This window comes from Vigna radiata, chromosome 2 (genome assembly GCF_000741045.1).
Source record: "Vigna radiata var. radiata cultivar VC1973A chromosome 2, Vradiata_ver6, whole genome shotgun sequence".
Classification (NCBI taxonomy): Eukaryota; Viridiplantae; Streptophyta; class Magnoliopsida; order Fabales; family Fabaceae; genus Vigna; species Vigna radiata.
In genome coordinates, this window is record NC_028352.1 from 2894558 (window position 1) to 3036212 (window position 141655).

At 30.6% G+C, this 141655-nt stretch overlaps 16 protein-coding genes and 1 long non-coding RNA gene across 26 annotated transcripts in view; 10 read left to right on the forward strand and 7 right to left on the reverse strand.

Annotated features, from left to right (window-relative positions):
- Window positions 1–9151: 9151 nt before the first annotated feature.
- LOC106777181 lies at window positions 9152–15355 on the forward strand. The gene is made up of 11 exons (XM_014664725.2): window positions 9152–9310; window positions 9396–9487; window positions 10497–10602; window positions 10727–10825; window positions 10921–10986; window positions 11085–11201; window positions 12000–12074; window positions 12444–12546; window positions 13959–14006; window positions 14539–14660; window positions 14784–15355. The coding sequence occupies exons 1-11, from the start codon at window positions 9245–9247 to the stop codon at window positions 14883–14885; spliced, it is 996 nt and encodes a 331-aa protein (XP_014520211.1). The 5' UTR covers window positions 9152–9244; the 3' UTR covers window positions 14886–15355.
- Window positions 15356–16590: 1235 nt separating this feature from the next.
- Window positions 16591–22356, forward strand: LOC106756115 (coatomer subunit alpha-2). 4 transcript variants are annotated; one of them, XM_014638389.2, is made up of 4 exons: window positions 16591–16901; window positions 17136–17368; window positions 18183–18677; window positions 19042–22356. In XM_014638389.2, exons 2-4 carry the CDS (start codon window positions 17161–17163, stop codon window positions 22002–22004), a joined length of 3666 nt encoding a protein of 1221 aa, XP_014493875.1. In that variant the 5' UTR covers window positions 16591–16901; window positions 17136–17160; the 3' UTR covers window positions 22005–22356. The 4 variants fall into 4 exon arrangements, with proteins under 4 accessions (XP_014493875.1, XP_014493873.1, XP_014493874.1 ...); XM_014638387.2 differs by having other exon boundaries at window positions 16591–16846; XM_014638388.2 differs by lacking the exon at window positions 16591–16901 and having other exon boundaries at window positions 16912–17368.
- Window positions 22357–25896: 3540 nt separating this feature from the next.
- LOC106755251 lies at window positions 25897–26740 on the forward strand. The gene has a single exon (XM_014637367.2). The coding sequence runs from the start codon at window positions 25985–25987 to the stop codon at window positions 26522–26524; it is 540 nt and encodes a 179-aa protein (XP_014492853.1). The 5' UTR covers window positions 25897–25984; the 3' UTR covers window positions 26525–26740.
- Window positions 26741–27244: 504 nt separating this feature from the next.
- Window positions 27245–29750, forward strand: LOC106755260. Its single transcript, XR_001375387.2, has 3 exons — window positions 27245–27556; window positions 27700–27772; window positions 29538–29750. It is a non-coding gene; the product is annotated as an uncharacterized LOC106755260 (long non-coding RNA).
- An 818-nt stretch (window positions 29751–30568) lies between these two features.
- Window positions 30569–35851, forward strand: LOC106756632 (DNA replication licensing factor MCM4). Its single transcript, XM_014639133.2, has 18 exons — window positions 30569–30689; window positions 30780–31445; window positions 31534–31662; window positions 31761–31842; window positions 32566–32698; window positions 32792–32863; window positions 32942–33064; window positions 33143–33256; window positions 33333–33545; window positions 33626–33724; window positions 33869–34029; window positions 34266–34362; window positions 34449–34610; window positions 34934–35014; window positions 35092–35170; window positions 35262–35398; window positions 35489–35545; window positions 35652–35851. Exons 1-18 carry the CDS (start codon window positions 30656–30658, stop codon window positions 35724–35726), a joined length of 2514 nt encoding a protein of 837 aa, XP_014494619.1. The 5' UTR covers window positions 30569–30655; the 3' UTR covers window positions 35727–35851.
- A 2537-nt stretch (window positions 35852–38388) lies between these two features.
- LOC106756189 (V-type proton ATPase subunit a3) lies at window positions 38389–48720 on the forward strand. Its single transcript, XM_014638495.2, has 18 exons — window positions 38389–38705; window positions 39303–39347; window positions 40128–40247; window positions 40341–40448; window positions 41667–41777; window positions 41871–42044; window positions 42768–42905; window positions 43443–43550; window positions 43748–43855; window positions 43976–44124; window positions 45024–45177; window positions 46341–46501; window positions 46604–46810; window positions 46995–47178; window positions 47278–47361; window positions 47456–47649; window positions 47809–47868; window positions 48208–48720. Exons 1-18 carry the CDS (start codon window positions 38556–38558, stop codon window positions 48407–48409), a joined length of 2457 nt encoding a protein of 818 aa, XP_014493981.1. The 5' UTR covers window positions 38389–38555; the 3' UTR covers window positions 48410–48720.
- A 1337-nt stretch (window positions 48721–50057) lies between these two features.
- Window positions 50058–52339, reverse strand: LOC106754659 (cysteine protease RD19A). The gene is made up of 4 exons (XM_014636714.2): window positions 51866–52339; window positions 51662–51781; window positions 50593–50839; window positions 50058–50488 (listed from the first exon to the last, which is right to left on the reverse strand). Exons 1-4 carry the CDS (start codon window positions 52301–52303, stop codon window positions 50211–50213), a joined length of 1083 nt encoding a protein of 360 aa, XP_014492200.1. The 5' UTR covers window positions 52304–52339; the 3' UTR covers window positions 50058–50210.
- Window positions 52340–52787: 448 nt separating this feature from the next.
- LOC106755855 lies at window positions 52788–54082 on the forward strand. 3 transcript variants are annotated; one of them, XM_014638072.2, is made up of 5 exons: window positions 52788–52897; window positions 52981–53083; window positions 53180–53289; window positions 53400–53521; window positions 53629–54082. In XM_014638072.2, exons 2-5 carry the CDS (start codon window positions 52981–52983, stop codon window positions 53936–53938), a joined length of 645 nt encoding a protein of 214 aa, XP_014493558.1. In that variant the 5' UTR covers window positions 52788–52897; the 3' UTR covers window positions 53939–54082. The 3 variants fall into 3 exon arrangements, with proteins under 3 accessions (XP_014493558.1, XP_014493561.1, XP_014493560.1); XM_014638075.2 differs by having other exon boundaries at window positions 52853–52897; window positions 52965–53083; XM_014638074.2 differs by lacking the exon at window positions 52788–52897 and having other exon boundaries at window positions 52909–53083.
- A 612-nt stretch (window positions 54083–54694) lies between these two features.
- LOC111241184 (putative uncharacterized transmembrane protein DDB_G0290641) lies at window positions 54695–56108 on the reverse strand. Its single transcript, XM_022778081.1, has one exon. It carries the CDS (start codon window positions 56078–56080, stop codon window positions 55160–55162), a length of 921 nt encoding a protein of 306 aa, XP_022633802.1. The 5' UTR covers window positions 56081–56108; the 3' UTR covers window positions 54695–55159.
- A 5015-nt stretch (window positions 56109–61123) lies between these two features.
- Window positions 61124–66518, reverse strand: LOC106776962. 2 transcript variants are annotated; one of them, XM_014664449.2, is made up of 7 exons: window positions 66053–66517; window positions 64129–64466; window positions 63868–64020; window positions 63081–63173; window positions 62729–62787; window positions 61652–61745; window positions 61124–61441 (listed from the first exon to the last, which is right to left on the reverse strand). In XM_014664449.2, exons 1-7 carry the CDS (start codon window positions 66453–66455, stop codon window positions 61223–61225), a joined length of 1359 nt encoding a protein of 452 aa, XP_014519935.1. In that variant the 5' UTR covers window positions 66456–66517; the 3' UTR covers window positions 61124–61222. The 2 variants fall into 2 exon arrangements, with proteins under 2 accessions (XP_014519935.1, XP_014519943.1); XM_014664457.2 differs by lacking the exons at window positions 61124–61441; window positions 61652–61745 and adding an exon at window positions 61752–62344 and having other exon boundaries at window positions 66053–66518.
- A 2764-nt stretch (window positions 66519–69282) lies between these two features.
- On the forward strand, window positions 69283–72284 carry LOC106756107 (basic transcription factor 3). The gene is made up of 6 exons (XM_014638374.2): window positions 69283–69413; window positions 70583–70650; window positions 70935–71083; window positions 71174–71230; window positions 71757–71795; window positions 71878–72284. Exons 2-6 carry the CDS (start codon window positions 70583–70585, stop codon window positions 72045–72047), a joined length of 483 nt encoding a protein of 160 aa, XP_014493860.1. The 5' UTR covers window positions 69283–69413; the 3' UTR covers window positions 72048–72284.
- Window positions 72285–73611: 1327 nt separating this feature from the next.
- Window positions 73612–77508, reverse strand: LOC106756106 (receptor protein kinase CLAVATA1). Its single transcript, XM_014638373.2, has 2 exons — window positions 74514–77508; window positions 73612–74427 (listed from the first exon to the last, which is right to left on the reverse strand). Exons 1-2 carry the CDS (start codon window positions 77155–77157, stop codon window positions 74069–74071), a joined length of 3003 nt encoding a protein of 1000 aa, XP_014493859.1. The 5' UTR covers window positions 77158–77508; the 3' UTR covers window positions 73612–74068.
- A 5876-nt stretch (window positions 77509–83384) lies between these two features.
- LOC106756457 (probable nucleolar protein 5-2) lies at window positions 83385–87694 on the reverse strand. Its single transcript, XM_014638894.2, has 9 exons — window positions 87587–87694; window positions 87227–87326; window positions 86747–86788; window positions 86433–86612; window positions 86173–86337; window positions 85027–85227; window positions 84339–84836; window positions 84043–84177; window positions 83385–83963 (listed from the first exon to the last, which is right to left on the reverse strand). Exons 2-9 carry the CDS (start codon window positions 87302–87304, stop codon window positions 83598–83600), a joined length of 1665 nt encoding a protein of 554 aa, XP_014494380.1. The 5' UTR covers window positions 87305–87326; window positions 87587–87694; the 3' UTR covers window positions 83385–83597.
- Window positions 87695–91324: 3630 nt separating this feature from the next.
- On the reverse strand, window positions 91325–92957 carry LOC106778335 (V-type proton ATPase subunit E2-like). Its single transcript, XM_022787482.1, has 6 exons — window positions 92749–92957; window positions 92470–92570; window positions 92205–92361; window positions 91917–92122; window positions 91665–91764; window positions 91325–91453 (listed from the first exon to the last, which is right to left on the reverse strand). Exons 1-6 carry the CDS (start codon window positions 92848–92850, stop codon window positions 91424–91426), a joined length of 696 nt encoding a protein of 231 aa, XP_022643203.1. The 5' UTR covers window positions 92851–92957; the 3' UTR covers window positions 91325–91423.
- A 3841-nt stretch (window positions 92958–96798) lies between these two features.
- LOC106755711 (coatomer subunit delta) lies at window positions 96799–103695 on the forward strand. 4 transcript variants are annotated; one of them, XM_022778098.1, is made up of 13 exons: window positions 96799–97187; window positions 98047–98150; window positions 98239–98292; window positions 98940–98979; window positions 99591–99814; window positions 100677–100919; window positions 101002–101176; window positions 101335–101639; window positions 102163–102361; window positions 102443–102596; window positions 102926–102988; window positions 103089–103185; window positions 103332–103695. In XM_022778098.1, the coding sequence occupies exons 3-13, from the start codon at window positions 98290–98292 to the stop codon at window positions 103419–103421; spliced, it is 1593 nt and encodes a 530-aa protein (XP_022633819.1). In that variant the 5' UTR covers window positions 96799–97187; window positions 98047–98150; window positions 98239–98289; the 3' UTR covers window positions 103422–103695. The 4 variants fall into 4 exon arrangements, with proteins under 4 accessions (XP_022633819.1, XP_022633821.1, XP_014493405.1 ...); XM_022778100.1 differs by having other exon boundaries at window positions 98101–98150; XM_014637919.2 differs by lacking the exon at window positions 98047–98150 and having other exon boundaries at window positions 98191–98292.
- Window positions 103696–119571: 15876 nt separating this feature from the next.
- LOC106756659 (bZIP transcription factor 11) lies at window positions 119572–120989 on the reverse strand. The gene has a single exon (XM_014639166.2). The coding sequence runs from the start codon at window positions 120271–120273 to the stop codon at window positions 119809–119811; it is 465 nt and encodes a 154-aa protein (XP_014494652.1). The 5' UTR covers window positions 120274–120989; the 3' UTR covers window positions 119572–119808.
- A 17218-nt stretch (window positions 120990–138207) lies between these two features.
- LOC106756181 (phosphatidylinositol/phosphatidylcholine transfer protein SFH8) overlaps window positions 138208–141655 on the forward strand; it is a 5092-nt gene continuing 1644 nt past the window's right edge. Inside the window, exons 1-11 of the mRNA XM_014638483.2 lie at window positions 138208–138511; window positions 138602–138905; window positions 138991–139090; window positions 139229–139495; window positions 139583–139660; window positions 139801–139902; window positions 140002–140051; window positions 140175–140274; window positions 140376–140474; window positions 140596–140709; window positions 141016–141154. Of these exons, the coding sequence (XP_014493969.1) occupies window positions 138478–138511; window positions 138602–138905; window positions 138991–139090; window positions 139229–139495; window positions 139583–139660; window positions 139801–139902; window positions 140002–140051; window positions 140175–140274; window positions 140376–140474; window positions 140596–140709; window positions 141016–141154 (1387 nt within the window). The 5' untranslated portion in view covers window positions 138208–138477. The remainder of the gene's footprint in view (window positions 138512–138601; window positions 138906–138990; window positions 139091–139228; window positions 139496–139582; window positions 139661–139800; window positions 139903–140001; window positions 140052–140174; window positions 140275–140375; window positions 140475–140595; window positions 140710–141015; window positions 141155–141655) is intronic.

The following is a 141655-nucleotide window of genomic DNA, read 5'->3' on the forward strand; positions in this document are numbered from 1 at the left end:
ACATCTTTATGCATCTGCCAGCTACATAGATATACAGCAAGGAGCGGGGATAATACAGCTTTGTCAGATTTTGGAAATAGAAGTTTTTATTTTATCTTTTTAGAATCTCATTTCAAGTTATTATCTCAATTTATTTTAATTTTCGTATTCACAAAATATTGTAAAAGCAATATTAATTTTTCAATTAAATATAAATATAAATAAGTTATAATTTTTTTAATTGGATATAAATATTAAAAGAATTAGATAAATTTAATGTAACAAATTTATACTATTTTTCATCTTTAATTTATTTATAAATTATATGATTGATTAACACGAGACTTATATTCATATTTCCATTATTGATAATCTTTTTGTTAAAGATAGGTTATTTTCGTATTTTTATATACTTAATCATTTAATTATTAGTATTTTAATTGTGATTTTTATATACTATTATTTTATCACAATAATATAGTAAAGTTGATAAAATTAATTCAGAAAATTTAGTGTTAAGAATTGATATGATATTTAAATAATAAGATTATATTATTTTAATATTAAAATAACTAAAAATATAAATAGAAATTTCATTTTTTTATAATTAGTTTTTTAAATCTTTATTATTTTTTTTCTTAAAGTTTTAACTATAGAGTCATCTTTTTTAATACTAGGAAATGTCTAGGTGATCAAGACAACAAGATCTTCATTTTCATCTAATTAATTTTTTCAAAAGAGTAAATTAGTTTATATTTTTTTTTTTTAAGTTGTGTTATTCTTTTATGTATGTGAGCAACCTTTTAATGTACATGTCTTCTTAATTCTATAGTATGTTTCCTAATAGTTCTAACTTCATACCCTTTTCATGGTTACGTGAGTTGTGATTTGTAGGTATAGATAGAGTTCTCTAAGATAAGAGAGTTGTTATTGGTCTCTTAGAACTGTTGGAACTTTCAAGATAAAAGAAGCTAATAATTACTTTAATTTGTAATAATAAGTTTAAATTTGTGTAATATGTTTAATGTACTGTGAAATTGATGTTTGATTTGTTGAATTTTTTATGTTATGCATTAGTTTGTTGTTGAACGATATATAAATTTGAAATTAGGTGTTGATATACCGAGATATTTGCTAAATGGTGTTTGAATTTTGATGAATGGTGAAGAACAAGCTATTATTTTTCATAAAGTTATTAGTTGCTAAATTATGGATTGAATAATAGGCTAAAATAGTGATTAGTTTTAGTAAAAAAGGAAAGATTTTGATAGGTGAAACTTTGAATGAATGGTTGGATGAGTAAACCTCATGCTTAAGGTTCGTTTTTAGGCTATTTATGATTCATTTAGCCATTTAGTGCACCGAGATTTGGTTAGTAATAGTAAAATCTGATGTATGAGTTTTTAGGCAATTATTTTGATCTAATGGACCAAGTCACTAACCAAATGAGCAAAGTGGTACCAAATATGAAGTATAAACAGGTTTTGAAATCAATTACAGTGTCAAAGATATCAATTTGATATTTTGAATAACTCTTACGTGCATTTAGATAAGAATTTGGAGTTTACTAAATTCTGGTATGGTGCTCAGCTATAACCTAGCGATGCCTGAGTGCCTAAAAGTCGAGAACTTTGACACTCAACAACGTCAAGGTGGTGCTCAGGCGCATGTTTTACAAGAAGAACGACACTAAACTGCAAGAGCGTGCCGTCCAATGCCATAATTCTTTGACAATCTTCGTGCTTTGCAATTCTTCTTGTTTCTATTTTTCCAATGCTTATTTGACACTTAAGCTCACTGCAAATTATCGACATACACTTTTTAATGTATGTATGTTTAAATGTCATGTAAAGTTTGTGATAAAGTTATGCATGTCTCGTGAATGAAAATGGTGGATGTGCATTCAATTTAAGTGTGTGGTAAAAGGGAAATTCACAGGAAGATCTTGTTGTTGTGCTTAATGTGATGTATTGTGTAGATTTCGAAATAGGGGAATGTTTATGATACTCCAATAGTCACCCAAACTCAAGTAGAGAGGGATGATTTTGTGGCAAGGAGCACCAAGAGATCCTTAATCCAGACCATAAGTATTTGATGAATTAACCTTGTTTGATAGTTTAAGTAATATGTTGTTTCACTACACATGGTTTAGTTTCCTTAAGAGTTCCATACTAATACATGTATCCATAGTCAAATTCCAAAGTCTCTATGTATGTATATGAGTTGGATAGTATATCTATTATATTTTGAATTGTTTAAATTACATATCTTTACTATTTTATAAATTAGTTTATCTTGTTATTTTGTTTGGTTTTTTTTAATAATCACCTATTTGCTTGATAAATAAAATAACTTATTTAAATTTCGTTATTTTAGAGAAACTTAGTTTTTTTTTTATATATTAATAATATAAAATATGTTGTATATAAAATTTAAATTATAATCATATTCTTTTAAGAAAATTTTAGTGCTTTTGTTATATTATAATTTGTATATAAAGTTTAAATTATGGTATTTTTTTATTATTGTAATAAGATGTTTATATACTCCTTTAATTAAATGTTTTTGTATATGAAGATTTCATGATTTTTCAATATTATTAAAAAAATATTATTTATAAAATTTTCATACGTAACATTCTTTCTAACTTATCCATACTAAAATAAATCATAAATTATAATGAATGATCTATCAATAGATTTATCTTATATATGTAAAAGTTTAATACACCTGATTAACTCAAATCCAAAATATTAAGTATTTTTTATATCATATTTTTAACTTTTTCTTTGAACATATTTAACTAATATTTAATTGAGTTAGCAAAAATGTATATATCACTTTTGTATATACGACAGAAATTTTATATGCAAACCCCGAACAAAATAATTTTTTAATTCAAAAATGAAAATAAAATTATGATGAATATTTATACGGAAATGATAATCACCCGCCCATTACCGTCTCTACCTACCTCTCTATACTGCCAGAAATTATTTTTGTTTATCAGGGATTTTTTCCGCAATAAATTTATTTTTAAAAAACTCAAAAATAAACACCTGTCAAAACGATTTATCAGTGAAAGTGAAATAGCATCATCATCATTGATGTCAGGAAACTGAGAATTCAATTTTTGTCATTTTTAATTCTATTTAAAATTATCTATCTTTTTTATTATATTTTCGAAAAGACAAAATTGGAAAACTTTACCGTAACTCGTTTTCTCATAGAACACTATTTTTTAATATGTTTTCATCATTTGACATAATGACATAATTTATATTACAATATTTAATTTTCTAAAATCAGAATTCCTAACGTGCGTACCAAAAAAATCCAATTTAATAAATCATGTTGTTATATGATTTTTTTTACGACGATTTATTGCTAGAAAAAAACCCTTATTTTCACACTTTGAAAGATAGTTGAAGCATGCTTCCTTTTGCATTTTGAGAATTTGGAATTTGAAATCGGGTATATTAAATTTTTGATTAAATATGTTTTTTCTCTCTTAATTTTTACTAAAAATTAGAATTAATTTCTTTTTGAAACTTTGGTATAATTTAGTTTTCAATTTTAAAAATATGTGAATTTGTTCTTTTATTAATATTTTAAACATATTTCATGATATCATTTGAGTTGTTTACATTCTTTAACACATTTTTTTTTAATGTTAAAATATATTTAAAACCTAAAATAAAATTAACAAAATTTGATTAAAAGAACTAAATTTATATAGTATTAAAGATAAGAAACTAAATTTATCTAAAGTTTCAAAATAAACTAATTTCAATTTTTATAAAAATTAAGATACAAAAACATATTTAATTCTTAAATTTTACTCCAAAGCTATATTTATTTTCAATAATAGAAATATACATCACAAATTAAACACAATATACAATTTACGCAATTTATGAATAAGGTTGATACGGAGCTTTTTAAATTTAGATTTGACGAAAGGGACACACCAAGTTCCAAGAATATAGTAAAGAGAAAATATAAAATTAATAATAAAATGGTAGGAAGATTACATCGTATAAGCTTAAAACTTATAAATTATAACTTATTTATTGATTTACGTCACTTAAAGATTGTATTCATGTCTTAATTTTTAAGAAATGAATGTATCTTTATTTTGTTTTCTCTTATCCTGTTAGCTTTCAATCACTTTCTAACTTAATATTTTATTTTAATTTAAGTTATAAATTATTATTTTTTTCTTAATTCAAATTGCTCCATCCCAATGAGTCAAGACCCACAGATTTTCAGTTTATAATTCACGTTTTAATTTTTATATTGAAGTGATATATTCTATCAAAAAAATATCTCATCCATATTATCATCGTTTAATATTATTTTCAATTGAAATAATAAATATTTATGGATATTTTAATATTCGTTTTTAAACATTAGATATAAATATTAAATTATCTGTCTTGCAAATTTAGTTAAAGTAAAATTAACTTATATTTTATTAGATTAAATTTAATTAAAATTAAATTTTAATTTATATTTAATTTATGTATTTTTTATAATTTTATTTAAAAAATACATAAAATATATATTTTATATATTTTTTACTAGTATCAGCATGTATTATGAGTATTTTCTAAATAAGTTCCTATATGAGTAGTGAACAAATTGTGGATCGATTTTTTTTTATATAGATTAGATTGCAAGTAAGCGCTAGTACTCAGATCCGGCCTCTATCTTTTAGTTGTTATACAGTTTAAGAATAAAACACACACATAATAATAACATATTGTTACTGTTTAATGTATCACAAGATAATTTTAGATTTTATTGATTTAGAAAAGAATAATTGAGAAGATTTTAAGATAATTTTTTTTGTTTATTTAAATAAATTTAGAGATAAAAATATATTTAAAAGTAAAATTTGTAAGAATTAGTAAAAGATTTAATTTATATAACAAACTAAAAAAAATTATTTTAAATTTATTCTCACTTACCTTCAAATCATTTAAATAAACAATAAAAAATTTATCATTAAATTCTCTCAAATCGTTTTAATTACTTTTCTTCAATTCCTTGGTACAGAGAGATGAAATATTTTCTTTATGAATCAAAATTAGTTTACATATTTTTTAAATAATTTTTGTGGTATTGCATGTGAAGATGAAAAATATGATAAGATTTGACGAAACATGGAGGCAGAGCCAGAGAAGCCTAAAACACGGTGTTTGTAAAACAGGTTCAGAATCCGAAATTGAATTATCTGTTTTCAATCATAATGTCTGAAACAACGCATTGAAAAGTAATATTCTAATATAAAATCACGTTTTTCTTGTCTATATTGTAATATTCCAACCATCAATAATTGCGATGCACCATGCCCCCAAAAAGGACTTTTTCAATTTAAAAAAGCGCTTTTATGGCATATCGGCCCCCACTTTCAAAATCATGAAAATGCTGGTGTCATTCCCATCTAACATTACCAAAAAAAATTAAAATATGCATTTAGCTTTTCTTATATAACAGAAATTTTAGACTTTTCTCACTTATCTCCTATTGAAAACTGTGCCCATCTTGCGTGCACAACTGGAATTTTGGTTTCACAAAAACTTAACTTTGTTTCATGTTATAAGAAATAAAACAATGTTTAAAAAGTTAATTTGTTTATTAAAGTTGATCTCGGCATAATATGATCATTCCGTACTCATTCGCTCAATTTGGTTTTGTCAATTCAAAATTGAACGATTTCGCTAATATAAAAAGATAAAATATTTTGACAATATTTTTTAATATTTTAATATTCTTTAAGTGTTATTTTGTAATTAGTTTATATTAATATTTTTTAATTATTATTATTATTAATTGTAAAATAATTTTGAATGAATCACGGATAAAAAAATATTCAAATGTCATCAATTCAACCATAATAATAAGTGAAATAAAAACTTTAACTTAAGCTTGAATATTAACGAGAAGATTTGATTTTGTTTCCAAAAACCAAGACAACATATATTAAATGAAATAAAGTCAATCAATAAATGAAATAAATTGTAGATTTTATATATTTATATTGATTAAAAATAAAATTAATTTATATAATAGAATAATTATGATCTTAAAAATTATTTCATGTGTGGAGTCAAGAATTACAATTAAATATTCTTTTACACTTTTCTTCTAATCACACTTAACATTAACGTAAGTATCTTTAATCAAATTTCCTATATTTTTTATGTTCGAACTCTAAATCATATCATTAATAAATTTATAATCATAGTCGTCGTAAATACAACTTACTTTTAGGGTGTGGTCACTTGGAGGTGATAGGAGATAATTGGGGGAGACTGATTTAGTGAATTTGAAGATAATATCTTTTGTTGTTCATTTGAGTGAATTTGAAACTAAACGAAAATGAATTTTGAAGTAAATTTTTTTAATTTGTCATAAAAACTAAATCCTACACCAATTCTCGTAAATTTTATTTCAAAATTCACTCTCTTTTACCTTCAAATTTACTCAAATAAATGACAAAAAAAAATTACCTTCAAATCCACTCAACCACTCTCCCTAATCACCTTCGATCACCCTCAAGTGAACACACCCTTAAGCTTGACTTAAAACTTTATAAAATTTGTCACCATTAATTAATTCAATGTCTCAAGTGATATCCTGACCAACCGGTCATAAGACATTTGATATTGACTGTACGCCCTGCATACAGTATATAAATTAATTTTTTATATAAAATGAATTAAATCTAAATTAATTATTAAATTTAAAAGCCGAACGAATTCCTAACTGATATTAAATCTCAGTTGCAACATGATTTCAAAAGCCCATTTTGAAGAATAAGTTGCTTATAAACATCCCTTTTGGTATTTCTTGGTAGTGGTTGTTGCAGAATTTGGTCCTCTGAGTGTATAATAATGGACCAAATGAAGGCTGAGAAATAAGCAAATCTGAGAAGTGGAAGAATGAAAATGGGAAAGTGATTATATATAATTAAGTCGGCAAAGTAAACGACAAAAAACACTTTTTTCAATATGCAGGGTTCACACTATATGATATTGCTTCAGAATCTTTGAAACACGACATTGTAGGAGATATGCAGGTTTCGGAGAACAAAAAGGTCGGCACAAGATAAGAAAGGAATATTTCCCTTTTCATTCCTCACATGGATCGCTTTTTCAACCACCTATAGTGTTGTATAGTGAAACGTCCTTCTAAACAAAAATTAAATCTTTAATTTATTATAGATGATGATTAAATGTTAGAAATTCATATCGAATAGAGATAAGATCAATTTATAATATATAAGTAAGGTGTAAATCTTATTTTATAAACTAATTTTGTAGGATTGAGTTAGACTTAAAATCCACTTCTATGGTATCAGAGCATATCCTAGCGAGTTTTAAATGGGTATTTTTTTTTTCTGTTTCTATCTGTTGTTATACCGTATTCGACCACTCAATTTTTACTATCACGCACGAGATGTCTATCCTTCGACTTGAAGGGAGTGTGTTGGAAGTCTCATATCGAATAGAGATAAAGTCAATTTATACCTCACCTTACGAGTTTGCTTTTGATACCATTTCAAAAAATCTTTTACCATTAAAAATATATATATTTATATAAATTCATGATCAACAATTCCTTTAGTCGATGTAAGACTTTGTTTGAAATCTAACATTATCAACACTAATGTAATCTGATTAAACTTTAAATAATTTTTCAAAATATCTTCTCAGATCTTAGTGGGTTCTATCTCGCAGTAGAATTTTTTTATAACAAAAAAACAAAACTTTAGCATCATGTATCAACAATTAAGTTACTGTGTTGTATGTTATTGCTTTGGTTGTGATTGAAGTAAGTATTATATTTTATTAAGACAAACTTTTTCTAATTGATGAAGGTATCAAAATCGAGAAAAATGCAATTAAATAAATTTAAATCGAAAGGATCGAAGAAATCGAAGAAAATATTAAGGAAATGATGAATGTTGAGTGCGTTGAATGTGGACTTATTGAAGAAACAAAGGTGACGTTTTTGTTCCGTCAATTTATAGACATGAATGTTAAGTAACACAAAGCCTTAGCTCTTTTAAGGCAAATATTTTAATTAAATAATATACCTTTTAATCCGATTTTATTTACAAGTTAAATTAGAGATGTTCGAATTGCAAGATAGACTTGGTATATTTTTGTAAATAAATTCAAATTTACTTTTAGATTATCCTACTGCTTTTATTTTATTTTTTGAAAAATATTTTATGTAACGTGATATTGTATTTAAAGTAGACTTTTTAGTTTAAGATTAAGTCAAATACTTCATAAAATGATAAAGTGATGCCAAAAAGTGTCTATATTTAAATGAAAAACTTGTTTTTGGTACTTTAAGCGTATAGAACAAACAGAGCTTCGAGGAAAATAAAAGTAAAAAAATACAATAATTAATTGTTTTTTGGTCTTGATTTTGTATACTTTCATGTTTGCAAGTGAGTATAATAATAACCACGCTGGCTACAATGGGCCTACGCGAAACTAACTGGGCCGAGCTTCTGACGGCGCTCCACTATTGCTTTCTAGACAATTTTTCCTGCATCTCCAAATTTTACTTCGTGCAGCCCCATGAATTAGAAAATACTATCTTTACCCCCTTAATCAAAGTAACAATCCTTATATCACTGCTCGAAAGAAGAAAAAGAGAGAAAAAAATTGAAAAATACTATGAAGGAAGAGAAAAGAGTAAAATATAGAAAAATATATTTTGATTTTTTTTTTCTGAGACATACTTCATGTATTTTTGAAACTTATCATAAAACATTTTATGTAAGAATGTTTTGGAAAACTGATCCCAAAAAATATTTTATGTATTTTTGAAAAATTTATTCTAAAATTTTTGTTATTGAATATATTTCGTGTTTTTTGAAAATTTATTTCAAAAGTATCGTTCCTGAAATCTTGTTCTAGAAATTATGTAAAATGTATAATCCAAAAGTAATTTTTATAAAAGGTAAAATGATCGTTTAATTTGAGTTGGTGCGCTAACAAATTGTGGGGTTGCAAGAAGTAAATGCCTAAGCGCCTGTTTCACATGGCCCGTATTTCCCTGATAGCACGTTTGGGCCTACGAGTTATTTTTGTATGGACAATAAAAAATTAAATTTTAAAAAGAAAATTTTGGACAGGTAGTGAGTATATGGTTGTTATTTGGATGCGTAAAACTTGAAGCGTCACTGGAGAGGTGTCTCTCTCTCCCGCCATTGAAGTAGCTATCTATCGTTCTGAGAATGAAAATACACGCATTTTGTGTCTCCGCTTTTGCTTCTACGTTTTCTCCTTTTCCTAACCCTAAGGTGCTTTTTTCAAATTCGTGTTTATGTATTTACACTATTTAGTTTAACCTCTATGTTGCTTATCGTTAAATCGTGTTATCTGTAGGGTGCACTTTTGCAAGATTGGAAACTTCGGAAGCATGCGCTGAGCTTGAGGCTCACGCCATTTCCTTGGAATTCAAGTTGCAGAAAGAGGAGGTAGCAGCTATTCGTGTTCGATGTCACTGATCAGTGGTTATTGTTCAATTAACTGTTATATCTAGTTGTGGTAAAAAAACACTGGATTGAATTGAACTTCTAAGAACTGCACTAGATTAAACTTTTAAATTTTAAGCTGTTTAGAATTTTACCTACTGAATTGTTTTATGACGGTTCATAAATGAAACAGAAACATAACATGAAACTGTTGTTGTGTTTAATTGTACAATATCAAACAATAAAGCAAGATAAACAATATCAAAACATTAAACGAAATGAATAAATTATTTCTATTTGAAAAAGTTAAAATTCGTTAACTATATATAGCAATGCAGTTCAACTTCATGATGAAATTATCTTGGTCACTACATATTTAAACCTGTTGCTACACACAGAAATGCAGTGACTGCGTGAAGAGTTTTGGAGAAAAAATATGTCATATTTGGTAACCTTAAAAGCCTTCAGTTTTTGGATTTAGTAGTAGCAAATTAGTAGCTTTGCAATATTTTGAGTTTTTTTTTTTTTTTTTTCTATTATTATTATTATTATTATCTAAAACATGTTCTTTGGTGTAATGAACTGTTTTAGGCACAATTCAATTCAATTAGTATGAAGCGTACTTGTAAGAAAAGTGTTGAGTTGAAGTTGAAAAATAATTATTTTAAAATGCAGTTCAGTTTATATTAAAAGAAATACTTCAGTTTGGTTTAAAAAACACTTCAGTTCAAATATCTCAAATAAAGTTCACCCAATTTAGAAATAGTTTAGACCAATATACTCAATTTTGTTTTTCAATCCTATAAGCTATTTTTTTCACTCTAATTTAATTATCACCCAAATCAGTGCAGTTCAAAATTTTTGTCTACCCCTAATTGTATCATGTGACGTGAAGGTTTATTTTCACTTCTAGTGTTGTATTCTAATTATATTTTATTCTAATATATTCTAGTGTGCGATTAAGCTATTAAGAGTCAGAATTGTGAAACGGCGTGTTTGGATCTAAAAACAGGAGAACTTTCATATGTGCAGCCAATCAAGAAGCTGAGGATGCTTTTAAGAAGACAGTTGAAATTGATAGGCTCATAGATACACTCAGAGAAGCTAATCCTCGCGAAGTAAGATTCATTCTAAGCAACTTTCATAGCGGAATTGTGATTCAGACTCGTTTAATATTTTTATTGATTGGTTTTAGATAACTTTTTTAATAGCACCCTTGTTGTTTTCCTTTTTCGTAAACAGCTTCAGCAACTTGTTGTTGAAAACATTCTTGCTTTCAATCCTAGCTTTTGGGTTCGACTTGCGGCAAGGACTGATACTTGCAAGTCTGAGGATGATAAAGTACACTTCTAATTTTCCAAAATCTTTATGGGGTAGTCTTTGAATAGTTCTTTCTTACATTACACTATTTTTTGGTTTTTGTTATTGCTATACAGAAAGATTATGAAGAATTGGCTGCATCGGTCATGAGTTTGGTGGATTGTGTGGTGCATAAGACTAATGTAACCCTCTCTTATGACTGAACATTGTTAAACAGTTATTTGGTTATCTTTGTAGCTTCTTATAACAGTAATTTTGTTATCATGCACATGCTTTGCAGGAGAAGATAGAGTCTTCCACGGATGTATTGAAGGGAGTACTAAAACCTGTGATTGACGAGGAAGGAGAGATTCCATGGCCTCCTAGAGATCCTCATGCTGTAACATTGATGGAAAAGGTGAACTAAAACCCGTTTCTTATCAATTTTATATTATGTCCTTGTGCCCCTCTCAATTCCATACGTGGTAAAGCAGGCAACAATACACAATTCGTGTCATGTGTTAACATTAAGCTTAATTTGTGTACTATTTGATTTTTATTTGTTGCAAGGATTTCCGACTGCCTACCTTCATTCTAAAACCCAACATTTGATATACGCATTGTGTCTTTGGTCTTTCATTCACCTTCAGGTTTTGTAAAAACTGAATTCGATTGGACTTTGGAGACCAAATGATTGATAGCAGTAATTAACTAGGTGATGTCTATGTGCATGTTTGCATAAACTTCTCCATAATCACTTCAAGGAGAAGGAAAAAAAACACTTGTTCATAAATTAAAATTAACTTATGTATAAGTTAAAATCATATTATGATATTGGAGAACTTTCACAAATTAACCTATGTTCGAGTTAATTTTAGTTTATAGAGAAACTCTTTCATTTTTTCGTGTCATTTTTTTCTTGTATAAATGCTTATAAATAAATTTATCTAAACAGACTCCATGTATTCTTCTACTCCCTTGTTAATGCAAGTTTAACTGAGATGAGCACCATAGTCATTTCAGAATTCAAAAAGTAAACAAGGTGTATGCTAAATTGTGATATTTGTTATTTGTTTATGTGTTTCTTCCCTTATAATTTCTAAAGAGGAGCTTGCATTTGGGTAAGCTATTCCATTTGCTAGTGGATTGTTTTGGTTATTTGAAAATATTTTCGGTAAATCCACTATCAATATAAATTTTAACTCCCAATCATTAGGAAATAAGTCAAAGGGAACAAGAAGGACAACTGGATGAAGGCTTCCTCGCTGAAGTTAATGCACAGCTACGACAAGTAAGTCTGTCTTTTTCTTGTACTGCTTTTTGTTTAATTTTTTCAGTCAATATTCAACAGAACCTTATACTCTTGTAACAACAAACCTTTGTCCAATCCTCACTGTCCGTGCTGTACTTATTCTTAAAACTTGCTGTGGTTACTTATATTCCACAACAATTTTTGTTTTGTGTGGATTCTTTTGGTGTATAGCTCAGATTTCTACTTAGCTTCCTGCTCCAGTAGGATACCGTTTAAGATATTTGCATAGAATTGTTATGTTTGATCAATGTGTATTTTGTATGTGATTCACACTTTCCCCCACTTTTCTCCACTGCAATATTACATATAACAAATTACTTGTTTATTTATCATGCCTATAATGAGCAGGCAAAGGAAGATGGTGATAAGCCTGGGCTCGAGGCTATGTTGCAAAAGGTGTTGCAGCTCTATGCTTCCAAAGTTCTCTCAAAACGTACTTATGCCATTAAAGGTATGTTCGTAGTTCTTGTATTTTATGTAGAAAATTTATTTCCAATTAGATGAGTATTTGCTTGAGAAATAATGACACCAATCAGTGTAAGTGCTAGTTTTGTTGTTTATTTTTATTTAATTATTTTTGTACTCTAAATTTATTAGTACATTCGCTTCACTTGACAGGATATAGAAAAGGTGGGACAAAGTAAGTTGAATTAATTAAGTTAAATGCAGGAATTTTCCTTCTACTTGCCATGGTCAAACTGTAATTAAATGCTTACTTTTTTCTTTTAACACGATCATGGTTGATTTTTAGTTCTCTTTTTTTCTCTTGTTCGTATATGATCTTTCTAGGTGCTACAATTTTTTATCCTTTTAGATCTGAATGGCCATTCTGAAAACTCTCCCCTGAATGGAGAAAGGCATGGGATAATAAGCGTATTGACTGTTAATTGTGAGGTTCTAGAGGGAACAGAAGAGGGAGATAGTGTTAGGTTGGTTCATGATGTCGAAGAGTATATTACAAATTTAACAAAAGACAAGAAGAATATAAGACAAGAGTAATACAAGTTTCCAAGTTTAAATATCTAGCGTCAACATTGCAAAATGATGGGAAAATTAATAAAAATGTTACATTTAGGATGGAAAAGGGATGTCTAAAAGGGAGAAACGCATCATGAGTTATTTGTGATCTCAAAGCATCTATCAAAATTTAAGACACTCTGTAGTATTGCTATGCATCTGATTATACTGTATGGTAGTGAATGTTGAGTTTTAATGGGACAAGGGAAAACATGAGAGTGGCAGAAATAAGAATGCATTTCCAGATAAACAAGACAGAAAAATATGCAAACTGATTGCATACAAGGTGGTATCTGTGTGACCCGATTGAGGAAAAGATGACAAAAAATTGGTTAAGGTGGGTTGGACACATACAAGAAAGGCTACTGTGACACCTGTGCGTAGATTAGATTGCATGGTTTTTAGTTCACCAGGAGGGGGAGGAGGAAGATAAAGAAATATATTGGAGGAATTTGTTCATAGAAATTTCATGGTAAATTATATCTTTGTAAAATCTGATCTCTAACAGATGCATGGCATTGTGTGATTTATATAGCTAATCTCACTTAGTGGGATAAGGCTTTTACTCGAAGAGTTTAACAATGGAAATATATGACGAGCGTTTGGTTGGATTGATTCATTTAGGAACTGGGATCGGGTTTATCGATGCATTGGGATGGCTCCCACGTAGTGAGATCTATTTTTTGTTATTGCGGCCATTGAGCTGCTATTTGATCACTATAATGTTTCTCCTGCAAAATATCAGTTTCATCTAGAAATCTCGTCGTCTTGAATTCTTGCTTGTGGGTTACCAGAAATATGGGGCTTTTATGTCTAATTTGGAAGGTTGCCGTGTTCTTTTTGCAGGGAAGGAAGTGTTAAAGGACGAGCAGTTCCTTGAAACCATAATCCAAGGTGTCTTAGTTATCCTAATCTTTTGTGTTGTTGAAAAACATTCAATTGTAAATTTCATATCAGAATTCTGTTCCTGCTTCTTGACAAAGAATGACGTCGTAATTTTCGAGTTTAGGTTTAATTTCTCTTTGTTTTCTTTCATCCTCTTTAATTAAATGTATTATGCGGTTTTTGATTTCATTTTTCAGAAGTGTCTTTTTATGGATTGTTCATTTCACTTGGTTTGATGGTAAAAAAATGGCATTTGAAATGATGAATTTTATTTTTATCATAAATATAATTTCTTATTGGATGAATAACCTTATCTTAAAACCAATACATCTTGTGAATCTGATCAAGAATCATGGAAAATAGCTTATATTAAAGGGATTTTGGCAAACCAAATTAGTAAAACTTCTATTTGAAATATTACTAATTGGCGGTTTATCTTGATTTCTGTTTATCTATTCAAGATTAATATTATCACGTCTTTTATCTCCAAATACTGATACATAGCTTGTTTCAATGATCAATCATATTTTATCCCTTGCAGCTCCTGAGCAGGAATGGAACAATATTTTGATCAATGGATTGACAATTGGTGCGGGCAATATTTCAGCAGAGGAGCTCTTCGCTGTCTTAAAGAAACGAATTGAACGCGTTTTGATTCGAACGGTGAGACAGAGCGTTGTTTTCATTCGTGCAATTATTGTTTATTTTCGTCCTCTACTTAACTGATGATGTTTCTTTGATTTGTCCTCGCTCTTTCTATTAACTGCGTGCTGCTAAAAAACAAAGGAGGGAGGCTCTTACCGACAGCGCATTCTGACAGAGTACCTGAGAGGCATTGAAAAAAGAACAGAGGAGATTGTTCAAGCGCTTCAGGGGAAACCACAATAGCATTTTCTTCGAACCTGAAAATGGCTTGGCAGTTAGAATGTCATAAACCAAAGTAATGTTCTGCATGAGGCTGGAAGTGGTTTATTATTTGTGAAGCAGATCAAGCTGATACAATGAGCTGGAGAAATATAATCACATATCTTCAATCAGTAGCAGTACTCACGGATCGGAAGATTGGCTTTCAGAATAGTATCTGTCGACTTTCATATTCAGGTAGCAAGTTAAGTAATATCTCCTGGAAGAAAATATACATATTTATTGTAATATTGGAATCTGGCAAAATTATTTTAAAAAATAAATATAATCATTTGTGGTTTAAATTTTGTTAATGTTTTATTTTTAGTTCGTTTTTGTTTCTATAACCTTAGGCACTTGCATCTGGTTATTTATTCTCAACCTGAAGATATGCACCTAGAGTGAGTTGCAATTCTTTTTTGAGACAATGAAATTTGAAACATTAATATATAACATTATTATTATTAATGGAATTTGTTCTTAAGAATTTTCAGCATGCTGTTTCTTTAAAGAATTGCAGAGGATTTAGATCAATTTCACGTGCTTGATACAACTCTGGGCAAATAATTGTAGGTTATATTGGGCTTAATATAATATACAATTTATGATTGTTGTATCAAGCTGGATGAATCTATGAGTTGGAAAAGCCATATTGAAGACTATATTTACTACGACAAATGCATATCAATTTTTGGTGCATATATATTAATGTACTCACTTTTTTTTATTGAAAACGGCACCTGAAATATATCTTGAGATGATTATAATATTTTTACTAATACATTTTTCCTAAAAACATAATTATATTTATGTTACATTTTTTAATATAAAAGAAGACTAATCAGCTAAAACTTATTTTAATTTATGACTCTTGCTTAAATAGTGAAGTATGGTGCATTGCATAAAAATTTTGGCAAGTGGCTTCTAATGAACGAAACATTCATTTCCTTCTACCTTTGTTTTCCTCAGTTGTTTGGTATGATTCCATCATCATATTAACACTTCCGCACTTCGCTTCAAATTAAAGCTAAAAAATAACTAATAGACTAATAGTTCATAATTTTCACTCATAATAAATTAATTTCTAAATCGTATATTTATGTTATTGACCGAACCATTAAATTATCACGAAATTATCATTAATATTAATTAGTTTAAAACAAAATGTTATTATTTATTATTAAATCATTGTTAATTTAAAATTTAATTTAAAAAATATAAATATAAATTGAGATAAATAGTTATATTTATTATGTATTAAGTATATAAATGTCAAATAAACACTGATTTTTATATTAAAATACCTTATGTAGATAAATTGCAATTCAACCAAACGAAATAAAAAATAACTTATAACATTGAACTCATAATCATAAATTCTATTTTAAGTCGATGTTTATTTGAATTAAAAGAAATTGTCATTGACCACCATTTACAATTGTCGTAAAATAACAAATGTTGAAATTGACGGATAAGTTTGTATTTGAATTACTCTATCTGTTTACTTTTAATATAAAAGAGTTTATATCTTTCTTAAGACATTCTAAATGACTAAAATGGATGAATTTTAGATAAAATAAAATATAATCAATTTTCAATAATTATAGAAAAATGAAAAAATATATTAATTCCCGGAAATTAATGGTTGATAAATATGTAATAAATGGTGATGATGGCAGAAATGCAATAACAATGTCCCATTTGAAACTTCAGAAGGGTACGGTACACTACTTATAGAAATTTGATTCCGATCTCTCTCTTTCTCTTACTTTCTCTGTGTCTCTCGTTATTCTTTTTCTTCGTAAATTAACAGACATACCCAAAAACCATAGCCAGATCTCATCTGAAAAGAGAAGTGAATATTCTCGTTCTCTCTCATCTCTATACATGCTTATCATCACTCTTCTGTCGGTGAACTTGATCTCTTTGTTGTAATCAGATCTGAGGTAAATTCGCTCCACTTTTCAATTCCGCGTTGCATTACGAATCCACCGAGTAATGGTAATTCCGAACAATGAGATTCGATTTTCATTCTGATTAGTCGGAATCAGTGAGAATTGGTGGGGGCAATGTTAATTGTTAATTACTATATCTTGTAATGAATTTAGTGTCCGAGGTTGGTTCCATTTGAGGCGAGAGAAACGTTTTTTGTGTGTCGGAATGGGGATTGGGGTTTCGGGTTCTTATTGAGGCATTGGAAACTGGAGTTTTTATCAATTTGATTGGATCGTGCAGAAACGGTGTTTGTGATCGAGGGAAGATGCTTACCAAGTTCGAGACCAAAAGTAATAGAGTGAAGGGACTCAGTTTCCACAGCAAGAGACCCTGGATCCTCGCGAGTCTTCACAGTGGCGTGATCCAGCTATGGGATTACCGAATGGGGACCCTTATTGACAGATTCGACGAGCATGATGGTCCGGTTAGAGGTGTTCATTTCCATAATTCTCAGCCCCTATTTGTCTCTGGAGGTACCTTATTCACAACCCTTCTTATGTTTTTGAATCTGTAATTTGCTATCTTCAATTATCCTTACACTAATTATACTCTGATCCGTTAGTTATATATCCTTTATTGTTGTTGGTCTGCTATATCTGAATGGGGGCACTTAATTACAACCTCCTTATGTTTCTCTATCTTTAATTTTACTATCTCCAATTCCCCACACACTTCTTAGCTCTGATCTGTAAGTTGTGTATCCTTTATCGTTGTTGGTCTGCGCATATTTGAAATATTAGTGGCAAAATATTAGTTTTTACGGAGACATGTAAGCTCCACTAGAATCCGGTTAAATCTTGCCGGTTTATATAGATTTGTTTGTGTAAGAAGCATCTCTCTGTCTAGATCTGCCATGCTAAACGAATAAAAGTAGAATTATGACTGATTACTCATATTTAAGTGTCTTGGAGAGGAATTTACTGCATTATATATAATGCTTCTTTTATTAGTTTATATCTCTTTGCTTGCCCCTGGTTGATGAAACAAGATTATAGCATGAACAGCAAGAATGGGGGATTTGCATATATGTTTTAGTGTAGTTGAAATGCTCTGGATCTGCAAATTAGTTTATATTATAAATCTGGCTTTTGAAAACAAAACAGTGGTGCATGACATCTTGTTCTAATGGTTGGGTTCAATGTGATCTTCGGAAAGTTTCATTTGTCACTTGGAGTGGAGAAGATTTTGATGTGTTATGTACTTTGATAAAACAAATTATTGTTCTAGTAGAATAGGGAGGGGTTTGTACTTTATACAATTTCACTATTTTTTTTTTTCTTGAGACAGGGGATGATTACAAGATTAAGGTTTGGAACTATAAGATGCATAGGTGTTTGTTCACTCTATTGGGACACCTTGATTATATCCGCACTGTGCAATTTCATCATGAAAACCCATGGATTGTGAGTGCCAGTGATGATCAGACAATTCGCATTTGGAACTGGCAGTCACGGACCTGTATATCTGTTTTAACCGGGCACAATCATTATGTTATGTGTGCTACATTCCATCCAAAAGAGGATATTGTTGTGTCAGCCTCCCTTGACCAGACTGTTCGTGTTTGGGATATTGGTTCTCTTAAAAGGAAGGCTGGGCCTCCTGCAGATGACATTCTACGATTGAGTCAGATGAACACAGATCTTTTTGGAGGTGTTGATGCGGTTGTTAAGTATGTATTGGAAGGTCATGATCGGGGTGTCAACTGGGCTGCTTTTCATCCTACACTGCCTCTCATTGTCTCCGGAGCTGATGACCGACAAGTGAAACTTTGGAGGATGAATGGTAAATCTGAAACAAAGATAATTACTTTATATTCTCCTAAATAGTAACTGCCTAGACAAGTGAAACTTTGGAGGATGAATGGTAAATCTGAAACAAAGATAATTACTTTATATTCTCCTAAATAGTAACTGCCTAGGAATGTCAAATTCTTTCTATCCCGAATTTTGTATTGATGCTATTCTGATTGTTATGAATATTAATAAAACAGTGTTTGGACGAACTATTTTTTGTATTGTTGGTACCAATACCTTTCATACAGGACAGTACTTTCATGCATTCACTTTTTAGTGCTTAGTTATCCGAACCAAGTATAGTATTTTTATTGACCTTCTCAATGTCCTTAATATTTTTCACCTGTTTTCAGACACTAAGGCATGGGAAGTGGATACTTTGAGAGGGCACATGAATAATGTTTCATGTGTTATGTTCCATGCCAAACAGGACATCATTGTGTCAAATTCCGAGGATAAGAGTATTCGAGTATGGGATGCCACAAAGCGGACTGGAATACAAACTTTCCGCAGAGAGCATGATCGGTTTTGGATTCTTGCAACACATCCTGAAATGAATTTGTTGGCAGCTGGTCATGACAGCGGCATGATAGTCTTTAAGCTGGAGAGAGAAAGACCTGCTTTTGCAGTCAGCGGCGATTCACTATTCTATACGAAAGACCGATTCTTGCGTTTCTATGAATTTTCTACACAGAGAGAGACACAAGTACTTACAATCAGACGACCTGGCTCCTCAACTCTGAATCAATGTCCAAAGACTCTTTCCTATAGTCCTTCTGAAAATGCAATTCTTCTCTGTTCAGACGTGGATGGAGGATCTTATGAGTTATATTGCATATCCAAAGATAGCACAAAGGACAGTTTTGGTAGGGGGGATATGCAAGATCCAAAGAAAGGTGTTGGAGGATCTGCAGTCTTTGTGGCTAGGAATAGATTTGCCGTCCTTGACAAAGGAAGCAACCAAGTCTCTGTAAAAAATCTGAAAAATGAGCTTGTGAAAAAGAGCGCCCTTCCAACTGCTGCAGATGCTATATTCTATGCTGGAACAGGCAACTTGCTATGTAGGTCGGAGGATAGGGTTTTTATATTTGATCTACAGCAGAGGATTGTTCTGGGTGATCTGCAGACCCCTTTTATAAAGTACGTAGTCTGGTCTAATGACATGGAAAATGTTGCTCTGCTCAGTAAACATGCAATTGTCATTGCTAGCAAGAAGCTTGTGCATCAATGCACCCTTCATGAGACTATCCGAGTAAAAAGTGGAGCCTGGGATGACAACGGCATTTTTATTTATACTACATTAAATCATATCAAATACTGCCTCCCCAATGGAGATAGTGGGATAATAAAGACACTGGATGTCCCCATCTATATCACAAAGGTTATTGGAAACACCATCTTTTGCTTGGGTCGGGATGGGAAAAACAAGGCTATAACTGTTGATGCAACAGAATACATCTTTAAGCTTTCCTTGTTGAAGAAAAAATATGACCAGGTAATGAACATGATAAGGAATTCACAGCTTTGTGGGCAGGCTGTGATTGCTTATCTACAACAGAAAGGGTTTCCTGAAGTTGCCCTCCATTTTGTTAAAGATGAGAGAATAAGATTCAATTTGGCTTTGGAGAGTGGCAACATTCAAATTGCTGTTGCATCAGCAACCGCAATTGATGAAAAAGATCACTGGTATCGATTAGGGGTAGAAGCTCTTCGGCAAGGTAACTCTGGTATAGTAGAGTATGCATACCAGAGGACCAAAAATTTTGAGAGACTGTCATTCCTTTATCTCATTACTGGTAACGTGGACAAACTGTCAAAAATGTTGAAAATTGCTGAAGTGAAGAATGATGTCATGGGCCAGTTTCACAATGCCCTATATATGGGGGACATAAGAGAGCGTGTCAAGATCTTGGAGAATGTTGGACATTTGCCTCTTGCTTACGTCACTGCATCAGTGCATGGACTACATGATGTTGCTGAAAGGCTTGCAGCTGAACTTGGCGATAATGTTCCATCTGTTCCCAAGGGAAAAGTACAATCTCTCTTGATACCACCATCACCTGTGTCGTGTGGTGGTGATTGGCCTCTTCTCAGGGTCATGCGGGGAATATTTGATGGTGGGTTTAACAATACAGAACGAGATGCAGATGATGAAGAGTATGAGGCTGCTGATGGTGATTGGGGCGAGGAACTTGACATGGTTGATGTTGATGCATTACAAAATGGAGATGTTTCTGCAATTTTGGATGAAGTAGAAGTGGCTGAAGAGGATGACGAAGAAGGGGGATGGGACCTGGAAGATTTAGAGCTCCCACCTGAAGCTGAGACACCAAAAGTTTCTGTCAGTTCACGATCTTCAGTGTTTGTGGCCCCAACACCTGGGATGGCCGTTAGTCAGATATGGATTCAGAGATCATCTCTTGCAGCTGATCATGTAGCTGCCGGCAATTTTGATACTGCGATGAGGTTACTGAACAGGCAACTCGGGATAAGGAACTTTGTCCCCTTGAAATCTATGTTCCTAGATCTGCATACAGGCAGTCATTCCTATCTGCGTGCCTTTTCATCCGCACCGGTTGTAGCAATTGCTGTTGAAAGAGGTTGGACTGAGTCATCCAGTCCAAATGTGAGAGGCCCACCAGCACTTCCTTTCAAATTGTCTCAATTAGATGAAAAACTCAAAGCTGGTTACAAGTCAACAACTGCTGGAAAATTTTCTGATGCTCTTCGCACCTTTATCAATATTCTTCATACCATTCCTTTAATTGTTGTTGAGTCAAGGAGGGAGGTTGATGATGTGAAAGAATTGATTGTCATAGTGAAAGAGTATGTCTTGGGGCTGCGGATGGAACTAAAAAGAAGGGAAATTAAGGACAGTCCAGCACGCCAGCAAGAGCTTGCCGCTTATTTCACCCACTGCAATCTTCAAGTGCCTCACTTGAGGCTAGCTTTGCTGAATGCCATGACTGTCTGCTACAAGGCAAAGAACCTTTCCACGGCAGCTAACTTTGCCAGGAGATTACTCGAGACCAATCCTACTGTTGAAAACCAAGCTAAGACAGCAAGGCAAGTGCTGGCAGCTGCAGAAAGAAATATGACTGATGCCTTACAATTGAACTATGATTTTCGGAACCCATTTGTAATTTGTGGGGCAACCTATGTGCCCATTTATCGTGGACAAAAGGATGTCTCTTGCCCCTATTGTACTTCCCGTTTTGTGCCAACCCAAGAGGGACAGCTATGTGCTGTTTGTGAGCTTTCGGTGGTAGGGGCGGATGCTTCTGGATTGCTCTGCTCTCCTTCCCAGATTCGTTGATTGCGCTGGATCAGGAGCGGTTGATGAATTTTTGTTTCAGGTCAATTTTCAACAGCAGATAAGAATCCTATTCATCAATTAATATATTTTTCTGTAGAAACTAGAAGTAGTCAAAAGTTACTGTTTGAGTGAATTTCTGTCTTTCCTTTTTTCAATGGTTTCCCTTTATGATTTTCCCCCCTCGTCTAAGTATAAGAAGAAAGGGGACAAAGTCTATTATTAATCTTTCGTGCATGTGAAGTTTTCTTGTATTATGTTGAATTAATTTTGTTAGTTTGAGTTGGAAAAAAAAGTAACATTTTGAGGCTTTAATAAACGGACTTATACAGTAATTCATGATTACTTTTTAAAATAACGACTCGTTTTGTAGTATAGACCATGTTTCCATTTTTCTGATTTTTGTAACTGCCCAATTGTCCCCAGTATATGGGTACTCCTCCTCCTGCTTAGGTTGGTGCTTGTAGCAATAACGATACCTGAATCACTCTATTCTATTACATTATAGCTTCTATATCAAAACGTTTGTTATGAATATGATAAATCCCATTAAAAGTTTACATGTCCTGAAGACTCGAATTTGTCTCAATCAACTGTTAATCCTACTTATTTAAATAATAATAATGGTTTTGGTTCAAAAATTATAAGATCGATCTATTAATTGTATAATTCAAATTAATTACTTGAATAAACAAAAAATTATGCTAACATTTAACTTTAATATAAAAACTATTGTTTCAAAACTCTTTTAATTGGAAAATACCATAAAATATACAAATAAGTCTGCATCTGAGTTTTATTGGACGATGGTCTTTGCGTGTCTATTGTTTCGCCCAAAATATCGTGTTAACATAAGAAAATGGTTTTAACTTCAAAATTACATTCGAGTGTTTTGAGACCTATTTCAAATTCTGTCAAGTCCTTAAGACTTTTGAAACTCGATGAATTTTTAACTAAATTTTGAAAATCAATTAAGAATTTGATGAATTTTGAATTCTTTTTAACTCTTAACTGGTTTTGAAATCCAGTTAAGGATTGATGACATGAAAAAAAAATGCATTAAAATCTTTATTTATTTATTTTTATTAAATGAAAGGGTAGATATTTTTTTTATGGAGATACAAGAAGGGATGAAAGTACAAAGAAAAACACTTAAAAAGTGTAAATTATGTAGTTAATATAATAATGATATTGTAATTAATATGAAATAATAAATAAATTTTATTGTTTTCTTGCCAATACTAATTTTATTAATGATATAGAAATTATTAATAAACATGATAACATAACAAAACCAATTTTATTATGACTATAAATAATGATATAGAAGTCATTAATAAACATGACAACAAAACTGGAGGATATTTATTAATTATTATAGGTGAAGATGTGAAAGTCTTTAAAAACCATGATAATATGAAAAATAATAAAAATCACTTATTATTTTATATTATTTATAATATCATTTTACATTAATCATACAATTTTATATTTTTATTATATAACGAAGACAAATGAATAAAATAAAGAAAAATAAAAATCATAATCTAATTAAAGAAAAAAAATATAAAAATTTTAATACTCAACCAATAAATAATAATAAGTAAAACAGTTTCTTTCCTTTATTTTCCTATTATAAAGCTAAATTAGAAAGATCCTTTTTAATAAAATTATTATTGACAATAGAAGTCAAATTACTGACACTTATAATGATTATTTTGTAAATTACATTATTTTTATTATTTACAGTATAAAATTAAACCAGCAAACTCTTGTACGAAACAGATTAATATCACGTATCTCACCCATATTCACGTATTACGAATAATAATAATAATAATAATAATAATAATAATAATAATATTATTATTATTATAAAATTATAATTATGATAAGACATCACATTTCCTTACACAAAAAAACTGTTTATTTTTCGTTTTAAAGATGCATTTAATTTTTTATTTTTTCAACAATTTTATTTTGTACGTTGTTCCATACCAAATTTATACATGACTATAAGAAGCATCTGTGAGTGGCGACCACAACACGTAACTCCATTTTTACACCACTCAACCACCATTTTGAACCATACTCTCATCTTCTTCCTTCAACTCTCTCTTTAAAAAACTAATTCAACAACCATTTTTCTAAAAACCATTACAGAAACAAGGACTTCAATCACAAACGAAAGACCATCATAGCAATTCAAGGTAATTCGAAATATTTAAGATCATTATTTGTAATTTCAAATTAGATAATATTATTTAATTATTATTACTATTTTTCTCACTCTTAAATAAAAAATTATTATTGTTTTTTATTATGAAATTAATCATATTTTTATTTGTTAGATATATATTTTATTTCTCTCTTAAAGTGTGTATTACTGAGAAAATTATAGTTGCACATAGTAAAATATTTCAGCATCATTTTCGTTTCTTTTGAATGATATTTTTCATCATGCATTGTTGTTATTCTAAATACGATAAATAACTATCTTGATAAAACTTCATTAAAATCTTCATATTTACTCGTTTAAAAATGATTTCAAATTAAATATTGTTTATTAGTTTCTATAAATGTAGAAAGTTAAATTACAAATATTAAAAATGAACAACATTTAAGACATAGTGACAACCACCATGTGGTTTTTGTTCTCTTATCAGTCTTAGTTAGTTAGTTTATTTTTTATTTTTTTCTTGAAAAAGTAAGATTAGTTCAATGAATTATGATTGAAAATATATATTTTGTAAACAGACATTGGCTATTGTGTTAGGAAGTAAAAAAACATTATAATTAATACGATTTTTTAACAATTTATGATTAATATGCATGAATAATGTTTATTGTAAATTAATGAAAGTTTATCTTTAACACGCAAACTTAATAACATGTTGGTTTTAAAAAATATTGAATTTTCAGTTTAAATATGTTGATTAATATTTTGTTACTATATTAATATAATAAAAAATATTTTAAAATTTTTATAAAATTTTATGCATATACATGTATTATATAAAATAAAACGTGATCGCCAACTTTTTTTGTATCACCGGAAAAATCCCTTGCCTAGTTTTTCTAACGTGAGATTGTGTAAATGTTATTTTGTTAATCTAAATTTTAATTAAAGATTAATCTATATAAAATATAAGATATAAGACTTAAATTTAATTCAATACGAGAGTAATGAAAATTAAAATCAATATAAAGATATTAGTATCAAACTTTCATTCTATAATTAAAGTATTTTATCTTTAAATAATCTATTAAAACCTATTTTATTTGAATATATGTTATAATTAAATTTATTTAAAATATCAATACTTTATATAATGATCTTAAAAGTTATATTTATAGAATAAAATTACTTATATCAGTAATATACAATTGTTATATTCAGTAAAATCGACACCTCTCATTAAACTCGCATAATAAAAGGAATATTAATGAAGCACTGTTTTATTTATAAAATTTGAGTTTGTAAAGCATCTTTGTTTTTTTTACGAACAAATCATTTTTTTATATTAGTTCTAACTTAATCTCATTTAATATTTCACTTCATTTAGATATATTTTTATCACGACAAAAAAATTTATCTAATCGTATTATTATAATTTTAAATTTGTATTTAGAAATTCCAAGAGGATTTCAACGAGTTGAATTAATTTTTCGTCGTACCACAAAATATCACTACTTTATTAATTGAGAAAAAAAAAAGGAGTGGGTAAGAAGACGTAACTAGCAAGAACCCACACGTACGAATCCCACGTGTTCGATTGGTATTGGCTTAAGCACGTAATAAAAGCTGTTGTAACGTTGTCCCTTAACGACACGTATCCGTGCATTGCAAGCAACGTATTTTATAAATACTTTATTTATTATTATATTTACTCACACCACACACCAACGCAACTAAGAAGAGAGAAAAAAACAGAAAGAGAAGAAAGAGCAAGAAGAAGAAGAAAGAATCAATTAGGGTAACCATGGAAAACCAATCCTCAGAGATGCACTTTCTTCTTCTCGAAGAGGTTCAGTTTTTGAAGGTCAACGACGATTCTCTCTTGCAGTGGGAGCTCGTCGATGTCGTCGACGCCGAAGAGGAATTCGACGAGTTCGATTCTTCCGATTCTTCCGATTCCTGTCCCAACCGTGCTCCAATTGAAGAAATTCGTCATCTTCTTCTTCGTGAGAGTTTACACGATCACGACGTTGATGGCGAATCGCAAGTCGAATCGGGTTTAGATGTTCGGCACTACGATCATCACCAACGTTACTTTCCTCATCGTGATGCTGATGATGATGAGGATGAGAATGATGATGGTGATGATGATGGCTATGGTTTGGATGATGAGCTTGTTCCGTGGACGGTGAGCAACAAGTTCGGGAGACAGAGGATGAGGAAATTGGGGAAAAGGGCATTTTCGAAAATGCACAGCTCCAAAAAATCTCCTTATCTGTTTGTGAGGCCTGGGTGTGTCCGTGGCAAGCACGGTTTGGGCCTTAAGCACGTTACTGACTCCTAATTAGGGTTATGGATTATTGATTTGGTGCTCTCTTGAATATGTTAGGCTGCTTAATTTAACTTTTAGAATCCCTGATTATCATTTGTATTTTAATATCAGGTGGATATATCTCTAGGACATGTAATGATTGATGTCTTTCTCTTTTGTGCATACCTCGCACTGATTCTCAATGTATTTACCAATGGAAAATGAAAAAAATTCTTATGCTTCTGCGTATTTTTTGTTGATTTTATGTTTGGAGTTGGAGTTTTGTTCTGATTTTGAATTGGTTGGTTTTGTGCTGAAAAATCTGTTTCTATAGGAACCGCAAAATTTGAAAGTGAACATTAGTCAGAAATGGTTTTCATTCAAACCTGTTTGATTCGTTCAAGCTTTTGGAAGTTGAGATTGAGCCATTCGTGGAAGTTTCTTCTCATTCTTTCAATGCAATCTGTGATTGGTACGTCTCTGTTATCAAGCGACACTTAACTTTTTCGTCGAGAGAAAAATATATGAAATTCTCATTTTCAATTTTGTTTCTTTTTTCTTTTATCCGAATACTTTTATTTTTTATTTTTAGTGTAGCAACTTATTTTATAATCGAATGATTAATTAGGATTTAGACACTTAAAGGAACATTAACATATTTAAATTTTAAAAGTTAATATATAAATACTGTTTCCGAATGCAATAAATTAAAATAAAGAATTTGTGTTTTAAACAAAATTTTAAATTCAAATAAGAAATTAGTTTTAAATATAATTTTTGTAATGCCTTGAAAAAATATTTTTTTTGTCGAGTACACGTGGCAGCTAGTCTTTGGGCCAAGGTTAAATGAACAAAAATAAACTTTTGTAAAAGCTTGACACTCTCATGTTCTTTCACAACACTTCCTCATAAAACACAACTCTTCTTTTTTTCTTCTTCATTGCTCCACTTTCCATCCATCCAAACTCAAATTTTCACCATTTGTTTCTTGAATTGAAGCAACCCAAGCCTTTAGGGCTTCAAGAGGAGCATTTCCACCGATTGAATCTTCGTTTCATCCAACGGGTAAGAAAACCCCTTTCTCCATTTTTCCCTAGGATTGTAAACATGCAATTTTTTGCTACAAGCAACCCATTTCATTTTCTTCCACAATCTAGCTTTTATTTGGTTCTAAAATTCATTTTCCATCATCAATTGGTGATTCATAGGTGATTCTCATACTTTGGAGTTTCAAGCAAGTGGTTTAGAGTTCCTAATTGAGCGTGGCTGTCCACACTAGAGGTAAGGGGAGCTAGTTCTACTTTTCATTTTAGTTGTATGATGTGAATGCATGATAATTTTGAAGTGGTATGTTGTTGAAGACATGAAATTGGTTCTATTGACTTGAAATGCATGTATGGAAGTGGGTGTGTTATGTGAATTTGGTGATTGATGGCTATGAACTGTTTGGAATGATTTTGAATGATGAATTATTTATGTTGGAACTATTTTGGTGTGAAAAATCTGTTGTGGTATTGTTAGGAAGAAAAATCAAGTGTCTTAGGGTCAATTTTAGGTCATTTAGAGGAAGTGAGGTAGTGATTTTGAGCAAATGAGGTCTGTCACGTTTTTGGACTGTTGAGGTAGCTTAGGCAAGTTAATTATAACTTGTTAGAACTATAAAATTGGTTAAAATGAGGTTCTAAATGGTAAAAGTGGAGTTGAGTCCTTAGGTTGAGGAAAACTAGTGTTTTGAGTGAGTTTAGAGGAAGTGGGAGGGTGTTTTTGAGTAATTGAGGTCTAGGGTATAAGTGGGCAGTGGGGACAGTTTGATTAAGTCAATTATGACTTGTTAGAAGTTTTAAAAGTGGTAAAAACATTGCTTAACTGGTAGAATTAGAATTGGGCACATGTGTTGATGAAATTGAGTAATTTGAATGTAGATTGATGTGAAATCACTAGAGAATTGGTTTAGGAAGTGTTAAAGTTGATTAGGCAAGTTAGATTCATCATATAGATCAAGTTAGGAGTGCTAGAAATCCACCAAAGGCCTAAAATGAAACTTAAGGGTGTGAGTTTGAAAATTCTGCAGAAAAATCTGCAGAATTCACGCCCGGGTGCCCCTGAAGGGCGTTGGGGCGCCATTTTCTGCGGTCGTGTTTGTTTTTGATAGTTTGTGGGGTTTCGGACGTCCGTTTTGGACGTTCTTTAGGTCGCTCTGGGGGTTTTTGACCCTTCCGGAGCCATTGGTGAGGGTCTCAAGGCTGTTTGAATTACTTAAGTATTGATAATTAAAAGTCCTAAAGAAATTTGTGTTAATAAGTGTTGGTTTTGTGAAAGTATGTAATGTATGAGTTGTTTTTATGACATGGTTGATGTTGTATGATGGTGTATGGGTTTGGTATGAGACAATATAGTAAGAATGCACTTGAATGACTATGAAATTTTACGTTTGATGAATCAAAGTGGTTTATGAGGTACATTATTGATTCAAGAGGAATATCATATGATTTAAAGTGGTCGAATGGAATACGAAATTAAGATCTCTCGGTGAGATCAATTAGTGTATTGAATGTATGTAAGAGGCTTCCACTGTGGGGGGTTATCCCTAACACTCTAACGATCTTTCATTCTCACTTAGAGAGGATTGACGCGTGTGGTGAGAGTAGTGGGAGGTCCTAGGGTAGGCGCTGTCACTGAAGGTCTATTCCGCGGTAACGGACCAGCCTTGTGTGTGGTCGGGTGAAACCCCTCGGCAATGGCTTTGCAAAGCAGTAGAGGCCACCACAAGTGCACAACCCGCCCCAACTCTATATACATTCTTAGTCCGGACAAGTCTAGAGGTCTTTATATGATAGGATGATTATTTTGATGTGTTTTATGAAATTAATGTCCATGTTTCCGAGGATTCACAAGTTTATGTGGGGGTGAAGGTTATCAGAATTATTAGATTAAATTTGATTAAATTGTATGTTTATTTGAGACCTAGCTTACCCTTGCATTGTATGTGTTGCATGTGTTTGCCTTCCCCCTTGCGATGATCATCCAATCCTTTGGATGTGAGCAGTAGATGATGAGGTACCCTTGGAGCAGGCGTGGGAGACTGAGGAAGATCTAGCCCCTAGTACTTAGGACGTTTATTAGTTCTTATTTCAATAGTTTGTTAATTTTTGGAAACACTCTCTAGGCATCCTTCGATTTTTAGTTTATTATGTATTTTGGAGAACTTTGGGGAACTTGTACTCAAGTCTTATTTCGTTTTAATTTCCACTAAATTTCGGATGACTATATAAATATTTAAATATTATCATCTTTATCTCTTAACTGCTTTCACATATTGTAATAGCTGAATCCTATTATATTATATGTGAATATGATATTTGGGATGTCACAATTTTATTTCTTCATTTTAATTCATGTTTATAAAATCATTTTTAAGAGAAATTTATGTTTCCAATTTTATATTTAAATAAATCTGCGTGTTTTAAATACAGCGTTTATAATTTTTTGTTTTTATTTCATGCTGATAAAACTATTTTTTAATTTTAACTTCTTAAGACAAATTTGTGTTTCTCGTGTAAAATAATAGAATAATTGAAAACAACACCGTTTGAACATTGGAACTCATAAACGTAAAAATTATAAGTGAAAATTAAATTTAAAAAAAAAAGAACGAGATTCACGTATAGACATTGATTGTGTATATCTCCTCCAACTGTGACGACCCTTTAGGAAGTGAAGAGACCCAAAGAAGAAAATATAAAAAGAACTTCTATCAAAGTACAATAATATTTTTAATATGTAAAATATAAAAACCCTAAAGAAGAACACCCAATAAACAAAATTCATTAAAATAAATTAAAATAAAATTTCAGAACAAATTAAAATAAGAAAATATATATATATATATATATATTTATTTATTTATATACAAAATTACTCTCTGAACTCCAACCATTCAAATAAACATTACCTTACGGGTGAGATGTAATTGTAAGGGGTGCAGAAAGCAATAGCGTACACGAAACCCAAAGGCCCGGATTCAAGCCCACAGGTTTTGGCGGGAATCTACAAATCATTCCCCGCCATATCTTCCCGTTATTGATCCCTACTCACCAGTTGCCGCGCTTTCTGTATCACTCACTCTTGCTTCTGTATCTGATTTTCTCCGAGACAACCAAATCCATGGCTTCCGATTCTTCTCCGAATGCCAACAACGGTTCGTGCAGCTCTTCTCTCTGCTCTTCTTGCGGTTTTCATTTTCCGAATTTTCTGATTTGTTAATTTTTTCAAACCTCTTTTCTGATAGGTCCTACTTCCCCCGACGACTCCCTTTCCAGCCCCATCGGCAACACCTTCTCGTCTCCGGGAAGTAGGCGCCGCCGCCGCCGCTCCTCCACTCCCTCCGCATTCGCCACTCCTTCGGAGCGTCGATCTCGATTCGCCTCCTCCGAAGCCACCCCAACCTCGCCGCGCTCCCGCCATGGCGCCGGCGGAGGTGGGCGCATTCCCATTACACCTACCTCCACAACAGATGACGCGGCGGCCTCGTCTGACGGCGGCGATGGCTACGACATGGACGACTCCTTGCCCACCACGGTGTGGGGCACTAACATACGCGTGGAAGATGTGAACAACGCGATTCACAGGTTTTTGAGGGACTTTAGGGAAGCGTCTTCGTCGCAGGGTGAGGATGACGGGTTGAACTTGCACACCGAAGGGAAGTATGAGAAATTGATCAGACAGGTTATTGAAGTTGAAGGAGATTCTCTCGACGTTAATGCGCGTGACGTGTTTGATCATGACCCTGATTTGTACACCAAGATGGTTAGATACCCTCTTGAGGTGCTTGCTATCTTTGACTTGGTTTTGATGAGTATGGTTAGCCGATTGAAGCCCATGTTTGAGAAGCACATTCAAACTCGGATTTTCAATCTCAAACACTCAACCTCAATGAGAAATTTGAACCCTTCTGGTGAACTTTCATTTCATAATTCGAAATTATCTATCTTATTGTTGGCAGCTGGGTTGATATAACTATACCATGGCATTTTTTTTTGTAGATATTGAGAGGATGGTGTCATTGAAAGGAATGATTATAAGGTGTAGTTCAATTATACCTGAAATTAGAGAAGCCATATTTAGATGTCTTGTGTGTGGATTTTCCTGTGACCCAATTCCTGTGGAGAGAGGTAATTTTAATGGGATGTTTCTGCTTATTCCTTTAGTGAGTGACCACTTACTGTCACTTTACCCCAGTAATGTTTTGCTGACTATTGCGATTTTGTAGGACGAATAACGGAGCCCACTAGATGTCTGAGGGAAGAATGTCAATCCAGGAACTCCATGTCACTTGTTCACAACCGATGCAGGTAATGCAAATCTTTCCTTTATATGTATAAGGGAGGTTTGTAACCTAACAATTCAAAATGGAGAATCTTTCCTTTATAAAGAAAAACTCGTTGAAACGTGTTATGATTTTTATGGAGCAAAATTCTGAACGAAGACATCTTTTGTTTCTTTTCTACTTCGTTGATTCGGTTCCTTTATTTGCTTTTTGTACAATCTGGGATAACTAATGCTTTTCTGGCAAAGTAAAAGATACCTGAACAACTGGCTGCAAAACTTAAGCTTCTGAATCGGTTGTTATTCACCTGTAAATTCACCTACTTCTAAACACCTTTTAAAACTGGCAGACTAATTAATATTATTGTTGTAAAGATGATCAAATATTTCTATGTTAATAAACATAATCAGCCCGCTTTAAATTTAAATGAAATTTAACTTTCTGTGTAGTCTACTGTCTTTCAAGTCTCAGCCTATAATCAGTTAATTTGTGACAAAGGTTAACTGTGTTGAATTATAGGTTAAGAACCATACTTTCTTTTCAAGAGGTTTACGGTGCATTAAAATATAATTTAATTGAAATGGAATCGGTACTGGGTAGAATTTGGTGACGGGAATAGAGGGGTACTGTCGCAGTCTGACCCTGTTTTACAAATGTTTATTTTTTTTTATAACTATGAGCTTAGATTTCAATTCTGCTAAGTAACCATAAAACTGCAGTTCACATGTATTTTTTCTTCTACAACCAGGTTTACTGATAAGCAAATTGTGAGGCTCCAGGAGACACCTGACCAGATACCTGAAGGAGGAACACCTCACACAGTTAGCTTGCTGCTACACGATAAGCTGGTGGATACTGGAAAGCCAGGTGACAGAGTTGAGGTGAGACCTTAGTGATGTACTAATGTACTTGTGATATCCATATGTGCATAAGATTGTCTAATCATGCCATCAAATGTTCTATATTTTCATCAGGTGACTGGCATCTATAGGGCTATGAGTGTTAGGGTTGGGCCAACTCAGAGGACTGTTAAGTCATTGTTCAAGGTATGCGCCAAATATTATTAACACTTTTACACTGATTATGCTGTGTGACTGACATTTTTATTTTGTCTGATGTTGTAGACATATATTGATTGTCTTCACATAAAGAAGACCGATAAGTCTAGGATGCAGGTAGAGGACGCAATGGATATTGATAGTGGCCCTGGCAGAAATGAAGAGGAAGTTGTCTTTGAAGAAGACAAAGTACGGCTTGTATATATTTACCATGAAATCCAGTGCTTGCTTTATAACTTGCTAATTGTATGCTTGTCTGAGTTGCAGGTTGCTCGATTGAAGGAGATCTCAAAACAGCCAGATATATATGAAATACTGACAAAGTCATTGGCACCAAACATCTGGGAGCTAGACGATGTGAAGAAAGGTCTTCTTTGTCAGGTTAGGCATCTTTTAATTATGCATTCTTTGATTGCTTACCAATTTTCTGAGGGTGCTAATATATAGTTGGCTGCAGCTTTTTGGTGGCAATGCATTGAAATTGGCTTCTGGTGCCAGCTTCCGTGGTGATATAAATATTCTCCTTGTTGGTGATCCTGGGACTAGCAAGTCCCAGCTACTGCAATACATACACAAACTATCTCCACGTGGCATTTACACCAGCGGAAGGGGAAGCTCTGCAGTTGGATTGACAGCATATGTAGCTAAGGACCCTGAAACAGGAGAAACTGTATGGACCATGAATGGGATATTTTACTGCCTTTTACACGTTTAACACTGTGGAACCTAATCTTTCTGCTTACGGTTCAGGTTCTTGAGAGTGGTGCCCTTGTTTTGAGTGACCGAGGTATCTGTTGTATTGATGAATTTGACAAAATGTCTGAAAATGCAAGGAGCATGTTACATGAGGTTGATTACATTCTTCGTCTGCCTATTTTTGCCAATGCTGTATTCTGCAGCCATATACATATTTTTTCCTTCAAAATTTGTCTTAGTCAAAATTTCTCAGCCGTACTGTTTAGTGACTAATGCACTTGTCTCTGTTTAATCTAGGTGATGGAACAACAAACTGTTTCGATAGCAAAGGCAGGTATAATTGCTTCCCTCAATGCTAGGACTTCGGTGTTGGCTTGTGCAAATCCAAGTGGTTCAAGATATAATCCTCGCTTGTCTGTCATCGACAACATACACCTTCCGCCCACACTTCTGTCCAGGTAGGCTTTGCCCATAAGCTGTGATAACTAGATTATTAGATTATGGGTCTGGCAGCACATTTATGCGAGCTCCCATCTAGGCTTATTATCTATGTTGTACAGTGGGAGCTTCTAATATTTTTTATTCATTTGTTTATTAAAAGAAATACTAAACATGAAAATGAATTATTTCTCTTCAACAAACTATGGTGTGAGAAGTAGGGGTTAAAATAAAGTCTCACTGAACTATCATGCAGGTTTGATTTAATCTACTTGATCCTTGACAAGGCTGATGAACAGACTGACAGACGCCTTGCCAAACATATTGTGTCCCTACACTTTGACAATCCCGAGGTCTAGAAAACTTGCAATTAATTTATTCAAGGTTAAGATTCAAATTTAAGCGTTATGACCTACATTGTTCTGTGTCTTTTATGCAGAATATGGAGCAGGATGTGTTGGATCTTTCTACGTTAACAGATTATGTTAGCTATGCCCGAAAGTACATACACCCTCAGCTTTCTGATGAAGCTGCTGAAGAGTTGACTAGAGGTTACGTGGAAATAAGGAAAAGAGGAAATTTTCCTGGGAGTAACAAAAAGGTAATGTTTTCACTTCAAAAATCATTTCACTCTTTGTAGTATTTGCTTCTTGCACGGAGCTAAATTTTGTTCGTTAAAATTTTACTCAATAGCTCTAACCAATCAATTTAACCAACAAGTACACCAATTTTAATGTAACTACTAGAGTAAATTTCTCAGCGAAGAATGACGTGCATGATCGGGCACCGATATTGTGTATTTTGGTATTGATATCTGTAATGTGAATGAATTAATTTGCCATGTTGGAATTGTGAAGGTTTCTGTTTTTATTTTATAATGTATCTCTGACATGTTTGCTCAACCTTACCAATTTATTTAAACAGGTGATAACAGCAACCCCGAGGCAGATTGAGAGTGTGATTCGTCTAAGTGAAGCATTGGCTCGTATTCGCTTTTCGGAATGGGTTAGTAACACTCAATCTTCGAATAATGTACATATATTGAATAGTACCACAATTATTCAATAACCTGATACAAACAGGTCGAAAAGAATGATGTAACGGAGGCTTTCAGGCTTTTGGAAGTTGCAATGCAGCAGTCTGCAACGGATCACTCTACTGGTAGGTTTCCGATCAAGCCTAGTTAAATTTCACCAGGAAAAAAATTAATTGAAAATGTGTTTAATTTTCATGCCGTGTTTTCCCTTTATAGGAACCATTGATATGGATCTTATTACTACCGGAGTGTCGGCAAGTGAGAGGATAAGAAGAGAAAGTTTGCTACAAGCAACACGCAACTTAATCATGGAGAAGATGCAGATTGGGGGACCTTCTATGCGGTTATTAGAGGTATGGTTAATTGTTCTATATGAAATATGCACTATATAGAGTATTTAGTTTCCTATGACTTTAATTAATACAATTAAAATGATAATGTAGTTATTGGAAGAATTGAAGAAACAGGAGACTGGTGTTAGCGAAGTTCATCTCAATGATGTAAGTCTGTAATTTCCCCTTTATAAAAGGAAACTTTTAACCTTATTTTACGAATGTCCCATTTCAAAGGATAACCTAACTAATTGGCTAATTTTTGTTAATGCAGCTAAGAAATGCAATAGCTACCCTGGCTACCGAAGGATTTGTTAGCATGCATGGTGACAGCCTAAAAAGATCTTAACCGGAAGCAGGCTCTAGCCGTGTATGCTGCTATTTCTCCTTTAGTTTTAGATTGTGTCCAAAAGCCTTATTAACACTATGTATCTTGTGCTCATGTTTAGTACATATATTTTTTATATTGGTTTATACAGTGCATTTATAGGCCTCTTTAGAGTTATTTTTTTTCTTTTTATTTATTTTTCCTTTACCCTAGTTAACGATGCTAATCAGACATGTTATGTCATAATTGAACATCTACATCTTAACAAAATCAATTTGTTGACATGGATTTTCTTTAGTAGAAGAGTTTAGTTTCTGATATAAAGTAGCCGGAGTTTAGTGTGTTCTTGGTCATATTTTTAGGCAATTTTTTTCCCCAGTTATAATTTTATGACTTTAGTTCATTGCTATCCCTTTACATTCTGTTAATATGGTAATTCAGTTGGTTATTTAAGTTGGATAATGCATTTTTGTGACTGTTAGTATGTTTTAATTTATTTAATAATTTAATAAGTGATTTAATTTTGAGAAACTAGTAATTTTGGTACGAGTAATAAAAGTTGAATATTGATTCCAAATTATAGGTTAAAAAATGAACGATAATTGGAAATTAAAAATTGTGTGGACTGCTTTTTAAAGTATATAGACATAAAAGAAACAAATAAGTAAAATGGTAAGAACAATAAATATTCATTTATTGAGCTAATGGGATTTGAAGAACAAGTAAGTTTAATAAAGAAAGCTTTATAGTAAACGGATGTTTTAAGTAGTAAATATTTTTATCACACATTTTAATATATATTGTTAAGTGTAAAATTTTGTTGTGCTTACTATGCATATACTCTAAAAAGGCCATTTTGTAGAAGTTGAAAATTTGTTCCTTTTATTTGAATAGTATAGTGAAATTCAAAAGTTCGAAGTTTTAGTGAATTAAAAAGGAAGCTACAATATCATACCAAATTAAGGCTATTTTTTTTTCGCATTAAATTTGTTTTAATGTTTTTATAAATCATATGGTCTGTCTTTTAAAAAATATAATGTAAATGTATAATTTTCTAATAATTATTATGAAAAAAAAAAGTATTGCATTCATAACAGTTTGTATATTATAAGAAAATAATTGTATACGATATATATTCATACTGGAGATGAAACAAATCAATATATGCAATGTCCAATGATTGCAAACTGTCACTGTTTCATAATAACTCATGGTTGACGTGGGTAGTTTCTTCGTCCGTGACACCTACTGAAAAATCTTGTCATGTCCTCAATTCATATTATTGGGCCATTTTCTGTTATCGAAAAATAACATTAATAAAACTCGGTGTTATAATGTGATGTTTGAAGTATTTATTTTCATAATCAACTGTTCATATTTTACCACTAGAAATTCAACTTCTAGGAAATATGCTTATCATAAGTAAGAAAAAAATAATATTATGATGACTAATGGATACTTATAAAGTAACAAAAAGTAAATTCACTTTTTACATGTATTATAGTTCAAAAATTTCTAGTTATTAAATTTTTTGTTCTAAGAGTTGTTGGACTGTCGTCTAATCAATTAATATTTAGTTTATTATTTGAAATTTATTTAATTTTGTAAAATTGAATTAAATTTAAAATTTAATTTTAAAATAAAGCGAGATTCAAGAATTTGTACAACTGTTACTGACAAGAAAAATTAAATATACCATCAATATTGGTATAAATTATCCATTATAAAATTATGTACTTAACTAAAAGGAAAAAGCTTTCTCTTTGATTAATAAAAATTGAAGTAGATAGTTTTTACACATTCTTAATTTTAAACGATCACCAGCCAGCGCAGCACCCTTGCCCACCGGAGTTAATGCACGTCACATTTTATTTTAAAAGTTTAAAGAGACTTTTATGGAATAAATTATTCTGTAGAAGATAAGTTTAAAACACTAAAAAATATCTAAATATCTTAAATTGGATCAAATTTACATAATGTGATAAAATTCTAACATGTTTCAGAAAATAAACATGTTATTCAATTTGTTATTTTATTGAAGATTAATAAAGAAATATGTAAAGAAAATATTTCTCATTTTATATTATATTTAATACGACTTTATTAAACGATAAGTAGAATGTTATCAAATGATTCATCAACAAAATCACCTATAAATTTAAGAAAATACTCTTTTATTTTTATTTTACGTTTTTATACGTGATTAAAATGTTATGCCCTTAGTTTTATTTTATTTTCAATTTTTCAGCTATTTATATGACATACAATTTAAACGATTAATTATTTCTCTTCATCTTTTTTACTTGTTCTCTTTTTAAATTTTTCTTAAATATGATTTTATATTTATTTTTATATATTGGATTCAGACGCCTACACAAAATATATAAAAAAAAGTAAGATAATCGATAAAAGTAAAATGTAAACCACCATAAAATCAATAACATTAACAATTAATTAATCAAGCAACGATAATTTATTTTCTTCTTCTTCTTCTTCAACAATAATAATAATAATAATAATAATAATAATAATAATAATAATAATAATAATAATAATAATAATAATAATAATAATCACAATTATTAATTGAAAAAACCTGTAAAACTTAAAAGATATAATAGTTAAATTTAGTGCCAGGTGAAAGTAAAAAAAAAAAAAATTGAGCAAGGAAGGATCTTGAAGAGATTGGAAGGTAGTGATTCGATAAGGGGATTATAGAGAGAGAGAAAGAGAGGGGGGAAAGAGACGGAGAAAGTCTCTCTGAAGCCGTAGTTGAGACTGAGATCGATCATTGCCTCGATCATCTGTCTTTGATTTCGCAGCAGAGAGAGAGAGAGAGAGAGAGTGAGAATGGGAGAGGTAGCGCGCAGAGGATGTTGTCCTCCGATGGATCTGTTCCGTTCGGAGCCGATGCAACTGGTTCAGCTCATCATCCCAATCGAATCCGCTCACCGCACTGTCTCCTACCTCGGCGACCTTGGCCTTCTTCAGTTCAAAGATGTTAGTACTCTTCTCTTCTCCGATAAACCCTTTCTCACTTCCCTCGCCTTTCAATTTTTCGTCGCGAACTCGTAATTAGGTTTCCGTCTTCTCCGAATCGGTTTCTCTCTCTCATCGCATGATTTATCTGCTTATTGATCCGAAAAGAGACTTAGATTTTGTTTTATGTTCGCTGAGGAGTGCAGGTTTACTGTCGTACTTAATTGACCGATTTCTGAGTGGTGATTAAACTTAACTTGATGTTTTTTTCTCGAAATTTATTAGTTATTTGAACTTAATCCCGGTGATTCTTGAATCTTGGGTGAGTGGATGGGGAAAGTACAGTTCGATAACGGGCTTTTTATATTGGAATGCTGAAGCACCTAGGACGATGTTATTGTAGTAATCTAGCAGCGTGATACGATTTTTCTTGTTTTTTCATAATTTTAGTTTGTATAGGTGTTTTAATTAAGTTACAAAGGGCTGTTTGGACTAGATTGGGGACAAACGATTATCCTAGCAATTAATTAAGCACGTTGTTTCCTTGTTTTTATGATATGAAGCATGGTGTGCTGCTTTGAGAGACCTTTCTAAGCTTAATGTTTGTGTTGTTTCCAGCTCAATTCAGATAAGAGTCCTTTTCAGCGAACATATGCAACTCAGGTACGTTGGTTTTATGCTATTTGTCAGTCAGTTCTTTATTTCTGGAACCTGTACCTTGTCTTCTTGTTATAAAGTTTTGTGGAGATGTCTTGCAACGATTTGTTTTTGATGATGATTATTACTTGTCTTGTCTGTAACTCAGTATTTCTGTTGCACAAAATCTTCTAGAAGGGAACGGTACTCAGCTGAAAAACCCAAGCCATCAATTGATGCGGAAATGTTGTGACTTTCTTTGTCAGCTTTTGTTTTTGGGATATGATTTGAAAATCATACAAATTTTGTCTTTACATTTGCACAACTTGTATCATATCATTTTAATTTACAATGCCAAAATTTTCCATAGGGCAAGAATGGCTTAGGTAGCGAAGAATGAGGAGAGTAGCGTTTTTTCATAGTGGATTAAGCTTCTCCATTGGAGTTATTGTTTCTCTCACATGACTTAATTTTGGAATGTAGCTTTGCTATATATATTGATTGTGTGGTTGACCCAATAACTGATTTCGGTAAAGACTGTTTGGTATCTATTTGGTGTAAACCATATGATCTTTTTAAGTAGTTTTCTTCTACAGCTTTGCTGATGAAATGGGCAGCTTTTCTCCATTGATGTTTTCTTTTTCTCGTTGGTTTTGTGATCCTGCCCTTACATTTAAGGGGATTTGTTTCCTGCAAACTCATTGTATTTTCTTCTCTTTTTTTCAATCAATTTATTGTTTTACCAACAAAAGTATTGATATTATGTTTTTAAATTTGTTGGGGAATTTATATTTGGTCGTTGTGAAGATAAAAAGATGTGGAGAGATGGCTCGGAGACTGCGTTTCTTCAAGGAGCAAATGTTGAAGGCAGGTGTTTCACCAAAATATTCCACAACACCAGTTGATGTGAACATTGATGACCTTGAGGTACATGAGCATACTTGTGGACAGAGTTTGTTTCCATTTCCTTTTTATTTCTTCTATAGTTTATAATTTGACATCTGGCCTGTCTTGCAATAGGTAAAACTTACAGAAATTGAGTCAGAGTTAGTTGAGATGAACGCAAATGGTGAGAAGTTGCAACGGTCATACAATGAGCTTGTGGAGTATAAGCTCGTTTTACAGAAGGTACTGTGCCTATAAAGAATACTATGATTTTTGTTCAAGAATGAAATCTTATTGGAACTGTCCAGTTCACCCTTTGGAACCATATCACATCCTCGATAAGATCTATCGGATTTTTGTTCAAGAATGAAATCTTATTGGAATTGTCCAGTTCACACTTTGGAATCATATCAGATCCTCGATAGGACGAAATAGGATGAATTGAGACTTTATTTTGTAGATACATAATTATCTTGAATAAGTTCACTATTTCTTTCTTTTTCGATCGTCTGGAAAAAGCAAGATGTTTCTTTTGTTTTTCTACCTATCAATAGGATTCGAACCCAGATGAAGTTCTGATGATCTGTCAAATAAAAAAGAACAAGTGGCTTTGCAAGATTCTTAAGAAATTCTTTGATTTCTTCTAGAAGCATATGATTATTCATCTGCTTCTCACATTCCATGAATAGTCCACACATTGAGGAATATCCAGAAAGGAATATGAAAATAACTAAAAAAGGGTAACTAATGTCTTTTCCTTAATAATATTGGAAAAAGTGAAAATAGAAAATATTTGGGTTAGAACGTCTCACATTGGCTAGGAATATGATCAAAACACTAATTATCAGACTAGGGTAATCCTCCCCCCGAGAGCTAGCTTTTGTGTTTAAGTTGGGTTTGATTTACTTAACTTCTAATATGGTATTAAGTGTCTTATGTATGAAATAAAGTGTTATTGCCTGATCTAGTGCAGAAGCCAAGTATAGATCTATATCCCTGGTTACATGTGAACTTGTGTGGATTAAACAACTCCTTCAAGAGTTGAAATTGTGTGAAAATGAGTAGATGAAATTGTATTGTGACAATTACACGAACTCTTCATATTGCCTCTAATTTGGTGTTCCACGAGAGAGTTAAACATAGAGCGATTGATTATCATTTTGTTTGAGAGAAGTTGTTCAATATTTTATTATTGAGTTTGTCAGCTCTAATAAACAACTTGTAGCCCTAAGATTTAATTTATATTTTCCAAACTTGGTGCATATGATCTACAAGTTCCAGTTTGAGGGGGAGTGTTTCAATGAAATGTTATTTTATTATTATTCTTTTATGTACCCAACGTGAGGGTTATAGGTACAACAGTGTAAGTTGAATATACTGTTTTTTTTTCCATCTTATGTACTCCAGTGTATAAAACCTATACTGCAGACCAATCACTAACTAGTTATTGTCTTTTTCCAGGCTGGTGAGTTTTTCCACTCAGCTCAAAGCCGTGCCATAGAGCAGCAGAGAGAATTTGAATCCCGTCATCTGGGGGATGATTCTATGGAAACACCTTTATTACAGGACCAAGTAGACTTCTTACATCTCATTTCTAATTTTCTTTTATACTATTGATACTAAGCTTTTAACGAATTGGTTGTTGCTGTTTGTTGTGTTGTGAAGGAATTGTTAGGTGATTCGTCAAAGCAAGTTAAGTTGGGGTTTTTAGCAGGTCTTGTTCCCAGGGAAAAGTCCATGGTATTTGAGAGAATTTTATTTCGTGCTACTAGAGGAAATGTATTTTTAAGGCAGGCTACTGTTGAGGATCCTGTCACAGACCCTGTTTCTGGAGAAAAGGTGAATCCCACCCTCCATTTTCTTACAAAGAATGTTTGAAATAAAATAAATAGTTGGATTATGCAGCAGGCTATTTTGCTTTCTTTCTAGCTGATGGAAAGATCATACAGAAATTCTGTGCTGATGCATTTTAGTATAGATGCTTTCGTAGGCTCATTTTTTGAGTCTGTAAATGTAATGTTTACTATTGTGAATAGTTACATAAACCCTATTAGATAAAGGTAGTTTGTTGGCTATTGGTTCATGTCAATGATATAATTTGATGTGCATATTGCAGCTTGCCATGCCGTCAGAGATGTATTGACAGATTCCTCTCTGAATGATGACTTTTCATTTAAAATGTGAATATAAGATTAGCCTCTTTATTTGTAATGTATCTAGGGTTTTCTAATTATATTTCGTTTAGTACTCAATATTGTTTCTGCATGTTGGCTTGTTGTGATTAGAAAATTTAGAAAACAGAAGCGATTATTGAGTGGTAAGCTCTATAGTCTTCTGTTTTTTAATAATAAGACTGGCTACCTTCTATTTTGTATTATGCTTTTAATTAATACATGTATCTGCTGTTGCCTATAGATCTATGATTGCTAGTGAACCTATAATAATTAAGATTCTTCATTGTTTGCTTAATTAAGTTTCTCTCTGTTGTCATATGTGTGTGTGCTTATTGTTTAATATGTTTAATATTCTATTCTATGGTGACTTATGGATGTTCACCTGCAGACTGAGAAAAATGTTTTTGTGATCTTCTATGCTGGAGAAAAAGCAAAAGCCAAGATTCTCAAAATATGTGAAGCCTTTGGTGCTAATCGTTACCCTTTTGCTGAGGAACTTGGAAAACAAGCACAAATGATCACAGAGGTTGGTATTGGTTCTCAATTTCCATCAGTAAAATCTTCTGAACTTCCCGTGTGTCAGCCCAAGTTTTTGGCTGCCACACTGTTTAATGTAGTACATGTGAATTGATTGCCAGAAACAATTGGATGGTAAATTCCTAGGTGGAGTACTGACAAGCCTCTCTTTACATTTTAATTGTGGGTGTGGGAGATATGGTGTACTATTACTGATTCTGATGTTACACAAGCCATGTTATTTGAAAACGCGGATTAGTCAGCAGTCAGTAATTAATTGATGAACTTAGATATTCTTCCTTTGTAGTTGCATCCGTGGTCGATAAATAATTCTTGCTGGAGAAAGAATTTATGGAATGATAGAATAAATCATTAGTGTTGCTAGGCCTAGGCCTAATCGTTCCTTTCCATGTGTCAACAACATATATCTAGCCAAGTTGCTTTTAATTTTTGTCTTATTTTGAAGATCCTTCATCCTTTATATGTTTGCTCAATGCATTATAATTTATGGCTTTCTCCCCTAACTGTTCAAAAAAATCACCTACAGGTTTCTGGAAGACTTTTGGAATTGAAGACCACTATAGATGCTGGACTACATCACCGGGATCACTTGCTAAATACTATTGGGGCTCAATTTGAGCAATGGGATGTTCTGGTATGTCAAAAATAAAAATTAACAATGTTCTGTATTATTCATGTGATGAATTAAATTTATATGCCTATCACCTACTTTACTTTATCAGTCTTTTTATTTGATTGGTTATAAATTTTAATTCCCAAGTATTCAATTTACTTTTTTGATTTTTTTGTTGACATTACTGTTTAATTTCTCTTGACAATGCATTCATGAAGGTGAGGAAGGAGAAATCTATTCATCATACCCTGAACATGCTGAGCCTTGATGTGACGAAAAAATGTCTTGTGGCTGAGGGGTGGAGTCCTGTCTTTGCAAATAAGCAGGTATTTGTCGTTATTGTGATCCTTTATTTTGTATTGAGTTTTCATTTTACCTAACCAAAGTTAATTCCTTTGTAGTTTTTTGTGATATTGATTTTGAGACTTGTTACCTTGAATTTTCAGATCCAGGATGCATTACAGCGGGCAGCATTGGACTCTAATTCTCAAGTCAATGCCATTTTCCAAGTTCTGCATACCAGGGAGTTGCCGCCTACCTTTTTCCGCACAAATAAATTTACTTCTTCTTTTCAAGGAATCATTGATTCATATGGGTGAGGACCATACTGTTTTCTCCCCCCGCCCATTTCTTTTTTCTTATCCCTTTGTAGTGTGGAGTTTAGTTATTGATAATATGTGCCTTTGTTAAACTTCAGAAATGTGTAGGCAAAATTGTGTTCTCCTGCTGGAGAATTCTCATATATATATATATATATATATATATATATATATATATATAATGTTGTTTTATACAGACTGATATTCTACCCTATAAATTAGCTAAACTGCCATATATATGTATTCTACAGCTGGGTATCCGAATAAAAGAGAATAACAGTTACAATACAAAATTACAATTACAATCGCATAGACTTTGCTGACTTTAGCTGGTTTTGATGACCATGTATTTTGCCAATTAAGGTTGGTTTTAATGACCAGCAGATTTCGTCAATAATTCTTTTGACAGCATCATTCATATTATGTTCATGGTCATGTGTTTATACATGCCAAAATAATACTGTTTATAATTGCAGGTCGTCACCAATATGATTAGATGAGTCATGTTTCCCGTCTATGAAATATTTGTTGTTCTCTTTTAAGAAGTGGACCCTTACACTAGCTCTACCAATGTTGAATCTTATTTTTATTTATATATGTGTATATGTATATATGTATGTATGTATGTATGTTTTATTATTATTACAAGTATAGCATCTCCAATTTATATGGTTCAGTACTATGGTCCACCCTTAAAAATCTGACTTATAAATGAGTTTGTTTACATTGAAATATTGATTTCATGTATTAAATATAACTATCAATTTTACGTCTCGTTTAGATATGGTTGAAGGTGTATCCTGGCTCCACTATGTATTTGTCCAGCATTTTATTGCAATGAACTACGATGTATTGATATTAATCTCACACTATGAACTTTATACTAATATTTCAGGGTTGCTAAGTATCAGGAGGCAAATCCGACTGTGTATACTGTAGTTACCTTTCCGTTTCTTTTTGCTGTTATGTTTGGCGATTGGGGACATGGAATATGTTTACTACTTGCAGCTCTATATTTCATAATCAGGGAGAAGAAACTATCTAGTCAGGTAACCCTTTCGTTTAGCTTGAAAAATCTTCCTTTAAGAAAAGTAAAAAAGGTCAGACTTTATATTTTAATAGGAGAAATTAAGTAGCTTCTCCACCTTAGTAGAAAATATCTATGCATTGCCTTCCTGGGAATCTGTGAAACTTGGATATTTGATATGATAATGATGCAATACTCTGAGGAAAACTAGATCCTTCGGTAATTTTAGTTGTATTCAAAGTATTGGTGCCATATTTGAATGTTTCAAATGTTAAAAAAAGAAAAATTGAACTATACTTCTCGGTATTGAACTGGACGTGTTGTACTCCTGTTAATATTTGATATAAGTCCAAAACCATTACCTTGCCATATTAAGACTTTAAGAGCGTTTTCGGGTTCATAGCTGGTGGCTAATGCTGACGTTTTATCTTGGTTAGAGTTCTTATGTATTAACGAAGATCTGCCGTAGCCTATAGGTTTAGGTATCTGTGTAAAACTGTTCCTTCATAGACCTTAATTGTTTTAGGAGTTCCAGTAACTGCTTTCCTTCCGCGAACTTATTGGAGCATTGATTTTTTTTTGAGAGTGCCAAGGGTACTTGAAATAATTCAGGTCACTGATTATGTTTCTCTAAAAGATTATAGTTCTATTTTGAGCTGGAGGCAGTCCACCTCTCCCTATATGATGAAGTTGGATTTAGGTATCAGCTTTTGGTCCCTTTGAATTGTTGCAAAGGACGTTCCCAACAAGCTAACTAGCTTTTTTTATTATCATTTCATTTATTGCTATTAACCAAATAATAGGTAGCATTTTAAAGAAAAATTGGTGAAATCCATTTCTGATTGACATTAAGTGACCTTTTAGTCTGAGAAAATATTCTGTTTCAAAAATACCACTTTACTTATGCTTTATTTCCTATTTTCAAATGTTTGTAGAGGAAAGAATGAAAACAATTTCTGCTGTTTTCTGCAGAAATGAAATTGTTTTCACTGTTCCCTATACAAATCTTTGAAGTAATAAAAAAGTGATGCTTTTATAATTAAAATGTAAAAATAAAAAGTAATTTACCAAATCAAACTACTCCTAAATTTTCCATTAATTTGTGCTTGGCGTGTCTTTTTGTTCCTCTTGTATTTTCATGTTTTCAATCAGTCTTTTAACACGGAATCTTGGTGTTAAAAACAGAAGCTTGATGACATCACGGAGATGACTTTTGGAGGTCGTTATGTTATTTTGCTGATGGCGCTGTTCTCAATCTACACTGGCTTTATCTATAACGAGTTCTTTTCTGTTCCATTTCCACTCTTTGCCCCCTCTGCTTATGATTGTCGTGACCTCTCTTGCAGGTAAATCAAACCTTTTGACTGGTAACATTGTAATATTGTGCTTTATGCTTCTAAAAATTAAGCCACCATCTCTGTTTTTTTAATGCGATCTTTCTGATGCAGGGACGCTACAACAGTGGGCTTGATAAAAGTGCGTGAAACTTATCCTTTCGGAGTTGATCCTGTATGGCATGGAACACGAAGTGAACTACCATTTCTGAACTCATTGAAAATGAAAATGTCAATTCTTCTTGGAGTTGCTCAAATGAACCTTGGAATTGTGATGAGCTATTGCAATGCCATATTCTTTAGAAACAGGGTGAATGTGTGGTAAGTTAATCACCAATATTTGTTATGGGAAATCTTATTCTAGAGAATACAAGTTGGGTGGGGGGTAGAAAACAGTTACTTTGCAGTTTTTTGCTTCTGCAATCAATTCACTGATTCTATCAGTACACTTTCTCACTCATTAATATTAATGTAATATTCTTTTACTTCAATGTTTCACTCTCAGGTTCCAGTTCATTCCCCAGATGATATTTCTCAACAGTCTATTTGGCTATCTAGCCCTTCTTATTATTGTGAAGTGGTGTACTGGTTCTCAAGCTGATTTGTACCATATTTTGATCTACATGTTCCTTAGCCCGACTGATGATTTGGGTGAGAACCAACTCTTTGTTGGTCAGAAGAATTTGCAGGTTGGTTAACTTCCAACACTCCCTCGGGCATCTTTGTAAATCTTGAGACTGTACTTCTATATGTATAGTACTTACGTTCTTTGTTTTATTTTTTACCAGCTTGTGCTTTTGCTTCTGGCATTTATCTCTGTCCCCTGGATGCTGTTGCCAAAACCTTTTATCTTAAAGAAGCAACATGAAGCTGTATGCTTTTTTTAGTACTTAAAGGTTCCTCCTTGTTTACATGGAACTATTATATCTGTTGTAGTTCTAACTTGTAATATATATGCTACTTCAGAGGCACGGGGCTGAATCCTATACACCACTTGAAAGCACAGACGAGAGCTTGCAAGCGGAGTCAAACCACGATTCCCATGGTCATGAGGAATTTGAGTTCAGTGAAGTCTTTGTGCATCAACTTATACATACCATTGAATTTGTGCTTGGAGCAGTGTCTAATACGGCTTCTTACCTCCGTCTATGGGCCCTTAGGTATGTATATATGTCGCAATTATACTATTCTAATAGATGTTGGAGTGCCACTAGAGAAGCAAGTTTAGAACCTCACATCATGCAGTATATTACCTTTGTTTCATGCATATATTAAATTGCAATTATGCATTGACTGATGTTTTATTTTTTTGTATCCAGTCTTGCTCATTCAGAATTATCAAGTGTATTCTACGAGAAGGTTCTGCTAATGGCATGGGGGTATGTTAAAATTATAAATATGTTACGTCTTCTTTTTTGTGACTCGTGATGTCGATAGTGGAGGGTAACAGTTGTGAACGCAAAACCAATTGAAATTATTCAGCATGACCTGTACAAGTGGAAACTTGGTAACTTACGGTTAAAATGCAACTGTTTGATTTTGGAATTTTATGCTTTTAATAGTAAAGGATAATTAGAAATGTTATGCAATAGGCTTATTGAACGCTTTCTTAAATTTGCCTGGTTCTTGTTGCTCATGGTTTATTTTCTAGAATAGCGTTAAATTTAGCAATGATTTGTCCGGAGAATGACTGGTAATTTCTTTGCATGATGTCACAGGTACAATAATGTGATAATCCTGATAGTGGGTCTCATTGTTTTCATCTTCGCTACAGTCGGAGTGTTACTTGTCATGGAAACACTTAGTGCGTTCTTGCATGCGTTACGACTTCACTGGGTGGAGTTTCAAAACAAGTTTTACGAGGGCGATGGTTACAAGTTCCACCCTTTCTCGTTCTCCTTACTGGATGATGAGGAATAATATGCTCTAAAATCGCATTAATAAGGAATAGTTATGTAGCTTTGGACCTGTATTGATTCTTTTATTTGATGTAAGTAGTCAGTGATTACTATCTGCAGCATTGTATGCGGTGGAATCCTTTTAAGGTTTTCATCAAACGTCCTCTTCTCTTTATTTATCCATTGAGGGAATAAATATTCCCAATTAGGGGAGTAACTTCGCTTGAGCTAGGCAGGGTGGCCATGTGTAATAATAATTATACTTGCACATACACTTAATATTCTTGTATTTATGTGTTTTAATTTTAAATTGTCTTATACGATGTTTTAATATGCATAATATTGGAAATAATTTACTAATTTACCAGTATCTGAAATGAATTTGTAAGTAATTCTTGAGCCCTTTTTCAGTAAAGACTTGTTTTGGTCCATGTCAATTATAAAAGTCGTCTTTTTCTGTTGGAAAAATGTTTTTGAATTATTTTATATTTTCAAATTTGTGAATTATTTTAATTTATTTTTAAACTGTAAAGTTACAGTGAAAATAAAAGATACTTTTAAGCATAGTTTAAATGAAATTATGTTATAATTTATTAATATAAATACAATTATCTTTCTAAAAAATTAATGTAAAGAAGTTGCCAATGAATGGACACAGTTTTGATATTCGTGTTAGTTGTTATTATACCTTTTTAAGGGTTTATATTTAAAATAATCTCGATATATTAGTTTTAAAGGACGATGTAATTGTAAGTGATACTTTTTGTCAATTTTTGTGTGGTGGATATAGGAAAATAAAATTAGACCAGAAATCATTGGTTCAGCAAGAACTCGCTCGGAAATAATATAAGCAAGTAACCAACTCACCTATTATTCTGCATCTGTAAACTTGATAGAAAAATTAGCAATTAAGAGCAAGCTCAAAATTTAATGGATTTTTTTTCATAAGGATTTCAGTAGCTCTACACATTATACATAAAATTTAAAATTTAGGGATAAATATAATTTTGATGTATTAAAAATAGTCTATGGTTAAAATTTTTGATACTGTTTGATTTTTGTATTTTTTAAAGTTTTTTAATTAAAATAAAAAATGTAAAAGGGTAGAAAAATAGGCATTGTACTCATGATAATTGTACTGTTGATAATTGTAGGTATAGAAAGATAGGCATTGTACTATTGATAATTGTAGGGACTGTGTAGATTTTTGGTCATTTATGGTTCCGAATTTAAAGAAAAATGGAATAAAAGAATTAATCATTGCTCTCCAATAGATATTTTTCTTGATAACTTTAATTTTGCAAGTATTAATAAAAAAAGCATAAATTTATAGAATAAAATTCTTGACTATTCTGTTAATGTTTTTCTTACCTTGATCTAAAAAAATCAAAGAAAAATCACTAACAACAATTAATAGATATTAGGAATACTAATATCATGAAACTTGTATTTATTCTATTAATGTCGATTTAAAAAAACTAAAATATAAGTAATACGTTGATATGATATAAAAGATCATATTTATCAAAAAACAGGAATACCCTACTAAAATATTAACCAATCAGTTCAAAAATAGTAAAATAGTAATATTAAAATTTTATTTTTACATTAATTATTAATATATATTATTATATTAATAATATAAATTTGTGTGTTTTATAGATAGAAAATGTCGAAATATTTTTTCTACTACTAAATAATGAATTACATATAAGTCATCAATTTTTGGCATGGGGTCTTTGGCACTAATATGTCTAATGTTTGAATCTAAACAGTTGAGAAGAAAAGTCATCATACATGGCAAACAGTGTGTTTATGTGGTCCTAGTGAGTAGTTGTATGAACTGCGGCCACAGTTGAAACCATGGAATCAACTCCACAGATATTTCGGCCTCTACAAATCTTGTAGTATCCATTTTCTCCCCAATTCTCTCCCCAGGAGTTTTTGATGATCCAATATGGCTTCTCCTTCATCCGAATGGGTGCATAGGCACCAGAACCATATCCCACCAGTAATACTCCATGATCCAGCCTTTTTGAGCATATGTATGGGCATGATACTCCATGCATATATGTCTGCATGAATACTGCATTGATGGCCACTGTGTTTGTGCCCATTAAAAATCACAACATATCAGCGTTAGTAGTTCTCATCTGCAAGAGGATAGTAATAGTAGTTTATGATAACAACAGTAGTAGTTCTGACCTGCAAGAGGACCATTTTTCACAAGATTTGCAGCAATCTGGTCTTCATCAAGTGAGACCACACTGAAGTTTGCCACTGATGCTGCAATCTTTGCTTTGTCAAATTTACAGGTCCCTCGATCAGTACCAGAATAAGGATAGTCTTCCTCGCGCATCACCCCACCAGATTTTAGGATGTACTCAAAAGCACTATTCATCAATCCACCATTGCACCCAGAGTCGCAAGAACCTGCTTCATCCGGATCACACTGCACATTGAAATGATTGGTAATTAATAACATTTCTCCCTCCATGTGTTTGAATCAATATAATTATTTCACTAATAACAACAGTGATTAATTTAAGACTTTTGTTCATTTACTATTTTGAAGAGTGTTAATAAAATTATTGAATTCAATTTCAAAGTCACATCTAAAATTGAATGTTCCAAACATAGGGCAAGGCATACTCATGGTATGCACATTGCTATGAAAAGATCTTATATCATGGACCTTTTTAGATTCAACACCTTTTAAGATGGAGGATATACGTTAGAAAATTGACTGCATTTATTGCATTGACGTCTGAACATGTGTGAATGAAATAAGAGTACTTTAACCTCTAAAAATATCACCCTTCGGAATCATATTCTCTAATTACAAGCATAAAAGAATTAAGGTAGACTAAACTTTTCCATCAATAAGCATAGAAGAACTAAGTTCAGAAAAAGCACCTTAAATGGTTAAGCCAAATTATATCTCAGGACACTCGTACTAAACAAACCATTACAAAATTTCACCTCCCAAACTCAGCACAATACATGTCCTGATCAATAATAAACCCCAAAAGAACGAACAATTGAAAGAAGACATGCCTAGTAAAAATACACATGCTTGATCTTCATGTCCTAAAAGTTTATCATTTTTCCAGAACAGTTAGTTTCCTAACTATAGAGGACATGAAGTGTCTTAAACCAAGAATAAAGTTACACCATATCAAGCAATAAGACTACATAAAAAATTGCACGAACAAATACGAGTTAAAAGTCGTTAGCAAGAAGATAAAAGGCGAAAGAAAGAAAGTAAACAAACCTCGTGATCACAATCAACAAGCTGCTGCTCACTAAGACTCACAAGTTCCCCTGTTGCCAGAAAGTGAGCCCCTTCCAGAGCCCCAGTAGCGCTGAAGCTCCAACACGAACCGCATGAACCCTAATTCACCAACCAATCGAAATCAATTATTCTCAAACAAACATTCAAAAATCATATCATCATGATTAATAATACTATTGGCACCTGATTCTTGACAGCGGTAACTGCACCGTTATCTCTCCAATCAAAATCACTCGGAAGATCATCCGTGGGGAGAATGGGAGCTTTTTTCGCATCGGAGGGCAACCTCACACCTCGCAGGCCCAAAACCTTATTTCGGAACTCCGTCGGCGTAAGGTCGGAGAACTGAGTCACGCCGTGAACCGCGGAAGGGTCCATTCTCTGGTGGCGCCGAGCACGGCGCAAGTTAGCCTTAAACACATTGAACCTGTAATCGTGCTCTTCCCCGGTAGCGTACGCCTTTCCGAACCTACGCTTGAACTCCAAAAAGTGCTCTTCTGCTCCGAGCCGGACGCCGCCCACCACCTGGCGGATCAGATTGTCCTCGTCGACATCCGAAGAGGCAGCCGCCACAAGAACAACGACGGAGAACAGACCAGCGAAGATAAGATTCCGATTCATGTTGGAATAATTTTAGTGTGGAAAGTGAGTTTAGAAGTTAGTTTTTATAACGTAACGGTCATGCTAAGAATAACAACCGAACCTGCGATTGCTTAGGAGACAGGTAAGCTGTAACAGGTAACACCCAATCCCTACGCGACACACAACTACTCTCCGCTGTCTTTCACGCAAAAGCCCAATAACAATAACTGGGCTTAATTTCTTCAAACTCCATTCCTGCACCCCACCTTTGTTTTCTTACACTCCCAATGTTTTCATTCTTTCCCATTTTACTTAATGAAAGTTGATTACCCCTAATCCATGAGTGTGCACTGGATTACTAAAATCGGAAAGTTTGGCAATCGGAACATGCAATCCGGGTTACCTGATCCACAGAGGATTACTGAGGGGTAAAATGGAAAAAGGGGAAAAGTTTGGGAGTGTTGGAAGGAAAACCTGGGCTGCAGGAAGAAGCCCCTAACTCTAATTGGGCCTTTTCTAATCCTCCCTCAAATCCAGCATTGTTCTTCTTTCACAGCAGCGAGCAAACGGTGAAAACGTTATTCGTCGTTTCTCTTCGACCTTCATTTCAAGGCGGCAAGGCTGACGCCTATTGTTGAGTATTTGTTGTTATCGTCTGTTTAGCTTTTTCTTTGTTTTATTGATGTAATTTCTCTTAAAGTATGTGTGCACTGTAGATGGAGGGTAAGTTTGCTGAAGAACTTTATGCTGAAAGTTTAGAACTGTCCAAATTAGAACTCACATCCACCAGTGCTGTTGATGAGAAAGATAAGTTAAACGGTAAGGTGAATTGTGAGTTGATTGATTTGGAATGTATGCATCTATCGTTATTGTTTTTCAGTCTCTTGCTTTATTAATTTTTCATTATGGTTTTAGATCGTGGTGGTGATGATGATTTGAGTTTCTGGGATGATTCTGATGACAAGTTGGATAGTTCATTGGATTTGGACAGGGAATGGCAGAGGAGGCACGACCAATTCCATACGGTGTTTGTTTTTGCATTGTTGAATTAGTTTTCCTTGGTTTTGTTTCTAATTCTACACTTCTATATTGTGATTATCTAACTATGCATTTTCAATCCTCCATCATATTTTAGATTGGGTATCGAGATGGGCTTATAGCTGGGAAGGAAGCTTCTGCTCAAGAGGGGTTCAATATTGGTTTTAAGCAATCGGTTCTTGATGGTTACAGTTGGGGTGTTGTAAGAGGTGTTACCAGGTATTCTTAGAGGGAATACATACAGTTTATTTTATTTTTAGTACTGTGACTGTTACACTAATTGTATTTTAAAAAAATTTCTTTTTGACGACTTTCTTCTTGTGAAGTGCTTTATCTCATCTTCCACTCCAATTAAAAGAGAGGTTGATTCCAACACAAGAAAAGAGGAATCAATTCCAAGGGCTGTATGAATCTGTGCATTCTTTGTCAACTCCAGATGCCCTTGGATTGTTTGGTGAAGAAATCAAAGCACAAGAAGCTTTTGAACATAGTGAACGCTCAGAAGTTAGCCATCACACAGTAGGTTTGCCAGAGCATCCTTCACATGGCTCTCAACTGAGAAATTATCGTGGACAACTTGAATCTCTGATTAGTGATTTTCCTGCCATTGATATTCATTTACCTGAACCAAAATAAATGGTGATCCCTCTATCTTATGTAATATACTTCGGCATCGAACGATAAGAGCTTCTTGTGGACACATTTTCCGACTTTATGATTGTAAAAACATATCATTTGGTGTAATTGTTTAGATCTATAAAAAGTTCTCTTTATTTCTAATTTTTTGTAAGTGTTACCAATTGATGTTCTCTAACTTAATCAAATAGATAGTGTAATTCGTGTCTACTTTTTGCTTAATAAAACACAGTTGAAGCCATCAAAAAAGTTGAAATGGTGTTGTATTTGGTTTTCTGAATCATAGTTATTGGAACATTATCCATGCAGTTCATTATGGCATAAATTATTATGACTACGTTTATATATCGTCACAAAGCAGTTTAACTTAAGTTTCCCTTATATACCGTTATTTGTTTATAAGTTTAGTATATAGCTTGAGCAACATATGACTGTTTTTTCCTTCACATCAGAACGTCATGTTCGCTGCAGTTTATACTTTTCAGGTGCACGCAAGTTCATCAGAACGTCATCTTGATTTAACATACAAGAAAAAGTTATATTTTTAATTTGATCTCGACAAATACGAGTTTACTGAAGTTAGTAGTTTTCAGGTGCACACAAGTACAAACTTCCAACCACAATTTGAATTACAAAACCTCAGCGACTAAGCATTATTATATATTTTTTTTTTCATTTTTCACCTGCCATAGATTCTTCCATTGGTAACTAAACTTCAACAGTTGATTGGAATTATTAACTGAACACAATCATTCACACGTTGTACTTCATAATTCCTGATTATAAAATTAGTAAAATAAAAAAACAAAACCATACAAAACACATACTGATAGCTATGCTCTTGGATAGAAATAAAATGCATTAACAGATCTCGAGGGTGACTTGCATTTATTATACACAAAAGTAATAGCACCAAACACAACTTAAGAAAAGCAAATACCAAAGTACGCAGAACAAATTCATATGGCAAATCCACGTCCATTTCTTGTGTTTCAGTATTCATGTAAAAGCCACAAAACCCTGCAGGTTGAATTTTCTCCATTTCTCCAAATTTGAGAAAGCAGTTGCATAGAAAGTTACTGATTGAAATGGGTACTTGCAGATTTCTCCTGGTCGTGGAGATTGGCTTTCTTCCTGGTGTCTTTGATTTCTGTGCAAGATAGCACTTGATGTAAGGAATCAGAGAAGACTCTCAATGTTTACCTTTGTAGCATGCATTCATCAACTATACGCTTGAATAGGCCTTGCATGAGCAAAGGGTGAATCACTTCTTATATGAGCTTCGCATTTGGGCATTGACATTACTGCTTCAAAAGCTTCAACTAGTAATGAAACTTTCCTTTTCCCTGCTGGAGCAAGTTTTGTGACAGCTTGTCTCAGTGCGAAATCAAGCATCCATTCCTCTGCATCTTTTCTTTCCTCTATCATTTGGTGCTTCAGATCAACTTTCTCTGGTTCTACCTCAGAAACTAAGGGCAGAAAATTTGGCTTTCGTGGGTTGATCTTTCTCATTTCTTCTTCCTCTTCTACAGGTCTCTTCCGCTTAGTTCCCCATTGCCAATTCTTGCTTGTGTGCTGTTCTTCACCACCTATGCTCTTCAACTTACCACCTTTAACTTCATTTTCTTCTGATAATTTTTGCTCCTCAATAATAATGGTGGTGCTTTCTTCAGGCACTTTAGACATGTGAATTGTGTCCTCCTGGCTAAATTCATCATCATCATCATCATTTTCTAGGCTTTCATCTTTGTCTTCATAGCTCTCATCAATCTTGCAACTTTCACTACTGCTGTGGCCTTCACTATTTTCAACTATCTCTTCATCAAGTAACATTGAGACACAACTAACCTCGTAATCCAAACGTTTCTCGTTTACTCTGTTGTTATCTTTTTCATTAGCTAGATTCTGAAATACTTCCTCGCTCAAAGTAGATTCGTCATACTCAGAATCTATATCTTTGGATGGATAATATTTTTCTTGAATGAGAAACTCGATGCTTTCACTTGTGTCTTGCAGAACAAAATCAGTGCAATGAGGCTGTGCTTGAAAACAGATTGAGCTCTCTTCTTTGGCTTCTTGGAGTCTGACATCTTCAACCATAATGTCTGCATAATTGCTGTTAGAGATGTCATCTAACCACATTTCAGATATATCATGCGAACTCTCTGATAGCGACTCGAGTTTTGAGTTTATCTTCTCCACTGAGTAGATGGAAGAATCGGTAGTGTCTTCATAGCTGAATTCACGGAAATGTTGTTCCTCCCAGCATGGAGAATAGGACTCATCCGACTCAATATCCTCCATGTGTTCCCCGTCATATGTAGCCACATTGCAGTACCTTTCTGTACAGGTTTCTTCATGAAACCAGCTAGTTGGATGGCTTTCTTCTGCATCTTCAACATCTTCTCCTAGATGAAAGATCCCTTTGTTATCTACTTCAGTTGCAGCAGCAGTGAAGTAGTTTCTGAAATCCCCTTCAAAATTCATCTGAGACTTTAGGAGATCATGTGTCATACTTGGAGTAACTTGCTTGACACCATCCTCTTCTGCTGCAATGCCATTCTCATCCTTTGCAAAATTGATATCTTGTTGTTGTTCAATCTCTTTGACGGTGTTGAATTTTCTCATTTCTTCAGCTCCTTCCCATTCCTTGGCATAGATTTGAAAAATGAAATTCATACCAATTTCTTGTGCCAAGGGAGAGATTGTTGGATTACCTGTAGCAGCTTCATCATATGCTGTTTTTTCATGAAAGAAAATCTGCTCAATATCAGAGTTTTCTTTTGTATCACAGCGGGTCACCTTCCATCTTTGAGGGATCACAACTTCCAGCTTCGTATCCTTCTTCCGAGTCTCCAAAAGATGCCTCCTTTCTGACATGAAGCTCTTCAATGGAGGCAAAGGAGCATGGCCATGGCCATTAAGAGAACAGTATGTATAGGGGCAAACCTTCATGACAGAAACTCCCTCAGACTCAGTTCCTCCAGGGTGAAGCGTGAGGTACTCGGGGAAGTTATACTCTTTCAAAGTTGAAGAGCAGGTAGCTCTCTCTGGTGCATTCACGTCTTCGAACAGAACTGCCGATGTGAGTTTTTTTGAACAAGCTTTGCAAGGCTTAAAACTAGGACTCTTTGTTAATGTTCTTATTGAATTCAAACTACACGATCTAGACAAAGTTTTTGCAGGTTCTTTGCAAGAAACAAAGCTAGCTTTAGAATTTCTCATACCCTTTTGTGGTAGACTCTTACCATCTGAACTAGAATGAGTATGTCGATGACTAACCGAGAAAAGCTCTTTCTTTGCTTCTGAACTGCTGGTAGGCTTCATGTAATTGGGTGACTTTCTCGGTTGAGATAAGCTTCTTACCGAAGACGATGAATGAGAAAACTCAAAATCAGAAAGATGAAAGGACCTTGACTTCATCATTTTCTTCATCATATCAGTTTTTCTGGTTTTGCCATCTTGGTGCTGAGAGGAAGATGGCTTCGAGTTTCCAAGAACTATTCTTTGAACCATATTCAACAGAAAACCACATACAATATAACAAGAGATTTGGAAGGAAAATCAATCTTCGTTTTCTGTGGTGGAATTCAAGCACAAGAAAAAAAAATCCTCTTGTGCTTTTGTTTTCCAGAGAAAAGGAAGTTCACATTGCAAAAGAAAAGAAGGAAATATACCCAAAAGAAGCAAGAAAGATTCCCACCTCTTGAACATCTTCTTGGTTATTCTCAGTTATTGGGAAGGTAATGGAATTTGAACAAGGCTGATACAAGTATTCCATGGTGATGGGTACTAACACAGAGTTTAGGGACCCTTTCTGCTTCAGCATTATTAGTACTTTGTAACTCTCCATTTGCTAATGACTTGTTTCGTATATTTAAAGCATAAAATCGTTGTTGATTTGATTCCTTAACTCATTTCTCTTCCAATGACTAAATTATCCTATATTATGATTCACAGATACCTCAAATTATGTGTCTGGTATGTATCTATACATAATATATCCATATTCAATAAGTATTTATATTGAATCATGATACACTTTTACATTCATTTAACACATAGATAAGGATAAAATGATCGTAACAAATTTGATTTTGGAATCACTTTAAAAGATCTTCTACCAATGGTATTTTATTAATATATAAACTTATGTTTATTTTTTGTTTTATCAGACTTTATTTGTATTTAACATTTTATTGAGTGGCAATTAAGTTCTATTAAAGCTGTCCTTTGCTTCATGAAATAGCGTCAACGGTTTTTGGCTTTCAATCAATTGCATGTTAATGGTGTTACATAAACAGATTTGAAAGTATTGTGTTATAAAAATGGTAGTAGGTATTTTATCGAATATGAATAACTCTTTTCACTTTTCATTGAGAGAAGTCTTCAATTCGTACACTGTGGGGTTGGTTTTCTGTTGAGGAGTTCGAAGTAGCTAAATTTGCTACATAGAAATAACTACATCAACGTAAAAACAGATGTAAAAAATACGAAATTCCTTGCTAATAGTGTAAAAAATTGTATGTACTATATAACCTGTATTAACCAATCACACATGCTACTCATAAATTTGATAACTGCTCTAATTATTCAAAAAGTTTAAGTTTCAATTCATTCTCATCAGATTTTGAAATATAAATAAACAGTTTCAATATTTATATAAGTTATATAATTTAAATTCGTGTTTGTGACGGATTTTCAATAAACTTTATAAAAGGGTGTCAAAATTGATGTATATAATCTATCATTGCTTATTAATATATATTTTTTTTTTCGATGAATCCCTCAAAATACTTACTTTTAAGGTAAAAGGGAAAATATATTTCACTGGGGTGCTGTCTTTACAAGAAAAAGAAAATTATTTGATGTATAAATAAAATAAAAAAAAAAATAGTCTTTTAATATTAAATTTGAATTATGGCTCTGCCAAAACCCGTTTTCTTCAATTTCAGTATACCCACTTTCTTCTCACATTATTTTGGATCTTCCTTGTGTTTAAATGAACGGTGCAACTCACATCACATGCAATGTCAGAAGTTGTTAATGAATGAATATACATTTTCTAATAATTCAACGATTAATAAATGGTATTCTTCATGATGATTAATCACAATGATTCAAATTTTGAAAGTTTGTATAGTTGTTTGTTTGTATTAAATAAACACAAGAGTAATCGTGAAATTTCATACTTTGAAATTTATAATTAATTTTAATTAAGAAACATATTGAATATGAGGCAGTGGGCATTTTTTTCCTTTTGAAGTCAAGAAGCTATTTGTAAATATTGGTTAGAATTTGGATTTTCTTCTGAGTTTTATTTTTCTACTGAGACTTTAAAATACACTGAAGATGTGATTTTGGAATTTTAAAATATATTAAAAAAAAGTTCATGAAAACGGATTTTCTGTGAGCCTAAATGGGTCATGGGTCATGGGTCCATTTCAAATTAACGTCTCAGCTCCTTCAAATAATGCTTAATGGTAATTATGGGATGGCCCAAAAAATAAAGATAAAGTTAAAACTTAAAATCAAATTGTAAGTGTTATGGATATTGAAATCGAGATGAATGGTTTATTTTCAGAGTGGTCTAAATATTTGTTTATTATGTTAGATATTACTTGTGAAATCCGGACAATTACGAGAACGGGGAGTGATCGTCAATATAAGAGGTATGAAATGTAAGAGGCACAGATAAGAAACGGCTCTTGGTAGGTTTTCAGTGGAAAAGACACATGAACGAATCCAACATACACCAAAATGAGAGGGATTTAGAGACCGTATAGGTATGAGACTATACGGTTGACGGATAGCTTAAAGGAATTAATTTGACTACTCATATCAACAAATGCATTTGTTTTTGGTAGCTTAATCCATAAGAATTTCATGATTAAATGTGCTTAGCCTGGAATAATTTAAAGATGAGTGACTTTCTGGAAAAAAATTTCGAAAAATGTGAGAGTGAGGACCATTTAGACCATCTGACCTAAATTAATCGGATGATCATGTGATAAAGTAAATAATATTAAACAAAAATATATGATAAGTGTATTTTTATTGATTTTGAGGCAACGAAACACCACCAACCAATGCTTTCTCTTAAGTAATCGATAATGATGATAAATTAAAAACGTAGTTTCTGAAATAAGGTGAAAGAAGATGTTTTTGGGTAGAATTCAAAAATCGTGTAAATCAGTGTTGAAAAGAGGGTGACCAAAGCTCTAACATGAATACAAATTTCTAGATAATAGACGTTATTTGTTGAATATTTAATGCTTATATTTAATTATCATTATAACAGTTAGCAAAGAAGTTCATTTTAAAAGTTGAGTCAATTGTGACAGGGAAAGATAATCCTTCCTTTCATATACTTTTTCAACCTTTCATTTATTTGATTTAAAGATCAGTTCAACTGATTTTTAAAAAATCTGTTTCACTTTAATGTTAATATTTTCATTACCTGTTTATTTGTATTTGTACTAAATGTGTTCATATTTGCATAACACTTAGACTAATAATGCCTTTTTTTAAAATTCTGATACATAAAAAAACACTAAAACCATATTAATTTAATAACTATTGACTAATATGTGTAAGTAGAAAAAGTTTAACCTGTAATGATTTTAAGAAATAGATGTCAATGTGTATACTGCTTTTATTGTTTTATACATATAAATATCAAAAGATTTGAGTTATATTTTTTATTTTTATTTTTTTACGGTTTAAGAACCTATTTAGCTATTTGCTTTTCTTCTTATAGCACAAGCATCACTTAGACTTGTTCATCAAATTAAATTATTTATTTCTTATTTAATTGAATTATTCTTTTGTTTAAATGCTTAAGTTATTAGCTAAATATTATTTTAATATTCATTGATGGTATGCTTATTGATTTCCAATTTTTAATTTTTACTTTAATAATAATTTAGAATGCTTTTTTTTTATAAAGCATAAAACATTATAATTAACAGTCTTATTATTAGTAAAGAACATTTTAAGCAACAAAAAAAAAAAGTAGAAGAATTTTCTTAGCCATTTAATGCAAGAAAAAAAAAAGGTTAACCAAATAATATACAAAACGCTATAAAAGAACTAAAAATAGAAACGCATTCGTAATATCTACATATCAGAATTTTACTGTAAAAAACTACTCTTTATTTTTCCAATCTTTCCTTGAAGATATTGTGAACATGTAAACTGGAAGAATTTTCTTTATGTTCAGAGGATTTGATCATTGACATGTAATAATATGAAGAAAAACAAAAAAAAAAAAAAGAGAATTATTTATATTCCTTTCTTAAGAGCAACAAATAATACAATAAAAATAGGAGAAAGAAGAAAAAGAATATACGGCAAAACCTGATTCATTGCACTTTCTTGAACCAGGTCATCTTCTTGAGGGTAGTTAGACTTTTTCTCTACAAATGCATCAAAATAATTCTGGTAGCCTGTGTTCTTTAAATAAAACGGAGAACTTGTTGACACCTTCATCATTTCCATAGCCTGATAGAGTTTGTAATACGCCATGAATGCAAAAGATAAAAAGAAATAATTGAATGTGTGCTTTCTTTTCCATGATGTGCGTAGAAAACATCATAGATTAATGTTTTAGACATTAGATAAAGTACGGTTCTTTTAAATTCAGGTTGAACTGTTATGTAGAGTATCATTTTGCTGAAAGGCAAACACATTACCCATCACACCAGAAATTACCTGAAAGCTGTACATGAACTGTCTTGCTTTCTTGCTTACTTTAGGATTTGGGTGAGATAGAAGCTTCTCGTACATACTTCTAGCCTCATTGGACCTGTCAATCATCAAAATACGTTGGAAATCTTGAGAAAGGAAAAAACGGGTCAGTTAAAAATGAACATAACCACTTTCTAGTATTCAGGCTGTAATTGTTCCTACACAAAGTCCCACTAAGATTAATGGGCATGGCGATAAAAACATAGAACTTATTTTAAAGAAAAACAAGGTCTAAATAAATATTAGCTGAGTTTCGTATGCTGCAGTGGAAACTGACAAGGATTTCATTCCCATATTTTCCCCACAGATTGCAACTTCACTTTTGGAACAGTTAAATTGTTAAAGCGACCATATTTGAATGAGGTAGCTCATTGATTAAAGTGCTATTTCACTATGAACTAGATCTTATCTTTCCCTTTGCACCAGGCAACAAAATTAACAATGGAACCCTGCTTGTGACTACGGCTCAAGTTTCACCACTTCAAATGCAAAGGTCCATTTTTCCAGAAAGAACTTCAACAAGTCTGAGCCATCTCAGCCAGGGGAACCAACGCTTCAATTAGAGTTGATTTTTTGAACCATGTTCTGTATTCCCAACATTATGAATTCTCGGGAGGGGGTAGGGGAGCTCCTACGTCATCATTTTGCATCAAAAGCCTAAAATTATGCAGTAGGATTGGGTGATGGTGACATTATCAAGAAATGAAAATAAACATCTATTGAGAGCCCAAATTTATGAATTGACCAGGATAAGGATAACAATATTGCAGAGTACAAGGCAATATACAATAAACCAGTTTGACACAATCATATGACAACATTTTCAGAGCCGTTTAATTGTTCATCCTTTTAAGTTAAACTTACAGGAAAAAACAAAATGCGTGATTTTGAATAAGAAACAGTCATCGACACGAACACAACACAAGTTGAAGTGACAACCTTGCACATGCACATTCAATACTAGGATGTCATCAATTCTGAGTAGAACACAGTTTGGTAGTTCCAATTAGAAGTTTGGGTATGTGAAGTTTCTGAACATACCTACTGAGGGAGTCTTGACAAATCGACCACTGCAAAGCAGCTAATCCGTGGAGTTCACTCTGCAAAGACATGATTAATCTCATACATTCCTCCAAATTTTTTTCCTTAGTTTCCCTGCTAGAGTATATGTTATTACATTTAAAAGTTCAAAAAATAGATGTGATGCTATGCTCAATAAAACGTAAAATTACAAAAGAAAAGAGCATCTTCTGCTGGTCCCTATTTTCACCTTCACCAAGCATAAATTTAGCTGGTTTTCAGAGGGATGATATTAGCCTTTTACGGAAAAGATAAATATGATTTTTTATTTTTTTTTCATATCAGAAAACTATTTTTATATTAAAACATTTACCTCGAAGGTTAATTTATCCATGACCTTCTCATAGTAGGGCAATGCTTCGTTCAGCTTTCCCTCATTCATTGACAAGTCGCCGTCCTTCAATGCCTATAAATATCACATGCAATTTAGAAAGTATGTAAGCTGGGATTATCAAGCAAAAGATAATCAACTAAAGAAGAGGCAAGAACACATTAAATTACAAAGATAACCATCTAGATAAAAGAGCGTTTAGAATTTAAGATATCCTAGCTAAAGGATCAAAAAAGTTTGTGCATGCTAATTTTCATTCTCATAGCATAATACTGAACTTAAGGCTTCATTGTCATAACCAGTGAAGATGGAGTTTACTAACCAGGAGGAAAATTGCGGTTACATTGCAAACCCAAGAGACTATTATTAACATGTCCGTCAATATAAATATTAAGCTTAAATCATTTCCTTTCAAATTGCCATTTTGAGGTTGCTCGATTAATTTGTTTGATATGAGCAGGCAAAAAGAATTAAAATGTTTTTTTTGCTTAAAATCATTAATTTTGAAATTACTTGTTATATTTTCTTGTAAATATAATTGCTTTGAGATGAAAACTGTTAAAAGGCTCTAAATTTACTTTATTACCACCGAATGCATTTTGAACATGTTAGGAAGAACATATAAGTTGAAGGTCCATTTATTATATTCTATCAGACAAAGTTATGTCCATGATTTGAATAATCAACAGTCAGTACAAATATTACAAAAAAATTCTTAAAAGAAGGAAATAATAGCAGCAATAATTGGGATACCGCTATATATATGTACCTGCTCACACTCAGATTTTAGCTTTGGATCAATATTCAATCCCATTTTCTTTTTGTAGGCAGCAAGTAGTTGCTTTGTGCGTGCTTCTTTAGCAGCCTTTTCTTCTTCAGTCTCTAGAACATCTCCTGGACGTATAACTCTCCCACCACCAAACTGAAAGTGCCCAAAAGGGAAGTGTAAAAAGTGGCAAGGGGAATCAAAAACAAGGGACAAAATTGGTTTCATTAGGCAGGAGCATTTGACAAACGCTAAATACCATACTGTTTTTGAAATATTGGCAGGTCTAGGAAAGACACCCCAGGTAGAAACTTTTGGCTTGTAAAGTTCAGCCTCGTCTTCCTTAGCTTGTTCAGATTCTGGAGCCATTGCCTCACCAAACTTGCTTGTGTCTCCAACAATAAGCTCCACCTCAGGCAAGTCATCATCAAAGAAAGGGTCCGAAATAGGAACCAACCCAGGTGGCAATCCCCTAGTCGTCTTCTTATCTGCAAAGTCAAGCCCCACAAAATCCATTCTTGAAACTGAAAGTTCTCCCTTCTTACCAACCTTGTCGTCCATAACATTTTCCCCTGAACTTCTCTCACTCCCTCCCAAGGATCCTAAAATCGAATCCAAGCACCCATTTTAGCACCACATGCATATTGATGGACAGATACATACCTTGTCGTTAAACATTACCAATGAAAAATCAATGGAAGTCCTGGTAAGATGGAAGATATCATCTAATATCTATCACACAAGTGCCCTCTGCTTTGTTTCTAAGGTATCAGTTTCTCTACAAGTACTTATAAAGAAAAAAAAATTAAAACTAATTAAACTTTTTTCTCAGTTAAAATTAAATTAGTTTGGAGATGAAAAACCTTCCATAGCAGCAACAAGTATACAAGTTTATTTAACGAGAGTATTCAGTTGGGATTAATGAAAAGACTTTTATAAAAGTCATCTAGATTCTACAAAACTATTTAAGAATATAATGATTTTTTAAACAATTTGATTAGGATTTTGTAATTTGAATTTTAAAGGATTTATAAAATAAGAAATTATAATATTTGGAAAGGATTTCTAAGAATTTAAAGGATTTAACGTGTTAAAAAATGTATCACTAGTCCATATTTTTTTTATCAATTATGTGAATAATAGTATATCTTAGTTGTAATTAAAGTATATCTTAATTGCAATCCATGCCAAATGTTAAAGTATATCTTATCATTTGGTATTAAATTATCAAGTCATTATTAAAAATATTAAGCAACTAAATAAATAAAATATTAAACATCCAGTTTAGAAAAAAAAAAAAAAAACCACAAGACAATTTATTATTTCAGGACAAAGTAAATTGAACTTATGATCAATAAATTTCAAAACAATTATCATAATTAATGAGACAAATAAAAAATAAATAATACGACTTTGATTAAAAAATGTAAACCTAATATAAATTCTAATGACTAATTAACTTTAATATATAATTTTCTTATACAGCATTTATCTACATATTTAAAGTTATAATAACTCCCATATTAATATTTTCTCATCCTTACTTTTTAGTCTGAACAATAAGTTGATAGTCATGATTTTTTCTTATCCATTAATCTTATGCATGATAACAACAATAATGATAAAATAGTATAAATAATTAAAATGATTATCATTACAAATTTTTATTCTATAAATTCTTAATAATTCTGTCATACTTTGTTTACTTAAAACTTACAAAATAGCTTTTTTAGACATTTTATTTTATAATATTTTTCATAAATGTGTATAGATACTTGAAAAATAAATATAAAAAGAATTACAGTAACTTTTAAACGAATACTCACATGTGAATATCATTTCAATGTATAAAAGTATTGATTGAATACTGCAAGCCTATTATTTTATTAAGAGAATTAAAAATAAATAAATCTGAATTGAATCCTCCCTCTTAATTTTTTAAAAAGAAAACCCAATTCATTTCATCTTCCTAATTTTCTTCTTCTACAAGTTTATTCAAACAAAGTTTGAGTTCAGACATTTTCGTTAAAAACATCGGAGGTGAAAAGCATCGCTTAATCACATAGAATTATAGTAATGGTTAAAAACATCGGAGATAAGCATGGCTTAATCACTGAGAATTATATTAATATTACATTGATCGAACACGTGAATGAATTTATGAGCAACAAGTACTGATTAGTATTACCTTGTGTTTGTGTTGTTTCGCTAACAGCAACACCTTTGTTCTGCTTATACTTTTTGGCCTTCTCCATTGCAATCTTCACGGAATCCGGCAAATCCTTTTGGCCCTCACCACCGACGTTTCCCTTTTCGACGGAATTGTCATCGTCAGTCCCTTGCGTAGTTCCCAACCCAGGGTTCGATTTGTTGGACTTTTTATAAGCTTGGGCCTTGTTGAACGCAAGCTTCACAGGATCCACGGGGCCCGTTGGGGCTTCGGGTGAGGGTTCAGAAGATTCGGTATTGTCGGGACCCAAGGCCCAACACAGCCGCTTGGCGGGCTTAAGAGATACTGAAGGCAGGCCTGCGAGTTTTGTTGGAGGCGCGACGCGTAACGAAGAGAACCATGGAGGCTGTAACCGAGCCATCTGGTTTCTGGTTCCTATTCTGTTGTTTGTTAGATAAGGCAAACAAATCAAACCAGCAATTTTTCTATTCTTTTTATTCGATTTTATCAACTCCTCCTTCTCTTGAAATTATTTTTCACAAAAAAAAAAGTAATATAAAAGAAATTACACAACTAAAATATATTTTTAATTCCATTTTATTTCTATACTGAATTTTGTGATATAAAAGAAATATCGTTTACCTTTTTACATATGTTAAATTGAAATAACTATTTGTCTTTTCATTTTGAAGAATTTAGTTCATTTTAAGAAAAATTTCTTGTGCTAATCTTCTTAGTATTTGCATCCTTGAACTTTTATTCTTTGATTTTACCTTTTTTCACCCACTAAAACCATATTTGCAAAACCTCTAACTTGACATAATTTTTTCAATTCCTGCTCAACCAATCCCAATTTGTGTAAAGTTTAAATGTGTAAGGGAAAACTCCATGAACAACTATCACCACAATATTTTGTCCCATCCTCACCAACTCCTTTGAGTAACTTGTTTCATTTCAAGAAACTCAAAATTTTATTGAAGCATTTTGTCAAACACGTGAAATGCATCACGAATGCAATTATCCTTGATATTTGCTTGAAACTAAGCAAATACACATACATATTACAAGTACGATTCGTGGAAACAAAAGATGATCCAATAAAAGTTTCGCTCAAAATACTTAAATATTATTTAAGGATTATTCCAAAAACAATTTTTATATTTATTTTTTCTTGACTTTTATTAATATCTTGTTTCAAATACGCAAACTAAATATAATAACATAAAATAATCATTTAGTCACCTAACTTACCATATAAAATAAGTTACAAAAACACTATATTAGATGACCTAACTTGGTATATAAAATAATTTACACTGTATTAGTATATTAGATTATGTACAACAAAAAATTTACATCAAACAGGTCCAATATAAATGATTTGTTTTACGTCGGTCACTAATAAGTTGAATGTAAATTTTATTTTAATTTTCACATATAGATTTTTTTTCTCTTCATTTTTCTTTGCACAAAAACACATTGAAAATGTTTTTTTCAAGTTAAACTTTGTTATCTAGTAACAAAAGAGTGTTTGTTTGAGATTTATTTCTAATCAAATATTTTTCTTCGGTGATGGATTTCTTATGGTACAATTTTTTTCCAATTTATTTTGTCATTAATATTTCTTTGTTAAACTTTATAGTTTTTAGAAACTAAATCATAATTTTGTATGAATGTTTTTTTATTCTTTTCAATTTATTTTTTCATTGATATCTGTTTGTTTAACTTTGCATTATGATACTTATTGTTTTTAGAAACTAAATCATAATTTTGTATGAATTTATTTTGTCACCAATATTTGTTTGTTAAACTTTGCATTATGACACTGATTGTTTTTAGAAACTAAATCATAATTCTGTATGAATGCCTTTTATTCTTTTCAAATTATTTTGTAACATATATTTGTTTGTTAAATTTTGCATTATAACACTGATTATTTTTAGAAACTAGATTATAATTTTGTATGAATGGCCTTTTATTCTTTTCAAACTTTGCATTATGACACTGGTTGTTTTTAAAAACTAAATCATAATTTTATATTAATCTACATTTATTCTGTATCGTGTTTGTTAATGGAATAAAATATTTTAGTAATAAAAAATAGGTGCCTTTTGAACTTTAATGACATTTAAAAAACTCAAAATACATTGAGTAAATAATACAATTTTATACCGACTAATCAAGTAATTTAATTATTAAGTCTCTATTATTTTTATTTTGTTATCAATTATTATCTCATGCCATTATTGTTATATATTTTACGTTAAAAAGAAATAAAATGTAATTAAATTTGAAATCTTTGATAAACTTTTTTAGTTTAAATTAATTTCTTACTTAAAAAATCCATTATAGGAAAGTATTTAAAATCTAAAATTGTTATATTTTTAAATTAAGTCTTTATTATTTGATTTTATTTTCAAGTAAAGTGCCACAATTGTTTGATTTCACATGCTGCAATAACAAGTCACCTAAATCCTTTTTTATAAAAAAATAATATCATATCAATTTTTGAAATTAAATACTAAAACATAAATTAAACCAACCACGTATAGTAAATAAAGTCATTTGATAAGGATTCATAAGATTTTAAAGGTTAATTTTTCCTATTGTTTGAGTTTGTCGTGTTGTTGTATTTGAAACTATAATATTTAAGAAAAGTCGATGACAAAAAAATAATAATTAAAAAATATAATTTATTTAAATATTCAATGCAATAAATGTTTTAATCAGAATTTAAATAATAATACTTAAATTTATAATCACATCAACCTAATCCATGACGAGATCAAATGGTACTAAATAATGGGATGATTAATACACATTTTTCTTATTTTATATATGCTATTATTTTAAATATTATAAATCTAATACTAATATATATATTTTTATTTTACATTTCTTGTTGCAATGTGATGTTTTCTTTGACTTGTTTGTAAAATGTTTTGTTTGATAACATGTTTAATGTCACATACACACACACACACACACACATATATATATATATATATATATATATATATAATTTTAATTTTTTAATTCATCTATTGGCATACATTCTTATTTGAATAGTTTTGTAATATTAATTTTTTTATCATATTATTTATAAATTTTAATTTAATCAACATTTATAATAGTTTGCAGCTCGTTTCACACTCATATTTGGAAATGGGCTTTCATTATTGGGTTTAAACATTGACTGTGGCCAACCCAACACCATAGAGTTTTTATTTTTAATATAAAAATGAAAAAAAAAGTTTAGGGTTTTTGCAGGCTTGGTCGTTGATATAAAAGGTAGTCCTTATCTCCTCTTATTGTTTAGGTTTTCATAGCGAGTGTTACCCTTTGCTCTCAGTACTGAGCTTAATCCAACTTCACAAAGGTACCTTTTTTATTGCTCTACTATTCTATCACACAATTTCATCTTTCTTTCGCTGTGCCATGTCAAGTTTTGCGTTAATTATTGGGTTAATCGGTTTCTAAGTGGTTTTGTTTTGTCCTTCTTGTACTGTTTTGATGATGTCATGATTGCGGGTTCTATCTGATTTAATTTATCTGAATTTGGTCATTTTATTGGGATTTGCATAACATTTTTCTCCTCTTTAACATGTGGGATTTTGGAAATAAAGGATTTTAAGTTGCAATGATTTCTTGCATCATTTGGTTTTAGGGCTTGTACGATTTCTAATCACAATTTTTTTTTTTTCAATTTTGAACTGGTTTTTGGTGGATTGTTTATCGAAGATAAAATTGTGATGGTTGCTTTGAATTATTTTCTTATGTGAAAGACTGAAAGTGGATAGGTTGTGTGAAGCTGTGACATGGAATCAATTGAGGGTTATAATTTGTAGGGCAAGATGATTTGGTGAAGATTGTTAATTGTGTTTTACATTTCCTCCGAGGATGAACAAAATGAACTTTCGTTCTTCTGAGCTGTTTCCAATGCGGAAAATTACTGGAGACCTGAACTGAGGAGGCTGTGTGAAATGTCCTTATGTATTTTGTATGTTACTTTATTGTTCTTTTTTCTTTCTCTGATTGCATGTTGTTTTTTTTCAATTGTCAACGTTCTTTATCTTAAGGTTTTTTTAACGTAGGACTATCACCTTGATACGATATGAGCTTGTATTTAGATGACTTCACATTGTGTCCAAGTTTAGGAGTTTTGTCTTGTTTTGATAGGCAGCACGGCATAGAGAAAAACCATTTATTTAGTTTCAGTATTGAAGTGACATATCTACTTTAGATCTGTTCTGAATTTGCGTTTGCATTTAATTATTTGTCGGGTGCTAAGTAAAGTCCATATAAAATTACTTCTGCTGTGCTGTTACCATTTGATTCATGCGTGATTCAATTATACAATGTAGTCTGTTTGTACCTTTGCATGTGGCATGTCACTGCATTTTAAATTGAATCTACACCTAAGTCTGTATATCGGTCTTTTGTCTTTGTTTTTTGTCTTAAATTTCCTCACCATTCATTTTTGGGTCTTTCTATGTTCCTAGTTGTCTAGGATGAAATTTATTTTTTTCCTTCTTTGCCTTTACCCAGATGAATCGGGAAAAGTTGATGAAGATGGCTGGTTCAGTTAGAACTGGAGGGAAGGGTACCGTGAGAAGGTATTTCCATACATTTAACTTGTTTTTTCCATATCGATTAAAGCCAGTTTTCTTAGTGTACTGACAATTTTGGATTTTAACATGCCACCTTATCATCTGTGATTGGATTTGACATTACCTTGTACAAACATTCTTTTTTTAGTTTTTCTCCTCGCTCCCCCTTTCCACTGTGCACTTATTTGAGGGATTGTATTCAATTTGTTGGCTTTTTTCTTTTTTTGGAAATAAACACAATGCACCATCTGTTAGGTTGAATTTTCCAATGATGTTTTCTCTTTTTTCAGAAAGAAGAAGGCCGTCCACAAGACCACAACAACAGATGACAAAAGGCTTCAGAGCACTCTGAAGAGAATAGGGGTGAATGCCATTCCTGCAATTGAGGAGGTCAATATCTTTAAGGATGATGTAGTTATCCAGTTTCTAAATCCCAAAGGTAGTGTTAGTTCAAAATATTTATAAATTTTAATAAAATAGGCTATGTGTTTTGCTTCAATCATATTAAGTTGGATTTTTTTTCTTACAGTTCAAGCATCTATTGCTGCAAACACTTGGGTTGTCAGTGGTTCTCCACAAACAAAGAGTAAGCAACTATTTCTCTTTTCTTTATTATCCTATGCCCTCTTTTCCACGTGTATTCTCAATTTATTTGTAAATGTTGCAAAATAATATTAAATTAAAAAAAAAAAAAGTGGCTGTGTCAAATCTTCATGTTTTTCTAATAAGGCATTAATGCATTAAGGGCACAAGCACCTTTGGTTAAATTGGCAATGAAATATCCGGGGATTGTTATATAAGTTGGACTATGCCAAAACTTCGCTTCGTCCAATTTCTTGATTACTAGATAGACGTGTATTTGGTTCAGTTTATTTTAGTCAGATATTTGCTTGTTTTTCTCATTAGGCTTTAATGCATTAAGAACACAAGTGCCTCTTTAGATTGACATTGAAATATCCGGCAATTGTTATAAGTTGGACTATGCCAACGCATTGCTTCCTCTAATTTCTAGAGTACTAGACAGACGTGCATTTGCTTGTTTTTATCAACATTTTTGAAAAACAAGCAATTAGTAATTAATGAAATTTGAAATGAACTTTTTTCCTTTACAGAGTTGCAGGATATACTCCCCAGCATTATCCACCAATTAGGTATGTTTTCTGAATTTTTTTGAAAGTTGTCTATTGGTGTTTCTGGTGCCTCAATCTAATATTTTTTATTATTAAAATGCAGGGCCAGATAACCTAGAAAATCTTAAGAAGCTTGCGGAGCAGTTTCAGAAGCAGGCTCCCGAAGGAGCTGCTGGCTCAGCAGAAGCTCAAGAGGAGAATGACGACGACGTCCCAGAGCTTGTTGCAGGACAGGATTTTGAGACAGCTGCCGAGGAGACCAAGGCATCTTAGATTGTTATTGTTATTGTGCCCATCGTTATATATTCTGTGTTTTTAATTTTTTTTTTCTTGATTTACCATTTTAAGTATTTCAGGTGTTCAGTTCTCCTGTCATATACTTTAAACACTTAAAACCCTCTATTAAATCTGCTTTCCTCCATCTAACTAGGTATACCTGACATGTCATCTTGCATTATTCACTGTTTGATACTTAGTGTCGAGTATTCAAATCCTTCCTGCTTTGTCTCACCCTTGGCTTTGATATAAAGTTATTGATGGATTTTTTAAGAAAGTTGAGATGGAACAAGTATATTGCGCTTTTCTATTGATATCGTGCACATCATAATTCACATTTAGGATTTAATTATGTTATGATTGATGTACTCCAAACAGAAACAGTCCATGCCCACTAACTCCTTGTTGAATCAGGTACTCAGTCTTCACGAACCTGGTGGTAATGGTCTCATGTACAGTGAAAATTGTTGTCTAAATTTGTCTTAACTGAACATTTGTTTTGAATTCGAAGTGATCCCAACTGTAATTTGCTCTTTGAACTGTTTCTGTAAAATGGTTCAGACGACTTATTCATATACAATGGTTTGATTTGGCTTCTTGAAAAAAACTTGAACGGGATCAATTGCAAAGTTCTAATTCGCTTGAAGAAAAATATCATTAAATAGTTTGTTCTTCAAATAAAAGCAAACAAAAATACCGTGTATGCAACTAAATTTTCTTACTTCTATCTTTAACGTTAATTGGTGGTTCAACATAGATAAATTGTGTATTTTTACGTGGCTCAACAAGTGGTAAGTTAAAATTTCAATGTTTATATTATTTTTTGTGTATTTTAAAATAAAATGCCTATACTGTTATAAAATTTTAAATTTAGAAGTTGCATTCCTTTTAGTAGAAAAAAAAATTACCTTACTTTTCCATTATTATTGTTTAATATAACATGGTTTATTTTCTTTTATTTTGTTTTTTTGTTTTAGTTTAGTCTTTAATATTTGTGACTACTCTTTCATGGTGGGTGTCGCGTCTATTAGTTGTGGAATTAGGGTTAAGTTAGTAGAAAAGAATTGTCCTTCTACGGACTATTTATTCTTGAGGTGATTGTAAAATTGGGATAGTGAAAGTGTATAATTTTAGAATAGAATTTACTTAATTCATAAAATTATTAATTGAAACGGATGGAGAAATAAATAATGGGTATAGCATTCACATTTGCATCGGTAAGAATTAATTTAATACTTTTTAATGAAAAAGTAGATAAAATCTTTAAAAAAATTCAAATTGAATAACTCAAATATTTTCTCTGAATTTTGTCTTAATTACGTCAGACCCCAGCATTTAAATCATAATTTGTGTTTAATTAGATGACAAAAAATATACACACTTTAAAATAATCACTTTTTTATTTTCCAACTTTATTTTTGTACTGTTTTTTTTTTTTTGGGGGACATATAACATCTTTCCACCACCAAATTAAATGAGTTTTTTTTTCTAATTTATTTTAAACAATTCGGAATCTTTCTTTTCTTAAAAGATAAGGACCCGAATAATATGGATATCAATATTGTCACACAAGATTTGTGCTACTTTACGCTTCACACACTTAAAAGTTCCAATTTATTTAGTCTCTTTTATCTCTTTAAGACAAAGTAGTTTATGCTAATGCCAAAACTGTAGTTTTGTACTATATGTTTCATATAACAAACTCTTCACTTTTAGACAATTTCAAACAAAACGTTAACCTTCATTAAAATCTTCAATCGTGTTTCGATCCTTCAACTTAAAACCTGATAGCAATGACAAATATCTATAAATAATAAGAGTAATTATTTTGATAGAATGCAAAAATAATTCAAACCCTATTTTACATTTTGATAGAATACATACAATACTAGTACAGTTTTTGATGATGATGCTCCACTTTCAAGAAGTTATTGATACAGTTTCCTCTGTGTTAATTTATTTTTTTGAGAGAGAAGTGAACGGTGGATGAGCAAAGATCATAATGATGTGTTTAGAGATTAATGAGATTGTGAGTGTGAGTGAGTGGTGGAGTGAGGAGGATTCGTGAGCATATGAACGACTTCCCTCATGGTGGGCCTGGCGGGGCCCATTTCCCTAACACACATCATAGCAATGTTGAACATGTAAATGACACTTGTCAATGGATACCCACTCAGCCGTGGATCCACCACTGCCAACACCAACGCTGCATCCGACGGCTGAGATATCTCCATTCTAGTCTTGTTCACCCATCCAACGATGTCCACTCCATCTCCAAACTCCCCCACCGGCTTCCTCCCTATTATCAGCTCCAACAGCACCACCCCGAAACTGTACACATCGCTTTTCTCGTCCACTTTCAGCGTGTATGCATACTCTGTCCACCCATCATAAACAACAATATAATTTTCCAGTAAATCAATGAAACGATGAATGATGATGTGAGTATGAAATTAATGGAACCTGGAGCAATGTAGCCGTAGGAGCCGGCAATGGAGGACATGGACTGAGAGGCACCGGGGTCGTGGAGGAACTTGGCGAGTCCGAAATCGGCGACATGGGCCTCGAAGTCGGCGTCGAGCAATATATTGTTGGATTTGACGTCTCTGTGAATGATGAGAGGAGAACAATCATGGTGCAAGTAACAGAGTCCTCTTGCAGCTTCAACTGCAATCTTGAACCTCATATCCCATTTTAAGTGCCCTCCTTTCGCTCCATGCAGCCATTCCCCTAAGCTTCCATTCGGCATGTACTCGTACAGCAGCAAGTTCGTCTCCTTGTTCGACACGTAACCCAGAAGCCTCATTATGTTCCTGTGCCTTATCTTCCCCAGCGTCTCTATCTCCGCCCTGAACCCGTAATCGTTCCTCCCGCTACCCGCACCGACCAACCGCTTTATTGCCACGTCGCTTCCGTTCGGCATCGACCCCCGGTACACGATCCCTGCCCCTCCTTTTCCTATTATGTTCTCATCTTTCAGACACTCCACCACGTCCTCCGCTTTCAAGTTCAGCCGCTGGAACGCCGTCAGCTTCCACGTCATCGCCCGGAGCAGCTTCCTCCTTCGCATCATGTACACTGTCACTGCCACCAGCAGCGCCGCGGTGGCTAGTGCAATCACGCTTATTATCACCCTCGTCGATTTCGAACTCCATGGGCCTCGCCTTTTCTGGAAGGCGTCGTCTGGGTACATGGAGGAACTGGTGCAAGAGCGGGAGGAACAGAGATTGGGGTTCCCTGCGAAGGACCTGTCGCTGAAGGCCAAAAACTGACCGCCGGTTGGGAGCTTGCCGTTGAAATTGTTGTAGGAGAGATCCAGCGTTGTGAGGCTAGACATGAAGCGAATCTCGTCGGGGATTGGTCCTGTTATCAGGTTTTGAGAAACATTCAAAACGCTCAAGCTCGTTAGGTTTTTTATGCCCTTGGGAATCTCCCCCTCCAGCATGTTCCGACTGAGGTCAACGAAGTTGAGTGAAACGCAGTGAATCAACGTCGTGGGGATTGCTCCTGTGAGATTGTTGCCGCTTATGTTGACGGAGGTCAGTATTGGTAAGTCAAAAACCTCCGCCGGGATTTCTCCAACGAACTCGTTGGCGTCGAGTGAGAGTGTCTGCAGTGCCCTCAAGTTCTTCAAGGCCGGTTGAATTCTCCCCGTCAGTAAGTTGTTGGAAAGCGTGAGAATCCCGAGAGAATCGCCGGAAATCTCAGGAGGCAGTTCGCCGTCGAAACGGTTGTTGGCGAGCTCGATTATTTTGACGGAAGGCAGTTTGAAAATTCCCGACGGAATGGCGCCGCTAAGGTAGTTATTGGAGGCTCGGATCTTGACGAGAGACTTGCAGTTTCCAATGTCATTGGGAATAGGACCGTGGAAGAAGTTATCGGTGATGACGAAGGTTTGTAACCTCCCACTCTTGCACAGACCCGGAGGGATGAACCCGGTGAAGTGATTGCTCGTGACGTCGAAGAACTTGAACTTCCCGTTTTGGCCAAGATTCTGGGGCAGCACGAAGGACAGGTTGTTCTCCCAGAGCTGCAGCGTTTCCAGATTCGGAAGCTCGCCGACGAAGAGGGGAACAGAACCGCGCAGCTTGTTGTGGAAGAAGTTCATCAGAGTGAGGTTTCTCAGCTGGGAGAAACTCTCAGGAATCTCTCCGGTGAGACCGTTGAAGGAGAGATCCATTGACATGAGGCTCTCCATGGCAGAGAGTTCCGAAGGAATGGTTCCTGTGAGGTTGTTCATTTGCAAGAACAACGTGTCAAGGTTCTTTAAATTGCTCAGGCTCGGTGGAATCTCTCCGCTGAGGTTGCAGCTGGAAAGGTCAAGGTATTTAAGTGATTTCATGGCTCCGAACTCCGGTGGGATCCCACCTTCGTAAGCGTTGTTGTATCCGAGTTTTAGATACTTCAGCGTCTTCAACCGAGACAAACTCTTGGGAATCTTCCCCGACAGACTGTTAGTGCTTAAGCTCAAAAACTCCAAGCACAAAAACTCCGAGTATCTCTCCGGTATGCTGCCGGAAAAGTAATTTCCGTCGAGCTTGAGGTATCGGAGTTTCTCCAGTTTCACGAATTCCTCCGGAAGGGGTCCGGTGAAGTTGTTGTCGTAGGCGTCGAGGACCTCGAGTTGGGTCATGGGCAGAACGATTTGGCCGGGGAAACTGCCGGAGAAGCTGTTGTGGGAGATGTTGAGGAGCTTGAGGGAAGCGAGGGAAGCGAGCTCCTTGGGAAGCTCCCCGGTGAGGTTGTCCTGCGAGATGGTTAGGTTTTGGAGTTTGTCAAACTGTCCAATCTCCGGCGGAAGGTGGCCGAAGAGTGGAACGGAGGAGACGTTGATGGCAACGACTCGAAGGTCTTGGTCGCATTGGACGCCAGAAAATGAACAGTGTGCGGAAAGCGAGGTGGAAAACTTCCAGTCGCTGAGCGCATCTTCTTTGGCTTTGTGTCCCTTCATGGAGTCCTTCATCTTCAGCAGCGCATCCATGTCACTGAAAGAAGAACACTTGGCCAGGCGGAACCATACGAAAAGAAACAGCAATAGCGTGTAAGACGCTGAGCTTCTCATGTCTCTGTTGCTTCCTACTACTATTACTACTACTCCCTTTCTCATATACCTTTGCCAAATGCATACATTTGGCTGCCTCCTTCTTTTGACACCACACACCTCCTCCTGTCTGCTATAAATATTATGTGTAGATATTTAATCAAATACCATGTGTGCATGGTGGCATCGCATGCAATCAATGATAAAAGTTCTTCCAAGTGGATGCCCTGAAAAATATAAAGATAAAAGAATATTAATATGCAGCACCAGTAGCTCCACGAGATCCACTATAAGCTTGTGAAACATCAAGTATAATTATGTTTGAAGAAAATTGTATACCAATTTCTAATGCAGAGATCAATATTATATTAGTGGTGGGTGAGGTCCTACCAGCAATTAGTCTAGGGGAGAAAGTTTATGCAAACCTTGTCAAATCTTTTTATTCTTGGTATATTGCATTTTATAATATGACTGTAATATTCTTACACTCTACTAATTAAACATTTTGATGATGAAATATGCTTGGCTCACCACTAGCAGCCGAGTCAGCTGGAAGGTGGAGTTAGCTTTTGTGAACACAGAGATGCAAAATTTCTTTCTCAGCATTTATGGAGCCTAACTTTGAAATGAAACGAAAGTGATTTTACGTGATGCACCAAATTAAAAAAAGGGGAATAAAAGAAAGTTCCTTTACGTAGAAGTCTTCTTAGCTACTGTTCTTTGGTATATCACTGGGATTATTATTGCTCAGGGCAAAGCAAAGCATCAATTCCGTGTTTTAAGTTGTTCTGTCAACGATCAATAACCAGATATATTGCAGAATCGTATTCTATGCATTGCATGACGATTAATGGATATGAATCAATAACATTTTAAAGCAAATTATTCATCGCAACTTGCTCTGTTCCAAATATTAAGCTAAATGCAAATTACCATTTTGGAGTTTTCATAATAGAATCAAGACAAACCAGATGATATATATGTAGATAAGTACAAGTGGATTTTTCATTAAGTTTTCATGCATGTCCCTTTTATGCATGTACTGTTATACAATCATACAAATGGACCTTACGGAAAAAATCACTAATAAGGAACGATCGGTTACATAAGTTTAAATCTATCATACGCCATACAATTTTGTAAATAATATAAGAATTGTTCGGTGGGATATGATGCTTCTTAGCAATATAAGTCTCTAAATACTACTTCAAGCTAAGATTACTCGTAAGTGCTACTTAACCGGTAATGGGTTATGATTGGGCTGTGATTAGGATTTTCCTAATCTCAAACTCATCTTGAAAATTATAAATAGAGGTTAAAAATAAGGAGGTATGTGATTGTATTTATTGTAAATTTAAGACTTTACTCTGATTTCATTCGAATTAATCACTAACTTAAGTATTAGAGTGCTTTTAACAGGCACACCCTAACAGTTTGAAAGGCGTGTAAAGACGAAATTTGGATCAAAATATACACAAATACCTAAGATAATCTAGAAAGAAGTGTGAATGAGTGTTTTGTGAAGACACTCCATCCTACATCCGAAACAATAATAATATGATATTATCCATTTCTAGATCAAATTCTCACATATTTATTTTTTTAACATCTTATGTGTATATAAACTAATATTTATCTACTATTGAAAATGAGACTTTTGTTTATATCATGAGTTATCTAAATTTCTCATTATTTTCAATTTTAACATGTTCTTAATTTTTTTTATCACTATATGTTCAGTGAAGGGATTCCTCAAAATTGTCGTAGCCTTTTGTTGTGTATTTGGGTCGATTGTAGCTACTTTAGATGATTCGTATTTGGCATGTAAAAAAAAAGGAAAAAACTCAAAGAACATTGATAAAAGAAAATGGCTAGAGACAAGTTTTTTCTTTTATTGAATGGTTAAAAAAGTGTTAGAAGGTCAAGATTCTCACAGTATTTGATGATTTTGAAATTGGGAGGCACTGATAAACGGAAGAGTGGTACGTGATTCTCAAAAGTGTTGAATAATTGGGTTTTGTCAACTCCTATGATGATAGCGACAGTGAGTTAGTGTTGTTGAAGTGCCCACAAAAATCTCATATTATTGGCCCTTTTCGTTACTTCGTCTTTTTCGTGGCAGACAATGTTAATTCCCTAAGCCTAATTAACTTCTATATTTAATTATTTCCCCTTTTAAAATATGCAGTTGAATCCAACAACACATTATCTCCTACAGATACACTCGATTTTGTCCTTAAAATACTTAAAAGAGTTAAATATATTTTTAAACCTTTAAGTATCACTCGATTTTAATTTTAGTTCCTACTCGAAACATCTATGGTTTTTAATTTTTATTGTTTTGAAACTCTCACTTTTGGTTCTTAAAATTAGACGGTGTTATCTTTCAGTACATATAACAAACGGCAAATCCATGACAATGTCAGCTTTCTTCTTCATTGTCCTCACGTTACTTTTGATTTTAATGATCAGATTAGTGATTATCACGTGTTTTGATTGAAATTAAATTAGTGATTTTAAGGACCAAAAGTGAGAGTTTCAAAATTACACTTGTAGTAATTACTTTTTTTTATAGGCTTTTGAGTGTTTAGAGATAAATTTGAATATAATTATCGTTGATTTGAGTGGTTGGACCGTATATAATGTGTTGAATTGATATAAAATATATATTATTAAGAAATACTTGATATTTTATTTGTTAATATAATTGATAAAATTATTAATTGGTTGGTTGATAATAAATATATTTTTTATATAGCCAGATGTGGGAATGTATAGCCTTTGAGCAACTTAAATATTTTGTTATACTTAGGAGTTACTCTACTTGCTAATCTAATCAAGGTAGGAAAAAAAATTAAGAGAAAAGGAGAAAAATAACACAAAAATGATAAATAAATATGTTGAGTTAGGCTTATCGATAAATTGGTTTTATCGATAAGGGTTAAGATAAGTTGCAATTTATGATTCTCCAATTTTTTGTTAGGAAAATGTTTTGTTTCCATAGGAATTTTTTATTAGTTTATAATTTGTAATAATTTTTTTTAATCGTTGTTACCATTATTATTATAGTTAAGAAAAAAGGAGATAAATATTTAATCTTTGGGTGTTTCGTAATTCCATTCTATATATTTATAATTTGTTATTCTGCTTAAGATTATAATTAAGGTTTTTTTTTTTTAATCTAGAGACCATAGTATCTTATTTTTCTTTATTATTTAATTAATTATTTTCATTATTGTGTTGGTTAAACCAAACTTAAAATAATAACTCGAGAAGGTCATCAAACCACGATCTGTCCTCTCCAAATAGTTTTATATTTTCATTTCATTCAATAAAAGAAAAGATTAAAACTTAAATCGACAAAAAGTCTACAAGTATATAAGTTTTCAGTTTTAAGTATGTGATGACAAAAATTTTACACTAATATTGTATATTTAAGTCCTACATTAAGTAAATAAAAAAGTATTTTATAAGAATTTAAATGATGATTTAAGTTTATATTAAATAAAAATAAGAAAGTATTTTGTAAGATAGAAGATTTTTGAAAGATTCATCACTCATATAAACATCATTTTTTTTTAATGATGAAATCATATGAATATAATATAGTCAAATAATCAATTAATAACTATCTAACAATTTCTCTTGATAGTTTATTATTTTATATTTATTTTACTTCTTTTCATTCATAACTTAAACATTGATTTTAAATATTTTGGATTTTAATATGTTGTTTTGATATCTCGATTTTTTTATTAGTTTTATTCTGTCACATTTTATTTTATTTTATTTTATTATTTACTTATTTTATCTTTTACGTGCTAACATATTTTTATCCTGGATCACGATGATGGCACATAGTTCATGAGCAATAAAGAACACAAGAGAATATATAGGTCGTTGGGTTGATTAAGAACATAATTAAGAATTCAAAAAAAGTTTATATATATATATATATATATATATATATATATATATATATATATATATATATAAACACCACCAATTAGATTATAAAAATATGAATATTTTTAAGTTTAATTTCTTTTACTGATTTTTAGTTTTAAATAAATATTAATAATTTTCGGAATATTTTTATAATAACATATTCATTGTGTATAACACTAATTTAATTTAAAATTGATGGCAGATTGTAATACCTTGTACTAAAAACTATAGAAAATAAAAGTACATACTTCTTACCGAATATTGCAGAATTTTTTTCACTTCTGTATTTTGTTTGAATTTGCTTCTAAATTAAAAAAAATGTCGAGAAGTATTTCTCCAACTACATGATCGAGGTTATAATGTTCTTACCAAGAAAATCTAAAGACAAAAGGTTTTAAAGGGGAATTTTTGTAAGTAAATGTGTATAAAGTTAAATATTTTTGGTATATTTTTTAATAAGACTAATGTATTATTATATTTTTAATGTGTATTAGGTGGCCATGCACTTCACAATCTTTTTCAAGTCAAAGATGCAGTTTATATTCCTTACATTTGTGGAGGTTTTAAGCTTTTCATTTGAAATTAAACAAAAGTTGTTTCACCTAATTCAGCAAATTAAAGAAAAAATAAATAAAAGAAAGTTTTTTTTTACGTGGAAGTTTCCCTAATTACTGTGTTTTGTGTGATAATTACTGCTATGAAAATGTTAAAGCGTGACACATTTTTATATTTATTTGTATAAGATTTTAATGGTTATAAAATAATAAATTTTATATTTTTTAAAAGAAGAAAATAAAAATTAAGAAATAATAATATAAAATAAATATTGAAAATTTATCTATATCAAAATATTTTTTTTTCTTTGTTTAATTTCTTCTGTCAACTATAAAGCACTATACGATAGTGCAGGATCTTATTCTATTTGTGTCACATTCATTTCAAGTGGTTTCGCACCAAACATTGCCATTTAAATTTTAAACCACGTTGCAGCTTGCTTGAAACCACCATTTATATGATAATTAAATATAAGAGCAATGGCTACATAATATTAGTTCAAGTAGCTATTATTTTCATTCTTTTATATATATTTTTTTAATTTTAATTCTTGGGAGTAAAAGCGCAGTTAAAAATAAATGTATAAAATATAAAATTAAAAAGAATATATAATATGCTTCAAAGATTTCCCACCTGTTACATAACCATGAAATTTATAAATATTTCATGTTATAACTTTATTGATAAAATGAAGTAAAACTAATAATGCATTCTCAGATTTCTTAACTATTGCGACTTTAGTTTATTTGGTTTACTTCACAATATAATGAAAAATAGTACTTTAAAAGTAAAAATAAATTGGAAATGCTTCAAAGTAACAAAATCATTAGAATAATAAATTATAAATTCTTTCAAGTTAGAAATTTATAGATAAAATGAAGTGCAAAGAAAATGGACTTTCAAATATTTAAGTTGGTGCAACTTTTCTTAAGTTTGATTATTTGCTCCGCAATTTTTTATCAAAAATATAATCTGAGTAACAAATACTATAATCGAAGTAAAATCGATGTACCTAATATTTCTTTGTTGTCATTCCACAACATAATGCAAAAGAATGCTCAACAATTGAATAAAAAACAATTAATCCATATCACAACATTATGGAAGTTACAGAATAAAATTGGACCGAGATAAAACCCTAATACATTTTTCTCAACTAGAAAAAGTACAGAAAATTGACTGCACTACATTTGTTTAATTAGTCTATAGCAGTGTCACGTTATAGATTAAACATTTGCCACTAAAACATACTTTCAGTAAATATATTTTGATTTTCATGTACAACTAACAAATATCGATAAAAAAAAGTTTAAATATGTGTTAATTTTGGTATGGTGGAAAACATTTGTAATTAAAGTTTTATATGTTGATAACATTTTAATTTATAGAAATTCTGCTACATTAAAAAATGTAAAGAAAAGGTTCTCTCCATTATCTGTTTTAAATAAAATGAATGGGAAATTTGAGTAAGAGTACGAGGTTAACTATGGAATCATTCAAAAAATAAAAAAAATCCAACTATTCATTAGAGAGTTTAGGAAAGGAAAAATAAAGAATGGATTTCAACTAAGAAATTTAGTCAAATGTAATGTCTCAACTCAGTAACTGAAGTAAAAGCACGATCCTCTGTATGAACAAGCTAGTTAAGGTTTTGGGCTTACCAAACCAAAAATGATGTAAGCAGCCCTGCAAATACTACAGCTCATAACTTACCACAGAAAGTTGCGAGCGACTAGCGATGTTGGACAAGTGAAAATAAGATTACAAAGTGTAGATCACAGCATCTTCGATGATTCACAAACATGATAGCATAAAATTATCACTCAAGTCCGGAAAGAAGGAATGTATCCCATTAAAAAATAATAAGGATGTATATAAGGCTACAAGTTGCATAAAAATGAAAACAAAAATTTTACCCAACAAACTACCGACCTGCCAGAAGTATACAAAAATGGTTGTCATTCACCAGATTGATTAGCAGATGACTACACCGCTATTACACTTTAGTTTTCAGTTTTCTTTTTTTTCCCTTTCTTCTTGCTTGGCATTTCAGGAGATTCTTCTTGCTCTGCATGCTTTTTCCGTTTTTTCTTCTTCTCTCCAGCATTCAAGTCGCCATTCCCATTCTGCAACTCAGTACTCTCACTAGCCTCCTTCCTTTTCTTCTTCTTTTCTTTCTTCTCAACTTCGGGTTCTGGCTCCTCAGCAACATCAGCTTCAACAGTTGGTTCCTCTTCATTTTTCCCCTTCTTTTTCTTCTTTTCCTTCTTTTCTTTCTTTTTATCAGCAACAGAAGCCTCTTGTTTATCCTCATCCATAGCGGAATTGACAATTTGCCCGATAACTGAATCAGCCGAAGCATTATATGTCTACAAGGAAAAGAACAATCAGCATAGAAAGAAAAAAAAATAAAGTTATTAATAACACCAAAAGGAACAAGAAACAAACCTTAGCCGGGGTAATCAGTCCTCCCGCTCCTTTCTTTCTGTCCTTGTCATATGCTTCTATCTTAGGTTTTCCCTTAGCAGAACCGGCAAAACGGCCCAACTCTTTGCCTTCAAGATTCCTCAATCGCGCCTCAAGCTGCAGAAAAAACTTGTTAAAAGACTAACAGAAAAAAAAAAAAAAAAAAAAAAAAAAAAAAAAAAAAATATATATATATATATATATATATATATATATATATATATATATATATATATATATATATATATATATATATTATAAAAACAAAACACATGTACCTTGGCTCTGTTCTCCAATCCCATGGTGTTGTCTTGGCCATCTCCAAGTGCGTCACACCTAATAGCCAATGCTGTCTTTGCAGCAAGTGACCGAGAAATTTTCCCCTTGAACTTTGCAGCTGCCTGACCAATCAAAGATGCATGGTATATAAGACCATACTTGGGAGTAGCATGCTTAGTTTTCAGTGCCCTGAAGAGAGCCTTCTCAGCACCAAGAATCTGCACAGTGCTACCAGGCTGCTTTGCAAGATTTAATAAGCTACCACCGTGGGCAATGAGACGAGCACCAACAAGCTCCCCAACCATCGCAGTCAAATTGGGTGCAATGGTGTTCATCCTGCTCTTTAGATAATCATATAGTTGTGCCCTGTATTCCGAAAGAGCCAAAACCTGGTCACAGAGTTCCCTAATATTTGTCAAATCAAGATCACCGATTTCAGTTCCCATAGATATTACAGCTGCCTCCTTAAGTTCTGCCTCCACTTCCTCAGACAAAATCTGGGACAAAACGTAAGAAAATAATTAAAAATCTATAAAGAAACATAGTTAAAGATAGAAATATCACTTTTCACAAAAAAGGATGCCCAAATCGTTCACCAGTGGAGTAAAAGTTGAACATTACAACTCATTGTGAACCACATGTCTGCTTAAATGCCTAAAGAAGGGCAGCATTTAACTGAGATTATACCTCAGAGAAATCAAGCTCAGCTGCATTGACACGATCACCCATCAACTTGACTGCCCTTGCATATTGGATGTTATCTTGTACTATTTTAGTCAGTTCGGGAAAATGCCAACCATACCATTCACGAACCCTCATGGCATATGTATTCAACTCTTTGTCAAGATCATCAAGTAAACCAATAGCTTGTACAATCATGGTGTCCACCTAATCAAACATCTTGAAGTCAGCCAACAGTTATTCAATAAACAATCATTCACGAAGGTAAAAATTTCCATAACAAAAATAAATTGACACAGTCTTGTTTATAAGTCTACATCTGAAGGCCAAAGATTCATCGTATTCCATCTCCAACTATTTTCATGAAATGCTAAAACCGATTCTTTGGTATCAGTTATTCGAACATGTAAAATATGTAGCCAGTGAAAACTCCTGAAGATATCAAACCCAAAAAATAAGGCCCTAAATTGGAAATAAGATGTCAGACAACATGCAAACTATGAACTCTAAACAAGAGCACTAAACACATAATTTGTGCCAATGATAGATGTCATGTATGAGACATACTTTATTTCTAAAATGTAAGATGTAAAAGTTTAAATACAAATATCAGGACAAAACATTGGAATTAGATACGAGATAAAATTATGACTATTAAGAAGTTGAAGCATACACATTCTAAGAGCAAATGAGAATAACACCCGCAATAATTCATCAAACTCCCCACCATACCAATTTTTTTCTTTCATGGCATTAAAAGCCGTAAATTGTTCATAAAGCAATAATCAGTGTACTCCTATAAGGTTGTAGTAACCATTAAAAGAGGTAGGCGGTTTTGTGCAATTTCTGAGAAAAAATCAAAGGGAACATGTGTACTATTCTCATATTCTAACCATGTGAGTCTCCTCACATTATATGATTCACAAAAGCTTCACAGCCTTCAGAAAACAATTATATCTTCATTCCTAGCAATCAGTACACTATTTGGGGAGAATTCTTTGATGAATACAAGAGTAGGATATAACTTCAACATATGAAAAACCTAAAGGATGTCAATATACACAATACATAATAGGAAAACATAATTAAAAATGATAAAAGAACAATTATAACGTCAAGTTCTTATAACCATCAAGTCAACAGAAATTACACCTTATCTGCGCTAAACTTCAACTTGTATCTGGATAAGCTATGGGATAAACCCAGGCTCATTGGAGCCATGTCTTGAACAGCTAGACCAGATATGAGTTCAGTTAACTGATTTCTGACACCTCTCATCAACTCCATGACTGCATTGTTGTGAATACAATCGATTTTCTAAAAGGATCAACAAAACAAATTAATTTATCAGATAGATGAGTGGAAAATAAATTATCGTATCACATGTTCTATTGGAAAATAAGGTGGCCCACCAATTTCTCTTTAATCACATTCCCAAGTTTTGAATCGGCCACACCAAGTGTTTCATTTTCACAATGAACACGCAAGAACTTACGCAGACCCTTGCTTGCTTTTCCATCAATTAGTAAAGTCGCTGCTTCTAGAGCTTCTGAAGTGTTCTCGAACTTAGAAAACGCTTTCAACTTGACAACCTAAATTTGTGGAAATTTGGATTAGCTTCACAAGCAATTATAAATAGATTGAGCACAGTTTTCACACTGTCACATTGATAACATCAAATAGCCAGGGAAAAATAGGTGACAAAAAAATGCAGAAAGAGGAAAACCTGTCTAGCAGTGTCTGCACTGGAAAAGTCCTTCCACAAGTCCTGCGTTAAGTAACAAGTATAAATTAAACTTCTTGCTAAAAGTTTCAGAATGTGGGAAAGAAAAACAAACGACATAACATATTCATAATAATACAAACTCAACTACGTTCCGAATTTCAAATGCTTAGATGAAAGAGTAAGTAAGAATAAAGAGCTCGGAAATGATTAATAAAAACCGGATGGTTGTAATAGTTCCAAGCAAGGCATTTCGTTAAAGTAACATACTAAGGTTCAGGATATAATCAGAAATTGATATCGTTTCCCCTGCAGAAATTTCTAAAGAACCTATCGTTTCAATAATTAACAAAGAAAAATGCATGCCTCCTTCAGAAGCTGACAAGTAAACTAAGAAAAGAAAGAAAAGCCAACAGAAAACGTTCTACAAAAGATCCAGCGATGCAAGCTTTAAGTTTTCACGAAAAAATGAAAAATGCATACCTCAACTTTTGAAAGCTTGCCTTCATCCAGAACTTTAAACAGGGCAAACCCCGCAGGAGTTTCAAACAACACAAGCATTTTTTTTCTGCTCCAACAAAACCTGCAAAAAAAAAAACACCAAGCGTGAGTTTAATGAACAAGCAAAGGTCAAAAAAGAAGAAGCTCGGAACACTTGTTAACATTGACACGAACGAAATAAACGCTTTCTCTTTGCTGGAAGAGTTACACTAAAACGATGATCACCATAACAAGCACTAGTGACAAGTAAACAAAGTTAACAACTCCACAAAAATCCAGGAGCATAAACGTTAGTGTTCCGGCATGAGACGAAAAGAAAGAAAAATGGAAGAAGAGGAAAACCTGGAATAAGATTTCGATCCTCCCAAGAGGGTTTTAGAGCATAAACCCTAAGCTAGGGTTGAAGAGAGAGGATACACGTCGAAGAAGAAGAGGCGGCAGCCAAACTATTTTGGGTTTAGGCATGAATCGTATATAACGGGGAAGAATGCTATTATTAATGGGCCCTAATTATTGTCATAACGGCCCAAATTTTACTTCACTTATCAATCGGGCTGACCCAATAGCATTGCGCCTCCAGTAAAATGAATTATTTGAATTATATATATATATATATATATATATATATATATATATATATATATATATATGTGTGTGTGTGTGTGTCTGTTAAAGATGTGAACAATTCAATAATGTTTGACTGCTATTTTTAAAAATTTGGAAATAAAATTATATCTTGAAAAATAAATATATGTATTCAATTTAAATAAAAAATTAAAATAGAAAATATTTCAATTATTTTATTTAAATAAAATGTTTCAAAACAATAATCAACTGCAAGTCCTGAATAGGATTAGGTGGAGTCAAATTCTAAGTCCATGAAACATTATTTCATTAAATGATAAATATATTTAAAAATAATAATAATAATAGTTTATTAAAACACGTGTGTTTATTATAATTTATATATTAAATTACAATATTTAAAATTAAAATTAGTGTTATTATTGAAATTTAACAAGGTGTGATACTTTATATTTTGTGTATTAACAAATATTTTCAAGGGTTAAATATGTTTTTCGTCCCCCAATTACTGGCCGTTTTTGTGTTTAGTCCCTCTTTCGTACAATTTAGTCCTTCAACTTTAGAAAACTCTGGTATTAGTCGTTTTTACCAAATTTTTTTAACTTTATTTGCTGTTTCCAACGCGTTTCTCAGTTAACATTGAAGCATAAATGTGTCAAAATGTGTAAACAATCCAAATGCTATAATGTAACGTGCTTGAAACAGCAAATAAAAGTTTAAAAAATTTGGTAAAAACGACTAAAACCATAGTTTTCTAAAGTTGAAGGACTAAATTGTACGAAAGAGGAACTAAACACAAAAATGACCAATAATTGGGGGACGAAAAACATATTTAACCCTATTTTCAATTAGTTCTCTCTTCTGTAAATTAATATTAATGTTAGAAGATAAGGGAAAAAATAATAATGAAAAGGGATTTTTCTCCCCTCCATTTACCTTTGTTCGTTTTTCATCAAACAAAATAATATTCAAAATATAGTTTTTTCATCCAGTTCATTATCCTTTAACCAAACATTAGTTACTATAAAACATTAAATTTTTCATATATGATGATTTGTAATTAAAAAAAAACACAGAAAAAATCTTTTCTTGTTATCGATATTATATATTCTCTCTTTCCAATATAGTTTTAGTATACATTATAGTATAGGTTTTGTTTTTTTAGGATAATTATTTGTGATAGAGTAAATTGGAATGATATGTTCTTGGGATTTTAAAAATCATGGGAGAGATGTGAGATTCTATCTCTCATAAAGTTGCATGATATGATGAGATAAAAAAAATGTAATTATAAAATTATCCTTAATTATTTTTAAAAATTTACAACATTTATTTATAATAATTAATAATTATAATAACAAAAATAAAGATAAAAAATGTTTAATTAAGATTAGCTTTAACCAATCATATTTTATTTTAAATTAATTACATCTATTAATTTTTTTACAAAAAATCATCTGAGTTCTATTTTAAATTAATTTTAACCAATTATGTTTCATTTTTTATTAATTTTAATTACAATGAGAATTATATAATTTTATCACTTAATTTATTAAAAAATTATTTATTTCGTATCCATTAAATAATTAAGAAATTTTTATAAATTTTATCTTTAAATTTCTCTATTTTCAATCTTAAGACTCTTAAAAGATACCACATCAGTTTATCTTTCATTTTTCTCAAATTCATCCATATACACTCCCTTTTAAATTTGAAAAGAGTCTTGATTATTTTTTTTTTCTTCTACCCTCTTTATTTTTCCATTGAGACGTTCTCCTTCATTTTTCAACTTCACTCGTCAGTTTTTTTTTTTTTTTTTCATTAGTTTCTTTTATTATTTTTATGTTAATTTGGCAGAGACTAATTTTCATATTATATAACTAGTACTTCTATATGATAACATATATTATAAAATTACATTTAATTAGTTGATAAAAATATGTATTATGAGCTATAGAGTTGGTTTAGGATTGAAAAGAAAGTATGAAAAAGATTATGAGATCAACTTTCCCAAAACTAAATATTAACATTTATCGATAAAGAATAACAAAAATGCATACTAAAAAAATATTGTCCTAAGGCCTTGGTTATAGGTTAAATCAAAATTTATATTTTAACATCAACTAAAACCTTTTAAAAACGATGATATTTTTATAAATATTTACACAATATATGCAAAAGTTTTTTAAAAGTGAAGCATAATCTCAAAACTTATTTTTAGACTAAGGATACTTTTTACTTTAAATAACGAATAACTTTTTATTTTTTTTAGGTTGAAGTTAAAGCAGTAGTCATAATCAGTTTTTGTTATAGAATAAATGTTGATTACATTTAAAAAAAAAAAAAAAACCCTCTGGATAGTTTTCTATAAATAAAAATATGTTATTTTTACTATACTTATAATCTATTATAACTCTATATTAATCATAATTTAATTTTCTATCAGTATAAGGTCACCTTAGAATTTAAATGATATATAATATTTCTATATATAGTATTATATTAATATCTGTATTGTAAAAGTCACCATAATTTATATTTATGTTTGACTTTTAATGAATTGTTTTCAAGTTTTTAATGATTATTGTATTACTTTCTATAATTAAAATCAATAAAAAATATTGATAACATATAGTTGATTTTTTTTTTTTATGTTGGTTGGAAAGATATTGTATAAATGTGATATGAGAATTATTATGTATGGATATATAACATAAATGAGAAGGAGATAATGGTGTTTTATTGGTGATGATTATCTTACTTTAAGATTATGATAGAAAAGCATGGTTAACTTTTATACTGTATGAATGTTGTTAATTGTAAAAATAATTATCATATTTTACAGTGTCATGGTATGCGTAGAGAGAAAGTCTCAATTAGAAAGACATTACATTTATTAAACTTGCACACTCATACATAAAAGAATAAAAGAAGTTTGGATAAGAAAAGTTAAAGGAAACATAACTATGATGATGTTATATGAATATCAAATCGTAAGGAACTAAAATAATTTATTATCACCAAGAACCAAAATCATATTATATATATATATATATATATATATATATATATATAATAATAATAATAATAATAATATAAAAATAATTAAATACTCATATGATTACATAATATTCTTCTATATTTTAATTTAATGATTTTATAATTAGATGTATAAATTTTCTAGCCATATTATTATTTTTATTTATCTTGAACAAAAAAAAAGTTGAAGTGAAAATTAACTTTTTATTTCTGAAAATAAACATTGTTATATTTTGTTGATTATTAAATCAAAACAAAATACGACAAATGTTAGAAATGATAAAATTGTGTATAACAATTTTTTTTTTTGTAAAATTTGTGTTAATTTTTTATTTTGTATTCTCGAAAGCATTAGTGAAATATTAATTATTTCTTTAGTTTTGCTTATTAAAATTAAAAAAAAAATACAACAACAAAAAACAAAAACAGAAACAAAAAGAGAGAGGAAGCATTTAAAACTTGGCCTAAGAGAAAAACAAAGTGAAATAACAACAAAAATGGATCACTTGATCTTCAATTCAAAAGTGAGAGAGTTCAAACTGCAGCATGCTGTGTTCAAGCTCCAGCTAATAGCATCTTCCTTATCTGCAAGAACACCAATCAATAATAACAATAGATAAATACGAGAAAGGACACATTTAATACAAATACAATTTTTTATATTCATTTCACATTATTTTTTTTTTATTTTTTTCTCAAAAAAAATACAAAAGTTCAGTCATTTAATGTAAAAGTTAAAATTTTAATTGAAAAAAAAACGAAACAAATAGTAAACAGGAGATTAACAAGAACATGCCTCGGGCAGTTTCTGTCGAAAAATAACATCCAACCGTGCATCGAGGGTGTTTTCCAGCACAATCTTCCCATCCTCTGAGGCCAACACTATTCCTCCAGAGCTTTATTGAAACATTTGAGAACACTCATGAGTTAGGTTTAACATAATACTAAAATTATATAATTAGAGTTTGATGATTGTGTTCATGAAAAAAAGTGCACATATAGTGTTTGTTATAATGAAAGATAGGTAAAAACTAAGAAAAGAAGATACCAAAAGGGTTCATGGGAATCCGTTGCAGCATTTTTCTTAGGTGGTGGTGGGAGATAAACACGATCATCAAGGGTAATTTTAGGGGCTTGCACGTTTGCTTTCTCTGAATATTCTTTTTTGGCTTCCTCTATCAAGGACTCAACTAGCTTACGATCACTCTCTCTGCATCTTATCAGCACAGATGGTTCCCTCAAGCGTAGTAAACCCTACAACATATACAACATGATAAGATTTTGTGTTTTGTGCAAAAAACTAAATACGATAACTACATGACTGTGCTTCAAATACCTGAATAATCATGTCTCTGACGAGTTTTTTGTATACTTTCTTGTCATTTGAGAGACCCGAAAGACCTGTTCTAGCAGCGTCCTTCATGGAATTCACTGCATCATCCTGTGCTTGAAGCACTTTTATTCGGGATGCATTCAATTGTGTTGAGTATTCACTATTCATGAAATGAACAAGTTTTGTGAACATTTTAAAAATTTGTACGTGAAATCGTTGACAATTTGTGATCAAAGAGTATGAAAACGAACGAAATGCAAGAGCTTACATTTTTCTACGAACGTCAATTTGTTTGGCTTTTCGTTCATACTCTTGCTTGATTTTTTTCTTTTCAGCTTCAAGTATTTCCAGCTTCTCAATATTGAATTCCTGCAACGAATCAAAACAATGTAACAAATCAAAATCCCCGAAGATAACAATAATAATAATAATATCAAGAAAACACTAATATTTTCAAAAGTAAAGATCTAGATGCAAACCATTCAATAAAACATCAAAGCAACATAAAATTTTCAAATTTAAAAAACAAAAAATAAAATGTCCATACTTCTTCAGCAGCAACAGATATTTCATTCGCTTTCTCCTCAGCTTCTTGGCGGATGAACCTGATCATCTGCTGGATCTGCCTTGAAACATCTGCGTCCTTCATCTTTGTTTTCAAATTCAAAACCTGGGAAGATGTAATAAACTTTTTGATGATTTTTCAAACAAAAGAATAGAAATGAAAGGAAAATGTAACTATGTTTTAGTTTAATGTTTGTGTTATAATAAGTAAGTAGTGAGAAGTTTAAAAGGAGAGGAGAAAACATACAAAGCTGATAATACCATTAGAGCATTTATTTCGGTCTGTTGAGGAATTGGATCTTGAACAAATTTATCCTATCTTTGGAAATTTGAACAAGCAAAACAAGGACAAACAAGATTAAAGAGAACAAAAGGTAATTAAATAAAAATAAAATAAAAAATCCACCGATTATATATATCCTTACGACATTTTTTTTTTCACAAAAAAAAAAAATCAGCAATTTTGACATTTTGTGGAAAAACCTTTAACAATTTTACATGGTCAATTTTAATTACTTGACAATATTGTACTTCTAAAGTTAACATAGTTATATATTTGTTTGACAACTGATGATAAGGAATGAAATTAAAAAAAAAAATACATACATGGAGACTAAACTGCAAATTTACTACATATAAAAACTATACGCGTAATTAAATCATGGGTTAAATATGTTTTTAGTCCCTGTACTTTAGAGCGATTTTGGATTTAGTCCCTCTTTCAAACTATGGTACAATTTAGTCCTTCAACTTTAGAAAACTCTGGTTTTAGTCCTTTTTACCAAATTTTTTTAACTTTATTTGCTGTTTCAAACGCGTTTCTCAATTAACATTGAAGCATAAATGTGTCAAATAGTGTAAACAATCCAAATGCTATAATGAAATCTGTTTAAAACAACAAATAAAGTTAAAAAAAATTGGTAAAAATGACTAAAACCAGAGTTTTCTAAAGTTGAAGGACTAAATTGTACCATAATTTGAAAGAGGGACTAAACTCAAAATCGCCCCAAAGTATAGGGACTAAAAACATATTTAACCCTTAAATCATTTAATCTCACACAATAGCATATTGCTTGAAAACACTCTCATGGCCTCTTAAAAAACAGAGTATTGAAATATAATTAAAAGTGACGATTTAAAGTATACTATAAAAATTAAAGCATAAAAAGTAATATATAAATATTAAAACGAAAATCTGTCAATAAAAATATCAAATTACTAAGTACTTTTTATATCCAGTGGTCTTTTATTTTTAAGTGTTTTTTAATTATGTGTGTTTTTTAAAATACCTACCAAAATGATCACTATGCAAAAAATATTAAGTAATAGACTTAATATACCGACTTGTACCACAATTATTTAGTTCATTTCAATTGGGTCTCTAGCGTTTTTAAAAAATGTAATTATCATTATTATTATTATTTTGTAGAACATATATATTAGTTTGATTTCTCGTGTGAAATTGACCATGACCCTAGTTGCATATATGGTAGTTAAGATGGATATGTGGCAAATTGAATCTGTATATAAGTTCATTTTCTTACACCCCTCCTTTGTATGAGCACACTCTTTTCTCGACAGAAAAAGGAACTAAAAGAGACAAAAAAAAAAAGTGAAATAAAATTATAACAATGACTATATTTTATAATTCACAAATTTTGTTTACTTTATTTAATTACGTTACCAGTTAAATAGTCCCATGAAAAATTTAATTGCAGTTTTATTTAGTTTAAATTAAATATAAAATATAACCAAAACAAATGTTTTAGTTTAAATGATTTTTTATGATTTTATTATTATAAATTCTTAAACAATCTACACCTCTATATCACTAATAAAGTCACTTTCTCGTGTAAACATTTTTTATTGTCCTTGTTAACTACTATTTAAATGTTAAAAAATATTTAAAAAAAAAACAGCATTTCTCATTTTTATCTTTTTAATAACTATTTTTTAATTCAAATAATAAAAAAAATGCAAACACACGTGTGAGAATGACAATAGTGTCCATGAGTATCCATGGATAAAATCCATAATGGATAATTGGTATTCATATGTATTTATTTATTACCCGTGAATATACCTACTTATAAATGGGTTGAGTGCAACTTTATATTATCGGTATCTATGGATATTTGTTACCTCCAAAAATATAAGAATAAAAATTTAATTTATATTATATTTTATATGATTTTATTTAAATTTTAATTAAAATATTTATAAAAATATAATTTTAAATCTATGTGGTTACTTTTGAATACCCGCGGGTTTTAAAATTTCCACATATATTTTTTTAACAAATATTTATGCGAGTAGTGGATGAAATTTTTTTTTCCATATTAGATAGCGGGTAGACACTATTCATGTCCAACTCGACCTATCTGTTATTCAACTTGACATGTTGTCATCCGTACATGCATGTAACACGTGTATTTTAAAACTTTTTTTTTTAAAGAAAAAAGCCAAAACAAATAGTCTCTTTTTTCCACACCCTTCAAACTCTTTCTCTTTGTTTTTGTTTAACTAGAAGTTCCTCCACGTAATTTCATCTTATCTTTCCTCCTTTTCTCCTTTGCTAGGTTTCTAACACAACCAAAAGACGATAGCTTCTCAACTCCATTTGTCTCAGATCAACCATAGGGTAAGTGAATGTTTGTGTCTCATTTTCTTTTTCATTTACCCACCTTTGGGTCACATTTATCTTTTTGAGGTGCCATTAGAAAGTCTATTAGGAATCTCCTCCTATTTGTGGCTCAAAACCTTTATAGCATTGAGTTTAGTTTTTTTCATGGTTCTAGATGTATTTTGAAGCTTGAGAGTCTTAGAGCATCTTAGGAAGGATGAATTATGTCTAACTCAACAAGGTGGGGGAGCTAATTAAACTTCTACATGTTGTGAAATTTTTATCCTAATTACTTGGTTGCCTTTTCTTAAGATGGTAGTATAATTATGAAAATTTAGCTATTTAGCTTGTTTAGAGTTTCATTGTTTTTGCTTGTTGAATCTGTCTCTGTATTTGTATTAAACGTGTTTTGTGAATTTTTTTAGAAAATCAAATGTGCTTGAATCGTGATTTAATAACACGATTGGATTGGAGGTTTTACTTAAGTAATTGGAGCAACGTAAAACATATTTTTAAATGAATCGAGTTAAAAAAAGGAAAAAAAAATAATAATTTGATTAATTGATAAGTTAATACTCTACATTGTTTACATATGTTATCACGCGAAATCTTAAATTTCAAAGCCAGTATAATTAAAGTATAAAATAAAATTTATTTAAAATTTATGTAAATAATACATATTCATATATAAAATCAAATATTATCATTATATTCATATCTAAATAACACACCATAAAGTATTATAAAAAAATTAACTAGTTTCCTTATTAGCGAAACTTGTTTGCTGAAATTTAAGTTCCTCACTATATTATTCTTGAAAACCAGTAAATAAAAAACTTATATCAATAATTTAAACATACTTTTATGTTCATAAAACAATAAAAAATCACTTTATCATAAAAAGAACACATGCAAAATCTTTAATATCTATGTCGGCAAAATTTCTCAAAATCAACTTAATGAAAAAGACAATTAAGAAACCTATTTTGAGATCAATTGTGATAAAACAAACTTACTTTGTTATATCTATCACAAGCTATAAGACGATACAAATTTTTCAAAAATATAAAAAGAAGATAGAAGAAATAGAGAGAATATATTTTAAAGATATGGTGATTTTTCTAGAATAAAATTTAGATGATTAGTTTTTTTTTTCCTGTTTACAAACCTATACTTCAAAAATAAAATATTGATATTTTATCTCAACTAGATTAGTTTTAGTCTTAAACAATTAAATAGAAAATTCATTACACAATTTGTTCCAGAAAAATTAGATTTAAAAATTAGAAGAAATTAGAATTTTGACCTTTCTAAGAATTAATTCGCGACTATCTTATTTTGCGTCGGAAAGATTTTAAATGTTGTTGTCAATTATTATTTTATGCTTTTTCTTATGCAATTAACGAGATCGTGATGATAATTTGATGAAAGAGATAATTATTGATATTTTTTTTAATGAATAGAGGAGTCATAATTTTTTATTTTTTCTTTTTTTATCAGTAAAAAAAATTGAACTCACATATTTTCACTAGTTTAAACAAATTTGTGACCAACTTCACTAATAATTCAATTTTGAAAAGTAAATAAAATTTGTTAAAAAGCGGAAACCATTCTCCTACACGAGAGAGAAGCGAGCGAAAAGATGAATTTACGAAATCTATAAATTCCTGAACCGAGCTAAATGGAAAATGTTTATATCGATTTGGTTCTGTTTCATTTCCGATCATAACTATAAGCTTTGCTGCCAGTTTCCGTGATCAGTGTCAGTTGCACCGTGCTCATAGATCCAGCGCCAGCAGGTAACATTGTTCTTATTTCTTGCACATTTCGTTTTTTCCTAATGATTTGGTCTCGCTTTAGTTTTCGTGAGCGATAATTTATTCCTTTTGTGTTTTGGTTCGTTAAAAGAGATCCATCTGCACTTAATCTTCTATCATTTTGGCTCTAATTATGCGTGTTTGGGAATGTAGCCATTGTGATAGGATCAGGACGCCTGTATATGCTGCATGAGATTTGAGTCGCTGTTGATTAGATTTAGACTCCGCCGAATGGAATGTCTTATATCGCTGTGTTTGGTTGCGTAGCTTTAGATTGGACGGAGTGAATTCTAAATGCCGTGAAAACGAGCGATTTCTTTTTACGTGGTTCTGTTTTTAGATACTTTATTGGGATGATAAACAATGAATTCTCAAGGCGGTCTTCCAAGGGTGTGTGATGTGAATTACGTTAGTGTACTATAAGAAAGAACTATGGTGCAAACTTCTCAATAAGTTATAAACTTACACAAAGCCAACTCGTGGAGAATATGATAAGATATCTTCTGCAAATCAACTTCTATGGAAGTTAGTTTAACTTTTTGGAAAAACTGATTTTATCTTTCTTCCTACAATGCACGACTTGCACCTGTGCAATAGCTGCCATTTTATGAATGAGTTTACTGTTGAACTTTTGAAATCACAGCATTTGTTGTTGATATTTTTCACTTAATAGACTTGAACCTTGATCCTTTACACTGTTTCCTTTTTTTGTCAAGTGTCACTGTGTCTAGGTTCTGGTATTGGAGAATATATATATAGGTGGATTTAATTTTTAAATAATTTGTTGAGTTGATTGCTTTTCATTTTTTGGTTAATAACTTAATGTGCCTGATTTCAAAAGTCCAAAGATATGCAAGGGTTGATTCTAGGCCTGTGGGAATTTTGGCCTTCACAGGCTTTTTGATTTTGCAAGCTTTCTCAACAATGACCGGATAAAGCCAGGGGGTGTGCATATTGACTACTATACTTGTATATTTGACATCAGGATCTGGCGGTTGGCGGCTGCTAACAACATCATGGATTTATTTTGCAGATTCAATTTGACACAGGAAGCACTCCCTCATCTCAAAGATCAAGTGAAAAGATGGTAACAATTTTTCTTCTTACAGTCCCCTGGTTAAATATTGAAGGACTTGCTTGATTTGCTTGACTATTTAACATTAATTATTTGGTTTCTCTTCCACTAAATTCTTTGAATTGTCATTTCTGTTACTTCTTATAATATATTTTCTTTGTAGCTACTCCAATTTGTATTACATCTAGTTTTAAACCAGGATCTCGAACTACAGCCCGAAGGAGCCTTCTAATATATATTTTTTTCAGCTTTGAAATTGAAATCCTGTATAAATATTTCCTCTGCATCCTCTGGTAACATTCAAGTTTGAATTTGCTTCAAGATCACTCGTAATTTTGGATCTTCTATGTATGTTGTTTTTTCTTCTTTTCATCTCAATTCTAGCTACGTTGTTTTGAATGGTTAATTTAATCCTAAATTAATGTTGGCCTTGACTGTCTGATCAATTTGCGTGTCAAAGGTCAACTGGGTGTTACTAAAATGCGGGGTTGGGACTAGATTTAGACAGGTCACATGTTCACTCGCTTCTGTAACTGAAAGAAGTACTATTTTTTGACTAAGGAAAAATAATTCATATGGAGAGAAATGGTATTCTCTCTTTCTATCTATTATTGACTTTCTTTATGATCAATTAAAATTTTGTTTTACTTGTTGATCAGGTTGTCCTCGCTGCATCCATTGTGAGCAAATCCGGAAAAGGTGAGTTTTCCGCAGCTTTCTACTCAAGTCCCTGAACTTTACCTTTGAAAGAATAGTTGGCTTCTTCCTTTTTAGTAATCTGAACCTGAAAAACAGGCTATATGGTCTTAGGAATTAAAAAACATATATATTAGTCTGATATATGGTTTTAGGAACTAAAAAACATATACATTAGTTTGATATGTGGGAATCTACTCTCAATACCATATCTTTTGATTTGGTTTGTGTTTCCTGATGTTGAGATAACCAAGAAACTAATATATGTTGTGCACTCCTATTATTAAATTTGGTACACGAAATCTACAATTTTTAGTCTATTTTTCTTGCATCTGTAATCTATCTTCCCGTTACTCTCCGTCAGCAACATAAGTGGAGTTACGAAATCCTTTTCTACTTAATAACTCAATATGTTAAGTTGTGCATGTTACTCAAATATTATATCTTATCAATTGGTCCATTATTTATTTTTGTCAAATTCACGATTATTTTTTAGTTTGTTCTGCAAAGCTTAATTTGCATCGCTTATAATATTGAATTTGGTGGTACCTAAACAGAATGGATTCAACATCTATGCTCTTTTTTACCAACGCACCATTTTGTGTTGTTTGCAGTGCTAGTTTCTAGACAGTTTGTGGACATGTCTCGTATCAGAATTGAGGGTCTTCTAGCAGCATTTCCCAAGTTGGTAGGCACCGGAAAGCAGCACACATTTTTTGAGACGGAGAATGTACGCTATGTTTACCAGCCAATAGAAGCACTCCATCTACTTATTATAACAAACAAAAGTAGCAACATACTGGAAGATTTGGCAACTCTGAGACTCCTCTCCAGACTTGTATCCTTTTCTTATGCTTTATGTTTAATGTATTATGCCATTAGCTCAATTTCCTTTCAATTCCTTGGTTTTGTCTTGAACTTGGTGAGATTCATTGCCCTGAATTTAGAATTTGTTTTGTGTCTTGTCTACTCATTTTGGTTTTCTTTTAGGGTTTTAAAGGTACAATCAATCAATGTTGGATTTTCTTAAACATGGCATTTGGTATGTTAATTTTTATAGGAAGGTTCAGGATGGTTTAGGATTGATCAATTGGTTAGTACTGCAAGTTTAGGATCTTCTTAAACTTTATCGGTCAGATTTAGAGTCATTTAATATCTATATATATTTTTTTCCAACATGTTGTGCTTACAGTTATAAGGCTTAATCACGTTTCAAATCCTTCAACAAATTGAGTATTTTTTATTCAGTTCCTATTTTTATTTATTTATTGAGTACTCGATTAAATTTTTAATTTTTCATTAACTAGGTGATATAACTATTATTTTGTCCTGTCATCTTGCTTACTTATCTTCACCTGTTAAGAAAACATGTTGAATAATGACATCGTCATGTTCTTCAATGTCTTACTTGTCATCCCCTATATTGACCAAGAGGGTATTGTCATTACCACTATTGATGTAGGTGTCGATGGTCCGTTGTTATCCAACAGTTTTTCAATGAAAGCAATAAAAATTACTTGTTTTTTTAAATTAACTGCAATATCGTTTTATATTAACTATAAGATCTCACATTTCTTAACACGTGAAAGCAGCCACGTTATCCTCTTAAATAGAGACTCTACTAAAAGTATCCAAATTTATTAGACTTAAAAGTTCATCAAGCATAGTTATAATTAGTTCATTCCTTAATACTTTTTTAGGTGCCTGAATATTCTTACTCCCTCGATGAAGAGGGTATTTGCGAACATGCATTTGAGTTGATTTTTGCATTTGATGAAGTCATCTCTCTTGGGCACAAGGAAAATGTGACTGTTGCACAAGTTAAGAACTACTGTGAGATGGAGAGTCATGAAGAGAAACTACACAAACTTGTTATGCAGAGCAAAATCAATGAAACTAAGGATGTTATGAAGCGGAAAGCTAGTGAGATTGATAAAAGCAAGGTATGCTTGGATGGACTATATTACATTGTTTTATATTCTAGGAGTGACATTATTTGTTCAAATTAATGTATGTTTTCTGCAGGTTGAAAAGAACAAAGGGGATAAAGGGGGATTTGGTCCCTTACAGTCACTAGGCTCTGGAAAAATTGAAAATAGCCTTAGTGATTTGAGCATATCTAGCAGCGGAACTGCTTTTGGAAGTGGCTCTGGTCTCGGATTTGGTTCTGATGTTGATTCCTTTCCTACCAAGTCTAAAGGTTTGGTCTTCATGAATTTTCATGAAATATTCTAGAATGCTTCTAACTGTAATAATGACTGGAAAGGCCATCGCAACATGTTGTATCCTGGCTGTGGCTTATTCTATATCCAAATTAAGATGTTCATCTATGTACTTGTGTATTATTCCCATCCTTAGGTCGTCCTACATCATCTGCTACTGCTCCACCAAAAGGTCTTGGAATGAAGCTTGGTAAATCCCAAAAGGCAAATCAGTTCTTGGAATCATTGAAAGCAGAAGGTGAGGTCTTTCTTGAAGAAGTTCAGCCAAAACTTGGCCTGTCTCAGGCAGCTGCCCCACCACCTACGGATCCCATCACTTTAACTGTTGAAGAGAAACTAAATGCGACACTAAAACGAGACGGTGGAATCGGTAATTTTGATGTTCAAGGCACAATGTCCCTCCAAATTCTCAGCAAAGAGGATGGACATATTCAAGTTCAGGTATCGCATTCTCACTATCTCTTTCTACCTCGACGTGTCTCCAGTGAGCTTCTGGTTTTCATAACTTTTGGTGTGCCTTAGTAACTTGAAAGATCTTTTCGTGAACAACCATTAACTAATACAGTTGGATTACAATATATCAGTCTTAGTCTTCTTGCATGTAAAAAACTAACAGTTATGAATGAAGCATGATGTCATCATGACAACTAGGACAAAAATAAAAGGAAGAAAAAAAGGAAGGTGGATCAGATATATTCAGATACGCACAAAGGACGAAATAATGTGGAAGATACTGGCGGTTAAAATTCCTGCAGGATGATATTAGTGCTGCTTCCGTAGATTGATTAATATGAAGTATTTTGGTGCTTTCGATATGTCAAATATTGTTAGGGTTTAACTGAAAACAATTTTCGTCAGCATGTATTGTTAGGGTTTCTTGCTTGAGACGGTTTTTAATTCAAAAATCAATTCTAGAGGAAAATTAAAATTATGAGCACTTGTGTACTATGCCATGTTTTTACAGGTCCAGACTGGTGAGAATCAAGCCATCATTTTCAAGACACACCCCAACATGAATAAAGAATTATTTGCCAATGAAAATATACTAGGCCTAAAGGATCCCAATAGACCTTTCCCCACTGGTCAAACTGGTGGTTCTGAAGGTGTCGGTCTCTTAAAGTGGAGAATGCAAAGCACTGATGAATCAATGGTACCGCTGACAAGTGGGTTTACAACTGCTGTTCATATGGTCCACTATTTTGTATTTGTATTACCGCATTAATAACTTACGATGCCTGTTGCAGTCAACTGCTGGCCTACTACTTCTGGAAACAATACTTCTGTCAGCATCGAGTATGAGGCTTCTTCAATGTTTGATTTGCAGAATGTTTTGATTTCAGTACCTCTTCCATCTATTCGGGAAGCACCATCTGTTAATCAGATTGATGGGGAATGGAGGTGTGGGATTTCTTTCTTTACTTTTTTCCCTCTGAATAAATGTTAGGGCCAAGTTTTTTGTGGTTTGCATTGGACATTGCTGCAAATGAGCCGGTTTATATTAAAATCGATATGTATTATTATGTTAACGGCCGGCAATCTTTGAAATGCTGACCGTATTTGGATGAATTAGAAAGGTTCACAGCATCAACTCTGCTCCCCTCCCCTCCCCTCCCAAGATCACCCATCAGTCGATGACTTAGCATACATATTATTTATGTTGTGAAATTATTTTATTTTACTGTTTCTTTCTTTCTCTCTTATAATCCCCTATAAAATTGGTTTCATAGGTATGACTCCAGGAATTCCCTTTTAGAGTGGTCTATCCTTCTGATTGATAATTCAAACCGCAGGTATGTTAAATCTTGGATGATCTTTTTAAGAGTTGACGTGCAGTATTTACCTCTATGTTAAAATTTTCAACTTTCTTTGTCTGACATAATATAATTTCAGTGGGTCAATGGAATTTGTTGTTCCGCAAGCTGATCCATCAGCATTCTTCCCCATTTACATTCATTTTAAGGCAACAGAAACATTTAGCAAACTGAAGGTTTGTATGTATTTTCAAAGTTAAATCCGAAACATTTATTTGCTGGGCAATCTTATATCATTTAATTCAATTCATGTGCCATCATCTAAAATAATGGATTATGATTGACATAGAGCTTACACTTACGCATTCACTTTTCTTTGTAGGTCACCAACACCATACCGCTAAAGGGTGGTAATCCTCCTAAATTTTTTCAGCGGACACAGTTGGTCACAGAAAACTACCTCGTTGAGTGATTCATTTTCTCCTTCTCGAGGCTTAGCCATGACAGGTTGGCTTTTACCAATGCGATTCTTTTACCAAAGGGTTTTCCTTTACCACGTTGCATCATTTATTAAATTCGAGTCATAATTTATTTCACAAGCGCAGTCCAAAGTAAGAAATTTCACAATGTGAAACTTAAAAATCTCTTTTTACTTCTTAGCTTCTATATTTTATACGGTGAGATGCCATTCCCATCTCTCTGTCCTCTGAATTTGAGAATGGAATAAATATGTTACATGTGGGTTATAGGATTTAGAGAAATTATGTTATTCTTTTATATAAAAAAAAAAAGTCAAGTGAATAAGTTCATTTTAATATTTGAGGAACTTTAATCATTTGATTTTATTATTTTCTATTACAAGTGTTTTTAGAATTCTTTATTTAAATGGGATGTATACGTGATTTTCAAAGTAGTTATTATAGAAACCGGTAATCTAAACCTATATGACAATTTATTATTGGATGATAATGTATTTTTATATTATTATTGGATTTATATTAATTCTTAACTAGGAATTCACTTAAATTAATTGGCTGTTATTTATGAGTAAGAAAAAAAAAAGATTTGTGTTCTCAAATGTATAGCTTGACTGTGTTTTCGCAGAGTGATACTAATACAACAATGGACATCAAAAAAAAGCTTTTCCTCTAATTTGACACAATCTTTCACTCTATTTTTTTTTAAATATAAATATTTACTTTTTTAAGATCACCTATAATGAGTTATTAAATGAAGTTATTAGTGTCAAAGATTTTTTTTCCCATATAATATTAATTATTGAAAACTGCAAAGTAATTATTAAAATTCACTAAATATTTATACTACGACTTACAAATTTGTAATATATCATAATTGAATTTTACGTCAATAATAAAAGAAATTTGAATAATAAAATATTTTAGAGAATATATTTAGACATTTCTGTCTTATACAGACCCAACTCTTGCGTATTAGATCTAAATGAGAGAGACGAAGAGCAGTATAAAAGTACAATAGGAAAATTTATGCCCTGTCTCAGTGCTGTGCTGTATAATCTCTTCAACCAAGCTTGTTTTTATTAATGGATCAAGAAAAAAAGAGGTTATAATAGTTGTTGGGGTGCCCTTAGTAAGAAGTGTACTACTTCGACTTAACTAGGCCTACTTTCAATTTTAGCAGGAGTAATTGAGGGCAGTTTCTTTCTGCACCTCCGTAACTTTCTTTTTACACTTCTCATGTAAAAAACTTTCTATTTTACTTTTTCTTCGGATTGTATAATTTAAAAAATATTTTTTTTGTTTTTTAAATTCTTAAAATAAAATTTATGGATTACAAAATTTGAAAATCCTTCATTTTATATAATTTAGAAAATTTTTAGATCATATAATCTAAAAATTATTTTTACTTATAAGTTAAATAATTAAAAAAATATCAAAATAAGAGTTTATTTGTATAAAAGTGTATGAAAAACCTCATTTGGAGCCCAACCTTTATTATAGGAAAATTTGTTAACTTACTTTATCACTCACATTCAACAAACTAAATATAATTAATTTATTTGCAATTATTGGACTGGTTGAGTAAGATGTGTAATCGTGTGAAATACGAACAGTTACTTTGTTTGTCACACTTACTCTATTGAAGATAAGATTTTGAATTTAATTATTTTTTAATTTTTTGTAAGTGTACCTTTTCTCCTCAATCAAAGGTGTGATTTCTCAAAACCTATATCACCTAATGGACCAACTCAACTTAGCTATTATCTTTTCGTTTCCATCTTTTCAGAAAATAGAAAATGCCAGCAAACACATTTCTTCATTGAATAAAATGCTCATAAACTATGATTAATAATAATAATAATAATAATAATAGTATGTCAATTGCATTGTTTTAACGTGATTTCTAGCAAAAAAAAAAATTATGTTGTTAAATACTGGATAATAAGAAATTTCTGCAGATATTTCAAAGATGATAACAGTGAGAATAGTGTCTATTTTACTATCCAATTTGTAACAAAAAAATCATATATTATCTATTTTATTATTCATCAAATATTTATTTAAAAATATTTTAAAATATTTTAAAATCTACAGATATACGTAGATATTTACAAAAATATATATTTTATAAATTTTAAAATAAAATATAAATAAAAATACAAAAATGATATAAAATATAATATAAATTAAGTTTTAATTTTAATCAAATTTAACTTAATAAAATGTAAATTAATTTTTTATAATAAGTATTATAAATATAAATAATATATATTTATATCCGATCTTTCAACTAATATTAAAATACATGTTACAACTGTTTATAAATATATACTAATTATTTGTTATAAATTTTATTTATAAATTTATGTGAATACTAATATTTTTGCCACTTGATGTTAATATTGTGTGTGTTTGGTTTCTGTGTCGAGAACAAACAACCTATTTTGGACACTACAAGTTCCTAGTACCTAGAAGAGACGCTACTACGCTACAAAGTTATGTAGCCTTTTCTTTTCTAATTTAACTACCACACAACACAACCTCGTTTTACATTCAATCAATTCGTACGAAAATAATAATAATAATAATTTTAAAGCTTTACCCTCCCTAAGGTTTTCTCTTTCACTGCTACGAAAAGTATATTTTACAGCATAATAAGAACCTATTTAACACAAAAATAATATAATTTAATTATTTTTTTTACAATATTTTAATATTATTTATGTATCGTTACTTAATTAATTTGTATTAGTATCAATATATATAAATAATATTAAAATATTTCAAAAAAATATTAAAAAAATCATTATCTTTAAAACAAAATACAATGGTAATCCTTTAAATTTGCCGGAGTGTCTTAGATTGAGTATTACGTAATCATTTAAAAGACTGAAAGGAACGTAATATTTAAATTAAATCAGCGTATTATATATAGTTTATTTAAAATATGCTTTTTGCATTTTTTTTTATTGAACATCCACACTTAATAAACCTTTATTTAAAAGTTTCTTTTTATTCTTATTAAAGTCGTTGTCACTTTTATTCACACGGAATAGATATGACAATGAAGTCCATCATCTCTTTAAAATCCTTTCTCAAAACAAATATGAAAATTTTCTCTCTAAATTAATTGAAAAAAACAGTGCAAAAATATCCTATTTTTTATAATACATTTAAAAAAATTATTCTAAAATCGATCTAAGAAAAATCTAAAATAATGAATTCAAAATGGATGTTTTTCTTCATCTTTTAGAGAATATTCTTAAAGCTTAAAGCATAGTTTGGTTTAGATTCTTCTATTCAATATTTCCATATTTGTATCCCATTTTATTGCGCTCGCTATGTGCATCCACTCCAAAAGAAAAACTTTATAAAAAATCAACCTCATCAAAATGCTTTTAATTTTGCCTTTTATCGTTAGTAAGAAAAGTGAAACATTATAATTAATCCCTATTATCTTTAATGTAATCCACCTTGTTAAAAGCCATAATGATATATAATTAGGGTAAAGCCGTAATAAAACAAGGGTGTTTAAAGTTAACTATAAATAGTATAGAAGAAAAAGTGTAATATATTTGTTCTTAATTTAGATTAAAGTATATCGTGATTTTATTAAAATCACGATTGTTACTTAGTTCAAAATCAAACTAACTTAAAAAATAAATGTTTTTTATTTAATAAGAATAATAATAATAATAAGTTTATATCGCCATTCAAAGTGCATGATAAGATAGTTAAATTTTGCAATTATTATTTTAAAATTATATTTGATATGATTTTTAAATAGTAATCATATTTTTTCCCTTGATACTGTAGAAAATTTCAATTGTTTCACAAATAACAAAAATGTTACTATATATTCTGTTTTAAAAGGTTTATCCACAAGAAATTAGTGTCTCTTTTAGTTTTAATGTTTCCTAAATCAATATCTAAAAACATAAAATAAAGTAAACAAATAATAACATCTCAAACAAAACATGTTAGAAATCCCACATCGGCCAAATTATAATATATAAATGAAGTACAAACCACATCTTACAAGTTTGTTTTGTGGAGTGAGTTAAATTTAAAACTCACTTTCTAATAAAACATAATCTTACTTTTCATAGGAAAAAATGAGATGTTTTTGGTGTAATATTGTACGTGTTTATGAATTTGAGAAATTCATAAGACTTTATTGTAAATTAAAATTTTAAAAATCTACAATGACTTTGATGATACCATATTCTATACATATGTTACTTGCTAAATCGGTGTATAGACTTTATTAATTTATACAAAGAGAAAACGTACATTAATTTTACAATAATCGATGCAAAATTTTCAAAATAACCAGTATAAAAAATTTCTTTACTATCAGTAAAAAGAATTCTTAGCTTTCTGTCATCAAAATATGCTTGTAACTTTCTGTAAGGAAATAAAATGATAAATGTTCTTGTTCAAGTTAAAGTAGGTTTCGATTTTTTAAAAGAATGTATTAGACAGAAAAATATTCTAACAAGTCAATTAGTATAATAAATTGTTATTTAATGTATTTTCTATATCTAAAATGTGAATTTATTTATAAAGTGTTATTTATTATAGTTTTGTTTTTTTTTCTAATGAATGTTATTTTTATTTTGTTGATTAATGATAAAATTTTATGTAAACATATTTATTATCATAATATATTTAAGATTCGTTTAAGAGTTGAGACTTAAGGTATTTATAAGTATTTTTTTCTTTCTTTTATCTTCTGAAACATCTTTTAAAAATAAAATTGTGATAAAATTTTACGTTGAAAAACATAAATATCTCATATAAATGATGATTACTTTAACAATATCATTCGATAAATTTAAGATTAAAATATTAATTTTATCATGAGATTAATAATAAAATCACATATCTCTTAAATCCTCGATTAAAAAGATAAGTCATTCATAATACAATTCAAGATAATTTATTGGTATTATTGTAAATTTCTCTACTATTTCTAAAACAATTATATAATATTATATATTTTATGTTGAATGTTTATTAAAAGGAAAAATCTATTCTAAATGGTTCTCTTTGTCACCTCAATCAACTTTGATTGTTATAAGGAACTACATATTAAAAAAATGCAGATTTTAACTTATAATAATTATTGTATCCTTGAATTTATTTATTTTTTATTAGAGGAATAGTGGATCTGATCTTTAGGAAATTAAGAAATGGTAGATGAGTGTAGGTATTATAGGTAGTAGCATAACATAGTTGCATTCTTCCCAATAGAAGAAAAAAGAAGTCTTAGACATAGTTGGCCACATGCTCTTATCTCTTTGAAATAAATAAGAGTATTAAATTAACTTTCTCCTCTTTCCATATCTTCAACTTATATAATAATATAACTTCCATACTACTTTTTCTTCATCCTTAATATGTTGCATTCTATATCAAAGAAAAAAATTATACACAATAAATTATTTTTAAATAGTTTTATTTAAAAATAAAAATTACATTTATCAATAAAAATTACATTTATCCATAAACGTCTCGAATATAAAAAAGGGTTCATTGATATAGAATAAATAATAAGATAAATAATTGAATAAACAACTAAAATGTTATTTAATTTGTTATGTATTTTCGCTACAAGAAAAGCTTTTACAATGATATGAAATTTATAGATATTGAATTTAAAAATTTATCCCATTTATATATTATTCAACTTTTCCATTTCTATCCTATAAAACTTTACATTTACATATTAGAACCATGATATTTTGTGAATAGATTATGTGTCACTATCTATTTTATTGGTTTGTATATTTAAAACGGATCAATAACACACTATCACATAAATGGTTATAAAAAATAGGTTTAAACCTCTTTTTGGTCCCTAAGTTATGAACGAATATTCAGTTTAGTCCCAGCTTTAAAAAAATGTAAACCTTTGATTCCTAAGTTATAAAAAATGTATCAAATGAGTCCTTTTTTGACGTTAATGGTCAAAGTACAAAGATCAATCTAAAGTGCTGTTATTATTAAGAAACAAATCAGAGCAATCTAAAGATGTAGCAGTTGTTAAGAAACAACCAAAAAAAGTATTTCAAGTTAAAAAAGAACTCATTTGATACATTTTTTATAACTTAGGGACCAAAAATTTACATTTTTAAAAACGGAGACTAAAGTGAATATCCGCTTATAACTTTAATGATCAAAAAGAGGTTTAAACCTAAAAAATATTATTAAAAATATATTTTCCTTACCTTTATATTTCAAGATGAATAAACTATTTTTTTTTTAATTCATCAATGTTGTTTTGTATTAATTTTTTAGCATGAGAAAATTTTCGAAAAATATGAAGAAGGGGTCTTATAGTGTCACGTCTTCTTTTTCATATGCCATTTACAATGGAACAAATTTTGACAACCCGATCGATACTTTTGGTGTTGCATGTGTGGGAATCTAATTGGTAACACATTTTTACTCAAAAACAAAGAATCTGCTGCACCACTCATTTTCTTCCACATTTCTAACCAAAGTCTTCGCTTCTACAGAAGAGTAATAACTGCACTAATAAGAGACCTACCAAGTGTTCGACAAAATGACATAACTAGTATTTTTCACCATAGTGCTTGCTTTGCTTTCTTTGCTTTCATTTTTTTTTTATGAACGGTCCCAAATGGTAGATGGTTGAGTTGGGGATAGACAAAGCTTTATCTTTATCAATCTATTCAAGTATTATTTCCTAAGCACTTTCGTGTTTGTAGTTTCCATTTTCGTTTATTTTCGTTCCTTAGAGAGCAATCTTTAGCTTGTTTTGATCCCACACAATAACATATACATATATAGTAGCATAGAGCATCCCAAAAAGAAACTCTCTGCTTTCATTTCGATGCCCACCATTCTTTTCGTTTTCCTTTTGCATATTGAGAATTATTCTTTCCCTTTGAATGCATGAGTTCTTAATCAAAGAAAGAAAAAGATATATCGATCCTCACCCTGTAAAACATATCTGGATAAGATTTTATTCTTCAACACAACATTGAAATTTCAGATAATTCCAAACACCACATCATCTATTGTTACATGTTTCTTCTCAAACTTTCGAATTATTCTTCCAAATTTCTTGCCAACCCTCCATTCCAAATCTTGTTATCTTCACATAAAATATATACGCCAATCTAACTAATCAAGATTATGTTGGTTCCTTCCTTTAATCGAGTCCAAAGTTTTATATTAGATAAACATGAAAAAGATAACTACTATATAAATAAAATAAATTATAAATTCATTAAATTTTAGTGTTTTGGTATATTATATGAAAAATGATACATTGACACACAATTTTTTACTCTTTTTTACTTTTTATTCTATTTTTTCTTGAAAAAATATAAAAATTTACATTTTTATAACCATTTTATCCTAAAAATGTATCATAGTATCATTACTCATATTATATAGACTCATTTATGATTCATTCTAACACACTTTTACATTCATTTCACTCATAGTACAAAGATAAAATTATCATATTTGTATTTTTTTAAAAAAAGATGAGAGTAAAATATAAGAAGGGTTACATATGTTTTTAGTCCCTATAGCGATTTTGATTTTAGTCTATCTTTCAAACTAAGGTACAATTTACTCCTTCAACTTTAGAAAACTATGGTTTTAGTCATTTTTACCAAATTTTTTTAACTTTATTTGCTGTTTTAAACGCATTTCTCAGTTAACATTGAAGCAAAAATGTGTCAAAGAGTGTAAGTAATCCAAATGTTATAATGAAACATGTTTGAAACAGTAAATAAAGTTAAAAAAATTTGGTAAAAAGGAGTAAAATCTGAGTTTTCTAAAGTTGAAGGACTAAATTGTACCTTAGTTTGAAAGAGGGAGTAAAATCAAAATCGTCCCATAATATAAGAAGTAAAAATATATTTAACCCATATAAAAAAAATAATATCAAATGAAAGTATCATTTTTCTTAGTTCTTATAAACTTTTTTTATGTCTCTCCTTAAACCATCTGCATATATATCTTAAGGTTGTATGTCGACAACTTTATGGAAGATTAACTGAAAGAAAGAAAATGCAGATTGTTGAAAGCACAGTATAAAATATCTTCCTCTAGAAAAAGCTTTTCTTCTGATACTTACTGTGTGGAATGTCTCCTTTAAACTATTGTGGATAAATTAAACTGAACTGTGTTGTTTCTTTTCTGCAGTGGTGGGTATTGCTATTGTGCGGCAGCTAATCAGCCATGATAGTCAATCTAAGGCTACCATTTTTGATCATAGCATAAACAAATTGAAAAAGATAAACACTTTGATCTCATTTTGTCAGATTTTTTTATTATAATTCCACCACTTTAACCGACCTTTGTTGCCAAAATGCGACTTCTTGGCTAACTCAGCATGCTTTTTCGCTCCAACAGACACCATTTCCTTTATTACAAGTTGCAGAAATTCTTATATTCCTTCTCATTTTTTAGGGTTTTGTATGCTTGTTATGTACATATTCTGTCAACCTTCATCTCGTCTTCATGTTGTAGTCAAATATATACTTAGCTTGAACGAAGTTAGTCTGTTATTTTCTGTAACGAAAAACAAAATGTAACTACTCCCTTTAGACCATTGATTTCCAATATAAATGATTTCGGTTAATTTTTTTTTTTATTTTTATATTCTTATTATTAGTTAATATCAGATTTTTAATAATAAATCTTGTTATGATAAATTTTAAATAATTTTTATTTTATTTAAAAAAATTAAACTTAAGTCTAATTCAATTTATAAAAAAAAGTTGTAAAATAAAATTTATATCAAATTTATATTATAATTTTGTTTTATATCTATATTTATTATTAAACTTATTATTAATGATATTAAATGTAAGCGTGTTAATATCACATTCCTTTTTATAAAAATTTCATTCTATTTTTAATATTTTAAAATATTGTAATACAACTATATTTTTATAAGATAGTAAAGCAAAATATCATATTACTTTTGAAACAAATAAAATAAAGTATTGATATAACTTTTTAAAATTGTAATGGAAATCTATAAATTAGAAATGAGTTTAAATTTGAGTTAAATATGTCTAAACTTTTGTTAAAAGTTGAAATTAGTCTCTCTTTATAAATTTTAACTAATTTAATCTTTCATCTTTATAATTGTATAAATTTAGTCGAATTAATTTTGTTTTGTTAAATTTATTTAAGATTTTAAACATGTTTCTCACTTAATATTAAAAAAAATTAGATAATATAAAGAACTCAAATATTATTTTGTAATATATTTGAAACATAAAAAAAATTAACAAAATTTGATGAAAAGAATTAAATCCACACATTTTAAAAGACAATAGACTAAATTAATCTAAAATTTAATAAAAAAATATTATTTTAATTTTCACTTAAAATTAAGAAATAAAAACATATTTAATTAGTTAAATTTTAATAAAATGCAATTGACCAGTTAAAGTTCATTATTCATTAAAATAGTATTAGTATTATTCACAACAATGTTTGTTACTATTATACTATTATCATGATCATGTTATACCATTGATGAATATCTAGTTTGCTATGTTAGGATAAGTGTATAAAAGGTTCCCTTGCATATAGATTATTTTTGCATCTAGGTTTACCATTACTCCTACTTGAATAGTGTTTCAATAATTGAGAGAATTCATGCATTCCAATCACAGAAAATCCGGAGGCCAAGTTGCTGTATATAACAAAATGAACAAGTGTATTTAGGAGAGAACAAAATGAAAGGAGAGAAAAGAAGTTTCAAAGTTAATTAATGCCAGTGTAATTAATTTTGTTTCATTAGGGTAACGAAAGTTCTTATTGGTACTAAAAATAAAACTATATTATAATTTATAAATAAGTGTAAATTTTATTTTATAAATTTATTTTGTAAAATTGAGTTAAATTTAAAATTTATATAAATAAATACAAACTTAATTCTATAAATTAATTTTATAAAATTAAATTGCACTTAAAATCTATTTTCTAATAATCGTAATTATAGATTTGAAAGGCATGCTTAGATTGGAGTGGTGGTCTTGTCTGTTTCCAAGTGTTGAAGGTTGACAACAAAGGTTATTCTCTGAAACAACATTATTTAAACAAGGGAAGTTGCGTAGGTAGCCACGACACCATAGTTTTTAATTATCTATCATCTCTCTATAACATTGACAACTCCATAATCGACCCCTTACAATGTTTTTTGTCTTTCTTTTAAGAAAATTGTGGGCATTCAAAGACAAAGATAGTGATAGAAAATTCTTAAAAATAATCTCTTAATTATTGTGTTTTGTTTTTTTTCAATATTTACAAGGAAGAAGTGCACAAGGTTGAGAATACAAGTATGAGTCCAAGTTCCACATTGGATAAAAATGAAAAAGTAAAACATTATATAAAGATAAAAGATTCATTAACCTATCATTTTAAAGTTTTGAGTAGAGAGTGATGTCAATTCCTCATATGGTTGGACTCATATCTCATTGATATTGTGTCTCTTCCAATTAATCTCCTCTTTAATATACCCAACACACACGTTGGAATCTTGTTGAAACTAGAGCCTCTTTTTTTAAGCATTAAAATTCAAATTCCACCCATTTGGCCATGTTACCTACCCCCTTCTTTTTGTCCAATGCGCAGTAATATAAAAAATAATTATTTTTTTTCTTCTAACTAAACTATTATTTCAACGATCACATTCATAATCAAAACAATTTTAGCATTTAATGTGATTGACATGTGATTTTACTTATTTAATATTTCTTCGCTTTCTTTTGTAAAATACACTGTAGTTTGGTGCTTTTACTAAAATCGTTATCGCGAGAAAAATTAAAATTAATCATATATCAATTTACACGTAAATTTTTCATAGTAAAAAAAAAAGACCACGTCTAAATTTTATTATTTAATAATCTATTTTTTGCTTTGTAAAATTTTGGATTATTTTTATTTAAGTTTTCATAAACTCTAAATTATTAAACCAATTTAAATTTGTCCTCTTCACAAAATCCAATAAGTAAGGACAGGTTCAAGGAATGAAATGAGTGTGGGTCTATGGTCAGTCACAAACACTATTACACGTGTCAATTCAAATGGAAGAGATGTGGATCTTTCACCATTTTCATTTTAATTAAATCATGATATTTATAAAAAACCTTTGTAGAGTATAATTTTTAAATTATTGTGTGAAAAGATACACCGACTAATTTTAGAGAGGTTCGAGTCTTGATTTCATTCACACTATAACATATTTTGTTAGAGGTTTGATAAAACAAATTTATGAGTTTTTTTTTTTATCAAACAAAGTTATAAGTACGAATTTCATAAGTTATTATTTGATAAATAAGATAAGATTTATAATATAGAAATTAAAATAAATTTTTTAGAATTTGATTAAGTTTAAAATTTATTTCTTTGAGTTTTTTTTATAAGTTTTATTTCAAAATCTATCATTAAAAATTTTGAGAATTTTTTTATAACATTAAAAAAATCATTACGTACTCAATTCGTCTAAAAAAATAATAATTAGTTATATTATAATGAATATTTTATATATCAATATATAAATTAAAAATTATTAATATTTAAGATATTCTATGAATAAAAATTATAATTAATTTAGGAATTATAATTTAAATTATTCTCTAACATTAGTCAATTAATAATATTTTAATCATAAAAATTTAGTGTCTAAGTTAATCTTCAATCCAATTTAAATAATAACTTATATTAATTTATTAATAGTTAAAATCTTGATAAATAACGTTAGAAGACAATTTAAATTTTAATTTATAAACAAATTATAATATTTTATTTTTAATAAAAATTATTTCAGATTCATGTCTATAATTTTTATTTATAAATTTATATTTAAATTAGTTATTATAATGATTAATTGTTGTTTTAATGATTTTCGATATTGTTTAATATAAATATAATCTTATATATATATATATATATATATATATATATATATATATATATATATATATATATATATATATATATATATATATATATATATATATGCTGTATTCTCTAGTAGTTCTTAATTTAAATTGTAATCCAATCACTCGTTCACATATACTACAACTAACAAAATAAATATATGTTAAATTAGTTCAATTATTTCATCTTCACCCATGTACTACAATATTACAGGCTACAAAATTCTTCAAAAGTTATATTAATAGTTTCAAATAATTTTCTATTTCGAAAGTTTTTTAGCTCGTGAATATTTAAATAGCAAATAAATTCAAAAGTTTTCGGTAAAAAGAAAATATAGAAAATTTGATAATAATGACTTCAAAAGTAAGAAAATAAATATGGGAAAATAAACTATCAAAGCATATAACACGACTCAAAGATTTCTTATTTAATTGGTATTTGCATCTTTTTTAAAAATTATCTTCATAGTATTTTCAATTTCATACGTAAATTAATTCGGGGTTTACACGAGACCATTCAATCCCAGAAAACAAATCATTCATATACAGGTGTAGTGTTTGTGAACATTTTTCTTCATCATTTCGCATTCTTTCTTTATGTTTATTTTACGTATTAGAGTGTCTTACGACTGGCCACAATATCATAAAAATTCTGATAGAAAAAAAGTTCTATCTGGCTTAATCAACGAACCATTATTCAAAATATTATTCTTTATCATAATATAAAAAAATAGAATTTAAGTTTAATTCACTTATATTCTTTAAATTAGTTTTATTTTTGTCGAGATATATTTAAAACACTTTGTATAGACATCATTTTTATGTTGAAATATATTCTACAGAAAACTAAACATTAATATGTAGTGCGATAACATCTAATAACACGTAATTATATGTCTAACAAATATAAAAATCAATAACATAAATTCTAATTCATGATTTTTACACCATATTAAAAAATAATTCTAAATTTAACTGAACTCCACAAAATTAATATATATATATTTTATCATATAAGAGTTTCAACCATCATTTAAATGTTACTAAAAGAAAAAGAAAAAAAAAATATTTATCAGAAAATTTGTTTAATGAAAATGATATAATTGAATATTGATACCTTTTCCTTGCATGAAAAATAGAATCTGCTCCCCACCCAAAGAAAAAGAGGAAGAAGAAGATGGGAAGAATTATATATTGATATGTAAGTGTGTGTGATAAAAATGTATCATATGTTTGAACAAAAAGGACGTCATAACCAGAACATGTCGTGCCAACCTTTTTGTTTCTTAGGATTATTAACTACAATTTCCAGGAGTAAGCAGCTTTTACTATAATATTGCATGAAATCAAACTCTTTCTCTTTTCCAAAAGAAAGAAAGACTAATAATTAAAATGGCAGCACATATAAAACTATGATACAAAAATTAAAATTATTTTAAGATATTTTCACTTCTCTCTCTTCCGACTTTTTATATGAAACACGGGTAAGAAAAGAACATGTGGACGACCATGTTTTCAGTACTGAACCATATTTTTGGGGATTTCAAAGTTATAAGGTTTCGATGAACTTAACTCCAATGTCCTTAGATTCTTTTCGCACGTGGATCTTGTACCCTCGCAACATGGGCACACCCATCTTCCTCTCTCCCAAAAACATGTGTATCTTTTTCCAATAACTTGACCTACCATCTTTAAACCAAAGTTCCACCTTTTAATTACACATTTTCTCATCTATTTTGGTATAAAGTCAGATATTACAGTCCAAACATTTTTTTACATTCTTTTCAAGTCTTTTAATGTTATTTTAGGTTTTTCTACAAAATTTTTCTTAACGAGATTTACGTGGTATTTTGTTTCATCCGTTGTCAGATAATTTATTAATTCTATTTTTATGTTTAAGATGTTTATATTTCAACGTGAAAAGAATATGGTAAAAGTCTCACATTAACTATAGATAAAACTAATTTATAATATATAAGTAGATGCAAATTTTACTTTATAAAACGATTTTGAAACGGTTAAGTTAAATGTAAAAACAATTTTTCAAGATGACATCATAATCATAATCTTAACTAAATCTATATAACATTTTGTTCTACCAATTATCGGACCATCTATTAATTCTACTCGTGACAATAATGATTTTGAGTTGGACGCAGACAGACATTGCCCATACCCTAACATGTTTAGTGTACATTTCTCATTTAAAGGACCTTCTCTGTTACCACACCCTTCTCTTTTATATATGCTCTTCGTGTCTTTTCCTTTTTCTGCTCTTTTCTCCACTTTTTCTTCAATTATCATACGTATTTCCATAACATTCCACGATACCTCTAGAAAATGCCAGCACAATTCTAGTAATTAATCTCTTTTTTCAAATATTTAAATACACGTATTTCTTGCTTGCTATTTATTGATGGCCCTATCAGTAATTTTCTTTTATTATAATCGTAACAAAAAATAATTAATCATTATAATGTTAATTTAGATATCAAGTTATAAATTAAAGATTATTAATAATTAAAATAGTTTTTAAATGAGTTATTATAGTGAATTAATCTTTAAATTGGTTATTAACATTAATTATTAAGATCTTGATTATGAAAAAGATTATTTAAAATTGGTTGTTATTTAAAGATTTTTTAAATGTATTTATATCTCTCTTGCGTATTAAATTTATATTTAAGATTCAAGTATTGTAAGCGTAATTTAGATCTTAAATGAAATTTGTGTTATGATAGTAAAATGTATTTATTTATTTATTTTAGAAATGGTATTTTTTTTAAATATGAATGAGACAAAGTCTTATAAAATCATTTGGAACGAGATTTTATTCATAATATGACCAAAAATATATATTAAAACCTCATCACACGATTTTTATAACGAACATCACCTTAACTTTAATATATATATATATATATATATATATATATATATATATATATATATATATATATAGATTTTTATAACGAACATCACCTTAACTTTAATATATATATATATATATATATATATATATAGATATAGATATAGATAGATAGATAGATATTCATGTCTTTGATGTTGGAGTACGATTTTTTTCCTTTCAAAATTAAAATTGATCGTTTTAATCTTCATGATTTAAAGTAAAAACAATTTTTCACTTCCTCTCACTTAAATATCATTACTGGCTTAAAAAAATTAGCATCAAAATTTCGAGTAACTTCAAATTTACATTATTATTAAATAATTTATTATTTATCTTCTCTTGTTTTAAAGTATTCAAAATTGAAGCTTGAGGAAAACAATTAAAATAAAGCTTTTTTAAAGATGAAAAGATAAAAAATTAATCTGAATTTGGAAGATGAAAATAAACTTAACTTCAATTTGATATTATACAAAATGATTAAGTCGATAAAAAAGAACTTTATCGTACATTAAGAATTAATTATTTTCTTTCATTTATTGTTGCCACATTAATTTTCATTTATTGCTGATAAAAAAATCACATTAATTATGCAAATTGTAAATCTCAATCCTACTGTGGGGTGGGGTAGAGCGATAAATATAAAGAAGCTAGAAGAAGAAAAAGTAAAAGAAAAAAAATGAAAAATATATAATCATGTAGCGAGAAAGTAAAAAGAAGTAGAAAAAAAATAATATACAATTTATATATTTATAATCACCCAACTATTTAACAAATTCTCTTTCCGAGGAGAAGGTCAAAATCAAATAGGAATGAAAAAATTATTTTCTTCTCCCATAAATATCTTGTTTAAACTAATTAACAATAAAAAAGAAATTAATAAATCAACTAATACGTGTTTAAATTTATAAATCCAATTATTAAGAAAAGAGAAACATGAACTAGTCTTAAGAAAAAGTGAACATCTTTTGAATAAAACAGCATAATTAAAACAGATGAGACAGACTAAACCATGATTAGACTATTTAACCAATAGTGTGTGTCCAGGTTCAAGGGAAAATTACTGTTACTTGTAATGAAATCTTTCTTCAACTTTGTCCACTTTCAGAACCATTCAACAAAAATGTCTTCCACATTCAGTTAGTCAAACAAAAACCTCATTTAAAAAATATAATTAAAAAATGAGATTATTATTCCATTTTACTAAATGAATTGAAAAAAAAATGTTTTGCTAAAATAAATTACACAAAAAAACTGAATAGAAAAAAAAAAAGATAGAGAGAGTAAGAATTAGAAGTAGGTAAATATTATTTTAATATATATAAAAGAAGGGTGAGAAATACAGAGTAATGGCCCATGCCCCATACTCGAAAGGACCCATTCTGAGAACCAGCACCTAACAATTTCACCCCTTTTATGATACACATTCATTATTCCTTATCACCATATTGCAGATGATTGATTACAATTTCTGAACAGACTCGAATAAGAAATCATGAAATTTTTTGCTGTTTTTGTTTTCTTATCTCAGTACTGCAATATATCTGCAGAAGCCATGATAGGGTGGTTCAGATACCCCATGTTCATGGGGTTGAAGAAGGTGGTGTTATTGGTGGTTGGTTCAACGAAGGTGGTGCTGCCAAAACCCGCATTTAGGACTTCGATGATCTCGTTCAGAGACTCTAACCTGTGGCTCAGCTCACCCACCTGAGCCCTGAGCACCGAGTTCTCAGCCTCAACGCTCAAGAACTGCTGCGTGGTGATGTTGACGGTGGTCAGTATCTGCTGATTCTCCTTTCTCAGCTGAGCCACTTGGGTAACCAGATCGTCCAAGTGCTTCTGCTTCCTCATGCGAGATCGCCGTGCAGATTCGCGATTCGATATCATTCTCTTCCTCTTTCTCTGATCCATTACCGCTTGCAAGTCCTCCTCAGAGCCCGAGTTCTGAAGCAGAGAGGATGAACCCGAACATGTTCCACTTGAGGAAGCCATGGTATGAGACACAGGACAACACAACACAACACAATACAATACAATACAACACAACCCTTCTCAGTTAACACAGTTCGCAGGACCCAGACACTAGACACGAACAAACTCTGAAAATTATTACTTTATGACGACGACGAAGACGATAATGATAATGAAAATAGAAATATAGCAGTAGATATTATAGATTTATATGATATATAGTAAGTGATATAGTGAGGAAGAGTTAGAAATCATGAAACGTAGTACAACCAATAGAGGAAGGCAACTGAGAAGGATTGAACTAAATGGGTCCTGCGCCTAACAGTGGAATTGATCATACACCCGGAAAAGAAGAGCTCACTGAGAATCGAATACATGAATCTCAAACATCAACAACAAGATGTTGGACATTTAATTTGCGCTTCTAATATCTACTTCCTGGAGAGGAGAAGGAAAAAATTGAGTCAAAATTCTCCAACCCAATTTCGTAAAGTTTCAAACTTTGGTGCTGAAAAATGGAAAGGGGTGAGATTTGTTATGTGGGGTTTGGGATGATGAACATGGTGAGGTTGAAGAGAAGGTGTTTGATAGAAAGTCAGTGTGAGATGTGGAAGAAAGAGAAATATCTATATATGTGTGTCTGGGTAGCGATATGTGTAGAGTGTGATGGGAAAGAGGGAGAGAGAGGAAGAGGAGTGTATGTGAATGAAGGGAGGAATTTATAGAAGGGAAAAAGGCATCAAGTTGGTGAAAATAATTATTAATTATGAAATCCTAGAGAAGGAAGAAAGAAAGAAGCAAAGTAGGGTGTAATTTACTTTGGGATCACTTCATGAGAAAACAAGTTGAAAAGCTTGAATTTATTAGAAAAAAGTGTGAGAGTGATGATTTTAATGGTTGATTAAAGAGATTGGTGGAAGGTGAGAAGTAAAATTGTAACAGTGTAGGAGAGAAGAAGAAGAAGACGCCACAAGTGTCCAGAGATACTACAGCTGGGAACCAACAATCACAGAAAATGATGATCACAGTTTGAGATACATCCAAAACTGGCATCACACTCTCACTCCAACACATTACTGTTTCAGGAACTTCTCTATGTCTACGTATCCATTACTACTACCATCAAACCTCTATCTTTTACTTCAAATACAATCACATAATGTAATTAAGATGTAAAACTAATCATATTCTTTTCTTATATAATATATAAAATGATAGTCAGACAACAATTTTTTATATTATTTTAATATTATTTATATCTTATTTATTATTAATTTATAATGATATTCATAATTATTATTATTGATTATAAAATAATTTTGAATATATATATAATTTGTTAATACTTATATAAATTATACAATATTATCGTCTTTCAATAATCAAACGGTCAATACATCTTGATTTAATGTGAAACATATAATTTATTAAACATTCAAACCATAGATAAAATTAGTAATAAAAATAATTATGATAATTTTAATTTTAATCATTATAAAATTAAACGATATTCAAATTAATACTAATATGAAGTCCATTAAAAAATTCACAATATATAATTGATTGCTTTTATTAGTCGTGTATTACAAAAATATTTAAACAAATACTAATTTTCATCAAAATGTTTTCTACATATAAATTTTGACATTATTTATTTAAAAATAATCTCATAAACCGAAACATAAATATTTACAATATACATAAAAAAAAATATTACTTTTGTAATTTTGTATAATTCTTTTAAATTTGATTAAAGAAAAACAAAATCCGTTTCTGATATATACACCACTGATAGAGTATAAAATCAATTATATAATTTTTTATACCATTTAACTATTATGTATGTCATCACATTAGTTAATACGGTTATCTGTATTCTTAGTTTTACCGAGAACTACGAAAAAGGAGAGAGTGTAATCTACTCGCTTAAAGAATAGTACAAAAGAAATTATGAAGTATGTTACACTTATCATCGTTTAGTTAATTATCACCTTCTTATTAATCAAATATAACTAATTACACCATTTATAAATCTAACTAATATTGTCATTTTATGTATTTTATTTTATTATTTATATAGATCCGAAAAAGAATTATAATTTTTAAAACTTATTTTAAACCACAAAGAGATATTGTTCTAGAGAAGCATATATTTACTTGAATGATATTCTTTAGGACGAAATAATGTGCTAAGGAATAAATTTTCTTTCTCTAATTTAAGCATTTTTTTTTAATTTCAAATAAAGTAAAATGATTAATCACAACAAAGTTTCCCTTTTTTTAATTTAGTAAAATGAAAAATATTTAAATTTTAAAATAATATTATCAAAAAAAGTTATATAAGCTGTTGAAACGAGAGGAAATTAATCGATATATAAAATTAAGTCAAATAAATGATTTTCAACATTATATATTAAATTCTTTATTTTAAAAGTCCAAATTTAAAGAAAAATGGTTTCAAATGGAAAATATAATATTTAAAATACGAAAAGAGATAATTTATTTTGAGAAAGAATAATTGCAAGGGCATTATTTCTAATAATAAATATTTATCATGTAAAATGGAAATGTCTTATATTTTACATAAAATATACTTGTTTTATTTGTTTGCATGACTAATTCAATTTGGTGAAGATAACATTGATGTAACGACATGTGATTATGTGCAACATAAATTATTTTAGTTGACATTGCTTGAACAAAGTAACTTATTTTATATTTTTGAGTGAATTTGTGGTCCCTCATAGAGTGAAAACCTCTTTCACAACATAATCATATGTCTGACCAATTAAATGATCCTCCACTTTTTCTAGTGCTCGTGAGTCCTACGGAAAAACATTTCAAAAATGGTATGTTTAACTTTAATAAATAATATATATATATATATATATATATATATATATATATATATATAATATTTATTAGTAATTTGAGATTACTTAAAAAAAAATAATTTTGATTTAAACTTTTGATTATTTGAAAATTGATTTTTTCATAAATACTTTAATTGTTTAAAAAATATTATATGAAGTTTTCTTATAAAGTATATTTATGTAATAGGTGTTGAAAATGTTTAATTTTTATTCAAATTCTAACTGATTTGTTTCTTTTTCATCATTTCAAAAGATCTCTTATTAATAGAATTGATGAGTATGTAAATTTATGTCTATTATTATTTTATTTAATGTGAAATTTTGTTTATATTCAACCATAGATAATTAGATTTAGAGCTGTCAAAACGAGTAATCCGACCCGACCTACCACGAGTTGGTCACTTAGTGAATCAACCCAACCCGACTCATTTATTAGCGAGCAAGAAATATCTGAACCTAACTCAACCCACCACGGGTTGGTGGGTAAACGGGTTGGCTCACTAGCCCATTTAATTAGTTTTTTTAAAATAAAATAAAAAATTACAAATTTTTTATATTCAAATTTAAACAAATTTCACTCCCAAAAATGATATTAAAGTGAAGACAATTCAAAATAATAATAAAAAGTAAATATTATTCAAATGTCACAAAAAAACATACACAAAAAAAACTGCTCCTTGTAAAATTTTAGTGAAAGTCACAACACCGTAAATGAGAGCAAGTTTCGTGAGAGTGATATGTGAGAGCAAATGTTACGTTTTTGGTATACACAGTGAGTGAGTGAAGAGAGTACTTTACTTTTTAGGGTTTCATAAATAAAATAATAAATTAAAAAAATAAAATTAGATAGGTGGGTTGGCGGGTCAACCCGGCCCACCACGGGTTTAACCCGCACGAACCAAGTTTAAATGAGTCGGGTTGAAATAAAATAAATTCAATTTTTTCAAACCCAACCCGATCCAAACCCGTTATAAACCGGATTGACTTGTAGATTGTGACATGTTTTGACGGCTCTAATTAGATTCAAGTAAAAGATGGCTAAAAACAATGAAATGGAAAGTAATTTGTGTGGTAGAATAAAAGAGAAAGAAAGTTAATAAAAAAACATACAAAAGATTATCTTTCATTGATTTTGTATAATGGTAACAAAATGTCGAATCTATTGTATCTTAAATTTATCGAATAAAATCGTTAAGAAAATTTCTATAAATATTATTCATTTTAAAAATAAAAATAAAAAATAAATTCCTACTTAAATAATTAAGTACTGAAAAAAAAAATAACTTTTTCCCCCTTTACTTTTGTATTTTTCCTAAATCAAATATTACGTGAGTGTAAGAATCTATCCAAATCATATTAGACAATTGCCACTACCATCAGTTTTGGAATGTACAACTATACAATAATAGTACGAAAATTGGTGACATTATGTACCACAAATCTCACCAAATAGTTGAACGAACAGTTCAATTTAAAAACAAATCAACATCGCATTACAAAATATCACTCAGTAAGTATGCTTCAACTTCAAAGCAGACATTTTTATGTTGTGAATTCTACGTCTACGTATTCCCATATACAGTACTAGGAATATAATTTAATATTTAAAGTATTATTAAAAAAAATTAAAATGATATTTTCGTTATCATTTTATTTCGGAAAATTACACAAGCCGGGGCTGCTCTTTTTGTTAATAAAATATTTTAATCATTATTCCTTTAAAATTTTATATTAATTAAAACAATACCGATTACAATATATAACACGAGAAATGCTGAATTTATCGCATTTAATATTTGATAAAATATTCTTAATTTTCACATTTAATCTCATTAATCTAAAATACTGAAGTTCAATTAGACTTAATTTCATTACTTTAAGAACGTACCAGTGGTCCAAATTTGAATCTCTCAACAAAATTTCAACATTATATTTTCTCAAACTATTTATGTCAAGATTGTTTTAAAAAAAGTGTGATTAATTTTCATTTTTAATCATATTATAAAAATACTGGCCAGAATCGGTTAACTATTAATAAAAAGGATTAAATATGTTTTTAATCTGGGACGATTTTGGTTTTAATTTCTTTTTTAAACTAAGGTATAATTTAGTCCTTCAACTTTATAAAATTCTGGTTTTAGTCTTTTTTATCAATTTTTGTTAATTTTATTTGTTATTTCAAGCACGTTTCATTATAGCATTTGGATTATTTACACTTTTGACACATTTTTGTTTCAATGTTAATTGAGAAACACATTTAAAATAGCAAATAAAGTTAAAAAAATTTCATAAGAAAAACTAAAAACAGTTTTCTAAAATTGAAAGACTATTTTAGTTTCAAAGAAGGATTAAAACCAAAATATCCAGAACTAAAAACATTATAGTGTACCGATTAAAGTGGCATACACGCGAGTGCAGAACTGTTGATGGTGCGCGTGACACTTGCTTCCATATTCTTGTCTGGTGGGCACGAAATGTCGTTGTCGCCCACACGCAAGAGGGGGCGCTTGCACAACACAGACGGTAGGAGTGTGGCGAGTGGCGAAAACGTGCCACTAAGTAGAGTGTAGAATCTAGACTAGGTAATGTTCTGACACGAGTCACTTTTTCAATTCAGAAAATTATTAATAATTAATTAAAATATAAAATACTACAACCGAGATGGGATGTGGCCTTGGTTGGTGTGCCCTACCAATTCAATCTCGCTTTTCAGATCTGGGCCCCACCACCCTCTCATCAATCTGTTTTTCCAATGTTACCCTTTTACCTTATAATTGTTTTTGCCAGCATTAAATATGTTTTTACTTCTTATATTTTAAGACGATTTTGGTTGTAGTTTCTCTTTCAAACTAAGGTACAATTTAGTTCTTTAATTTTAGAAAATTTTAGTTTTAATTATTTTTACCAAATTTTTTTAACTTTATTTGCTTTTTCAAAATCGCTCCAAAATATATGGACTAAAAACATATTTAATCTCAATTTATTTTAATCTAAAATATAATTATCATTAATTAAATAAATGGTGAAACATGTCTTTTTTTTTTAAATTAAAATGAATATTAGACATTATATATATATATATATGATTTTAATATAATTAAGTCTCAAAATTTTAAAAAATGTATATAATGTTTTTAATTCAACTTAGTTAAATTTTTTAGATGTGTTAAATGATATTTGAACTTTTTACTGTATTCAGTACCGTGTGTTCGACATTTTTTTTTTTAAATAGTTAAATTAAAATGGCTACATTTGTTATGTTTTAAATTTAAAAATTAAAATATACTAAAATTTAAAAAAGAAACATAACTTGAATTTACATTCAAATTTAAAAATTAAAAACATATTTAATTTTTTATTAAAATTAAACAAATTCTTATTTAATTTCAAACACGTTATAAGATTTCTGTCACTACAATAAAAGCTTTATTCCGAAAAATAAATTAGGTAGAGGCCGTTTGAGTAAACATTTTGTTAAAATATATTATTTAAGAAAATAAAACATCCAAATGATGCATGCCATTTTCAGTTTACAATATGTTTTCTAAATTAGATATACATGTACTTAATAATGTTGGAGACACACCTGAATATATACTAAATTATTATGAACATGTCGACCGCATGTAATTCTTATCTTTCTATTTTACTTTGTAAGAAAAATTCAATAATCATATTCTATACTTTGAAGTAAAGGAAAAACAACATTTGACTTCAAATAAATAACAATCTAATTGTCACAAGCCTTATACAAAACATGTAGTAGTATATAAATAAACTCTTACATTGATAAAACAATAAATATATATAAAATTATGTATATAAGACAGTTTTATTAATAACAGATCTTTTTTAAATACTACTAAAAATAAATTCAAATTTGTGAGAATTTAATTTAAAACGAACAATATTTTATTAATAGGAAAAATCTATACATTTTATTGTCAAAATTGATCACCTGACTCGATTCGGTTTAGTTCATCATTGGTTGATTACTTAGTGAATCAACATAATTCGGTTCATTTATTAGTGAGTCAGAAAAATTTGAATTCGGTTCAGTCTATCACGAGTTTGTGGGTTAAACAAGTTAGTTTACTGATTATTTAATTACAATCTTTTTAAATAAAAAATAACAAATTTTTCTAAATTTTCATAAGATAAGAAATTAATAAAATAAAATTAGGTGAATTGATCAGCCAATTCGACTCACACTAAATTCAATCCTGAAAAATTGAATTTAAATAAACTAAATTAAAAATTAAACCACATAAAAAAAATATTTTTTCAAATCTAACTTAAACCGAACTTGTGTAAATCAAAGAACTTCGTAGATGAAATTGATTTACAGGTCGTAATCTATTTTCACAGCTATAATATATTGTAAACCTCGTTGTATTTGATGGAGATAGGTTTTTCCCTACAAGAAGATTATGAAATTGAACTCTGTTGATGTCTTTCCATAATTTTCTTCCATGGGTTGTTCCTGTTGTTTCTTTTTATTTCCACCACTGAGATCTTGGGTCTCTTGTACACGTCAATATTAATTCTTCGTGTGATTTCAACTTTCTAGAACATCAATGATGTAATAACAGTTGCAATGATATTTGTATGGTGACCATGAAAAATTTCCTTTTTAATTATTATTAATGGATGGTCAAACAGCACAGTGCATAGATTTTAATCTGCTAAGAGCCATATGAATATAGGATGTTAAGGACCATGGCTTTGGTAATTGAAAAGGTAAAAAGGTAGAAAGTGGACAAAGACACAGAAGAAAGAAAGAGAAAATCTTGGCTTTCAGTGTCTGACGAATTGCAATTGCAACCACCCATATGTGTGTATGTTTATGCATGCTTTTCTTATCAGTGAAGGCAATGTTAAAAATATCATTGCATTTAATGTACTGCACCAACCAAAAAATAAATGTTCAGGACAATTTCTCTAGAAAACGACAATTCTATGTTGTCGACAACGATGTTATGGTTATGGTCACTCTCTACGATGCTTTCTATCAATTATGCACAATTTTCGCTCTTTCAATTTCAATAACGTATTGCCAAATCCTAGTCCCTTTCTCATTCTGTGGACTTTTTCCCTCAATAGTTTATACATTAAACAATTATTATGATAAATATTTATGGTAACAAATCAATTTTAGGGTTAAATATCGTTTCAATCCTTATACTTTGATGTAATTTTGGTTTTAGTCTCTCTTTCAAACTAAATTACAATTTAGTCCTTCAACTTTAGAAAACTCTGGTTTTAGTCATTTTTATCAATTTTTTTTAACTTTATTTGTTCTTTCAAGCATCTTTTATTATAGCATTTGGATTGTTTACACTATTTGACACATTTTTGCTTCAATATTAACTGAGAAACGTGTTTGAAACAACAAATAAAGTTAAAAAAATTTGGTAAAAAGGACTAAAACCAGAGTTTTTTAAAGTTGAAAGATTAAATTGTACCTTAGTTTTCAAGAGGGACTAAAACCAAAATCGTCCCAAAATATAGGGACTAAAAACATATTTAACCCTAAATTTTATATTTAACTTTACAAAATTTTATAATTTCAAAAATTTGAAATCACTCTCTATCCATATCTTTAAACAATAAATTAATTATTCTTTTATCTATATATAATATTTTACCTTTTATTTTTATCCAACACGAGACTTCACTTTAATTTCTAACAATTTCGTGTACGAGACTGTAAATAAATGAAAGGTCTAATAGTGACCTAATGGTAAATAGAATAACATATTTAATAAATACAAAATTTACTATAATAAAATACATGAAAAATTGAATTTTAAACTTAATCTAACTTTACAAAATCAATTTATAAATAGTAAAATATCTTATTTTTAATCAATGAAAATTCTAACCATTTATATAAATAATATGATTTTCTTTAACTTATAATTTTATTTTCGACAAATCTTATTCTAAATTAGGATAGAAAAGAAATGGGCTGAAAAATAGCTTTATTTTTTTTAATTATTAAAAAAAAGGAAGAAGAAAATTTTGAAAAGAACATTGTAAAAAGTAAACGTTCAGAATTTGATTGTCTAAGTATTGAATTCTGACCTTAAAAAATACATACTATCTATAAAAATAGTATTTGGGTGAAGAAAATTATATATTTCTTCCTGGTACATTATAACACAAAAAAGGTAGTTCCTTCGTGCACTTCTATGTATTTCTTCCTGCACCTGCATAATTTATTTATTTTTTCATTTCATTGTACAATTTCGAGGTAATTTTTTGACTTTTGATGGTGTAATTCGGAAGTAAAAAAAAAAAAATCCGCATCATAATATCTGAAATTTATTTTAAATAGTTTTCATATTTGAAAGATAACAATGACTTCCAAAATGTATAATTTGAAAGTTTTTTTTTTTTTTTGAGAAAAATAACTGTCTAATTTACATTATCCAGAAGTCATTTGGTTTATGGATTACACAATATTGTGAAATTCAAACTGTTATGTAAAATCGAATTGCAATTACCCATTTTGAAGTAATGTTAAAGATATATAGTTAATAATTATAAATTATATGATTTTTTACATCACTATTACGAAAAATATTGAATTTTTATCATATATGATATTTTACAGTGGATAGAAGTTTTACGATGTATTTTCATAACTTGTTTTTAATCAACCTTTACGTGACATCGTTAAAGTATTTGAGTTAAAAATAATAATAGATTTTAATTATATGTCATGCAAGAGAGATAAACTTAAATTACACAGTCCACCTTCTTCAAATAATTTTCCTAACAAGCTTTTTCTTATATTATATATTTAAAATATCTGTGGAAAATATTTATTAAGAGATAAAATTAGGATTTAAAAGTAATTTAATAATATAAAAACTGTTATTAAATTAAGATTTTTCAATGTTATAAATAAGTTTACTGAGATATCCGAAGGTGTGCTAATGGAAGGGACCTCCCATGATAGTAGATTGCCCAAAATTAATATTTAATTTTGAGGCCCAATTAGGAACCCATTGGGCTATCTGGTTGGATATCGCAGTTACAATAAATTTAGGGGAGTTACACCCTGTACCTCCCCGGTTGCAACCCCCACCCCCCCAATTTTTTTGAACTTTTTTTTAAATACAAAATTAACCTTTATGTTTTTTTTTTTACCCATTTACCCCTATTTAACCTACCTACAGTAACCCTCCTCTTTTACCCCTCTTTTACAGTATGAGAGATTCTCTTCGTATTCCCCACCCCCACCCCACCATTTTGAAACCTCCCTCTTCCAAACTCTGCAACTCTCCCATTCTCTCACTCTGCCACTTCGTATTCTCACTTTCCCACTCCTCTCTGTTTGTGCGGCTGTTGTGCGGTGGGGTTGTGGTTGCTGCTCTGGTGCGGCGGCGCAGAGGGTGTTGTGCGGCGGTGTTGCGGCGGTGCAAGGCGTCGACAGGTTAGTTTCTTATAATTTTTTTTTTTTTAAACGTATGCAATGTGTAGTGTAGGATTGGGTATGGTTGGTGTTTCTGTTTGTTCTGTCATCTCTGTTTGTGTGCATTTGGTTGGTGTTTTTGTTTCAGTTTTTTCATCTCTGTGTGTGCATTGAGGAAGAAGACAGGCACGAAACGAATGTTGTTATCCGTCCACGGATGTCGACATCCGTTACATATTTTTATTTTTTAATTTATTTTATAAATAATTATATTTTAATTATTTTAACTTTTTGGAGCATTTGGTATATATATACCTGAAGCTGAGACTCAAGGAAATGAATAATGGTGGCAGGGATGATGCCCCTGATGCCACCACCATCGATGCTAAGAATGGTGACTAAGTTTCCATAAGTTGGAGGCTGAATTTGTTCAACGGATGACTCTGATCTCTCCATCTCTCTGAATAAAGANACGCTNANATCGAAGGNTGTAGTTTCCTTACGAACAGAAAGAATTGTGAAAGAAGGAGCAAAGGGTAACTAAGAGAGATTGAGGCTTGTGTGGTTTTTTGGTAGGCATTGTTGTAGTATTTATAGTGGTAGGTGGACCCATTAAATATTGATATTAGTTGAGAGTTTATTTAATTGAATTCAAAAGAGTAGAAAAGTATTTAATATGGAATAGGAAGACACAATCAAAACTGAGATGTTAGGCCTAATAGGACACATTCCTCTGTTGTTTTAAATGGCTATTATCCAAACGACATAACTTTCCTAAACATGCAGTATAACCCGATGGCGATGGCTATAAGTATATGATATAGTATAATAATATTTATGTTTATGTTTAAAAAATATATATATATATAAGGGCAATGTATTTAATTGGATAAATAAAAATAAATAGGTTATGTGGGGGTGGGAGAATAAAATTATAAAATTGTATTTTTAAATATAAATTTTTGATAAAGGATAAAATTGGAATAGAAAAAATAGAGAAAAGGGTAAAAATGGAATGGGGGGGTGGGGGTTAGAATTGGGGAGGTGCAGGGAGTAACCCCCTAAATTTAGACCGTTTCCTGCATCTCCAAAAATTTCTTCTTGCACCCTTATAAATTTTTATATTATAGTTCACCCATTCTTTCTGTATTTTCCATGTACAAATAAAAAGTAGCAACACTGTTAAATTGAATATATATATATATGAGGTTTGTTAACACGCGTACGCCTGTTTTTCAGTTGATACGTTTTAACCATGTGTATTGGATTATAGTAGACAAAAATATCCTCATTTATCATGGACTCTAAGTTTTAAGGTCAAGGATATTTAAATAATTTTCATTTTCAAAACTAAAAAAAAAAAAAAAAACTTACTCACCTCCCTCATTCCTCTTAACCCTTTCTTTTTCATCTCTCTCACTCCAACATTTTCTCTGTTATCCTTACTGTTCCCCCAATTGAAAAAAAAAAATCAGAAACCCTTGCCTAACCCTAATCTACCTTCCTCACTTATCCAATTTATTTCTCTCTCGTCTCCATACTCTCCCTCGGCCACACACAACAACTCGTGACATCGTAATTTGTTGCTCTTGCTCTGTTCGTTCATTTGGAGGATGTGTTATATATTTTCCCTTCTTATTATTATTAAATTTCAATTTTAAATTAAATCATTTAAATAAAACCTTCATAAATCAATTAATTTTTCATACATTATTTACACATCTACACCACATTTCATTATATTTTTAAAGAACAAGATATTTCCCTCTATTGTCCTTTTCCCTTTACACAAAGTGTTTCTTTTTACTTTCTCTATTGGTATGAGATACATGATGTAAGATTACAACCTAGAATTGAAAGAATTGTACTCGTAGGGAGTTCTTCTATACCTATTTCTTTAATTTCCTTATGTCTCTTTTTTATCACTGAATCAACTCCTATAGGCGACAGTAAAATCATTTTTTACTTTTGAAATTTTGAAAAGTGATATAAAGTGACAAATTTTATATTCATTTTACACATTAATAAATATAAAATGATTACAAGAGAGTAAACTTTTTCGATTTTTAAAAAATATCTCCGATTCAAATTACCACCACCATATCTTCAATTGGGTTGAGATGAGAGAAAAAGTGCTGGAGTGATGACAGAAAAAATGTTGAGATGAGAGAGAAAATATCTCTTATGACAAAGGGTTTCTAGTTTAATTTTTTTTTTTCAATTGGGACAATAGTAGGGATGACAGAGAAAATGTTGGAGTAAGAGAGATGAAAGAGAAAGGGTTGAGAGGAATGAGGGAGGTGGGTAAGGGTTTGGGCTTTTTTTTTTTTTTTTTAGTTTTGAGAATGAAAATTATTTAAATATCCTTAACCTTAAAACTTAGAATCCATGATGAATGAGAGTATTTTTGTCTATTTCCGATACAGATTGTTAAAACGTACCAACTAAAAAACAGGCCTACGCGTGTTAACAAACCCATATATATATATATATATATATATATATATATATATAATATTTATTATGACTTAATTGTTAAGTCATTCAATTTAGTATTAAATTACAATATTTTAAATTATAAAAACTATTTAATAGGTTCAATATGAGGTCCAAATAAAACACTCTTAAGAAATTATTGATGATTTGAATGAACTGAATCTGATCCACCAGTGAAACATGCAAATTAAGATATCAATCATTTTCATTGTCTTCTTATAAAAAATATATATATAATACTTTATATGAATATTAATATACAATGTAATTGAAATTGTTTTAAGAAATATTTATCATAGAAAATTATTGTATTATTTACAGAAAAATATTATTAAAAGTTAAATAAGAAAATGATATATTATCTAGAGACGGACTCTGTCTCATGGGAGAAAAATGTACTTTAAAAGTTAGAGTGCAGTGAGCATGGTAAATTTAAAAGAAGTAGTTTGTCTATTTCTTATTTAAATATATCTTTTTTTGTTTTATAAATGACTAATAGAGCTATTCTTTAAAATGTTACTTATAAGCATTCTTTTTAACAAGTTAACCCTGGATTTATTGATGAAAATGCTTATTTGCGTATAAAAAACAAATATAAATATATATAAAAAAATAGTGAGAAATTGTGAAGAAATTATTAACAAAGTATAAAAGAAAAAGACAATAATATATTAATCCAGATTATTTTATAATATTTTCATTCAACTGCTCATTAAATTTCAAATATGTCAGTATAAAATAAATAAATAATAAATTGATAAAAAATAATATATATGTTATATAAAAATCTATATCTAATTATTTTTTATGAGAAAAAATAATGGTAGAAGAAGGCGTTTGAATGGTAGAGGAAGTGTTGAAGTGTTATGTCGATTGTGACAGAACATATATGTTGGAATGTAGCATAGTGTTAGAAATCAGAGAAGTTGATATGAAGTTGTGATGGGTAAATCATGGACATCTTCAAAAACCCTTCGACCCAATCCCAAGTTTCGTTGGTTGCCAAAAACATGAAATGTTGTTTTCTGCCATTTCTCAGACATTTTCAGTTTCTGACTACGTTTGACCTCTTTGCAATTAATTCTACTTACACCTGCTTTCATACTTTTATTATCACGGGTCTGCACTCATTTCTTTGTGGACTTTAATATTCTTAATAAAAATTCTTTTAACAACTATTTTTTCTAATATATAAGATTGAAATTAAGAATAAGATTAAATATATTTTTAGTTCCTATATTTTAAGTCGATTATAGTTTTAGTCTCTCTTTCAAAATAAAGTATAATTTAGTTCTTCAACTCTAAGAAATTCTGGTTTTAATTTTTTTTACCAAATTTTTTAAANTTTATTTGCTGTTTCAAGCACGCTTCATTATAGCATTTGAATTGTTTATACTGTTTGACACATTTTTGCTTCAATATTAACTGAAAAACACGATTGAAACAACAAATAAAGTAAAAAATTTGGTAAAAATGACTAAAACTAGAGTTTTCTAATGTTGAAGGACTAAATTGTACTTTAATTTAAAAGGGTGACTATAACCAAAATCGTCCCAAAATATAAGGACTAAAAACATATTTAACTCTTAAGAATATAACCTGATCACACAAAAGTAGTCCATAACACGTATGTGTAATATAAAAAAAATCATAATAAAATGTTTACTATTTCTTTTCGAAATTATTTCTGGTGGTTTTTTTTGTTTTTCATGTAAAAATGTATTTTTCAATTTTTTTAAGAAAAATGTTTTATGATTTTTCTATAGAACATGTTTAGTAATTTTATAATTACAAAAATAACAAAAATCGATCAGACGTCAAAATATTGATTTCCTTCCATTCACATTTTATCTTAAATTTAAACCACACACAACAAGAACAAAGAAATCCATAAAACTGTTTATCATAAGATTTAATCTCATTTTCATTCTCATAGGTCTATTTCTATTTTTAAGAAAAAAAAAACTATATTAATTCTCTTAACATGAATTCCTATGTATTTAAGGAAAACATTTATAAATTTTAAAATGTTAATCTAATTGAAATGCCATAATATACGCATCTTATTTTAAGAAAGTCAAATTTAAAAATTAAATACATAACTGTTGATGTAGACAGGGGAATATATGATAACAAAGAGGAATCTAAACAAAAAATACCTAGTTATACAAAATTATATTTTAGAAAAAAGATAATTACTCAAATAAAACATACAGTCAACTCACACGTTTAAAACTCAGTTTTGAATAAAGAACAAAATAGAAATATTATTAAAATATTTTATAGGATTAGAAAAATAAAATATTTTAAAAATAGAGACAACTTTTTCTTTTTCTTTTACACAAAAACCTTTATTAATTTTAAATAATAAAATATTTATCCTTTATTCAACTCACTCTTGTGTCATGTATACTCATAAAACAAATTGCTGATTTAGAAGTTATAATTAAAATAGAAATATTTTAATGCAACAATTTCAAACAAAAGCCACACCGTCCAAATATTTTATGTCCAATTAAATTTATATTTCGTTGGATACTTTTTTTTTATATTTGTTTATTGAACTATTAGTAAACCTAATTGATTATCAAATAAACTACTTTTTTTTTAATTGGATCGAGTACATTAATTTTAATGATAATCAATTTAGGAGTAAAGTATATTTTTTCACAATTTTGTATTAATTAAGTTACATTCATCTTGAAATTTATAAATAAAGATTTGAGATAAGAATGTAAATTAAATTATTTTACTCATAGATTAATTACTAATTAAAAAATGTTAAGCTAATTTTGACATTAAAGTACAAATATCCTTTGAACAATTTAAATAAATGAAAAATTCCTTTCTTAATAACTTTTAAACTTCAGAATGACAACATTATGAGACTATAAATATCCAAAACAAGTATAATTTGATAATTTGCTCAAAATAATTATATTAAAATACATACTTGAAAAATCACTCAATAATTCATCCCATTATACTATTATAGCATATATTTTTCATAAAAAGAAGATAAAATATGTCAAATCCTCACGAATTTGAAGTTTGTGGTTTAATTATAAATATGAATCCACCAAACACGCTTCACAAACTCAGGGATTTTTTTTTTTTCTCGAAACACATGTTCTTAATAAAGACAACAACCACTGTGAAAACATCGTATGTGAGACAAAATAACATTATAATAATAATTCTGTCTCTTACGTGTTTGTGTAAAAAACCATATCACAAAAAATCGTCAAAATTTTTTAAATATGGAATCGAATTTTCCTTTACATGGTTTTTGCGTAATATACTCTTAAAGTGTAGACAACCTAGTAATAATTAAGAATGCAACAATTAGTGGACATGCATGAATATGATCTCACGCGGGAATACCATTGATTGCCTCTCTTTGAAGCATTTATCATGAAAAAGAGGTTACTCAAATCAAAAGAACTAATAAAAAACTTGCAACTTGTTTAGAAGTTAGCATAAAGTAAAAAGCATTATTTTGTTACAAGGAAGAGATTTTCCTTTTTTATCATTGAAGAATGTGAAAGGAAATCAGGTTAAGATAAAAAATTAGATATGCAAAAAATTAGACAGATAATTACAAAACCCATATGACTTTTTATTTTTTATAAACTGATTTAATATAATGCAAAACAAAAGAAAAACTAAATTAAAAATTAAACAAACTAAAACCACAAATTTACATAAATAAAAATTACACTAGGTGTTTTCTTTTACGACTTTGTCCTCAAAATGCATTTATTAAGAAAGGCATGTAGTCACGTAATAAGATACTAATGTAAACTCTTTGTTATATTTTTCTTAAGATATTTACATTGTTTTAAACATCTAAATGTAAAGGATAATGATATTTAGACAACATTTTTTTGACAACACTTGAACATTGATTACGTGTCAATATGTGATTGGTCAAAAATTACTCCACAATCAATAATAATAATCATAAACATTATTGTAGAGTAATTTTTGACCAATCACATATTGACACGTAATCAATGTTCAAATGTTGTCTAAATATCATTATCTAAATGTAAAATATAGAAAATACTACCATTCATGTGTTATTTGCTTTTCATGTAAAGACTATACAGAGGAAGAAAAAAAAACTCATTTTTATTTCCTGAAAAACTAGATTCTTAAAATAATATTAGTGTTATTATAGTTTTGGAGAATAATATTTTTAACAATATTTTTTATAACATTTTAACATTATCTACGTATTTAAAATTACTTCACAATCAATAATAATAATCATAAACACCAATATAAACCAATCAACGAATAACATCATATTAAAATATTGTCAAAATATAATTATAGTATATTATCCTATAATTTTAATCATACTCTTTTTTTCTATCTACTATTTAAACGATCCATACAATTACATAAATAAGAAAAATTTCATGAAGGGGTCCCGAAAAGATGGTCAACATCATCTCCACAACTGTTAATGCAACAACGACAAAGAAATTTCATGGAGGGTCCCGTTACGGACGTTTCATACGGATTTTGCCCTACAACCCTTCTTTTCGGCGATAATTCAGCTTTATATTTTAATTTATTTTATAACAAGATCCTGATCTGACCTTTCTTAATTATTTATCAATTTATTAAGACGTCCCATTTTCTTCACATGGAAATTCTTCTACCCAAAATCATATAACCTATTTATTTATCTTTCGGCAATGGGTTGTTATAGTTGATTAAAGTAAATGATATAATGTCACTTTCATTTTTAAATTAGTAAACGTGTTATTGACCCTCTATGATTTTAGCGTATCTTAATTTAATCTATATTTAGATATGAAACTTACATTACAAATATTATAATAATTAAAAATATTATAATAATTGAATGAAAGCTTCGTCCTAGATTTTCGTGTGTGGTTGAAAAAAAAAAGTTTAATTAGATGATTGGTAATAAATAAGAAAGAGAAGAATTTTGTTAATTTTTGGTGAGTGGTCAAGAGCAATAGGGTAGGCAGTAGCCACCAGTGATTAGGCCTGCTTGCTCACCAAATCACTCGATCTTTTCTACAAATTTCCTTTCCACCGCCACGTGTCAGTCTCTACTAGCTGTTCCTAACTTTCACCGGCTACTCCAGTCACCATACCTAAGAAACAAAATAAAATATTCCATCACATAGGGTGAGAAACTGGAAAAGCAAAACTCACTGTACGCACAGTGTCGCAGAGGGACAGAGATAGAGCAGAGTCTGAGTGAAACATCCATTCCTTCCTCCTCCTCTTCCTCCTCGTGATTCCCGAACATTCTCTTCTTATTCCAGCTCCACGCGCGTGATTCCGCTCTCAATACTCGCGCCATTGTTCTTCTTCTTCCGTAAAGAATCTTAGGGTTTGCTGAATGCTGAATGCGGCTTTGCTCGCACACTGACTCTTCACACTACAATGTCCGGCCCTCTCGACCGTTTCGCCAGACCATGTGACTTTTCTTTCTCTATCGAACTCTTTTTTAGGGTTTTAGGTTTTCTTTTTTGCTGATGAAACGGTTCGTTTTGGCTCTGCCTTGCAGGTTTCGAAGGTTTCTCCGGGAGCGACGAGAAGAAGGAGCGGAGATCTGATTTTGAGAACTCCGAGGACGAACGGAGGACCAGAATCGGATCTCTCAAGAAGAAGGCGCTCAATGCGTCGTCCAAGTTCAAACACACGCTGAAGAAGAAGAGCAGCAGAAGGAAGAGCGATGGCCGCGTCAGCTCTGTTTCCATCGAGGATGTTCGGAATTTCGAGGAGCAGCAGGCCGTTGATGCATTTCGCCAGTCCTTGATCATCGACGAAATGCTCCCCGAAAAACACGATGATTACCATGTCATGTTAAGGTGTGCATTAACCAGATAAATGCGAGGTGTTAAATGAACAAACTCAATTGTTTTTTTTTTTGCTTGATTTTTATACATTTTGCAGGTTTCTGAAAGCGAGGAAATTTGATGTTGAAAGGGCGAAGCATATGTGGGCTGATATGCTACAATGGAGGAAGGAGTTTGGTGCTGACACTATTATGGAGGTTAGTGCAGATTGATTCGGATAATGTTTGATGTTTAGTGTAGGGTTCAAGATTAGCCTCTGTGATGGTTAGATTTGTATGTTGTGGATTGCTGCATACTCTGTATAATATTTGCTTAATGTTTTGTGTTTGCTTTAGGATTTTGAGTTCGTAGAATTAAATGAAGTTATGAAGTATTATCCGCATGGTCATCACGGTGTTGATAGGGAGGGAAGGCCTGTTTACATTGAGAGACTTGGGAAAGTAGATCCGAACAAACTTATGCAGGTTACAACCATGGATAGATATGTGAAATACCATGTACGGGAATTTGAGAAAGCTTTTAAGATAAAGTTTCCTGCTTGCACAATTGCCGCCAAAAGACACATAGATTCAAGCACCACGATATTAGATGTTCAAGGAGTGGTATGTTGCTGCTAATTGTTCCTCATTGTATGTGTCTATGTGTTCCTGTGACATACGGCAAATTTATGGTGTAGTTTCAACTTTTAGGGCCTCAAGAACTTTACAAAGTCTGCCCGGGAACTAATTTTGCGGTTACAAAAGATTGATGGTGACAATTACCCTGAGGTGAGTAATATCAGTTTGTGTGTAATCTTGTATTACGTTACGTTCCTGTTTTGATTTCATCCAAAAATTTAAAGAATAAATTTTACCAAGGTGTCAATGGTTGAGGATGATTGATATGTTTTTTCTTATTAATGATACAGACTCTTTGTCAAATGTTTATCATAAATGCCGGCCCTGGATTTAGGTTACTGTGGAACACCGTCAAGTCTTTCCTTGATCCCAAAACAACTTCAAAGATCCATGTATGTAAAAAGTGCTATATTGTAGTTGCTTAAGGCTCCTTTTTTTGTTGGTTTATGAATGCTGACATTGCTTGGTGCCTGTGTGGAAATATTGCTTAGGTTCTTGGAAATAAGTATCAAAGCAAATTGCTTGAAGTAATCGATGCCAGGTACACAATGGGCCTATTTCTCTATAACCAAGTGTTAGAAATTTTGTAATTTATATGCTTGTATCAATAATGTATTTAACCATCACTAACACTTTTCTTAATATTGTTGTGCACTTAATGAAGCGAGTTGCCGGAATTTCTGGGGGGTACATGTACATGTGCAGATCAAGGTGGTTGCCTCAGATCTGATAAGGGACCCTGGAAAAACCCTGAAATTTTGAAGGTATACACTGATGTTTCTTTCTAAAATGCTCAACACTTGCTATATGATACGAATGTTGCTACATGCTAACTGTACTGTTAATCGCACGGGGAAATTTGCAGATGATTCTTAGCGGTGAAGCACGAAGAGCAAGGCCTGTTGTAAAAGTTCTAAACAGTGAAGGAAAGGTTATTGCATATGCCAGACCACAATACCCAATGGTAATATGTTGTATGGTTTATTATTGCTTGAATCTGGTGGAGGCTGAATTGATTCCTTTGTACTTCTTCAGGCTCCTTTTCATTTTGTAACCTTATTGACTGTGTCACTTCTTTCTTGCAGGTAAAAGGTAGTGACACATCCACAGCTGAATCAGGGTCTGAAGCTGAAGATATTGCTTCTCCAAAAGCAATGAAGAGCTACTCTCACCTTAGGTTGACACCTGTTCGTGAGGAAGTAAGTGTTGATTTTCTGATATGTTTACTCACACTTTTCATTAAATTGGTAGAATTTTCAATTCATTGATTGTAGTACTTCTGTGCACTTAATTTTACTGGCTGCAAAATTTTCTCTGATCATTCTTGCACCTATTAGCTTTTTATTTAACACTTGTTTGATCAGTTGTATTTATATGCAGAAGATATTCACTATGATTAATGATTTAATGAGGATGATCAAAATATATTACGTTTCAAGGAACTTGTTCTTAGGATTTTCCCTGGTCTATTCTAAACAGAGAAGTTATTTACGTTTTGTGTTCAGGCTAAGGTTGTTGGAAAGTCGATCTATGTTGGTGGTGGTAACTTGGCTGGGTATGATGAATATGTTCCGATGGTGGACAAAGCTGTTGATGCTGGCTGGAACAAACAAGCATCACTCCAGAGGGCTCAAACTTCAAAAGGTAAAACAACTTTAGCTTATTGTTATTATAGTTACCTATTGTATGAATCTTCTCATGGTGCTTATTCATAAAAAGAAAAATAACACCAATGCTTAAAACATAAGTGCGTTGTTTAAGATCTTGTATCTGCATTCTGTTCTAAATATCAGTTAAAACTTGTTTTGTTAGTAACATAGTGACACTATTTGCGCTTTAACTTTTGCAGGACATTTGATGGCTGTAAGAGCGTCAATGTCATGAGTTTTTGCCTTATGCTGTGTCATTATACAAAAGATTATACCCCAATTGAATCATGAATTTTGTTTAATTAACGTTTGATTAAAATTAACTCAATTTTTGATAGGCTATTGAACGCATGGCATGATTTTCTTTTGACACTTGTGCTCTTGTTAGTAATCCTCCCCCTTGTTTTTATAATACAATGCCCTCGTGTTTTTGAAATTTGAATTTGTTTTACTGTGATGATAAATGGTGTTTTATATCGGGTGTGTTCTGTAATTT

What these genes read in the sequence shown, in the direction of transcription:
- LOC106776962 (XM_014664449.2), bottom strand. Translation starts at nt 66,455, where the DNA reads ATGGCTCGGTTACAGCCTCCATGGTTCTCTTCGTTACGCGTCGCGCCT. An exon ending in TAAAATCTGAGTGTGAGCAG is followed by an intron (nt 63,174 to 63,867) that starts GTACATATATAT and finishes TGATATTTATAG; the next exon opens with GCATTGAAGGACGGCGACTT. An exon ending in AGTTCATGTACAGCTTTCAG is followed by an intron (nt 61,442 to 61,651) that starts GTAATTTCTGGT and finishes AAACTCTATCAG; the next exon opens with GCTATGGAAATGATGAAGGT.
- LOC111241184 (XM_022778081.1), bottom strand. Translation starts at nt 56,080, where the DNA reads ATGTGGTTAGATGACATCTCTAACAGCAATTATGCAGACATTATGGTT.
- LOC106755251 (XM_014637367.2), top strand. Translation starts at nt 25,985, where the DNA reads ATGGAAAACCAATCCTCAGAGATGCACTTTCTTCTTCTCGAAGAGGTT.
- LOC106756457 (XM_014638894.2), bottom strand. Translation starts at nt 87,304, where the DNA reads ATGCTTGTGTTGTTTGAAACTCCTGCGGGGTTTGCCCTGTTTAAAGTT. An exon ending in ATGTGATTAAAGAGAAATTG is followed by an intron (nt 86,338 to 86,432) that starts GTGGGCCACCTT and finishes TGATCCTTTTAG; the next exon opens with AAAATCGATTGTATTCACAA. An exon ending in GACTGATTACCCCGGCTAAG is followed by an intron (nt 83,964 to 84,042) that starts GTTTGTTTCTTG and finishes TTTTCCTTGTAG; the next exon opens with ACATATAATGCTTCGGCTGA.
- LOC106756115 (XM_014638389.2), top strand. Translation starts at nt 17,161, where the DNA reads ATGCTTACCAAGTTCGAGACCAAAAGTAATAGAGTGAAGGGACTCAGT. An exon ending in GCCCCTATTTGTCTCTGGAG is followed by an intron (nt 17,369 to 18,182) that starts GTACCTTATTCA and finishes TTCTTGAGACAG; the next exon opens with GGGATGATTACAAGATTAAG. An exon ending in GAAACTTTGGAGGATGAATG is followed by an intron (nt 18,678 to 19,041) that starts GTAAATCTGAAA and finishes ACCTGTTTTCAG; the next exon opens with ACACTAAGGCATGGGAAGTG.
- LOC106754659 (XM_014636714.2), bottom strand. Translation starts at nt 52,303, where the DNA reads ATGAATCGGAATCTTATCTTCGCTGGTCTGTTCTCCGTCGTTGTTCTT. An exon ending in TTGTTGATTGTGATCACGAG is followed by an intron (nt 50,840 to 51,661) that starts GTTTGTTTACTT and finishes TTCAATGTGCAG; the next exon opens with TGTGATCCGGATGAAGCAGG. An exon ending in GAAAAATGGTCCTCTTGCAG is followed by an intron (nt 50,489 to 50,592) that starts GTCAGAACTACT and finishes GCACAAACACAG; the next exon opens with TGGCCATCAATGCAGTATTC.
- LOC106756189 (XM_014638495.2), top strand. Translation starts at nt 38,556, where the DNA reads ATGGGAGAGGTAGCGCGCAGAGGATGTTGTCCTCCGATGGATCTGTTC. An exon ending in ATAAGCTCGTTTTACAGAAG is followed by an intron (nt 40,449 to 41,666) that starts GTACTGTGCCTA and finishes GTCTTTTTCCAG; the next exon opens with GCTGGTGAGTTTTTCCACTC. An exon ending in TAAAGAAGCAACATGAAGCT is followed by an intron (nt 47,362 to 47,455) that starts GTATGCTTTTTT and finishes ATGCTACTTCAG; the next exon opens with AGGCACGGGGCTGAATCCTA.
- LOC106756632 (XM_014639133.2), top strand. Translation starts at nt 30,656, where the DNA reads ATGGCTTCCGATTCTTCTCCGAATGCCAACAACG. An exon ending in CCCAATTCCTGTGGAGAGAG is followed by an intron (nt 31,663 to 31,760) that starts GTAATTTTAATG and finishes GCGATTTTGTAG; the next exon opens with GACGAATAACGGAGCCCACT. An exon ending in CTTGTTCACAACCGATGCAG is followed by an intron (nt 31,843 to 32,565) that starts GTAATGCAAATC and finishes TTCTACAACCAG; the next exon opens with GTTTACTGATAAGCAAATTG.
- LOC106756106 (XM_014638373.2), bottom strand. Translation starts at nt 77,157, where the DNA reads ATGAGAAAGGGAGTAGTAGTAATAGTAGTAGGAAGCAACAGAGACATG. An exon ending in CTACGGCTACATTGCTCCAG is followed by an intron (nt 74,428 to 74,513) that starts GTTCCATTAATT and finishes ATGGGTGGACAG; the next exon opens with AGTATGCATACACGCTGAAA.
- LOC106755711 (XM_022778098.1), top strand. An exon ending in TGTGAGCAAATCCGGAAAAG is followed by an intron (nt 98,980 to 99,590) that starts GTGAGTTTTCCG and finishes TGTTGTTTGCAG; the next exon opens with TGCTAGTTTCTAGACAGTTT. An exon ending in ATCAATGGTACCGCTGACAA is followed by an intron (nt 102,362 to 102,442) that starts GTGGGTTTACAA and finishes TGCCTGTTGCAG; the next exon opens with TCAACTGCTGGCCTACTACT.
- LOC106778335 (XM_022787482.1), bottom strand. Translation starts at nt 92,850, where the DNA reads ATGAAGGACGCAGATGTTTCAAGGCAGATCCAGCAGATGATCAGGTTC. An exon ending in ATTGACGTTCGTAGAAAAAT is followed by an intron (nt 92,362 to 92,469) that starts GTAAGCTCTTGC and finishes TTTCATGAATAG; the next exon opens with TGAATACTCAACACAATTGA. An exon ending in TCAGAGACATGATTATTCAG is followed by an intron (nt 92,123 to 92,204) that starts GTATTTGAAGCA and finishes TATATGTTGTAG; the next exon opens with GGTTTACTACGCTTGAGGGA.
- LOC106756107 (XM_014638374.2), top strand. Translation starts at nt 70,583, where the DNA reads ATGAATCGGGAAAAGTTGATGAAGATGGCTGGTTCAGTTAGAACTGGA. An exon ending in GGGAAGGGTACCGTGAGAAG is followed by an intron (nt 70,651 to 70,934) that starts GTATTTCCATAC and finishes CTCTTTTTTCAG; the next exon opens with AAAGAAGAAGGCCGTCCACA. An exon ending in TGGTTCTCCACAAACAAAGA is followed by an intron (nt 71,231 to 71,756) that starts GTAAGCAACTAT and finishes TTTCCTTTACAG; the next exon opens with AGTTGCAGGATATACTCCCC.
- LOC106777181 (XM_014664725.2), top strand. Translation starts at nt 9,245, where the DNA reads ATGAAAATACACGCATTTTGTGTCTCCGCTTTTGCTTCTACGTTTTCT. An exon ending in GCAAGTCTGAGGATGATAAA is followed by an intron (nt 10,826 to 10,920) that starts GTACACTTCTAA and finishes ATTGCTATACAG; the next exon opens with AAAGATTATGAAGAATTGGC. An exon ending in ACGTACTTATGCCATTAAAG is followed by an intron (nt 12,547 to 13,958) that starts GTATGTTCGTAG and finishes TTCTTTTTGCAG; the next exon opens with GGAAGGAAGTGTTAAAGGAC.
- LOC106756659 (XM_014639166.2), bottom strand. Translation starts at nt 120,273, where the DNA reads ATGGCTTCCTCAAGTGGAACATGTTCGGGTTCATCCTCTCTGCTTCAG.
- LOC106755855 (XM_014638072.2), top strand. Translation starts at nt 52,981, where the DNA reads ATGGAGGGTAAGTTTGCTGAAGAACTTTATGCTGAAAGTTTAGAACTG. An exon ending in TGAGAAAGATAAGTTAAACG is followed by an intron (nt 53,084 to 53,179) that starts GTAAGGTGAATT and finishes TTATGGTTTTAG; the next exon opens with ATCGTGGTGGTGATGATGAT. An exon ending in GGCACGACCAATTCCATACG is followed by an intron (nt 53,290 to 53,399) that starts GTGTTTGTTTTT and finishes ATCATATTTTAG; the next exon opens with ATTGGGTATCGAGATGGGCT.